Source organism: Zea mays, chromosome 1 (assembly GCF_902167145.1).
Source record: "Zea mays cultivar B73 chromosome 1, Zm-B73-REFERENCE-NAM-5.0, whole genome shotgun sequence".
NCBI classification, from domain to species: domain Eukaryota; kingdom Viridiplantae; phylum Streptophyta; class Magnoliopsida; order Poales; family Poaceae; genus Zea; species Zea mays.
This window is the reverse complement of record NC_050096.1, coordinates 219,975,175-220,119,353: the sequence shown is the minus strand read 5'-3', so window position 1 is coordinate 220,119,353 and position 144,179 is coordinate 219,975,175. Positions and strand designations below refer to the sequence as shown.

At 46.2% G+C, this 144,179-nt stretch overlaps 1 protein-coding gene and 1 pseudogene across 1 annotated transcript; both read right to left on the bottom strand.

The window, feature by feature from the left end:
- Nucleotides 1-26,488: 26,488 nt before the first annotated feature.
- LOC103643294 (putative 1-phosphatidylinositol-3-phosphate 5-kinase FAB1C) lies at nt 26,489-34,084 on the bottom strand. The gene is made up of 11 exons (XM_008666449.3): nt 33,299-34,084; nt 32,167-32,916; nt 31,935-32,088; nt 31,519-31,857; nt 30,556-31,350; nt 30,123-30,454; nt 29,916-30,042; nt 29,659-29,817; nt 28,079-29,548; nt 27,725-27,982; nt 26,489-27,290 (listed from the first exon to the last, which is right to left on the bottom strand). The coding sequence occupies exons 1-11, from the start codon at nt 33,535-33,537 to the stop codon at nt 27,036-27,038; spliced, it is 4,878 nt and encodes a 1,625-aa protein (XP_008664671.1). The 5' UTR covers nt 33,538-34,084; the 3' UTR covers nt 26,489-27,035.
- Nucleotides 34,085-38,873: 4,789 nt separating this feature from the next.
- On the bottom strand, nt 38,874-139,266 carry LOC109942112 (uncharacterized; annotated as a pseudogene).
- Between the last annotated feature and the right edge of the window lie 4,913 nt (nt 139,267-144,179).

The following is a 144,179-nucleotide window of genomic DNA, read 5'->3' as shown; positions in this document are numbered from 1 at the left end:
ATCTGCTTTCCGAAGTAGTCAAGAAGCACGAAAGAAATCCTGCTAAAAAGAGATCCTTTTTCGAGGAAAAATTCGACGCAGAGGGGGTCTCCCCCCTTTTAGCCCCCGAGGGAGGGTCGGGCTTTGCCGAGGCTAGGCCGACCCTTCCTTGACGACTAAACTTTGCGTAGGTGCGAGGTATATGAACAACTTGAAAACATCTTAAGGGTAGAAGCGACGTAGCTGTTTGATGTTCCAAGCGTTGCCGTAGATCTCGCCTTGATTGTTGGCCAGCTTGTATGTTCCGGGCTTCAGAACTTTGGCGATGACGAATGGCCCTTCCCAGGGGGGCGTGAGCTTGTGCCTCCCTCGGGCGTCTTGCCGCAGCCGAAGCACCAGATCGCCCACCTGGAGTTCTCGGGACCGGACCCCTCGGGCGTGGTAGCGTCGCAGGGACTGTTGGTACCGCGCCGAGTGTAGTAAGGCCCTGTCCCGAGCTTCCTCCAGCTGGTCCAGCGATTCCTCTCGGCTAGCTTGGTTGCTTTGTTCGGTGTAGGCCCTCGCCCTCAGGGAGCCGTACTCCAGGTCAGTGGGAAAGATAGCTTCAGCCCCGTAGACCAAGAAAAACGGCGTGAAGCCCGTGGCACGACTCGGCATCGTCCTTAGGCTCCAGACCACCGAGGGGAGTTCCTTCATCCATCGCTTGCCGAACTTGTTGAGGTCGTTGTAGATCCGAGGCTTGTGCCCTTGTAGAATCATGCCGTTGGCACGCTCTACTTACCCATTCGACATGGGATGAGCCACGGCGGCCCAGTCCACCCGGATATGGTGATCCTCGCAAAAATCCAAGAATTTTTTGCCGGTGAACTGGGTGCCGTTGTCGGTGATGATGGAGTTCGGGACCCCGAAGCGATGGATGATGTTGGTGAAGAACGCCACCGCCTGCTCGGACCTGATGCTGTTTAGAGGTCGGACCTCGATCCACTTGGAGAATTTGTCGATGGCGACCAGCAGGTGCGTGTAGCCCCCGGGCGCCTTCTGCAAGGGACCGACGAGGTCCAGACCCCATACAGCGAAGGGCCAGGTGATGGGTATTGTCTGTAGAGCCTGAGCGGGCAGGTGTGTCCGCTTCGCATAGAATTGGCACCCTTCGCAGGTGCGGACAATTCTAGTGGCGTCAGCCACCGCCGTTGGCCAGTAGAAGCCTTGCCGGAAAGCATTTCCGACAAGGGCTCAGGGCGCTGCGTGGTGGCCGCAAGCCCCCGAGTGTATTTCTTGCAGCAGTTCCTGACCTTCGGCGATGGAGATGCATCGCTGGAGGATGCCCGGGGGGCTGCGATGGTAGAGCTCCTCTTCGTCGCCCAGCAAGACGAATGACTTGGCGCGTCGCGCTACCCGCCGAGCCTCGACTTGGTCGAGGGGTAGCTCTCCTCGACGGAGATATTCCAGGTACGGGGCCTGCCAATCTTGATCTGGCGTGGCCCCGCTCTGCCCTTCCTCGACGTTCAGTGCCTCGCCCTCGGAGGCCGAGGGTACCTCGGGCTGTGCCGAGGGTACCTCGGGCTGAGCCGAGGGTACCTCGGGCTCGGGCGCGTCGTCGAGCTTGACGGATGGTTGATGCAGATCCCGGGAGAAGACGTCCGGGGGGACTGTCGTTCGCCCCGAGGCTATCTTAGCCAGCTCGTCTGCGGTTTCGTTGTAGCGCCGAGCGATGTGGTTGAGCTCGAGCCCGAAGAACTTGTCTTCCAGGCGCCGAACCTCGTCGCAGTAGGCCTCCATCTTCGGGTCGCGGCAGTGGGAGTTCTTCATGACTTGGTCGATGACGAGCTGCGAATCACCGCGGGCGTCGAGGCGTCTGACCCCTAGCTCGATGGCGATCCGCAATCCGTTGACCAGAGCTTCGTACTCGGCCACATTGTTGGACGCCGGGAAATGGAGGCGCAGCACGTAGCACAAGTGCTTTCCGAGGGGCGAGATGAAGAGCAGGCCCGCGCCGGCCCCCGTCTTCATCAGCGACCCGTCGAAAAACATGGTCCAGAGCTCCGGTTGGATCGGAGTCGTTGGCAGCTGGGTGTCGACCCATTCGGCCACGAAATCCGCCAACACCTGGGACTTGATGGCCTTCCGAGGGGCGAACGAGATCGTTTCGCCCATGATTTCCACCGCCCACTTTGCGATCCTGCCCGAGGCCTCTCGGCGCTGGATGATCTCCCCCAGGGGGAAGGATGACACCACAGTTACCGGATGAGACTCGAAGTAGTGTCGCAGCTTCCGCCTTGTCAGGATCACAGCATACAGCAGCTTTTGAACTTGTGGGTAGCGGATCTTAGTCTCGGACAGCACTTCGCTGATGAAGTAGACCGGCCTCTGAACGGGCAATGCATGCCCTTCCTCTTGCCTTTCGACCACAATCGCGGCGCTAACCACCTGAGTGGTCGCGGCGACGTAGACCAAGAGGGCTTCTTCGTCCGCCGGGGGCACCAAGACAGGCGCCTTTGTAAGGAGCGCCTTCAGGTTGCCGAGGGCTTCCTCGGCCTCAGGGGTCCAAGCGAAACACTCAGCCTTCCTTAAGAGGCGGTACAGAGGCAGACCTCTTTCGCCGAGGCGTGAGATGAAGCGACTCAGGGCCGCGAGGCATCCCATGACCCTCTGTACCCCTTTTAAGTCCTTGATGGGTCCCATGCTGGTGATGGCCGCGATCTTCTCCGGGTTGGCTTCGATGCCTCGCTCGGAGACGATGAACCCTAGGAGCATGCCTCGGGGCACCCCGAAGACACACTTCTCAGGATTAAGCTTGACTCCTTTCGCCTTGAGACACCGGAATGTCACTTCAAGGTCGGAGAGGAGGTCGGAAGCCTTCCTTGTCTTGACTACGATGTCATCGACGTAGGCCTCGATTGTGCGACCGATGTGTTCGCCGAACACATGGTTCATGCACCGCTGGTACGTCGCGCCCGCATTCCTCAAACCGAACGGCATGGTGACATAGCAGTACATGTCGAACGGCGTGATGAAAGAAGTCGCGGGCTGGTCGGACTCTTTCATCCGGATCTGGTGATACCCTGAGTAGGCATCGAGGAAGGATAGGGTTTCGCACCCAGCGGTGGAATCCACGATTTGGTCGATGCGAGGCAGAGGGTAGGGAACCTTCGGACATGCTTTGTTGAGACCAGTGTAGTCTACACACATCCGCCATTTCCCCCCTTTCTTCCTCACAAGCACAGGGTTGGCAAGCCATTCGGGATGGAATACCTCTTTGATGAACCCTGCTGCCATTAGCTTGTGGATCTCTTCGCCAATCACTCTGCGCTTCTCCTTGTCGAATCGGCGCAGAGGCTGCCTGACGGGTCGGGCTCCGGCCCGAATATCCAGCGAGTGCTCGGCGACATCCCTCGGCATGCCGGGCATGTCCGAGGGACTCCACGCAAAGACGTCGGCGTTTGCGCGGAGAAAGTCGACGAGCACTGCTTCCTATTTGGGGTCGAGCCCGGAACCGATCCGGACCTGCTTGGCGGTGTCGCCACTGGGGTCGAGAGGGACGGCCTTGACCGTCTCCGCTGGCTCGAAGTTGCCGGCATGGCGCTTCACGTCTGGCACCTCCTTGGAGAGGTTCTCCAGGTCGGCGATGAGGGCCTCGGACTCGGCGAGGGCCTCGGCGTACTCCACGCACTCCACGTCGCATTCGAACGCGTGTTTGTACGTGGGGCCGACGGTGATGACCCCGTTGGGGCCCGGCATCTTGAGCTTCAGGTAGGTGTAGTTGGGGACGGCCATGAACTTCGCGTAGCATGGCCTCCCTAGCACGGCGTGGTAGGCTCCTCGGAACCCGACCACTTCGAACGTCAGGGTCTCCCTTCGGAAGTTGGAGGGTGTCCCGAAACAGACGGGGAGGTCGAGTCGCCCGAGGGGCTGGACGCGCTTCCCAGGGATGATCCCGTGGAAGGGCGCAGCGCCTGCTCGGACGGAGGACTGATCGACGCGCAGGAGCTTGAGGGTCTCGGCGTAGATGATGTTGAGGCAGCTGCCCCCATCCATCAGGACCTTGGTGAGCCTGACATCGCCGACAACGGGGTCGACGACGAGCGGGTATTTCCCCGGGCTCGGCACATGGTCGGGGTGGTCGGCCTGGTCGAAAGTGATGGGCTTGTCGGACCAGTCTAGGTAGACTGGCGCCGCCACCTTCACCGAGCAGACCTCCCGGCACTCTTGCTTGCGGTGCCGAGCCGAGGTATTCGCCGCATGCCCTCCATAGATCATGAAGCAGTCGCGGACCTCGGGGAACTCTCCTGCTAGGTGATCTTCGTTCTTGTCGTCGTCGCGGGCCCTGCCACCCTCGGCGGGTGGCCCGGCCCTGTGGAAGTGACGCCGAAGCATAACGCACTCCTCGAGGGTGTGCTTGACGGGCCCCTGATGGTAGGGGCACGGCTCCTTGAGCATCTTGTCGAAGAGGTTTGCACCTCCGGGGGGCTTCCGAGGGTTCTTATACTCGGCGGCGGCGACAAGGTCCGCGTCAGCGGCGTCGCGTTTCGATTGCGACTTCTTCTTGCCTTTCTTCTTGGCGCCGCGCGGAGCAGACGCCTCGGGAGCTTCTTCCGATGGGCGGCCCTGGGGCTGCTTGTCCTTTCGGAAGATAGCCTCGACCGCCTCCTGGCCAGAGGCGAACTTGGTGGCGATGTCCATCAGCTCGCTCGCCCTGGTGGGGGTTTTGCGACCCAGCTTGCTCATCAGGTCGCGGCAAGTGGTGCCGGCGAGGAACGCGCCGATGACATCCGAGTCGGTGATGTTGGGCAGCTCGGTGCGCTGCTTCGAGAATCGCCGGATGTAGTCCCGGAGCGACTCCCCCGGCTGTTGCCGGCAGCTTCGAAGGTCCCAGGAATTCCCGGGGCGCACGTATGTGCCCTGGAAATTGCCAGCGAAGGCTTGGACCAAGTCGTCCCAGTTGGAGATCTGCCCCGGAGGCAGGTGCTCCAACCAGGCGCGAGCAGTGTCGGAGAGGAACAGGGGAGGTTACGGATGATGAGGTTGTCGTCGTCCGTTCCACCCAGTTGGCAGGCAAGGCGGTAGTCCGCGAGCCACAGTTCCGGTCTCGTTTCCCTCGAGTACTTCGTGATAGTAGTCGGGGGTCGGAACCGGGTCGGGAATGGCGCCCGTCGGATGGCCCGACTGAAGGCCTGCGGACCGGGTGGTTCGGGCGAGGGACTCCGATCCTCCCCGCTGTCGTAGCGCCCCCCACGCCTGGGGTGGTAGCCTCGGCGCACCCTTTCGTCGAGGTGAGCCCGACGGTCGCGTCGATGGTGCTCGTTGCCGAGGTGGCCCGGGGCCGCAGGCGCGGTGTTGCGCGTGCGCCCGATGTAGACCGAGGCTTCCCGCATGAATCGGGAAGTCGCGGCATGAGGTTCCGAGGGATATCCTTGCCTTCGGGAGGCAGTGCTCTCGGCCCGCCGGGCCGCAGCGCCTTCCAAGAGATTCTTGAGTTCTCCCTGGATTCGCCGACCCTCGGTGGTTGACGGCTTCGGCATCGCGCGGATGACCATTGCTGCGGTTGCCAGGTTCTGACCAACCCCGCTGGATGCGGGCGGCGGCCTGATCCTGACATCGTTGGCGACGCGGTGCTGGAGGCCTTGGGGAAGGTGACGTATTTCTCCGGCCAGGGGTTGGCCCACCCATGCCTGTCCGACGTCCTGACGGATCGGCTCAAGCGCTCCTGTTCCCTCGTTGAGCCTGGCCTGCGCCTCGCGGACTTGCTCGAGTTGTGGGTCGTAACCCCCCGCCGGAGCGGGGACCACAGCTAGCTCCCGTGGGATGTCGGCGCGAGGCACCGGCCTAGGGAGATCACCGTCCTCCGGCATGCCAAGATGGTTGCCTTCGGAGGGATCCCCTAGCTCGATGTGGAAACATTCGCGGCTTGGGCCGCAGCTCTCGTCGCCAAGGCTGCGGCTTCCATCGGAACAGTCGGATAGGCAGTAGTCACATGCGGTCATGAAGTCCCGCACGGCACTGGGGTTGCCAAGTCCGGAGAAATCCCAACCGATGCTGGGATCGTCATCTTCCTCGGACCCAGAGGGCCCGTAGGTCGAGACGTCCGTCAGTCGGTCCCAAGGCGACCGCATACGGAACCTCAGTGGGGTTGCACTCGCCTCAATGAGAGCGCCCGCCAAAACGAGGTCGTTTGGCGGGTTGAGGCCGAGTCGAAATGACGCAAGATGGGAGTTAGTCGGTACCTTTTGGTCGACAAGGAGCGACGTAGTCACATCGGGGACTGGTTGCACCGTCATCTCTGGTTCGAGGGCGACGTCCTGCAGGCTTTCCGCGAGCGCGCCGGCGTCGTCTTCTTGCTCGGGGTCAGCGTGCCGCGGGGGGACGGCGCTTGCCTCCGTCTTGAACGCGAGGTCAACGTCCGGCGTGCCTTCCGTCGGGGCGTTGGGGGCGTCGATTCGCTCGACGGCCGACGAAGCGCGGCCTCCCACCTGGCCTTGACGGCCCCGCCTCCTCCTCCGTTGGCGGGGGAGAGAACAGAGCGAGCCCGAATGTTGCCCTTCCACCACGCGGGGAAGACGTCGTCGATTCCGCCGCCGGCGGACGGGTTGTCGGCCGCCATTGTCGTAGTCGCGCGGCGGTGGAAGAAGTATCATGTCGTAGCTGCCGTCGAAGGACATGAACTCAAGAGTCCCGAAACGAAGCACCGTCCCGGGCCGGAGAGGTTGCTGGAGACTGCCCATCTGGAGCTTGACGGGGAGCTGTTCGTCAGCACGCAGCAGGCCCCTACCTGGCGCGCCAACTGTCGGCGTTTCGAGACAGGGGGGTCCCTAAGCCGACGAGTGAGTGTGCTGCGTGCCCCAGCCCAGATGGGTCGAGCGCGTGGGCGAGCGCGAAGGGGGGAGAGGCGAGGTGGTCGGAGTCGAGCGTGAGAGAGGTGGAAGTCCCGCGGCCTTCGTGTTCGTCCCGCGCCCAGGTCAGGTGCGCTTGCAGTAGGGGGGTTACAAGCGTCCACGCGGGTGAGGGAAGCGAGCGGCCCCAAGAGAGCGCCTGTCCCGTCCTCGGTCCCGCGCGGCCAACCTTCTCTAAGAAGGCCCTGGTCCTCCCTTTTATAGTCGTAAGGAGAGGATCCAGGTGTACAATGGGGGGTGTAGCAGAGTGCTACGTGTCTAGCGGAGGGAGAGCTAGCGCCCTAGGTACATGCCAATGTGACAGCCGGAGAGATCTGGGCACCCTGCTGGCGTGATGTCGTGGCTGTCGGAGGTGCGGCGGTGCCTGGCGGAGGGACAGCTGTTGGAGCGGTCGAGTCCCTGCTGACGTCGTCCTGCTTCCGTAAGAGAGCTGGGGGCCGCCATCGTCATAGAGCTTGTGGAGCGCCATCATTGCCCCTCCGGCGGAGCTGGCCGGATGGGACGCCGGTCTTGTTCTCCGTGACCCGAGTCGATTCGGGGTAGGATGATGATGGCGCTTCCTGTTGACGTGGCGGTCTGTGCCCTAGGCAGGGCGACGTGGGGGTTCCTCCGAAGCCGAGGTTGAGTTTGTCTTCCGTTGCCGTGGCCGAGCCCGAGCCATGGGGTCGGGCGAGGCGGAAGTCGTTCGGCCGAGGCCAGGGCGGAGTCCGAGCCCTGGGGTCGGGCGAAGCGGAGTTTCGTCGTCTTCCGGGTGTTAGCCCGAGTCTGAGCCCTGGGGCCGGGCGGAGCAGAGTTCGCCGTCTTCCGGGTCTTAGCCCGAGTCCGAGCCCTGGGGTCGGGCGGAGCGGAGTTCGCCGTCTTCCGGGTCTTAGCCCGAGTCCGAGCCCTGGGGTCGGGCGGAGCGGAGTTCGCCGTCTTCCGGGTCTTAGCCCGAGTCCGAGCCCTGGGGTCGGGCGGAGCGGAGTTCGCCGTCTTCCGGGTCTTAGCCTGAGTCCGAGCCCTGGGGTCGGGCGGAGCGGAGTTCGCCGTGGCGCCTTTGGCAAGGCCTGACTGCCTGTCAGACTCACTCTGTCGAGTGGCACTGCAGTCGGAGTGGCGCAGGCGGCGCTGTCCTTCTGTCAGACTGGCCAGTGGAGCGGTGGAGTGACGGCGGTCACTTCGGCTCTGCCGGGGGCGCGTGTCAGGATAAAGGTGTCAGGCCACCTTTGCGTTAAATGCCCCTGCAATTTGGTCAGTCGGTGTGGCGATTTAGTCAAGGTTGCTTCTGAGCGAAGCCAAGGCCTCGGGCGAGCCGGTGATGTGTCCGCCATAAAAAGGGGGCCTCGGGCGAGACGGAAGTCTCTCGAGGTCGGCTGCCCTTGGCCGAGGCTAGGCTCGGGTGAAGCGTGATCGAGTCACTCGTGTGGACTGATCCCTGACTTAATCGTACCCATCAGGCCTTTGCAGCTTTATGCTGATGGGGGTTACCAGCTGAGAATTAGGCGTCTTGAGGGTACCCCTAATTATGGTCCCCGACACCGGGTGTGACAGAAGTGGTATCAGAGGAATGTTGACTGTAGGACGAAACCTAGATAGAACTGGACAACCCTTATTTACTTACCTCTGCTACTCTGATTCTTTTCTAAACTTTTCTCAATTTTTTCTCATCTATTTCCGCTTTACTCTGATTACTCTTACCTTTTCTAAAGACAAATGTGGATTTCACACTTTGAAATCACGTGCCTAAAGTGACCTTTAGGAATAGGAGACCTAATCTTAGGAACAAAAACAAAACTATTTTTATAAGTGTCTATGTATTTGAATGTTTGTTCTTATGATACTTGTTTGATTCAGATCTTTGATTGAGTGTGATGAGTTGTGGAGTAATGTCCATAATTACATCTGCATATACATATAGGAAAAAATGCTTATAAAGATAACTAGATAAACTAAATTATCTATCATTAAAGTATCTAGCCTAACAATATTCATCTCATCTTGAAAGATTCTATCTTACACTCATAGATCCATCTTATCTTAAGAGATATTCTATTACCTTAATAGATTCATCTTATCTTGAAAAGATTTTATCTCATCTTAATAGATCTAACTAATCTCAAAAGATTCTATTTCATCTTATCCTAATAAGCATACTTATCCACCCTAGTTTAACAACCATGATCTAATGCAAATTAATTAGATCTTATCTAGTCAAACTAGTCACACCAATCTAACATAGATCTGTTCTAATCTAAAGTGACTTATCAAACATGTTAGATAATACTGATGAAATAGTTTAGACTCTACTCCTATAGAACAGGTCTTAACTTAGTTCACCCTACACTAAATTAAGAATGACAGATCGACTTGGCCATATGCAACTACCTTAACCATCCGATAGTTGCATAACCCCTCAATTTTAACCTAGCAAGAGATTCTAACCTACCTACACCATATAATCCATCCTACTCACATATATCCTAACCATATGTCCTTAACTCGGATGGCAACTCCAAGATGAAAGGCCAAAGGAGACCAACCACGTCAAAGAAAGATAAGCATCAACTCAAGACTTCAAAGATCAAGTTGAATCGCCAGCGGAATCAAGATCCACAGTTCAGGATGAAGTCTTTCCCTATTATACTCTTCCTTGCCATAACCTATTACCTATACTTGCCATAATCGTACCTCATCTGACCTAATAGATGGCTAGACATATATGTCTATATTTTCCCAATCATCTACTAGCTAGTATAAAAAAACATGAAACAAAACTTTTGATTCCTAAACCAAACTGGTTGCATCCCTTTTCTACAAATCTCGAGGACGAGATTAATTTTAAGGGGGGTAGGATTTGTAATACCCAAATTGTAAGGAAGAATAAAAATTGCAAATGTTTCCCTTTATATATTTGTGTGCATCTCTATTTATCATCACATGAGACTACTCCTGTATAAAAATGAGTAAATCCTTAATAAGACACAAATAAGCTATTGCGTCATATTGGATTTTTGTTTGTTTGTGCATTTAAAACAATAGTAACATGGATAAAAATTAATATATTATAATGAGTAGAAGATTTAGATTAAACCCTAGATTTGAATTTGGGATTATTATAGAAAAGAAGAAAGAGATATTATGAAACACCAAAATAAATCCATAAATAAATAAATTGACCCCACATTGATATATTCAAATTGAATGATTAATTTGAGCACAAAATCTTGTGGAGAAATCTGAATTCATGTGTTAGATTTGAAAATAAAAAGGGAAAACAAAAACAGAAAATAAAAAGGATAAAAGAAAAGGGAATGGCGTATTGGGCCCAATCCCACGTATTCGGCCCACTCCCGAATGCCATCTGCGCGGCTCGAACCAATCACCCCGCCCGCGCTCGCGTGTATCCCACTGCATCGTGGGACCTACCGGGCAGCCGCATATTCCACGCTTCTTCGCACCCTTCACTGGTCGGTGGGACCCACTTGACAGCTACTTCCCCGCGCCCACGACGCGACTAATCCTTCTCTGCGCTGTGGGACCCGCAGGTCAGCATGTCGTCCACCTCCCTCAACGGGCGCTCCCGAACTCGGTGGGAGACCGCGCCGGAATCATCGGGCCGTTGAAAACCGACCCCGTTCCCTCTTCACGTATAAAGCCTCTGTTGCGGGGCTTCCCTAATCGCTTTGCCGCACTTGCCCCGCGACCCAAGCGCCACCGCCGTAGCAGAGAGAGGGAATAGAAATCCATCGTCGCCGCCGCTGTGGGAATTGGAATTGGTGGCGCCTCTGGCCCCGAACCGGGTCTCGGGTGACTCGCCGGTGTGGGTCGAAGCCATCGACGGGAGTAATCGCGTTGGGGATTGCTGTGGAGCTGGGAATCGCTCGTCGAAGCCGAGCTCCGCCCTGGATCCGCGACTCATCATCGACTGGCCGCGCCGCCGCCTCAACTCCTAGTAAGTTTCCCCGGGATGAATTGCCTAGTCCTGCTCGCCGTAGTTTGCTGGTACGAATCAAGGTTTGGGCCCTAGGGCGTAGTTTGCATACGGGTGGCAATGGCGCCGCTGTACCCCCGTGCTTGCGTCGCCGCGGTTTGGTTCTGGGTGAGGGAAGGGCATCTGGCCGTTCATTCCCTGACGATCGGCCTGGATTAGATCCCGCGCGGCGAAACGGTTGCCGTCGATATGTTCGGTGACAGCCACGATTAGGGCAAGCGTACCGCTTCGGTACATTAAATGAGAGCCGTTAGATTATATCGGATGGTTCAGCGGGTAGGCGAGCGTGATCGGATCTCGGCCCCAGATCTCTGATCCGACGGTCACAGGGAGCGCAAGTGTGTTACCTCGCCTGAATTTAATCTGGACGCTTGATTTAGATCCAACGGCCAGAAACCTTAGATACCCCTTCACGGGTTAGTTTTACACATGGGACCTTCGGGTATTTGAGAATCAACCCGCCGTCCATCGCGGCAGTGTTCTGAGTCTTAGGTTTAGTTATGCAGAGGTCCCTGGTCTTTCTGCAAATTGATGCCCAGTCCAGAGATGATTAAAAACAGAGAAATAATTATAGAAATTCGTTTTTAATACAAAAACAAATCTAGAAACTTGTTTATTCCATAGAAAATTCATTCTAGCTTCAAATTGAGCCATTCCAATTTATAAAATTTTGTAATTTTATTCTCCATCGCCTAGAGTCTCTGTTTTGTCATGAAAACAGTAAGAAAATTAATTTCTCATTTAATTCTGTTTCAATCACATTAAACCTTAGGAAATTCATAACTCGAAATCTATAACTCCAAATTTAATGACCCCAGTTCCAATGATCTCATTTTAATGTGTAGATTTTTACTGTATACTTTATTTGCATGTTTGATGTGATGTTATTTTTTGCTATACTATGTATGTATTGTGTTGATGCGAGTAGACGAGCAAGCCACAGTGGATTCTAAGGTTCAGCAAGTAGAAGTAGCTGAGCAGGAGCTCATTGAAGGCAAGTTGTGCCCTTGATCACTTCTTTTTACCCAGTCATGTTCTGATTAATCATAATGATCTGCATAGGTTAATTTTGATGGGACCCAATAGGTTACCCCAGTTTGACTATCTTTATACCTTGATTACCACCACACTTTTTGGGTAGTACCTGCTATTGCTTTATGTGGTTATGGGTATGAAGATACATTTTATTCATGATTATACTTTTATTATCAGTTGTTATTTACTGTTCATGATAAGATCATTATGTTAATTGGAACATGGAGAACCACCCGGGAAAACAGTGCTACCACAAGGGTTTATGGACGCCCTTGGCTGATTAATTAGGAAAGCTAGTGGATGACTACCTTACCCGAAAGGGGCAAGGGCAGTAGGGGAGTGGTCAGTCTAGGGAGGCCCTTGGGATGATTTTGCTGCGATGGCGGTCATGCGGGGGATTCCTGCATTGGAGCTTCCTATAAACTGTAGCTGGTTTTCTGAAGCTACTGGAACTTTGTAAAGGCCTCGTAGTGTTACCCTGCCTCGCCTCCTCGGTAGAGGTGAATGGGATTGGCCGTCTCTTGGCAGATGGGTAACATGACTTGTGGGTAAAGATGCGCAACCTCTGTAGAGTGTAAAACTGGTATACTAGCCGTGCTCACGGTCATGAGCAGCTCGGACACTCACATGATTAAATTATGGAACTTAAACTCAATTTGTCATATGCATTGCATCGCAGGTGAGGTTGTTACTTTTGTTCTACTAAATTGGGCTGGTATTTACTTATACTTAGTAATTGCTAATAAAATTTTGACCAACTTTAAAAGCAATGCTAAGCTCTAACCATCCTCTTTGGTAAGCCTTACACTTCACGTGAGCTCCCACCTTTGGCGAGTTCATGCACATTATTCCCCACAACTTGTTGAGCGATGAACGTATGTGAGCTCACTCTTGCTGTCTCACACCCCCACATGTCAAAAACAGGTACCACAGGATGAGGCACATGGAGGATGTTGTGATGAGTTCGTGAGTGGTCTAGGTCGTCGTTTCCCAGTCAACTTTGGGTTGCTGGACCGTTGTCTCCATATAATGTAATTATTTATTTATTTTGTACAAAACTCCGATTATATAGTAAAGATGTGACATTCGATCCTATGCCATGATTCATCATATGTGTGAGACTTGGTCCCAGCACACCTGGTGATTATGTTCGCGCCCGGGTCTTGGTGCCCCCGAAACCCGGGTGTGATAATGGTCTCCCCAACACTGCGTGGTAGGTTCCTCGGAACCCGACCACCTCGAACGTGAGGGTTTCCTTTCGGAAGTTGGAGGGCGTCCCGAAGCAGACGAGCAGATCGAGTTGCCCAAGGGGTTGGACGCGTTTCCCGGGGATGATCCCGTGAAAGGGTGCCGCGCTGGCCCGGATCGAGGACAGATCGATCTGCAGGAGCCCGAGGGTCTCGGCGTAGATGATGTTGAGGTTGCTGCCTCCGTCCATGAGGACCTTGGTAAGCCTGACGTTGCCGATGATAGGATAGACAACGAGTGGGTACTTTCCCGGGCTCGGCACGCGGTCGGGGTGGTCGCCCTGGTCGAAGGTGATGGGCTTGTCGGACCAGTCTAGGTAGACTGGCGCCGCCACCTTCACCGAGCAGACCTCCCGACGCTCTTGCTTGCGGTGCCGAGCCGAGGCGTTCGCCACCGGCCCACCGTAGATCATGAAGCAGTCATGGACCTCGAGGAACTCTTCTGCCTTGTGGCCCTCCTTCTTGTCGTTGTCGTGGGCTTTGCCACCTTCCGCCGGTGGCCCGACCTTGTGGAAGTAGCGCCGAAGCATGACGCACTCCTCAAGGGTGTGCTTGATGGGACCCTGATGATAGGGGCACGACTCCTTGAGCATCTTGTCGAACAGGTTGGCGCCTCCGGGAGGCTTCCGAGGGTTCCTATGCTCGGCGGCGGCGACAAGGTCTGCGTCGGCGGCGTCGCGTTTCTCTTGCAACTTCTTCTTGCCCTTCTTCTTGGTGTCGCGCTGAGCAGATGCCTCGGGGACGTCTTTCGGCTGGCGCCCCTGAGGCTGCTTGTCCTTCCGGAAGATGGCCTCAACCGCCTCCTGACCAGAGGCGAACTTGGTGGCGTTGTCCTTCAGCTCGCTCGCCCTGGTGGGAGTCTTGCGACCCAACTTGCTCACCAGGTCGTGGCAAGTGGTGCCGGCGAGGAACGCGCCGATGACATCCGAGTCAGTGATGTTGGGCAGCTCGGTGCGCTGCATCGAAAATCGTCGGATGTAGTCCCGCAGGGATTCTCCCGGCTGCTGGTGGCAGCTTCAGAGATCCCAGGAGTTCCCAGGGCACACGTATGTGCACTGGAAGTTGTCGGCGAAGGCTTTGACCAGGTCGTCCCAGTTGGAGATCTGTGCTGGTGGCAGATGCTCCAGCCAGGCTCGGGCGGCGTCGGAGAGGAACAGGGGGAGGTTGCGGATGATGAGGTTGTCATCGTCCATTCCACCCAGCTGGCAGGCTAGCTGGTAGTCCGCGAGCCACAGTTCCGGCCTTGTCTCCCCCGAGTACTTGGTAATGGTAGTCGGGGTTCGGAACCAGGTCGGGAACGGCGCTCGTCGTATGGCCCGACTGAAAGCTTGCGGACCGGGTGGTTCGGGCGAGGGGCTCTGATCCTCCCCGTTGTCGTAGCGTCCCCCACACCTGGGGTGGTAGCCTCGGCGCACCTTATCGTCGAGGTGGGCTCGACGGTCGCGGCGGTGGTGCTCGTTGTCGAGGCGTCCCGGGGCCGCAGGCGCTGTGTCCCGCGTGCGCCCGGTGTGGACCGAGGCTTCCTGCATGAATCGGGAAGTCGCGGCGCGATGCTCCGATAGGTACCCTTGCCTTCGGAAGGCAGAGCTTTTGGCCCGTCGGACTACGGCATCCTCCAGGAGATTCTTGAGCTCTCCCTGGATACGTCGCCCCTCAGTGGTGGATGGTTCCGGCATCGCTCGGAGTAGTATTGCTGCTGCGGCCAGGTTCTGGCCGACCCCACTGGAAGCCGGGGGCAGCCTCGCCCTGGCATCGTTGGCAATGCGGTGCTGGACGTCCTGGGCCAGATGACATGCTTCTCCGGCCGGTGCTCGGCCTGCCCCCTCCTGCCCGATATTTTGCCGGAGCTGCACAAGTTGTCCTGCTTCCTCGTCGAGCCTGGTCTGCATCTCGCGGATTTGCTCGAGCTGTGCGTCCTGACCTCCCGCAGGGACTGGGACCACAACTAGCTCCCGAAGGATGTCAACGCGAGGCGCAGGCCTAGGGGATCACTGTCCTCTGGCATACCAAGATGGTTGCCTTCGTCGAGACCCCCCTAGATCGACGTGGAAACATTCGCGACTTGGGTCACAGTCCTCGTCGCCGAGGCTGTGGCTACTATCAGAGCAATCAGAGAGGCAGTAGTCACATGCGGTCATGAAGTCCCGCATGGCACTGGGGTTACCGAGCCCGGAGAAATCCCAACCATAGTCGGGCTCGTCATCTTCCTCGGAAACTGGGGGCCCGTAGGTCGAGACGTCCGTCAGTCGGTCCCAGGTTGACCACATATGATACCCCGGAAGGTTTGGATATGCCTTTATGAAAGCGTCCACCGAAGCGGGGTCGCTTGGTGGGTCGAAGCTGAATCTAAAAGGCACAGGACGAAAAGCGGACGGTACCTCTTGATCGACGGATGGTGACGAAGTCGCGTCGGGGACGGACTGCACTGTTATCTCAGGTACGAGGCTAACGCCCAGCAAGTCCTTCGCGAGCGTGCTGGCGTCGTCTGTCTGCTTGGGGTTGGCGTGTTGCGGGGAAACGACGCTCGTCTTCATCTCAGACGCGAGGTCAACGCCCGACGTGTCCCCCGCTGGGGCGCCAGCGCCGTCGACTCGCTCGACAGCCGACGAGGTGCCGCCTCCTGCTTGGCCATGGTTGCCCCGCCTCCTCCTCCGTTGGCGGGGAAGGTGACGGGACAGACCCGGATGCTGTTCTTCCGTCACGCGGGGAAGACGTCGTCGATTCCGCCGCCGGCGGGCGGGCTGACGGCCGCCATTGTCGTTGTCGCGCGGCGGAGGAAGGAGTATCATGTCGTAGCTGTCGCCAAGGGACATGAACTCGAGACTCCCGAAATGGAGCGTCGTCCCGGGTTGGAGAGGTTGCTGGAGACTACCCATCTGGAGCTTGACGGGAAGCTGTTCGTCAACACGCAGCAGGCCCCTACCTGGCGCGCCAACTGTCGGCGTTTCGACCCCGGGGGGTCCCTGGACCGACGAGTAAATTGTCGATGCGTGTCCCAGCCCAGATGGGTCAGCGCGAGACGGAACACAAGGGGTAAAACAGTAAGGGGAAACCGCGGCCTCGTGTTGTCCTGCGCCTAGGGCGGATGCGCTTGCAGTAGGGGGTTACAAGCGTTCGCGAGGGAGAGAGCGAGAGCCTTGTGCGTCAGCCCGTTCTCCTGCGCGGCCACCCTCTCGTGCGAGGGCCCTGGACCTTCCTTTTATAGATGTAAGGAGAGGGTCCAGGTGTACAACAGGGAGAGTAGCAATGCGTTAACGTGTCTAGCGGGGAGGAGCCAGAGCCCTGTGTACATGCCAACGTGGATGTTGGAGAGGTGTTGCTGCCCTGTTCATGTGATGTCGTGGCCGTCGGAGGAGCGCTTGAGCCCTGTGGAAGCACAGCTGTCGGGGCTGTCGGATCCTTGCTGATGTATCCTTGCTTCCATAAGGGGCTGAGAACCGTCGTCGACATGGAGCACGCGGGGTGCCATCATTACCTGTTTTACCGGGGCGAGCCAGATGGGACGCCGGTCTTGTTCCCTGTAGCCTGAGCTAGCTAGGGGTAGGGTAATGATGGCCCCCCTGTGACGTGGTCGGTCCGAGCCCGAGGTCGGGCGAGGCGGTGACTCCTCCGAGGTCGAGGCCGAGTCCGAGCCCTGGGGTCGGGCGAGGCGGAGACCGTCTTCCGGAGTCGAGGTTGAGTCCGAGCCCTGGGGTCGGGCGAGGCGTTGACCGTCTTCCGAAGTCAAGGTTGAGTCTGAGCCCTGGGGTCGGGCGAGGCGGAGACCGTCTTCCGGAGTCGAGGTTGAGTCCGAGCCCTGGGGTCGGGCGAGGCAGAGACCGTCTTCCAGAGTTGAGGTTGAGTCCGAGCCCTGGGGTCGGGCGAGGCGGAGACCGTCTTTCGGAGTCGAGGTTGAGTCCGAGCCCTGGGGTCGGGCGAGGCGGAGACCGTCTTCCGGAGTCGAGGTTGAGTCCGAGCCTTGGGGTCGGGCGAGGCGGAGCTTCCTATGGCGCCCGAGGCTGGACTTGGCTGCTGTCAGCCTCACCCTGGCGGGTGGCACAATGTTTTTCTTGTAGATTCTTTAGATTACAACTTGCTTTTTGTTTCTCAATTATGCAAAATGGGTTACAACTGTCTTTTTACTGAAGTTGGTGTTACTGTCTTTAGAAGAAGTGATGATTCAGTAGCTTTTAAGGGAGTGTTAGATGGTCAGCTATATTTAGTTGATTTTAATGATAACAATGTTGAACTAGACACTTGCTTGATTGCTAAGACTAATATGGACTGGCTCTAGCATCACCGACTTGCTCATGTTGGAATGAAGAATCTTCACAAGCTTCTAAAGGGGGATCACATTTTTAGGACTAACAAATGTTCATTTTGAGAAAGACAGGATTTGTAGCGCATGTCAAGCAGGGAAATAGGTTGGAGCACATCATCCACACAAGAACATCATGACGATCGAGAGACCGCTTGAGCTACTCCACATGGATCTATTCGCCCCGATCGCTTACACAAGTATCGGCGAGAGTAAGTATTGTCTTGTGATTGTGGATGATTATTCTCGCTTCACTTGGGTATTCTTTTTGCAGGAAAAGTTTCAAACCCAAGAGACCTTAAAGAGATTCTTAAGACGGGCTCAAAATGAGTTCCGATTGAGAATCAAAAAGATTAGAAGCGACAATGGAACGGAGTTCAAGAACTCTCAAATTGAAGGATTTCTTGAGGAGGAGGGCATCAAGCATGAGTTCTCTTCTCCATACACACCCCAACAAAATGGTGTTGTGGAGAGGAATAATAGAACTCTTTTGGATATGGCAAGGACCATGCTTGATGAGTACAAGACACTAGATCAGTTTTGGGCGGAGGCGATTAACACCGCTTGCTACTCCATCAACCGACTCTACCTTCACCAAATCCTCAAGAATACATCGTATGGACTCCTCACTGGTAAAAAGCCCAATGTTTCTTATTTTAGAGTTTTTGGGAGCAAATGCTTTATTCTTATTAAGAGAGGTAGAAATTCTAAATTTGCTCCTAAAGCAGTAGAAGGCTTTTTACTTGGTTATGACTCAAACACAAGGGCATATAGAGTCTTCAACAAGTCCACTAGATTAGTTGAATTTCTTGTGACATTGTGTTTGATGAGACTAATGGCTCCCAAGTGGAGCAAGTTGATCTTGATGAATTAGATGATGAAGAGGCTCCATGTGTCGCGCTAAGGAACATGTCCATTGGAGATGTGTGTCCAAAAGAATTTGAAGAGCCTCCACAAGCACAAGATCAACCATCATCTTCCATACAAGCATCTCCACCAACTCAAGATGAGGAAATGACTCAAGAAGAAGAGGATGAAGATCAAGATGATGAGCCACCTCAAGAGGAGGACATTGATCAAGGGGGAGATGAAGATGATCAAGACGAGGAAGATGATCAAGAGATTCAGGATCAAAGACCACCACACCCAAGAGTCCACCAAGCAATTCAAAGAGATCACCTCGTCAACTCCATACTTGGTGACATTCACAAGGTGGTAACCACTTGATCTCGAGTTGCTCATTTTTGTGAACATTACTCTTTTGTGTCTTCTATTGAGCCATACAGGATAGAGGATGCACTTAGAGATCCGGACTGGGTGGTGGCAATGCAAGAGGAGCTCAACAACTTCACAAGGAATGAGGTATGGCATTTAGTTCCACGTCCTAACTAAAATGGTGTAGGTACCAAGTGGGTATTCCGCAACAAACAAAATGAGCATGGTGTGGTGACTAGGAACAAGGCCCGACTTGTTGCTAAAGGATATTCACAAGTCAAAGGTTTGGATTTCGATGAAACCTATGCACCCGTAGCTAGGCTTGAGTCAATTCGTATATTACTTGCATATGCTACTTACCATGGCTTTAAGTTGTATCAAATGGACGTGAAGAGTGCCTTCCTCAATGGTCCTATCAAGGAAGAGGTGTATGTTGAGCAACATCCCGGCTTTGAAGATAGTGAGTATCCTACACATGTTTATAAGCTCTCAAAGGCGCTTTATGGGCTCAAGCAAGCCCCAAGAGTGTGGTATGAATTCCTGAGAGACTTTCTTATCACTAATGGCTTCAAAGTTGGTAAAGCTGACCCTACTCTCTTCACTAAAACTATTGATAAAGACTTGTTTATATGCCAAATTTATGTTGATGATATTATATTTAGGTCTACTAACAAGTCATCTTGTGAAGAGTTTAGTAGGATTATGATACAAAAATTCAAGATGTCTATGATGGGGGAATTGAAGTATTTCCTTGGATTTCAAATCAAGCTACTCCAAGAGGGCACCTTCATTTGCCAAACTAAGTACATTCAAGACATACTCAAGAAGTTTAGAATGAAGAATACCAAACCCATCAAGACTCCCATGGGAACCAATGGGCATCTGGACCTCGACACGGGAGGTAAATCCATAGATCAAAAGGTATACCAGTCGATGATAGGATCTTTACTCTATTTATGTGCTTCACGACCGGATATTATGCTTTCTGTATGCATGTGTGCAAGGTTCCAGGCAAATTCTAAGGAAGTTCACCTTAGGGCCGTGAAAAGAATCATGAGATATTTAGTTTACACTCCTAAGTTTGGGCTTTGGTACCCCAAGGGATCTACCTTTGATTTAATTGGGTATTCCGATGTCAATTATGCGGGATGTAAAATTGACAGGAAGAGCACATCAGGGACTTGTCAGTTTCTTGGAAGATCCATGGTGTCTTGAGCTTCAAAGAAATAAAACTCAATAGCTCTATCCACCGCCGAAGCCGAGTATATTGCTGCAATACATTGTTGTGCACAATTACTCTAGATGAGGCAAACCCTTAGGGACTATGGCTACAAGTTGAGCAAAGTCCCTCTCCTATGTGATAATGAGAGTGCAATCCGCATGGCAGATAACCCGTTGAACACATCCGCACTAAGCACATTGACATCCAGTATCACTTTTTGAGAGATCACCAACAAAAGGGGATATCAATTTTTTTATGTAAGCACCCACAATCAATTAGCCGATATCTTCACCAAGCCCCAGGATGAAAAGACTTTTAGCAAGCTTAGGAATGAGCTAAAGATCATAGATTCTCGAAACTTTGATTGAAATCTTGCACACATATCTCTTTTTATACCTTTGATCATGTCTCTTTCATTTGGTACAAATGTATATTTCTTATTCTTCTTGTACCAAGGCTAAGACCAATGTGCTTCCATGAGTATCTCAATGATTAGTCTTAGATTGAAAGGGAAATAGAGTATTCAGCAAAAGCCGGACTTCCACTACGACTCTGTCGGTATCTTTTATCCTTTGCCCTACTCATGAACTTTCATTCATATCTTTTTGGGAGAGAGTAATATGCCTATAGTTCTCTTTGTTTTTGGCGCTTAATGCCAAAGGGGGAGAGAATAGTAGCCCCAAAGCAAAAGGACCACACCACCACACTGTTTTTTTCTAAAAACTGTTTCAAAAAGGGGGAGAGATTATTTAAATTGCAAAAACCCTCTTGACAGCTAAGGGGAGAACTTATTCAGAGGGAGAATTTTCAAAAACTTGAAAATGCATTTTGAAATCTTATTCTTATACCATTGGATAACTGCAAAAGAATTTGAAAAGACTTTTCCAAATGATTTGTGAAAACAAGCTGAGTGGTGCAAATGTGGTCCAAAATCTTAAACTAGATCAAAGCAACCATATATGCGTAGAAATATTTTCAATTGGTTCATTTCAAAGTAACTTATGCTCATCTGACAAAATGCAAACTAGTTACATTTCTACACTTTGTATTTGCTTTAGTTTATGTTGGCATCAATCACCAAAAAGGGGGAGATTGAAAGGGAAATGGACTTAACCATTTCCTATAATCGATTTTGGTGTTTGACGTCCATCACAAACCATATGGACTAACTAGTTTGTCTAGTTGCTATTTTCTCAGGCGCATAAAGTTCAACATTAACATACAAAGAAAAAGACTTGAAAGAATTCTACAAAGTTTGTAGCATAAAAGAATTGGTGCACCCAATGGCGCACCGGACACTGTGCGGTGCCCAGGCCCGAGCACCTCACGAATTGGCCGCTCTTGGGTTTTCTCAGCGCGCGTCCACTATAATTCACCGGGCTGTCTGGTGAGCCAATGGAGCAACGGTCAAGTTCGCCCAACGATCAACTGCGCTAATTGCAGCGCAGTCAATAGAGCATAAGTCAGAAGTCATTCTGCAAAGTCAGAACGCACCGGACTATCTGGTGTGCCACCGGACTGTCTGGTGCCGCAAGAAGACAGAAGACTTCAACGGTCAACAGCTCCAAACCCCAACGGTCGACTGATGTGGCACACACCGGATAGTGAACAATGCAGTATCCGGTGCACCACCGGACTGTCCGATGTGCCCATCGACAGCAAAGTCAGCCAACGACTAGAAAGTGGTTGGAGGCTATAGATACCCCCAACCACCTCCATTCAAGCCATCCAAGCATTGCAACTTCTCCATTCAATACTAGAGCAAAAGAATACACTCCAAAGGCACAATCAAAGCATCAAATCCTCTCCAAGCTACAAAATCAAATGAAGTGCTTAGTGACTTGAGAGAGGGTGATTTGTGTTTATTTTGTTGCTCTTGTTGCTTGGTTGTTTTCTTCTTCTCACTCTATTCTTTCCAAGTGCTTTGTAAAGCTAGCATGAAATTTTTGTTATAATCCCCCAAGAGCTAATAGAGTTAGGTGGCAGGGTAGTGTACCATGTGGATGCGGTACTAGTTAGGGATAATGAGAGTAATTAGACACAAACGGCTTCCATATCGGTCAACTCCCCTAGTTGTGCTAGGAAATGACCTATGTGCTCATGTGTGCTCTTCCCACACTCATTGGAAAATTTGGAGAAATCTGGTATCCTAGTCCCGTGTGGATATAGCATGGTGTCAAATCGGTGGTCGTAAGGCTTCTAATATGTCTGTCCCATGCTAGACACAATAACACTGAATTTGTCCCTGAACAACCTGACTATCTCTTCCCTAATCTTTTCTAAAATATCCAGTGACAATCCACTAACCTTGGGAATGGGGGCTTTAGGTGACCGGGTATCGTTATGCTAGCCTTCCACTATTACTCGTTGACAAATACACAATTGGCCTAGTTGGCCCAATTGTAGTCAGACGGCGACCATGTGAGCCTTATAATGATCCCACCTCGCTTAACTTGGGAGGAGGAAGCCACTTTAAAAGGGAGAGCCACTCTTCCCCCATTGGACTAGTCTTTTGGGACGATTGGACTTTTCCCTAAGTTGGGTGTGCTTAATGAACTGTTGGGCTCCGGGTTGCCCTAATTTGTTGGGCCTCGGCTAACACCACCTAGGCTGGGTGTATCATCCCATCATCAACTATTACCCATTGACAAATACACAATTGTCCTAGTTGGCCCAATTGTAGTCGGACGACGACCGTGTGAGCCTCAGAATTATCCCACCTCACTTAACTTGGGAGGAGGAAGTCACTTTAAAAGGGAGAGTCCCCCTTCCCTCATTGAACTAGTCTTTGGGGCGATTGGGTCTTTCCTTGAGTTGGGTGTGCTTAATGAATTGGTGGGCTCCGGGTTACCCTAATTTGTTGGGCCTCGGTCAACCCCACCTCACTTAACTTCCACTATTACCCTAATTTGTTGGGTATATCATCTGGTATCGGAGCTAGGATCCATTTTAAGAAGGTGAGAATGATGAGGACATCCTCCACTACTACCCGTTGGCAAAGACGCAATTGGCCCAGTTGGCAATTGTAGTCGGACGACAACCGTGTGAGCCTCAGAATTATCCCACCTCACTTAACTTAGGAGGAGGAAGCCACCTTAAAAGGGAGAGCCACCCTTCCCCTATTGGACTAGTCTTTTGGGGCAATTGGGTCTTCCCTGAGTTGGGTGTGCTTAATGAACTGTTGGGCTCTAGACAACCCTAATTTGTTGGGTCTCGGCCAACCCCACCTGGGCTAGGTGTATCATGCCTCAATCGGCTATACCCTCTAATATATATTGGGGTGGAGGTCTAGACCCATTCCTAGGTGCTTTTCAACAGATTCCCACATGATTAGCCGGATTAGCACGCACGAGATAAGGATTTTCGTCTGAATTAATATAATCGCGGATAGTCCAGTAGTGCCTAGGTGCCATATCTGGTGCTTTGACAGTCATGTAATGAACAAAATTTGTAGTCAAAAGTCATAGAAGGAATTTTTAACTTTTTAGGACCATAAAAGAAATAAGTAAGTTTATTAGAGTCGTACATGAAACTTTTTTCCAGCAACTAAGGGTAAACTTAGATTTAGTCATACTTAGAGATTTTATAATTTGTTCCCACTTAGGGTTGATTTGGTGAACAGGGAAATAGAGGGGATCCATGGGGAGGGATCGGGATCCCCTCTATTTCCTTGTTCATCAAACTAGCCCTTAGAGATTTTTAGAGCGCGGGATTCTAACAATAAAAAAATGGGAAAATTGTATAAATTGAATGTCGTGACGTCTTGAAAAGTGCAACAAATGCAAGGACAAATGTTTGGATGGAGGGTAGGAAAATCATAGGATTTTAATCAGAGAAAATGGCACAAAGAACTTGTGACGTTAAACCTCTTGGTAGAATTCGTATGAAATGAGCCATTCTTTAGGAATTTCACAGATTGTAGTAATACAATCCTTGTTCCAAAGGGTTTCATAGAAATTTTTTCCTATAGTATTTCAATCCTCTTTAATTTCTCCATTTTCCTTTATTTCAAAGCAGGCTGGAGGGTAGTTGGCCTTAGGATAAACTAGATAATCTTCATTGTGTTTTAGGAGGTAGTAAACCACTAGCACAAAGTCCTTAATGGTAAAAAAACTACTTGCAGTGACACTTTGAAACTGTATGTAACGAGACTAGCTATCTAAGAAAAGCATGGAAGGCATGTAATTATACAATCAGGTGCGGAGACAGAAATTACTGTTAAGAAGGGCCAAGTGCTAAAAGATATATTATTAGGGGGTAACTCAATATTTTTGCTGAATTATATAGCAAAATATCATGTGAATAAAAGAGAAATTCATTTAGCATAGGAGGTGCTTGACCTCCCTCTGTCCCTCCTTCCTCCACCCCTGCGTACAATGCAAACAAGAAGTTTAACTTGGTTTCAAGTTGTTTATGTTAAAAAATACCTCTCCATTCTAAATTATAAGAGCGTTTTTCGGTTTCCTAGATGCATATTTTCTCTGTTTTAAATTATAAGATAAGATGATAACGCTTGTAGATATATTTCTTTTACTACGTACGTATCTAGACATATTGTGTATCTAAGTACATAGCAAAAGTGATATATTACAAAATCAAGACGTATTATAGTTTAGAATGGATGAAGTAGTTTTTATTATGCGTTTAGATATATATCTAGACACATGTCTAGATATATGATAAAAGCAATATATTAGAAAACATAAGACATCTTATAATTCAGAATAGAGAAAGTATTCGTATAGAGAGCCTGGAGGCAATCGATGAAACAGTGACGAGCAGTGATATATGATGCATGTTGTTCCATACCTGGCCTTGTCAAATAGACAGTCCTTTGTTGTGGCGCTCAAGTTCGCTGCCTACTCGACCTCTTATTATTAGGAATGTATACTAGTAGTATATAGCAGGGTAATCTGATTTCTTATTTTATTTCCTTGAAATTAAAAACAATATTTATTACCTTTCGCATTTTTGTACTCTTTTACAGACAAAATAAAGTAGGCAAATCGATCTATATCCATTTATACAAGCACACAAACAAATGATCAATATATTGTATTGCGGGGAGTTCTAAAACTGCTACTCGATTTTATTTTTTTTGGCGTATCTTTCATTTACATGCTTGAATAATCTGGTGTTTGTCTCGACCAAATTATTATATGTTCTGTCTTTTCTAGGTGAATAGGTTTTGTTATACATACAAAATATGTTATATCTAGATGCGCAATAAAATCTATGAAGGTTACTAAATAATCTTATGGGCTTTGTTCAAAAAATAAATAAATAAAGAATACAGAAACCTACCTACATTAATACCCTACATCAGTTGTGAATACCGTTGCGCCGAGATCTATATATAGTAGTACATCTTAACCTAGCCATTTTGTTGATGTTGACAAGAGAACAATGAAGATGGGAGTTAAGTATCATCAGGAGTAGCAGGAAAAGATACAGTAGTGTACGTAACTAACTACAGCTTGCATTGCAGTGTGATACTAGTATTGTATTAGATGGACGCTAGGCATGGCAAGGCTACTAAAGCTTAGTGTTTTAAATCCCTAACTAAAGCATTCAGTGATCTACCTCTGAAAACAGCTAACAACCGGTTCAATCGAAGATTTAGAACCTTGCTAAAGCTAGCAGAGTAACTACGCACAATTGTCTCTTGATGCACAAGAGATGGCGTAAAAGAGGGTGCATAAAAAAATAGATAAGTCAATAGAGAGAGAGAGAGAGAGAGAGAGAGAGAGAGAGAGAGAGAGAGAGAGAGATGATCCTTCTTATATTGTGTATCTAGATTTGTGGGTAATTTATTGTGAACAGGTAATCATGGCAAAAGAAGGTCTTTCAGGATATGTTTCATGTGGCTCCAACCAACCATATAATCGGATTTTGCAGCGGGTTCAGGTGAATGCGAGGTCGAACAGACAACGAACTCGAGGCCCAGATCCAAGGACTGTTTACCTGACAAAGAACCGAGCACGGAGCACACACATCACCCAAAGATACATGTATGCACGAGACCTGTCAATACATGAAACACAAATAAAGAGAGAGATCATCATCAGCCATCACTCATTCATAACTATATCTATCTAAATATCTACTTGTCTTGTTGCAAAGCCAAGCTACTGCGACAAAAAAACAAGCAATACATCGATCTTACAACATGCATTTTACAAGCATGAATGGATGCTCTCAAGACGTCAGACATTGTTTACCTCAAGAGAGAGAGTCAAGACGTCGTCCAAGACGGCTAAGCTCCAAGCTGCTAGACAGGATGCTTTGATGCATATTTGTAGGCCCGTGAAGTAGGGGGGAGTTCCACTGTTGGGGTAGCTAACGTCGCCGGCTGGTTAGGTTGGACTTGTGGGTGCAGCTTGCTGGCCTCTCACACACGTGGTTAGTAGCTGACCGCTCCACTACACTACACGCTCGGGTCGGGGGTTGCAGATAGCACCAACCCCTCCCCTCTCTCTCTCTCATGCCGACGCCTCTTAGAACTGCTGCAGCAATCAATAGAATCAAAAACACTGTGAAAACAGTAAAAACCAGTACGGATTAAAGCAGACTATGTGGCTCCACGACATAGACCTGCCGTAGCCATACTGTTAGTGTACTATTACTCGAAGAAGATGATGTCTGATTGTTGCGTGAAACTTAACTAGGAGTATTTGACAAGAACCGTCAAGAGCTCAGTGATACATGCAATAGCTTTCACTCTCACGGCAGGTGAACCGCAACTACTCCCAACGAAATTACGGGGGGGTGACACATTGCAATAGCCTTCACAGTCTGCATACATGCCACAAAGGCATCAAAAGAATTCTCTGCATTTCGTCGACAGATTTCCTTTTTTTTTCTCCTCAGACATATTATATGCTGGCCGTAATGTACATGGAGATGGGAGTCATGGACCAAGCCTCTCTATCTGTGGCTGGACACTGCAGTGACCATATGCTTGGCATCCAGCATCCCCAGTCGGAGGATGATCCCCTATCTATGGCTGCTACAGATGGTACAGGCGGACACAAAATGAATTTGACTACCTCTCTCTCTCTCTCTCTCTCTCTCTAGGGTCTAGGCACAGAAAGAATGACGGACATGTACTATGGCATGGCATGGCATGGCACGGCAAACGCTTCTGGTTAAGGCGGACAATTCTTGTTAGCTAGCCAGGCCGTCAAGAGGACCACTGGTCCGGGACGGTGAGGAAGTACTTGGACATGGCTTTCCTGAACCTCTTCTTGTACTGCATTGGAGATATGACGGTGGGGGATTCGTTCTTGGGGCCACCAAGAATGCCCGAGGCCTTCACCCACGTCTCCAGCTGCTTGTCCCAGGTGTATTGGCGCAAGTAGTCGATGATGCCGATGACGAGCTCTTTCTTCTCCTCGTCGATGCCAACAAGGAGAGAGTAGTCCATCACATCCGCCAACTGCAAAGCATGTAGCAGACTCAATTACAACTCCAAGTTTCCACATCCATTGCGGGGAATTTAGTAGATACTAAATGCCAGTTTAGTTTCTAAATTAAATGCTCTGCAGCGCAATCACTGCCAAAAAGTAAACCAGTAGTGCAAATTCCATCTGAAATAGGTATACATGGAGGTGAGGAACGTACACATGCTGCAAAATACACTGTCCGCACTAAAAGGCAGGAGCATCCGTTTTGTGGGTGACAAATACCACGTAAAACATGGGGGGGGGGGGTGAGTTTGCATCGGGCAATGCCCCAAAACAATTATGTAACAATTACATATCTATAAATAAATTATAGTTCAGAGTTTAGTTCGTATGTGCTAAATTGGTAAATTGATTAAATATTCAAATATATTTGTTAAACAGTAAGCACAGAGACGTAGTCGCATACCGCAAGGAATGAAGTATCATTCCAGACAGCTCTTTCCAATCTTCGTTTTGCCTTGCTCCCCAAAAATATAGGCTTCGTATGCAATGCCTCTATGAGGTTTGCATCCAAGAGGACTTTGCTGTCCCCAGCCGTGTAGCGTGAGCGCAATGAACCCTTTAGGTCATACACCCGAGATATCTTCCTTTCAAAGAAAACATTTTCCATCACCATCAGATCCATCCTCACTTCCTTCCCAGTTTTCAAGCTCTTGACGCCAACCTGAACTCAAGCAAAAAGGGCAAGATAGAATTCAGGGTGATGCCTTACACTCTACAGTTGTATAAAACATGATGCAGTGAGTGGAGAAAAACAAACCTGATATAACCCTACTATTTTGGCCAGGCAGGTTGGGCTACCAGAAGCCAAGGATTCCATTAAATACTTGAAGTACTGAGGAGCAAACTCTACAAAAGACTCCAGCTCTGTTCTCGTGACTTGTTTGATTATGAACCTTTCATCCAGTGTCTTTGCAAAGTAAACATTGCTTTTTCCACCCTGCGCGTTCCATCTCTTGCAGCGACTTAGAGAACGTATGTAATCAATATCTTTGGGACAGCATTTCTTTCTCAGCGCAGCAAAATGCTTTGCAAAATAGCAAATCACAGAGAACTTTGTTTTATCTGGAGAAATCGGTGAGTCATCATCGAAGGATAACTTAAAATGAGTTCCCTTGGAATGCAAATGGTCTCCTTGAGATGGAGAGGACGCCTCAAGTCCATGGCTGCTAATCCCATTAGTATTTGGTTGATGAGAAAAACTCAAACTGGAATTCAGTCTGTGTGTTACTTGTTCTACATATTCTTCTGATGTCATGGCATATGATATAATACTGGTGGGCTCATCCTCGTATACTGCAACAACGACATCATGTTCATATCCAGTCTGGGGTAACAGTAGCCGTGCCCCATCATTGATAATATTTGAAGTAGATGAGATATATGTGGGTTTACGTGCAAGAACAACATTTAATTTCTCTATCGTCCCAGGAGACCTTTGAGAACAGGACCTTCGCATATTTGGCATTGGGTCCTTCAGGATGCTTCTCATAGCTCCGAAGTACTCAGCAGATTTGAATGATGATAGATGCAAAGAAGCTGGAACTAATCCAGTTCGTTCTCTCTGCCGCAACCCCAGCGTAGAACTAAACGAGTGAATTCTAACAGGGGTTACTAAATTGCTGTACTTCGGACTGTCCAAATTAAAGGATACATTTTCATCAATTTTGGTGAAAGCTTGTGGAAGATCATGCTGCAAATCACAAGACCCAGTCCATGCCAAATCAATAGTATCAGAGAAAATGGATGCAAGTGAGGGTAACCTCTCAACAGGTTCCAAGCCATCAGTAGGTTCAGCAGTAGGCCGCTTCTTTACTCCACTGAATTTGTTGTAGACTTTGTCAAGATCATCTGCATCATCCACAGGATGACCCTCCAAACAAATCTCTAAATTTGTATCAGCAACACTGTACTCATTATCATTCAAATGGCCCTCTCTGGATAACAAAGATTTCTTTGGACTCCCTAAAGATTTTTCAATCTCAGTATCCCCACAAAGCAAATCAGCTTTCCACTCCTTCAGTCTGGTGCATAGGAGAATATCAAGATTATCTGGATTGGTTTTTGAAATATGGCCATGTGTATTAAGAACCGAGTCTATATGGCATAGCCTCCGATCCCAAATGTAAGCATCAAGAAGAAGACCACGCCGCAAGCGGTTGAGCTCCAGAATATCAATTGATGTCTGCATGGGGTGATTGCTTTCCCTCATGACTGGTAAAAGCAACATCTGCAAGAAAAGGGGCAATAAATCAATATAAAATCATTGTAACTCTTGATAAAAAGTTAATGATATGGCAGGAAAGGTTAAAAAATGCCAGGAAAGTCTGAATGTACCACCTCATATTCATTTCTTTGCATTTTAAGCCAATCCTTCATCTCGATAATCTGCCTTTGAACACATTCCCTCACAGGTTCATCCTCAGTTACAATGTTCTTTTCAGTACAGTGAAGAAATTCAGACACCTCCACATGCAAGGATTCCATTTTGCCAAATATCTATAGAAAGAAATACATGAGCACATGATGTTCATGCTAAAACTGATGTGTAGGATGCAGAGGATGAACATAGCTTCAAATTTAACAAAAGAGCACACCTCAACTGCCACCCTTTTTAGCCACTCTTGTGTACTACAACAATTGAAGTCCAGTACTGGTGGAGGAAGGTTAACTGAGAGAATGTCAACAGGAGAATATCTGAAGAATGCCACCATGTTTCCATACCTGGAGTTGTATTTGAATTGTTGAGATCTCACTGGAGCACAGAACAATATGATACTGTAAAGAATATAGCAGACACGTACCCATAAAAACGAAGGCAGTCCCTCTGGAGTGAATGTCCACAGCTTGCAACTCGGTTGGCAGAAGCATGGTTTGAGAAACTTAGCTCTAGGAATTTCCCAAGCGACAGACCCCAGGCAGCATCTGACATGATTATCCTCCGTGTGGCAGGTGGAACACCATCCTTAGGTTTGCACTTGAGGCACCTGTGCCACATCCATATCCTTCCGTCACGCTCACCAGGCAACTTTCGAGATTGAAGCCTCCGAACACTAATTGTTAAGCTACCATGCTGGTGAGTATAACGCCTAATATGTGATTCTGATGGCTCTTTGCATGACTGACAGCGATATGCCTGATGAATATATGAAAAGTGTTAACCATTAGGTTTACAAAACTATATATTATGAGAAGTCCAACATGGCAGCACATACTCAAGATGAAAATGGGATGTACCTCATCAAATAAGTCGTCCCGGAGGTATCTACCAAGTGGCTTATCAAAGCTACCATAAAACTTGATGCGGAAAAGATGGGAGCGCTCGCATACCAAGCCTTTTGGGATACACGTACTGGACAACGAAACTAATATGCTCTGATGATTGTCAGAACCAGGAAAGTATTCACCAGAAAATTTATTCAGGTCCCGCTGATCTACTGATTGATCATCATGTGGTTGTCTATCCCAGTGGTCTACTTGTTGACATTCCTTTGCTGGAAACTCATATTGGTGAGCATTTGATGTAAGCTTTGCAGAGTTCTGCAAATTTTGATTCTGTGTCATTGAATCATTATCTGATGAACATAAAGATGTTTCATACCCGTTGCATGAACCAGTTGCACGGGATACACAATGTTCACAAGAGTTCTTATGATCAACAGAATATTCAGTTTCTTTATGCTGACATGCACCCACAAACATGTGGCCTTCTCCATTCGATGGCAATGAACTAGGTGACACAGGGGTATTTTCAAACATAATGTTGACCATAGCAGTCTGTGAGAGTTTGTCATGTTCTGATTTACGTCCATGAGGCATACCAACATTGGTCAATGCAGCTGAATTGCTATTTGTACAATTCCTTGTATCTGGATCAACTACCACATGTCTCGAGGGCAATTTAGGAAGTGTTGCACCTTCATCTGCAAAGAATGATGTTTCAAGAGAAAGGTGATAAGCAGCAAAGACTGCAAGTTGTACAGCACGCTTAATCCTCTTGAGCTCCTCCCGACATGACCCTCTCAGTAGAACCTACATAAATTGGTGCAGTTATAATAGAGTTAGAAAAGTAAAACTGTAAATTGAATATCAACTAAAAAATACACTTTTAGTGCTAATACTCTTCATAACAGATTGAGCATCTACAGTATTTGATGTTATTCCAATCAGGTGCTCATAATAAAGCAGAGTTATTATTACCGTGCAACCCAAACGCCAAGGGCAGCCTTCAAAGAACATCAGTGTCTTGCTTGATCTCCTATTTGTCTGTTTAGCTGATGGGAATTCTGTAACTTTTTGCACCTTGAACGCTTCACATTGACCTAGCCGTACTGAAGCAATACTGTCAGCTGATGAAGCAATTTGTGCCCCTGTGCACCTTGATACCCTGTCCAAAAGTGTCCTCTTAACATTCAGAACTAACGAAATGTCTTTGGAGAAGAGCTCCTGAGCAGAAGATGAGACAGTTTTCTCAACTAGCACAACATTAGGTCGCCGGGACTCAATCTTTCCAACAATCATTTTCATGTGCTCCTTCTCCTGTATCAAGAGCATTTCTTCAATTATAGCATGAATTGGACAAACAAATATCCAGCAAGAGTATGCTAGGCACAGACCTGTTCAAGTATCCTGCCAATAGATGCCAATTTATTAGGAACCCTGTGGTACTCAAGTGCGCCCCCTAAAATGAGCAATTTTGCATTCCTATGCTCAGAGACCATGCGCTTGTGTTTTACATTCTTGGAGCAAACAACTCCTCGAACAAAATTACTGTACAAAAGAAATTACTAGTCAGTTTTACATGGTAGTGACAACAGCCATGTAAATTTTAGTCTGAAAAACACAAACCTATCTCTTGGATCCCCTGATGCTATACATTTGACCTTCACATAATCAGTAGGATCCATGCTGCCTCCTTTCTTGGTATCTGGCCTCACATAGCTTGCAGCTTGCCAAGTTAAGGATGACACAATATCAAGCCAACCTTTGGACCCATCATCCTTTCCCATATCAATGCCTTCTGCCTTCAGTAATTGAGCCACAAGAGCTCGGAAATGGCCGAGCACCGCAGTCTTCAGACACTCTTCCTGAGCAGTGTTTGTGACCTCGTCAATAGCAGCTATTTTGTTAGCACTAAAGCTACCAGAAACAAGAAGCCCGCTTGAGTCCCCAGCCTCATCATCCTCGTCCTGGAATCCAAATAACCTCGATTCGATATCATCGCCCTCATCTTCTGGTGGTGGTGGGCACCATATATTGGCACCAAATTCAACAGGATACTGAGTTTTGCTTCCGTCACCACTGTCAGTGACGCTACCATTTATCTGTTGCGGCGAACCATCAGATCCTAAACTTGCCTTTGTACCATATCCAGGAGAATCCGGGCTGAAACGGCCATTCTTCCTGGATATTGGTGAGCTGTCGTTCTGCTTCACCATCCAAGTCGGGCTCTCCAAGGGGCTTGGGGTCAGGGAGCGGTTGATATCATTAGGGGTACTAACACTAACAGATTCTGTATCTGAGAAGTCATGTAAGAAGTCATTCCCATGGGTGAAAAACTGAACCCCGGGCTCATCATCATCCTCATCATCTGCTCGCCTGCATTTGTACAAACCAAATCAATAAAAACTCAGCTCAATAGTTAATTAAATGTAAAAATAAAATGAAAAGCCCAAACTTCCATTAGAATTACTTGCTCCCGCAACCACTTAATTGCCAGTCACAAGTTTTCATTCTGTCTTCTTCAAGACCAAGTTCTACCTCAAATTTTAAAAAAGGCAGAGACTTTTAGCGAACTTATTATTAATTGCTAGATCGTAGCAGGTGGCACCACGCAAGCATAATCAATCCGTTCACTTCAGATCGAAAAAAAACAGCACCTTTCCCTTTTCCTCCACAGCAAGTCAAAATGGAAACTTGAAACGTAAGTACTGTATGTACAACTTTTCCAAAGCCACGGAAACGGAGTAGCACACAGTACCTGACAGCGCGGCAGCGGAGCAGCTCCGGCGAGGATATCTGCCGGCGCAGGGCGATGGCGCGCCTGCCTCCGGATCTCGTCGCCGCGGGCGGGGGCGAGTTCTCTGGGGAGGGCCCCCCGCTGCGCGACCTCGGCGTGGCGGGCAGCCGGCCGTCTGCGGCTTCAGCCGGCGTGGCGCCGGCGACGAAGGATCTGACCTTCTGCAGAGCGCCCAGCACCGAGAAGTCCACAACTCCCATCTCTCCGGCGCGATCGCGAGAACACGGTCCAAAAATCACGAAAGAAAAAAGCTAGAAAATAACAAGGCAAAAAATCACGCCTTTGAGGCTAAAACTCCTCTCCGGCGACGAGACAGCGGCGGCGAAGCGTCGGGATCGATTCTCCGCTTCAACCTCCGGTACGGTGTGTATGTCTGTCTGTCTGTGTATGTACAGGCTGCGGCTAGTTAGCGGCGGGAGGCATTTGGGGGTTAGCCAATGCCGGACTGGCCGAGGGGCATAGGTCGGCGGCTCCTCGCCGGTGGGCCGTCGCCGCGCAGTACGGCGGCACTACACGTCGGATCGCGGGTTCACAGAGTTGAAGGAGGTGAGCATGGGCGACGGAGACGAAATGGCCCGTGGAAGGAAGCGGCGGTGAGCGAGCGAAGAGCGGCGTCTGCGAAAGTAATGGCGGGCGGATTAGAGGGGAGGAGGGGTGGGGCGGAGGTTTTAATTGTCGAGAATGCGGGATGCCGGTGATGGAGGAGCAGTATCTTTCGGACAAAAACAATGGGCACGCAATGGGAATGGGCTATATTAGTAATTTAATTTATTTAATAAATACTGTATGGATATGAGGCTGTATGCCTAGTAGTAGTATACAAATTTATACGGGGTGAGTAAATGCCTAAAGATTTTGTTTTGCTGCTAATTGATGAATTATAAAGTTAGAAGATATATATGCATTAATGAGTAAAAAGGAACCCAATGATATGAATGTATCCTTCTTTTTTTATTTTACGTACTTGCTAGGGATGTTCGCATCCAAAAACCAAGACTTTAGTTCTATATCACATCGAATGTTTAAATGCTAGTTAGAAGTATTAAATAGTTTTATTATAAAACTAATTACAGATGAAAGATGAAAACTAAACGACGAGACAAACATATGAAAGTTTATTAGTCCATGGTTTACACATATAATGCTACAATAAACATTTAGTAATCATAGATTGATTAGGCTTAATAAATTGTACTAAAGTTTAGCCTTTATCTATATAATTAATTTTATAATTATACTATATTTAATATTAAAATTTGGTATTTAAATATATCCAATGTGATATAGACTAAACTTTAGTCAGGGAAACCAAACACCTTTAGTCTCTTTGTCCACAATAGGTAGATCATCTTAGCATTTATACAAATAATAAACTATTGTGTATGACACAGGTCTCTTTAGAGTAAAGTCATGCTTGGATCACAATTGAATTATTATTATAATCTATATTTTACTCTCTTGGTCTTGTAATATAATGCATTCTAAAATTTTAGAGATAACTTAAGAAAATATCCAAATACTTTATGTACCCATGTATTAAACCCAAGTAAAATGTTTCTCCTTAAATCATGGTTTTCTTTTTAAAACATATCTAAAATTAAGTATGTGCAACATAATGGATACCTTTTTCAGTAAGTTTTCAGAAATCATAGTGCACTTTACATTTTAGAATGGAGTGAATGCATATAAAATTATTATGATATAGATTACGAACTATAATATTATATTCATGTATTGTTATGGCGGATTATCCTTAACCAACTATATATAGTAATAATCACAAAGACAGATCCAAAGGTGGATTCTGGAATTATTATAAATGATGTTTTGATTATAATAATCCACCTGGTAATCTAGTCTATTTAGGTCATAATTAGATATTATAAATGATGTTATAATCCTAGGGGATCAAAAAGACCATAAATTACTTAGATATTTCTGCAGAAGAATTGTGCCAAGATTTTCTCGCGAGCATGGCAGTACTACATGGTTGCTAACCAAAATCTGTGGTGTACCATACAAGACCAATAAATCAAAAAGGGCAGAAGGTTATTATTCGTCTTTTTGAAACAAAAGCTTATTATTCGTGATCACTCTAGTCACCAATGGTTGTTTTGCCCAAACAATTCGCTAAACATTTACACATGGCTGTTTCCTAAAGGCGTTGGTGTCAAGCCCTCAAAAGTTGGGGCGGCTCCGTCTAGAGTAACCTCTTGGATGAGAGTGATAGACACATCTTAAAAAGGCGGTTTACACTATACGTGGTAGGAGCAAATTCAACCACCAATTAAATTTGCAACACCACAGCCCCCCTTCTCTCTCTCCGGTAGGGATCTCTGATATCTGTGAGTCTGTGACCCATTTGTCCCCACAGGTCGGTGTCAGACAAAAAAAAAAAACGAGCCATCTTGAGCTGTGGAAGGGAATTTAGGATCCACTAGAATATTCAGAAAACCGAAAGTGGATGCACTGTGTCATGGTCGGATAGATGGACAACCATATCGATCTCGCAGGCGGCTGTGCATATCAAATTATAAAGTATGGTCGTATGCAGTTGTTAAATAAAACTGGGGATATTTTAACATCATGTATACTGCTTCTTTTCCTTCTTTTTCCTGAATGAAACTTTTTGCCGAACAAAAATTTACTCACTTCATTTTAAAATATAGTTTTTTCTAGCCCACAACTTTTCTGTCCACGTTTATTCAAATGGCAATGAATATAGACATACATGTAAACTGCATTCATATGTTACTTAATTTATGTATAATTAGTCTAAACGAATTATATTTTGGGATGGAAGGAGTACTTTTTATTAGTACCTTCCAGAAATTAGGGGAATACTGCCTCTCATGGATGCCCAAAATAGTTGCACAAAAATGCACGACCTCCCGTGGTGTCACATATTTCCACGTGGTTCTCCATATCGCATCCTCATGTTCATCCACCGTTGGCTTCCTCTTTCCATTCGTCATGTATTGCTCCTCCCTCTACTTCTACACTAGGTTGTCGCCGCCATTCGATCTGGCAGGCGTGGCCTCTCCACCATCAAAGTGGCGGCGTAGGTCCCCAAGCAATAAGGCGGCGTCTCCGCCTCCATAGAGGAGCCGTCCTCGAGCGCGGTTCGGCCGCCGCTACCATCGATGACCCGACCAGCATGGAGTTTCAATCTCCGAGTGTCGAAGGTAAGCACTCGTACACAAGGGTATTGTTAGGGAATAAGAGTAGATCAGGATCGATTTGACCGTTTATAGGGTTTACATGATGTCCAGTAAACTACTCCTACTTACTCCATCATGAATGAATCTCTCTATGTTTATTCTATAGGGGTTTAGGGTTCTAGCAATTTGTAGATTGTTTAAGTAACCACTCCAGGTAGTTATGCTTTACGCAATCATGTTTTCGAACTACATATATATCAGTAGCTAAAAATAAATGATTTCACACAATGTTCATAGTAATAACTAATACTATATGAATTATTTAATGATTCATAGAATTCACGCTAATTCATAGAGTATGAAGGAGGTGAAAGGAACAGCTTACCATAACTATGTGCATGTGTCAACCGAAGTACATTTCCAGTTTGTTGGATCGTGATGGATAAGATGAATTGATGGGAACATTTTGGGTGTTGTACTTTCCCCTGTTGTCTTGAGTTGTAGCATTTATTCTAGTTCTTCATGGCTATTGTTAAAAAAATTGTCAGTACTGGCAAATTGTTAAGGTTGCTTCCAAACTAATGCCTGCTTCTACAGAAGAAATCCGCATAGATATTTTGATACCATCCATTACTAAAGTCTTTGTTGTCTTCCTTGTTTAACTACTCAAATCTAAAATTTTGTCCAAGCTTGTATTGGGCTACCAGTCCTGCATAAATCTATATGGTTTTTTCTTAAACTAGGTAGTGGCCTTAGTTTGAATCATTTTAGTTGATAAGAACCTAAATTATTAGTGAATTGCAAGGCAACAAATGTGATGTGTACCACTTTGTATGAAACCCTAAAATGGGTTGACAAGGAGATGGAAGATCACGCTGCTGAGATTCGAAAGATTGTGTTGAAACCAAGCCAAGCTAGCGGCACCACTCCTCATAGCCAAGATATATTTGAGTAGATCCTCAAACTTGTAGATTGAATTGATAAGGTGTCCATATAATGCAGTGAAGTTATTAGAAACCATAGCCCTACATCCCCTTATGTACGCATCACAAGTGAAGACGAAGTTGTTAGAATGATGCATGTTGTGGTTGCCTCTACCATCCTAGCAAATACTATGCAATAATTATGCGATGGATGGAGGATGAACTGTGACAACAACCAGTCCAAAGGGATTAACTAGGTTTAATGTCTAGTGGTAGGTAGTGAACTTAAAGCTAGTACGTAGTTTGTACGAACCAACCAACATATGTCATTGACAATGCAACATTCAAAGAAACCAAGTTCTAATGTTTGTTCAAATAACAACATATATGAGTTATGTCTATGTGTGATATATGTTTGAACAATGTTTATGTTTTATCCATGTTTAGCCTCCCTTCCATGCCCTCATTTCCAATTGTCGTCATGGATTTTTATATTGTACATCTTAGCTGTTACGCTAGTTAATAGATTTAGAACCTACGTGACATAACTCTTTGCAGTAAAGATATCAACACATTTAATCAAAACTGTAGTTTCACATAGATAGTTTATGTATTGTACAGATTGTGATTAGGCAAAATTTGTAGAGCTTAGTTTGTAAAATAGATCACCTAATTCATCCTCTTTGTTAGGCGTCATGGTCCTTCAATATTAAACACAAATCATGCCTATTTGCATATCAACATGTATGTCCTTGAGATTTTATGTGTTAGAAGCATTATTTGTTTCTTTTCCTCTTTGTATGTTCCATTTCTTGTTAGGTGCTTTCCAACATAATTATATAGTTGCATTATCTCCTATAGAATAATATGTATTGTGGTTAACCGATTTTGGCCGGTTATTTGTTTTTTTACAAAAAATGTGCTTAACATTTCTCTAAAATTAAAATTATTGATAATCAATTTAACCCTAACTAAAGGACCCGGCTTAACCTTGCTTGAGGACTTGTTCGGTTTACAAGGAATTGGAGGGGATTAAATCCCTACCTAATCAAATTGAATAGGAAGGGATTTAATGCCCCTAAATCCTCCCGATCCCTGTGCAACTGATGGCTAACCACTTTTTTTTGCAAATTTGCTTTGAGCCATGTGGTAACCCATCGAAAAAGGATTTTGGAAGGTGATGAAGTAAGGATTTTGAGCCATGTGTGTTGGTGTAGGGTGACGTGAGAGATAATGAGATATATAGTCCTAGCATATCGAGACAAAAACTTTTGAGATGTTCAGCTTCATAAGCAATCTAGGCTGGCGTTTTGTTTTCTCTGTGGAATTTGTTGGCCCTTGATGGAGGCCCTAACTAGCTTAATTGGTGTGTGAGACCTAGCTACTAACACAAGTATTTTTTTGGACTTGGATTATAGGCTAATTGAAGAACAAGGTGTTTTTTTGCCTCAATTATTGGATGGTTTCAACAATCAAAACACCATCCTTCCTTGGGATGATCGAGGACGATATTTTTGCCGAGATGATAAGGTTGCATTGAGGCCAGCACAGCAAAATGCCGTGGAAGCTATTAACTGTGACTATGAGCGCGTTCGGCTGCACTACAAAAACCACTGTTGCAGCTGCAAAATACTGTTGCAGCTGCAATCCCTAGAGAGAAAATACTGTAGAAGCCGCAGCCGCAGTCGGATTAAAGCCGCAGCGAACAAGCCATATGACGTCGGATTTTTATCGTTGGTCAGCGCAGCTCTTTTGCGAGTTGGGAAATACGTACAGTAGTGGCCGTGCCGGAGTGGTACGTATCAGATTTGCTATACGCATCACACTATATATGTAGCGAAATTTAACCTGCCGTGCTCATTATCAGAATTAAAAAAAGGAGAAGAAAAATCTTGCCGTGCTGTATAGGCCAGTAGTATATATCATTTATTTACAGGACCTCCGGCATGCAAGTATCCATGGTTGTGATGGTGAGGGCTGAGTCGCCGACTGATCCTCCAAGGCAAGAAGCAGCAGGTTCATCACGTAGTGCCTGCAAATGGAATGGAAGCATCGTATGCATGACACATCGATCGATCCGTTGTGATATATAACGTGCATACTATGATGCCATGAATGGCACGGCTGGTTCATCCTCCATATGCATGAGTATAGATGCGCGTGTGCCGTCCAAGGTCACCACTTGCGTTTGTAAAGCCCTGCGTAGCACGTTGTTGGTGCATGCGTGCATGCAAAAATTAATGCTACTCACACACCTTCCAAGCCTAGCAAGCAGCATTGGGAAGCGGCTACAAGGATGAAGGTTTTAATTTTCTCGAGAGGGATGAGCATTTAGCAGTCGCCATCATCAGGAATTTGGAACTTGGAAGAACGCGTACCTGCTGACGATGGTATTGCTGTCTTTTGGCTATTCTTTTTTTTTAATCATCGCTCGTAACTTCGAATGTTCATAGAGTCTGGGTAATTCTACGGGCCTCATTAATTTCAAACGATATTTTCCAGTGGTGTGTTAGATATTAAATTATTTGGAGAGTTATTACATAGGCTCTCCTTGCTACAAAACAAGAGCTAGCTAAAATGTTTTTTTTGTGGGGGGGGGGGGGGGGGGGGGGGGGATCTGACGAGGACGAGGACAATGAGATAGAGAGTGGAGTATTATTTGACTCCTCGTCACTCACTTGTGCAGTGGCATCATTGATGAGGAGAATGTGGACGAGGAGGCGTGTCACGTGAATGGCGTCCAATAAGAAGGAAAAAAAACTATTCGAAGAAAATGAAAACAAAAACCTCCGCATCCATAGAAAAAAAAATGGTTGGCTATGGAGTGGGCTTCTATTTTTTTTCTCAGAAACAACTGCGTTCGCGCGCTTAAGGCTCAGTTTGTCTGTTAGGGTTCAATGAAAGCTGCATTAGTGGTTCAGAAAATTACAGTGTCGTCCAATGATATTATTAATCCTAATTTTATGTTTCATGCGTCGTTGAATTCCTATGACCCTGTACCCTAGGAGTGCTCGATGTTCGGGCCATAGAATATACTCCCTCCGGTTTCCTATTAGTTGTCGTTTTGGATAAGGTTCGAGTCAAACTTATAAAATTTTGACTACAAATAACTATTTTGTTATTTAGTTTTGGAACCTAATATTTATATGCACCAATTTATCATAAAAATTACTTTTATAAAAGTATAAATGTATTAAGAGTTCATTTGTATTTTAACAAAAAACATTGGTCAAAGTTATATTTTGGAGACCGTGTCGTTGTCCTAAACGACAACTAATAGGAAACCGGAGGGAGTACTGATGAAGCTTATGTTTTCCATGGTTAATAAAATTTGTGTTACCCACATCGTGTCCATGATACAACACTGGCTGGGAACCTTTCACAGTGGAGGTGGTGTTCAATGCACATCTCCCTTGTGACAAGAACTGTTAAAAATCTTGGGTTGCTTTGGTACGGTTTAGAAACCAACTCGACATCCGATAAACCTACTCTTGATGTAGACCATTTTGTCCAAGCTCACATGATGAGAACTACTCCTGTTGCCACCTTAATCATGGCATATCGTGGCCATGTTAATGAAATTACTTTGTGGAATGTGGAATGGTGATTATATACTCAATGTTGGACAAGTTTACCCTTCCGCCGGAGACAGCGAAAGAGCAACCACTAGTAGAAAAGAGCTCATAGCCTGCGGCACCCATAAATTATCATTGGCGGTTTCAGTTATCGCGCGCCAGTAAAAAAAACGAGGTGGGCCCGTCTTGGGAACCGCCAGTGGAAACCTATTTCCACTGTCTTAACACAACCGCCAGTGGAAACATCCTATTTCCACTGGCGGTTGTGTTAAGATATCCGCCAGTGAACTGTCTGTTATAAATACCCCTTCTTCCCCCCGACAGTGAACTGTATGCTCGCAGCCAACTTCCATTGGAGGCGATTTTGGAGGTCTAGATTTCACAAAAATATAAGGGGGAGGTTTTGGTCTTCATTTCTTAGAAGAAGGTGGATAAGAAAGGTTGGTTTATGTTTCTTTGTCAATTTTTGTTCATTCTTGCTCAATTTTAGCCACATTTTGGATCTAGGGTTTTACATGAGAGAGAGAAGAGTATAGCTAGGTTATTTTCTCTATTTCCTCAAATGAGGTTGTTTAAGATGGTCAGTTTTTGTCTATTCCCTCTCCTTTTTCATGTTTAGTTCTCAATTAAGTTTATCCATAACACATATTTAATTGCTTAATGAATGGTGAATGTGTCGTATGGAAGGTTGTTTAATTATGTTTCAATTTTAACTACATTTTGAAACTAGGCTTTCACCATGTGTTAGAGATAGGTTTGGGTATTAAATTTTTTTGTTTATTAGTAGTTAGGAAAGTTTGGCTTATGTTTCTTTTGCCAAATTTTGTTCATTTTTCCTCCATTTTAGGCACATTTTGGTTGCAGCACTTTGCACATCCAGAATGCCCGTTCTTGCACTGATTTTACACAGAGCAGAGCATAATGCTGGAGCCTACCGATCAATATGTACTGTATATATACATGCATGGTAATCTGACTTGCCATGAAAACTTCGGACTGGAAGGGTAGGCAGCAGATGTCGCACTCCAGCGCGTCATTCTCCATGGATAGTGTCACAGTCGCCTCTTCCTCATCCTCCAACCCCGCCTCTTCCTCATCCTCCACCACCACCTTGGCTTTCTTTGGAGTGCCGCCGTAGAGAAGCCCGCCTCTTCCTCATCCTCCATAGAGAAGCCGTGGTCTTTTTCTCGGTCATGGTTTATCACTTAGAACGCGAGGTAAAATAAAAGCAGGAAGGACTATTCGACTAAAAGAGAGGAGAGAGAGAGAGGATAGAGAGAGAGAGAGGAGAGAGAGAGGGTTTCACATTTTAGCCACATTTTTGGATATAGGGTTTCACCATGTGTTTTATGTTACTTTTTTACAGGTGATGATGGAGAGGATATCCTGGATGTATAACTTATCAAGGCTAGATCCATCATACATATCTGAGGTCCATAAGTTTATTGTTGTCGCTAAGAACCATGCTTTGAGAACAAAGACAAAGCACATATATTGTCCATGCATGGACTGCAAAAATGCTGTTGTATTTGATGACACAGAACAAATCATATCTCATCTGGTATGCCGAGGATTTGTGAAAGATTACATAATTTGGACAAAGCCTGGAGAGGGTAGCTCTTCGCCTTATACAGCTGGAAACCCTGCAAACATCGACGACAGCTTTCAGTTCGTTCACGAGACACAACAACCTCTTCCACAGAGCGAACATGTAGTGCCAAATGTTACTGATCATGGTTACGCCGGAGGAAATGAACGTGAAAGAACCCATGTTCTGCCAAATGTTATGGACGAGGAAGATGCAGAGTTGTTAGAGGCAATGTTGCGTCATCATACAGATCCATCGATGTTCTTCATGAAAGGTATGGAGTCCCTAAAGAAGGCAGCAGAAGAGCCTTTGTACGACGAGTCTAAGGGCTGTACCAAAGAGTTCACGACGCTCCGGTCTGTGTTAAAGTTGTTGATGTTAAAAGCTAGATATGGTCTGTCTGATGCTGGCTTCGATGCGTTCTTGAGTATTGTCGCAGACATGCTTCCAAAGGAGAACAAAGTGCCTGCTAACACGTACTATGCAAAGAAACTAATCAGTCCACTCACTATGGGCGTGGAGAAGATCCACGCGTGTAGAAATCACTGTATCCTTTATCGAGGTGATGATTATAAAGACTTAGAGAGCTGCCCAAAGTGTGGTGCAAGTAGGTACAAGACGAATAAAGACTATCGAGAGGAAGAGTGTGTTGCATCTGTGTCTAAAGGGAAGAAGCGAAAGAAAGCCAAAAAGAAGACTTCAAAATCCACGAGCAAAGAAAAAGAAGAAGTAGACTATTTGAAAGGGAAATGTGCCCATGGACCATTTCTAAGTATTTTGGTGATTGAGTGCCAACACAAGTGCTTAAATGTGAATTTATGCTCATGGATGGACAAAGTGCAAATCAAGAGTAAAGGTATGTTTCTAAGCCTTAGTACATTAGTTTTGTGTACTAATATACTTGTCTAAGTGTTAGAAACAGAAAGAAGAAGAAAAGAAAAGAGGAGAAAAAGGCTTGGCTGTGTACAACCAAGACTCAGCTCAGTCTGGCACACCGGACTGTCCGGTGGTGCACCGGACAGTGTCCGGTGCGCTAGGCTGACTCGGCGTGAAGTGGCCGCTCTCGGGAATTCGCCGACGGCGTACGGCTAAAATTCACCGGACTGTCCGGTGAGCCAACGGTCGGCTGGGCCAACGGTCGGCCGCGGAATCTACGCGCGACACGTGGCCGGGCCAACGGTCGGAAGGGGACACCGGACTGTCCGGTGTGCACCGGACATGTCCGGTGCGCCAACGGCTCCAAGTCAGCCAACGGTCGGCTTCGCCATTTAAGGAAGGAAATCGGGCACCGGACAGTGTCCGGTGTGCACCGGACTGTCCGGTGCGCCACGCGACAGAAGGTAAGATTTGCCTTCCCTGTTTGCTCTCAATGGCTCCTAGCTGCCTTGGGGCTATAAAAGGGTCCCCTAGGCGCATGGAGGAGGAAACCAAGTATTCCGACAACATTCATAAGCACCAAGACATCGATTCCGCGCATTTGGTTCATTGTGATAGCATCTAGAGCTCTTGTTGAGTTGTGAACTCATTGAGTTGTGTTGCGAGCTCTTGTTGCGACTTGTGTGCGTGTGTTGCTCTGATTTTGAGTCTTGTGTGTGTTGCTAGTTCCTCCCTTACTCCGTATTTCTTTGTGAATCTCAAGTGTAAGGGCGAGAGGCTCCAAGTTGTGGAGATTCCTCGCAAACGGGATATTGAAAGGCAAAGCAAAACACTGTGGTATTCAAGTTGGTCTTTGGACCGCTTGAGAGGGGTTGATTGCAACCCTCGTCCGTTGGGACGCCACAACGTGGAGTAGGCAAGCGTTGGTCTTGGCCGAACCAGGGGATAAACCACTGTGTCATCTCTGTGTTTGATCTCTTGTGGTATTGTGTTTTGTTGAGACTCCTCTCTAGCCACTTGGCAATTATTGTGCTAACACTTAACAAGTTTTTGTGGCTATAAGTTTAAGTTTCACAGGATCACCTATTCACCCCCCCTCTAGGTGCTCTCAATTGGTATCGGAGCCGTTCTCTTCAAGAAAGGGACTAACCGCCCGAAGAGATGGATCCTAAGGGAAAGGGAATCGTGATCAACGACAAGGAGGAGTCCTTCGTCAACGAGCCAAAGGATGACAAGTCCAACGACTCGGGCTCGGGCCACAGACGCAAAGATGGGAAGAAGAAGAAGACACGACGTATCAAGGAGATCGTCTACTACGACAGCGATGAGTCTACTTCCTCCCAAAAGGACGACGACTACAACGACTACGAGAAAAAGAAACCGGTCAATTCGAACTTTTCTTTTGATTACTCTCGTATTCCTCAAAGTACTAATGCTCATTTATTATCTATTCCACTTGGTAAACCTCCTCATTTTGATGGAGAGGACTACGGATTTTGGAGTCACAAAATGCGTAGTCACTTGTTCTCTCTCCATCCTAGCATATGGGAGATTGTAGAAAGTGGAATGCACTTTGATAGTACGGATAGTCCCATGTTTATTAATGAACAGATTCATAAAAATGCACAAGCTACTACTGTGTTGCTAGCCTCTTTGTGCAGGGACGAGTACCATAAGGTGAGCGGATTGGACAATGCCAAGCAGATCTGGGACACCCTCAAGATCTCTCATGAGGGGAATGATGTCACCTTGCTCACCAAGATGGAGTTGGTGGAGGGCGAGCTTGGACGATTCGCGATGATAAGGGGAGAGGAGCCAACCCAAACATACAACCGGCTCAAGACCCTTATCAACAAAATAAGGAGCTACGAAAGCACGTGATGGACGGACCACGATGTCATCCGCCTAATGCTAAGGTCCTTTACCGTTCTTGATCCTCATTTGGTGAACAATATTCGTGAAAATCCTAGGTACACCAAGATGTCGCCCGAAGAAGTTCTTGGGAAGTTCGTAAGCGGGCGAATGATGATCAAGGAGGCAAGATACGTGGACGACGCGTTGAACGGTCCTATTCATGAGCCTCAACCCATTGCTCTCAAGGCAACTAGGAGCAAGGAGGCGCTACCGAGCAAGGTGGCGCAAGTTGAGGCGGTCGGGCTAAATAATGAGGAGATGGCCCTCATCATTAAGCGCTTCAAGACGGCGCTTAAAGGTCGCAAGGGACAACCAAGCAAGACCAAGACAAAGGAGAAGCGCTCGTGCTTCAAATGTGGTAAGATTGGTCATTTCATTGCTAACTGTCCCGATAATGAAAGTGACCAGGAAAAAGGGGACAAAAGGGAGAAGAAGAAGCATTACAAGAAGGCCAAGGGCGAAGCACATATCGGAAAGGAGTGGGATTCGGATTGCTCCTCCTCCGACTCCGACAATGAAGGACTCGCCGCCACCGCCTTCAACAAGTCATCTCTCTTCCCCAACGAGCATCACACTTGCCTGATGGCAAGGGAGAAGAAAGTAAGCACTCATGATACTAGTACTTATGCTTCTTCAAGTGAGGATGAGTCTAGTGATGATGATGAGATAGATTACTCATGCTTATTCAAGGGATTAGATAGATCTAAAATTAATAAGATTAATGAGTTGATTGATGCTTTGAATGACAAGAATAGATTACTAGAAAAACAAGAAGATCTTTTATATGAGGAGCATGACAAATTTGTTAGTGCACAAAATTCTCTTGCTCTAGAAATTAAAAGGAATGAAATGCTCTCTGGTGAATTATCTACTTGCCATGAAACCATTTCTACTTTACAAGGTGTTAACAATGATTTAAATGCTAAATTAGAAGTAGCAAATAAATCTAATTCTTGTGTAGAACATGTTATAATTTGTACTAGGTGTAAAGATTTTGACATTGATGCTTGTAGTGAACACCTAGTTTCAATTTCCAAACTTAATGATGAATTGGCTAGTCTTAATGCTCAACTTAAGACTAGCAAGAGTGATTTCGATAAGCTAAAATTTGCAAGGGATGCCTACACGATTGGTAGACACCCCTCAATTAAGGATGGACTTGGCTTCAAGAGGGAAGCCAAGAACTTAACAAGCCATAAGGCTCCCATCTCCGCCAAGGAGAAAGGGAAGGCCCCTATGGCAAGTAGTGCTAAAAAGAACCATGCTTTTATGTACCATGATAAGAGACAAACTAGAAATGCTCATAGGAGTTACAATGCTTATGATGATTTTGATTCTCATGACATGTTTGCTTCTAGTTCTTTCTATGTGCATGATAGAAATGTTGGTAGGAGAAATGTTGTTCATAATATGCCTAGGAGAAATGTTGTTAATATTCCTAGGAAAGTTAATGAACCTTCTACAATATATCATGCTTTGAATGCTTCCTTTGCAATTTGTAGAAAGGATAGAAAGGTGATTGCTAGGAAATTAGGGGCAAAATGCAAGGGAGATAAAACTTGCATTTGGGTCCCTAAGACAATTGTGACTAACCTTGTAGGACCCAACAAGAGTTGGGTACCTAAGTCCCAAGCCTAAATTTGCCTTGCAGGTTTACGCATCCGGGGGTTCAAGCTGGATTATCGACAGCGGATGCACAAACCATATGACGGGGGAGAAGAAGATGTTCACCTCCTACGTCAAGAATAAGGATTCCCAAGATTCAATTATATTCGGTGATGGGAATCAAGGCAAGGTAAAAGGGTTAGGTAAAATTGCAATTTCTAATGAGCACTCTATCTCTAATGTGTTTTTAGTAGAGTCTCTTGGATATAATTTGCTATCGGTTAGTCAATTATGCAATATGGGATATAACTGTCTATTTACAAATGTAGATGTGTCTGTCTTTAGAAGAAGTGATGGTTCACTAGCTTTTAAGGGTGTATTAGATGGCAAACTTTATTTAGTTGATTTTGCAAAAGAAGAGGCCGGTCTAGATGCATGCTTAATAGCTAAGACTAGCATGGGCTGGCTGTGGCATCGCCGCTTAGCACATGTGGGGATGAAGAACCTTCACAAGCTTCTAAAGGGAGAACACGTGATAGGTTTGACTAACGTACAATTCGAAAAAGATAGACCTTGTGCAGCTTGTCAAGCAGGTAAACAAGTGGGAGGAGCACATCACAGCAAGAATGTGATGACCACCTCAAGACCTCTGGAGCTGCTGCATATAGACCTCTTCGGACCCGTCGCCTATCTGAGCATAGGAGGAAGTAAGTATGGTTTAGTTATTGTTGATGACTTTTCCCGCTTCACTTGGGTGTTCTTTTTGCAGGATAAGTCTGAAACCCAAGGGACCCTCAAGTGCTTCCTCAGGAGAGCTCAAAATGAGTTTGAGCTCAAGGTGAAGAAGATAAGGAGCGACAACGGGTCCGAGTTCAAGAACCTTCAAGTGGAGGAGTTCCTTGAGGAGGAGGGGATCAAGCACGAGTTCTCCGCTCCCTACACACCACAACAAAATGGTGTGGTAGAGAGGAAGAACAGGACGCTAATCGATATGGCGAGGATGATGCTTGGAGAATTCAAGACCCCCGAGCGGTTTTGGTCGGAAGCTGTGAACACGGCTTGCCACGCCATCAACAGGGTCTACCTTCACCGCCTCCTCAAGAAGACTTCGTATGAGCTTCTAACCGGTAACAAACCCAATGTATCTTACTTTCGTGTATTTGGGAGCAAATGCTACATTCTAGTGAAGAAGGGTAGAAATTCTAAGTTTGCTCCCAAAGCTGTAGAAGGGTTTTTGTTAGGTTATGATTCAAATACAAAGGCGTATAGGGTCTTCAACAAATCATCGGGTTTGGTTGAAGTCTCTAGCGACGTTGTATTTGATGAGACTAATGACTCTCCAAGAGAGCAAGTTGTTGATTTTGATGATGTAGATGAAGAAGATGTTCCAACGGCCGTGATACGCACCATGACGATTGGAAATGTACGGCCTCGGGAACAATTGGAGCAAGATCAACCGTCTTCCTCAACTATGGTGAATCCCCCAACTCAAGACGATGAACAGGTTCATCAAAAGGAGGCGTGTGATCAAGGGGGAGCACAAGATGATCACGTGATAAAGGAAGAAGCGCAACTGGCACCTCCAACCCAAGTTCGAGCGGTGATTCAAAGGGATCATCCCGTCGACCAAATTCTGGGTGACATTAGCAAGGGAGTAACTACTCGATCTCGATTAGTTAATTTTTGTGAGCATTACTCCTTTGTCTCTTCTATTGAGCCTTTCAGGGTAGAGGAGGCCTTGCTAGATCCGGATTGGGTATTGGCCATGCAGGAGGAACTCAACAACTTCAAGCGCAATGAAGTTTGGACACTGGTGCCTCGTTCCAAGCAAAATGTTGTGGGAACCAAGTGGGTGTTCCGCAACAAACAGGACGAGCACGGGGTGGTGACGAGGAACAAGGCTCGACTTGTGGCAAAAGGTTATGCCCAAGTCGCAGGTTTGGACTTTGAGGAGACGTTTGCTCCTGTGGCTAGGCTAGAATCAATTCGTATCTTGCTAGCATATGCCGCTCACCATTCTTTCAGGTTGTACCAAATGGATGTGAAGAGCGCTTTCCTCAATGGGCCAATCAAGGAGGAGGTGTACGTGGAGCAACCCCCTGGCTTCGAGGATGAATGGTACCCCGACCACGTGTGTAAGCTCTCTAAGGCGCTCTATGGACTTAAGCAAGCCCCAAGAGCATGGTATGAATGCCTTAGAGACTTCTTAATTGCTAATGCTTTCAAGGTTGGGAAAGCCGATCCAACTCTTTTTACTAAGACTTGCGACGGTGATCTTTTTGTGTGCCAAATTTATGTCGATGACATAATATTTGGTTCTACTAACCAAAAGTCTTGTGAAGAGTTTAGCAGGGTTATGATGCAGAAATTCGAGATGTCGATGATGGGTGAGTTGAACTACTTCCTTGGGTTTCAAGTGAAGCAACTCAAGGACGGCACCTTCATCTCCCAAACAAAGTACACGCAAGACTTGCTGAAGCGGTTTGGGATGAAGGACGCCAAGCCCGCAAAGACTCCGATGGGGACCGACGGACACACCGATCTCAACAAAGGAGATAAGTCTGTTGATCAAAAAGCATACCGGTCAATGATAGGGTCTTTACTTTATTTATGTGCTAGTAGACCGGATATCATGCTTAGCGTATGCATGTGTGCTAGATTTCAATCCGATCCTAAGGAGTGTCACTTAGTGGCGGTGAAGCGAATTCTTAGATATTTGGTTGCTACGCCTTGCTTCGGGCTCTGGTATCCAAAGGGGTCTACCTTTGACTTGGTTGGATACTCAGACTCCGACTATGCTGGATGTAAGGTCGATAGGAAGAGTACATCAGGGACGTGCCAATTCTTAGGAAGGTCCCTGGTGTCGTGGAACTCTAAGAAACAAACTTCCGTTGCCCTATCCACCGCTGAGGCCGAATATGTTGCCGCAGGACAGTGTTGCGCGCAACTACTTTGGATGAGGCAAACCCTCCGGGACTTTGGCTACAATCTGAGCAAAGTCCCACTCCTATGTGACAATGAGAGTGCTATCCGCATGGCGGAAAATCCTGTTGAACACAGCCGCACAAAGCACATTGACATCCGACATCACTTTCTGCGAGACCACCAGCAAAAGGGAGATATCAAAGTGTTTCATGTTAGCACCGAGAACCAGCTAGCCGATATCTTTACCAAGCCTCTAGATGAGAAGACCTTTTGCAGGCTGCGTAGTGAGCTAAATGTCTTAGATTCGCGGAACTTGGATTGAATTGTAGCATACATGTGTTTATGCCTTTGATCATGTTCATTCTGCATTTTGTTGCTTATTGTGGTGCTCAAGTTGTACAAACATTCCCTGGACCTCACAAGTCTTTGTGTAAGTGATGCACATATTTAGGGGGAGTTGTGTTACAACTTGACCCTTTGAGACTAACCATATGCTTGAGTTTGCTTGATTTAGTCTCGAAGGAGAATTGAAAGGGAAAAGGTGGACTTGGACCATGAAAGACTTCCACTGCACTCCGATGAGAGGGTAACTTATTCCAAGTTCATCTCATGAACTCTTATTGCCATTTACTCTTAATTGAAGATTTTGGTGAGGCAATGGGGTTATAGGGCCAAGATTGATCCCGTTTTGGTGCTTGATGCCAAAGGGGGAGAAAATAAAGGCCATAGCAATAAATGGATCATAGCAATAAATGGATCAGCTACCACTTAAGAAATTTTGAAAATAATAAAATAGAGCTTTTTGTTTTGTCAAAACTCTTGCATTGTCTCTTTTGTCAAAAGTTGGCCTCTTGTAGGGAGAAGTGTTGATTATGGGAAATAGGGGGAGTTTTTGAAATCTTTTATCAATCTCTTTTGGAATGACTCTCTTTATGCTTCAACATGTGTGTTTGACTTAGAGATAGAGATTTGAGTTTGATTTGCAAAAACAAACCAAGTGGTGGCAAAGGATGATCCATATATGCCAAAATTGAATCAAAATAAATTTGAGTTTTATTTGAAGTGATATTGCACTTGTTCTAGTTGTTTTATGTTGTGTTGGCATAAATCACCAAAAAGGGAGAGATTGAAAGGGAAATGTGCCCATGGACCATTTCTAAGTATTTTGGTGATTGAGTGCCAACACAAGTGCTTAAATGTGAATTTATGCTCATGGATGGACAAAGTGCAAATCAAGAGTAAAGGTATGTTTCTAAGCCTTAGTACATTGGTTTTGTGTACTAATATACTTGTCTAAGTGTTAGAAACAGAAAGAAGAAGAAAAGAAAAGAGGAGAAAAAGGCTTGGCTGTATACAGCCAAGACTTAGCTCAGTCTGGCACACCGGACTGTCCGGTGGTGCTCCGGACAGTGTCCGGTGCGCCAGGCTGACTCGGCGTGAAGTGGCCGCTCTCGGGAATTCGCCGACGGCGTACGGCTAAAATTCACCGGACTGTCCGGTGTGCACCGGACTGTCCGGTGAGCCAACGGTCGGCTGGGCCAACGGTCGGCCGCGGAATCTACGCGCGACACATGGCCGGGCCAACGGTCGGAAGGGGGCACCGGACTGTCCGGTGTGCACCGGACATGTCCGGTGCGCCAACGGCTCCAAGTCAGCCAACGGTCGGCTTCACCATTTAAGGAAGGAAATCGGGCACCGGACAGTGTCCGGTGTGCACCGGACTGTCCGGTGCGCCACGCGACAGAAGGCAAGATTTGCCTTCCCTGTTTGCTCTCAACGGCTCCTAGCTGCCTTGGGGCTATAAAAGGGTCCCCTAGGCGCATGGAGGAGGAAACCAAGTATTCCGACAACATTCATAAGCACCAAGACATCGATTCCGCGCATTTGGTTCATTGTGATAGCATCTAGAGCTCTTGTTGAGTTGTGAACTCATTGAGTTGTGTTGCGAGCTCTTGTTGCGACTTGTGTGCGTGTGTTGCTCTGATTTTGAGTCTTGTGTGTGTTGCTAGTTCCTTCCTTACTCCGTATTTCTTTGTGAATCTCAAGTGTAAGGGCGAGAGGCTCCAAGTTGTGGAGATTCCTCGCAAACGGGATATTGAAAGGCAAAGCAAAACACTGTGGTATTCAAGTTGGTCTTTGGACCGCTTGAGAGGGGTTGATTGCAACCCTCGTCCGTTGGGACGCCACAACGTGGAGTAGGCAAGCGTTGGTCTTGGCAGAACCACGGGATAAACCACTGTGTCATCTCTGTGTTTGATCTCTTGTGGTATTGTGTTTTGTTGAGACTCCTCTCTAGCCACTTGGCAATTATTGTGCTAACACTTAACAAGTTTTTGTGGCTATAAGTTTAAGTTTCACAGGATCACCTATTCACCCCCCCTCTAGGTGCTCTCACTATTATGCGCTCAAAAAGATTCCTGCTTTGGTGATGTGGTACCTCCCCGTCGTCGATCGATTGAGGTGTTTGTTCGCTAACCCTGAGGATGCCAAACTTATGAGCTGGCATGCTTCTAATGAGCACAAAAACGATGGGAAGCTTCGACATCCAGCCGATGGGAAGCAGTGGCAAGATTTCAATGAGAACCACCGAGACTTTGCCGATGAACCAAGAAATGTTAGGTTCGCACTGAGTACTGATGGAATGAATCCATTTGCTAAAAGGAGCAGCAAGCATAGCACATGGCCAGTGATCCTCACCATATACAACCTTCCTTCATGGTTGATGCAGAAACGGAAGTACATTTTGCTAACCATGCTTATTTCTGGACCTACACAACCTGGAGTTGATATAGATGTATTTTTAGAGCCCTTAATGGAGGATATGAAAATATTGTGGGTAACTGGTGTTCAAATGTTGGATGGGTATCGTAAAGATTCATTCACGCTGAGAGCAATTATTTTTGTTACGATCAACGATTACCCTGCACTCTTCACATTATCAGGCCAGTTTAAGGGAAAGGTTGGCTGCACAGTATGCATTGATGAAACTGCTTACGTGTCCCTTACTGCATCTAAGAAGATAGTGTACATGAGGCACAGACGCTTTTTATTGGAAGGACACAGGTACCGCATGCGAAAGATGGATAAGTACTTTGACAATAATGGTGAACTACATTCTACTGCTCCATCGGGTAACAATAAAGGTCATAGAGTTTTTGAAATAGTCAAGAATATCAAGTTTGTTTTCGGGAAGAAGACAAAAGACAGAAAAACAAGGAAAGATGTCAAACCAGCTCCGGGGGCTATATTCAAGAAAAAGTCTATTTTCTTCGAGTACTTGCCTTACTGGAAAGAGTTAGATGTGCGGCATGCGATCGATGGTATGCACGTTCAGAAGAACGTGTTTGAAAGCATAATTGGCACCTTGCTAGACATAAAGGGCAAAACAAAAGAAGGGCTCAATTCACGCATGGACTTGGTAAATTTAGGCATAAAAAAGGAACTACATCCTGTTCTTCAAGAAAATGGGAAGTATCATCTCCCAGCAGCAAGCTACAATCTCAATGTAGATGAGAAACATGCGATGTGTGTTTGGCTTAAGAATTTGAAAGTCCCATCCGGATTCTGCTCTAGCATACAAAGTATTGTGTCAATGAAAGACCTGATAGTCACCAACTACAACTCACATGATTGTCATGTCATGCTGACTACATTCCTACCTATTGCCATCAGGGCTATAAATCCTTTGTTTTGAAAGATGGCAATCACACGGTTGTGCTACTTTTTCAACAGAATTTCACAAAAGGTAATTGACCGTGATGAGTTGGCATCTCTTCAGGAATTCGCAGTGGAGACAATAACACAGTTTGAGATGTGTTTCCCTCCATCGTTCTTTGATATTATGGTGCACCTTGTGGTGCACTTGGTGCCACAAATAGAGGCATTGGGTCCTATGTACTTACATGAAATGTGGACGTACGAGCGTTTCATGTCAATACTGAATGGCTATGTATCAACCCGTGCTCGTCCTGAGGCATCCATGATAGAGGGGTACTGTACTGAAGAGGCCATTGAGTCGGGAGGTCCATTCTGCAATAATATCCTAAAAGATCAGGTTGCAATAGGTCTGCCTCCGTCACGACACGAAGGTAGATTGTATGGAAGCGGGAGGATGGGACGGAAATCTTTCATTCCACCAGATTACAATACAGTACTTGAGGCACATCACAGCATCCTACATCAGCTAGCGATAATAGAGCCATTTATCCAACAACACATCAATGAGCTTCACGAGCAAAATCCTGGGCATACGGCTGATTGGGTAATGAAGCAACATAAGCAGCGGTTCAACACATGGCTAATGGTGAAGGACATTCCACGTGGAGAAACAATAGAAGAAAAAACCATCAAGGGGTTGGCATCTGGACCTTCACGCCAGGTCACAACATGGCAAACCTATGACATTAGTGGATTCACATTTTGTACAAAGTCCAAGGACAAAAAGAGCATGTCACAAAACAGTGGTGTTCGATGCGAGGCCATAGATGATGAAACTGGTGAGATTATTACATATTTTGGCTTTATTGAGGACATATGGGAACTAGACTATGGTACATTTCAGATATCGGTTTTCCGATGTCAATGGGTTGAAGACAAACATGTCACGGTAGACAACTATGGGGTCAGAGTTCTTGATCTAAGTAAGGTAGGTTACAAAGATGACCCATGGATCCTTGCTAATCGTGCTGCACAGGTCTTCTATGCTGAACAGATCATTTCTAACAATGAGAAGAAAAGCACCGACAAACCGAAGCATGTAGTTTTTCCTGGAAAACAACAAGCTATAGGAGTTGATGGTATATCTGATTTAGAGGATTTTAACCAGTTCAACGACATGTCTCTTTTCATAGACCATCCAACCAAGATAAGGAACGTTGAGCGAAGCATCCCACGCAATTCGATGCCCTGGGTACGCCACGATGAACAAGGTAGAACAATAGCTCCCTAGATTATATAGTTGTCATGTAATTGATTATTGTTAGGACATGTCATGTAATTTTACACGACTTTCTAGAGAGGAGAGCTATTGTTGCCAATGCGCTCGGAGCAGGTCCAGCACTTACCGTCCGTGCGGATGCAGCACTTTGCACATCCAGAATGCCCGTTCTTGCACTGATTTTACACAGAGCAGAACATCATGTTGGAGCCTACCGATCAATATGTATGCATGGTAATCTTACTTGCCATGAAAACTTCGGACTGGAAGGGTAGGCAGCAGATGTCGCACTCCAGCGCGTCCTTCTCCATGGATAGTGTCACAGTCGCCTCTTCCTCATCCTCCAACCCCGCCTCTTCCTCATCCTCCACCACCACCTTGGCTTTCTTTGGAGTGCCGCCGTCAGAGGAAGTCGTGGTCTTTTTCCCGGTCATGGTTTATCACCTAGAACGCGAGGTAAAATAAAAGCAGGGAGGACTTGGAGAGAGAGAGGGAGAGGGGAGAGAGAGGAGTTAGGGAGAGGAGAGAGAGAGGAGAGAGAGAGGAGAGATAGAGGAGAGAGAGAGAGAGAGGGAAGAGATAGAGGAGAGAGAGGAGAGATAGAGGAGAGAGAGACAGAGAGGGAGAGGGGAGAGAGAGGAGCTAGGGAGAGGAGAGAGATAGAGGAGAGAGAGAGAGAGGAGAGACAGAGGAGAGACAGAGGAGAGGGAAGAGATAGAGGAGAGATAGAGGAGAGAGGGAGAGAGAGAGAGGGAAGAGATAGAGGAGAGAGATAGAGGAGAGAGAGAGGAGAGAGAGAGAGGGAAGAGATAGAGGAGAGATAGAGGAGAGAGGGAGAGAGAGAGAGAGGAGAGATAGAGGAGAGAGGGAGAGAGAGAGGAGAGAGAGAGGAGAGAGGGAGATAGAGGGGAGAGGGAGAGAGAGAGGTAAATATATATATTATGTATACTAAATATATATATATATATATTTATATATTTAATATGTATAAAAATATATATAATTAATGTATGAATATACAATAAAAAATAATATACTAAAAACATTACTACTGGCGGTTCACAACGAAAACCGCCAGTATAAATAATTTCTACTGGCGGTTGTCGATGAAAACTGCCAGTAGAAATGGCCTCCACAGTCTGTGGATGGCATTTCTACTGGCGGTTCTCTATGACAACCGCCAGTATAAATGATTTCTACTGGCGGTTGTCATAGAGAACCGCCAGTAGAAATATCTCCTATATAAAGGAGCGCGCGCGGGGCCGAAAAATTTTCGCTAAGTCTGGCGCCCTGTCTTTCCATCTTCCCGCCGTCAGGCTGCCAAAAATTCGCCCGGCGATTTTCTCCGTCGTGCGCCGCCGTCGTTCACGCCGTCGTCCACGTCGTCGTCCCCGCGCCGTAGGTATGTTCTTCTCTCTCTCTCTCCCTTTCTTCGACTATAGCTCGGGCATGCGCGGCGCCGCCGCCGCCGTGCAAGCGCCGCCGCCGTGCAGAGAGAGGGAGAGAAGTTAGAGGGAAGAGAGAGGAGGAAGAGGGAAGAGAGGGAGACCCTGCGCGCGTCTCTGCAGAGAGAGAGAGAGAGAGAGGAGAGAAGATAGAGGAGGGAGAGGGAAGAGAGAGGAGATGACCTCTCCCTCCTCTCTCTTCTCTCTCTCTCCCTCCCTCCACTCTCTTTCCTCTCTCTTCTCTTTCCCTCTCTCTCCGGAGAGAGACGGAAAGAGAAGAGAGAGGAAAGAGAGTGGAGGGAGGGAGAGAGAGAGAAGAGAGAGGAGGGAGAGGGAGTGTATATATAGGAAAGAGAGTGTAAGGGGAGAGAGAGAGGAGAGATGGGGAAAGGGAAGAGAGAGGAAAGAGAGGGAGAGGGAGGGAGGGAAGAGAGAGGAAAGGGAGGGAGATTAGAGAGAGAGAGAGAGAGAGGAGAGAGCAACGGAAAGCATGTTTTTTTCCATCGTATTCAATTGTAAACAACATATTCTATTGTATTCTATTGTAAACAACGTATTTCATTGTAAACAACGTATTACATTGTAAAATGTAGACTAGATTCACTAGTAAACTACGTATTCCATTGTAGTACTATTAGCTAGTGAAATTAGAAGACAACGTACGACACACTTGCATTGTTTCGATTAAGAGCAACTCATCTGAACCCCACTTGACTAGAGCGAGTTCTCTCTCCCTCTCTCTCTCTATACGTTCTATACGACTCTCCATCTCCCTCTCTCTCTCTATACGTCCTATACGACTCCTCCTCTCTCCCTCTCTCTCTCTATACGTTCTATACGACTCCTCCTCTCTCTCTCTCTATACGTTCTATACGACTCTATACGTCCTATACGACTCCTCCTCTCTCCCTCTCTCTCTCTATACGTTCTATACGACTCTCCATCTCCCTCTCTCCCTCTCTATACGTCCTATACGACTCCTCCTCTCTCCCTCTCTCTCTCTCTATACGTTCTATACGACTCCTCCTCGATAAGGGTTAGGGTATTTGTTAATACGAATTTAATTATTGCTTATGTTAATATGTAGCTCAATGAGTTCTCCAACCAAGGACCAAGGATTAGGGCCCGACCACATGGACAAGAGTGTTGCTCAAGAAGAATCCAGCAGTGAAGGATATGAAACGCCTAGCGACCCTTTTCCTACCACTAGGATAGATAGGGCCGCTGCGCGTGAGTTGCAACGTGACCCTACTTATGATCCACAAGAACATGAGGTAAATTACACATCCTTAATTTCGTGTGTGTACCTAATTAATTAGCTGATTTCACAATGTCTATTACACATGCATGATTTCTTGTGCATTTTATTACATGAATAGGAGGTCTTGTCTGAATTTCGTGCGATGCTCGAAAAAGCTGCGGCACAATACCAAGACGCACCGGAACCGATCCAAGGCGCACCGGAACCGACCCAAGGCGCACCGGAATCGACCGAGACAACCACCGAGAGGTCAAGGAAAAGGAAGCAGAGCGATCGGAACAGAGGTGACAGGGGGCTAAACAAGTTTACTGACAAGACATATAAAATCACAAACGTGAGCTCGAATGGTCAGCCCCTAGCTCTAGAAGAGGCACTGCCTAAGTTTCGGAATGCACTTGGGTTCTTAGTTAGAGATAATCTTGACATCACAATCCGACAGTGGAGAGATATATCAGATGATGTCAAGAATCAAATGTGGAATAAGCTAGTAACGAGGTTCGTTTTGCCTGGGGGTTCAGAAGAACTCGTGAAAAAATACACGATGAAGCAGTTTGCAATAAATTTCCGAAACTGGAGGTCTGAGATGAATACAAAGTCTGCAAAGAAAGGCCTAGACCCGACAAAAAAATATAAAATCTCAGCAGGTCAGTGGGCAGTATTTCTAGAGCAGAGGAGCAGCCCTGATTTCATATCGCTAAGTGAGGCAAATTCAGAACTGTCTAAGAAGAACAAATACCGCCACCACCTTGGCACAGGTGGTTACAAGCGTCAGGTTCCTAAATGGAGACAAGAAGACACGGAGAAGAAGGCTGCAGGGTTGCCGACGCTGTCCGAGCAACTCGGTGAAAGGACAGCTAATTGGATCCGTGCTAGAAAACCAAGGGAAACTGAGTCTGGTGTATCTTTTGATGATCCCAATGTCAAAGAAGCGGCAAAAAACATATATGCAATTGCAGCTAAGCAGAGCGAAGGAACATTTAAGCCGCAAAGGGAGAAAGACATTCTAACGGCTGGTCTCGGTAACCCTGAGCATCCTGGTCGTGTACGAGGAATATCATCTAAGGAAGGATGGAAGGAAGGATTCGGACTACAATGGGAAGGTCTGTACAAGAAACGTGATCGATACAAGGAAGAGATGGCAAATTATTTTAAGGAGGAGGCCAAGAAAGAGTTCAAAGACCCGATGTCTGAAATGCTATCGAATCCTCCTCCAGAATTGATGCAGCAATTGGCGATGGCGAGTGCGATGTCTGTTCAACAAATGACCACTCCACAGATGCAAATAATTCCAGCAGCTCAAACGCCGGCTGCCACCGAGGGTACGACCATCCCAAGCTCTGTCGCGTCAACGGGAAATAAGGTCCGCTATCCAGTTGATGACATCACAAGGCCTGTGGCATGCACACTAGTTATAAGATATGGTATTAACAATCAGCGTACAAGGAAAGTAGCCACAGGCCTTGCGATCCCAGGACGCAAGTTCCATGGAAACGACATTCCAGAAGAATATTGCAGGGTAGAAGTGACGACAGTCGTCCAAGGATACGAGGACGACATGCTAGACATCCCTGGGCCCGAAGGTATCGAGACACTTGGACAAGCTATCAAGAATTTTATCCTTTGGCCTCGAAGGGATGTCGAATTGCTTGATTGGTCGAATTCATCGCAGGCCCAACCGTCTCCGCCTTCTCAAATTGCTGTTCCTATTGCACATCCATCATCACCTCCTCAAACTTCACATGCTGCTCCTCATCCTCTTTCTGACCCTCCTTCTCCTCATCCTCATGGTGGCCCACCGTCTCCGCCACATACATCGCCCTTCAGGGATCCACCTTCTCCACAGCCATCTCCACGACCATCTAAAGTTTCTATACCAAAAGTAGTGTCCCCGTATAAGAAAAAGAAGAGTAAATCCACTGCTGGCACTGTTCGTTTTTTGAAAGGGATTGGACGGAGCCTCACGTCAGACAATGTTGATTTGGCCGATCTCGAGGAGTCCGCAAAAAAGGCTGAGGCAATGGCCGCAAAGATAAAGAAGCCAACTAAGGCAGATTATAAAAACGTGCCTAAAAAATATGTGCCGGGCAGACCACTACTCACTTTTGAGAAACTAAAGAAGGTCCCGGCTAATATTAAAAGGTTGCATGATTGGTACATGCGGGCATCTTCAGTTGGCATCGACACCATCAGTGTTAATATACCAGCCCATGCTTTTATTGGTTCAAATCAAAAAGCCGTTGTTACATTCGAGGACATGTGGTTAATGATGAACCTTCAGAGACTCGACGTGCAACTTGTAACCATATTTGCATTGTAAGTGTCACTTATACTCCATATATATGTGTTATTATTAGTGAGTTGTATAAATTTTCAATATCTGACATGCACGTGTGCGTTGCAGAATGCAACATGATCAGCAGGAGATCCTTTATGGTACCAATCCCAATGCTAGTGCCAGTAAAAGGGTTGGGTATCTCAACCCAATAAAGATATGCGAGGATAACCACACTTTTAGAATCGGAAAAGGCAACGAAGCATTACAGGGGCTAACAGACGAAGAAATTGAGGTGCGTATCCAGGATCTGAAGAAGGATTTTGAAGCAAGATACGCCACCTACATAGGACACGCAATGCTTCAATTTCAAGACAGGGAATCCATAGTGGCCCCGTACAACTTTAAGTAAGTGTGATTTTGCATAAATAAAATTAATAATTTCAATACACATGTATCACAAGTTTGATTCGTACAGGGACCACTGGATATGCTTCTTCATTTATCCTAAGGTTGGAAAGGTGCTGGTGCTCGACTCCTTGCACACCGAGCCTTCGGCCTATTCAAAATTCCTCAGCATCTTAGAGCTGTAATCCTTTTCTATGCATGCATACTTATATCGATGAGAATTGTAGAATAACATGGTGATTCTATTTGAGATCACAGGGCATTTAGGTTTTATAAGTTTCAAGGTGGAAAGTACGACACGTCCAAAAAAGGCGTGCCACTAGACATCCATTATAACTGGCCGGTAAGTATGTGAATTTATGAATACATATCATACATGTACGTACATAGGACAATCTTGCAACTAAATAACCAATCTCCCGTTATGTAGTGCCACAAGCAACCACCCGGATCGGTCCTATGTGGGTTCTACGTGTGCGAGTTCATGAGAATGAACGGACGATACATCACGAACCCTGGCAAGGTATTATTAGTAATAGTCACGTATGTATTTATGTCATTAAAGATGCAAATGTGTTATTATTGAGTATAAATAGATGATGTTTATAAACTTCCTTTACAACAATTTCAACAAGGAAGCCCGGAGAACTTGAGTGAAGGTGCATTGTATGGCATAGTTGAGGACCTGTGCACATTCATATTGAAAGAGGTCATTCCCGCAGAAGGGAAATATCACGATGCTTCCGGAACATTAGCTTTGCCAGAGTTTAGAATACTAACAGAAATTAGTAGACTATCTCTTAGCCGAGATAGTTATTAGAGCTTAAGTGAAAACTTTGATGTATATAATGTGTGATGCATACATGGTTGTAAACAAGACTTTGATGTATATAAATGTATGATAGAATTTAATTCCATGTTGCTTTTAATATCAATATATATATATATGTTTTGTGTGTGTAAATATATATAAATTTAAAAAAAGGCGGGAAAACTTTCCACTGGCGGCTAAATAAAACAAACCGCCAGTGGAAATGCTATTTTCACTGGCGGTTTTCTTTATAAAACCGCCAGTGAAAATAGAATTTCCACTGGCGGTTCTAGAATAACCGCCAGTGGAAATGACGATTTCCACTGGCCCCTAGCACTGGCGGCACTGAAAAGCGCCAGTGAAAACGTCTCTAGAACCGCCACTATAGAGGCTGTGTGTACTAGTGAACATCATAGGGTTAAAGGTGAAATGCAAGTTACATGCAGAAGGATGCAAATCACAAACCACTATTGCATGTGATGCACAATAGCCCAAGTTGAACAAAATTTTGCATTTAGACATTTGCTAGCTCAAGAAAATGGTCGGCGATGGGATGATGTTTATCATTGCATGGATGGAGAAGGGCTTAAATCCATTGTCAAGACAAGGTTGGGGGAAAAGGTCCCACTCAGCTAAGTATCATCACCCATGTTGCTATATTTTTATTTATAGTATATAAAATAAAATAATAAATAAATGCACATGTTATGCTAGCAATAAAGTTATATGTCATACACACCCTTATAAAATAACAAATAAATGCACATGTCATGATTATGCTTTGAATACAACTCACACTAGCTAGAAAATGATGGACGATTTAATTTTCCTGATATGATGAATGGTTGCTTTGGTATGCCTTTGATTATGCTAGTATACAATTTAACAACCTATAATGTTTTGAATTTGTTATCATACATACCCTTATCATGATCCTAAATCACATTGTATGCACATGCTAGAACAAAATTTGGGTTGTTGAGAAACATGAGACAACAAGGAATTGAGTAAGTTTCTATCCTATCTTAAGCAAAGTTTGTCTCTAGAGCATTTCCCTTCAACAAGAGTAAAACTTGCTAAGTTCAACTATGGTGAAAATACCTACTAGAGCCAAATATGAGCATATTCATTAAGAAAATTACCACATATGCTGCTTGCATTACTAGTGAGGTTTGTCAACCTTGTTGATCTTTGTCGAGAAACACTCATGATCAAGGGCACACGCATCCACAAATAAATGTCGTTTCTACAGTAAAAGTATGCAACAACATGCCTTTTGTTCATGCCATCAAATTACTCCATGACACAAAAATGATTCATCTATGTACCAATATGTCATGAGGCATGGATATAAAAAAGAAAAGAAAAGTGTGAAAGCAAATATATATGAGTCTCTATTCAAATAATAGCCAAGAAATAGATAAGAAAAATAAAAATAAAAATGCATGCCCTCAAATAAAGACTAGAGAGAGAGAGAGAGAGGTCACCACCATGATGACACACGTGCACATCTTGATATAAGTTTATGAGTTGTTATTCCATAGATCCAAGTGTCTGACCTAGCAATATATACTATACAATGTATGCCTCTCACCTTCATGTACCCACAACTCCATATAAGCTTTATATATAAGGTGAAAAGACTACACATCTATGTCCTTGGTGATGATATACAAACTCTGATAGATTGACTAAGAATAAAAAAACTCTAGATGAAAATTCTAAGCAAATGATGGGAGGACAAACACTCTTTCTAGCTATCCCATTTCAACCAATTAAACAAAGCGATAGCTACAAGCCCCATGGTGACAAGGGTAATGTGGGTAGGATTTGTGTACTAGCTTATTTAAATTCAAATAAGGTTATGCTAGTTTGTATGAAAGTATTTGAAAGGGAATTAGGCTTACACCTAGTCCCTAATTAATTTTGGTGGTTGAATTGCCCAACACAAATAATTGGACTAACTAGTTTGCCCAAGTATATAGATTATACAGGTGTAAAAGGTTCACACTCAGCCAATAAAAAGACCAAGTTTTGGATTCAACAAAGGAGCAAAGTGGCAACCGAAGGCCCTCTGGTCTGGGAGCACCGGACTGTCCGGTGTACACCGGACAGTGTCCGGTGCACCACCGGACATGTCCGGTGCACCAGAGGACTCCAATGCAAACTCGCCACCTTCGGGAATTTCCAGAGGCGACTCCGCTATAATTCACCGGACTGTCCGGTGTACACCGGACAGTGTCCGGTGCGCCAAGGAAGGTCAGCCTCAGGAACTCGCCAGCTTCGGAAAAACTCCAACGGCTAGTCCGCTAAAATTCACCGGACTGTCCGGTGTGCACCGGACTGTCCGGTGCGACTCCGGAGCAACGGCTATCTCCGCGCCAACGGCTACCTGCAGCGCAATAAATGCGCGCTCTGCGCGCGCAGAGGTCAGGGGCGCCCATACTGGCACACCGGACAGTAAACAGTACGTGTCCGGTGTGCACCGGACACCTAGGCGGGCCCACAAGTCAGAAGCTCCGACGGTCAGAATCCAACGGCAGTGATGACGTGGCAGGGGGCACCGGACTGTCCGGTGTGCACCGGACTGTCCGGTGCGCCATCGAGCAGACAGCCTCCCAACGGCCACATTTGGTAGTTGGGGCTATAAATACCCCAACCACCCCACCATTCATTGCATCCAAGTTTTTCACTTCCCAACTACTACAAGAGCTCTAGCATTCAATTCTAGACACACCAAAGAGATCAAATCCTCTCCAAATTCCACACAACGACATAGTGACTAGAGAGAGTGATTTGCTTGTGTTCTTTCGAGCTCTTGCGCTGGGATTGCTTTCTTCTTTCTTGATCTCTTCTTTGCAATCAAACTCACTTGTAATTGAGGCAAGAGACACCAAACTTGTGGTGGTCCTTGTGGGAACTTTGTGTTCCAAAGTGATTGAGAAAAGAAAGCTCACTCGATCCGTGGATCGTTTGAGAGAGGGAAGGGTTGAAAGAGACCCGGCCTTTGTGGCCTCCTCAACGGGGAGTAGGTTTGCAAGAACCGAATCTCGGTAAAACAAATCTCCGTGTCTCACTTTCTCATTCGCTTGGGATTTGTTTTTGCGCCCTCTCTCGCGGACTCGTTTTTATTTCTAACGCTAACCCGGCTTGTAGTTGTGTTTATATTTGTAAATTTCAGTTTTGCCCTATTCACCCCCCCTCTAGGCGACTATCAATTGGTATCAGAGCCCGGTGCTTCATTAGAGCCTAACCGCTCGAAGTGATGTCGGGAGATCACGCCAAGAAGGAGATGGAGACCGGCGAAAAGCCCACTACAAGCAACGGGAGCACTTCATCAGAAGAGTCCCGCACCAAGCGGAGGGAGAAGAAGAAGAGCTCCTCCAACAAAGGGAAGGAGAAGAAATCTTCTTCTCACCACAAAGAGAAGAAGGAAAAATCTTTTTCCCACAAACCGCATCGAAGCGGAGACAAGCAAAAAAGGATGAGGAAAGTTGTCTACTACGAGACCGACACCTCATCAACATCGACCTCCGGCTCCGATGCGCCCTCCGTAACTTCTAAACGCCAAGAGCGTAAGAAGTTTAGTAAGATCCCCCTACACTACCCTCGCATTTCTAAACATGCACCTTTACTTTCCGTCCCATTAGGCAAACCACCAACTTTTGATGGTGAAGATTATGCTAGGTGGAGTGATTTAATGCGATTTCATCTAACCTCACTCCACAAAAGTATATGGGATGTTGTTGAGTTTGGTGCACAGGTACCATCCGTAGGGGATAAAGACTATGATGAGGATGAGGTGGCCCAAATCGAGCACTTCAACTCTCAAGCAACAACAATACTCCTTGCATCTTTAAGTAGAGAGGAGTATAACAAAGTTCAAGGGTTGAAGAGCGCCAAGGAGGTTTGGGATGTGCTCAAAACCGCGCACGAGGGAGATGAGCTCACAAAGATCACCAAGCGGGAGACGATCGAGGGGGAGCTCGGTCGGTTCCGGCTTCGCAAAGGAGAGGAGCCACAACATATGTACAACCGGCTCAAGACTTTGGTGAACCAAGTGCGCAACCTCGGGAGCAAAAAGTGGGATGACCACGAAGTGGTTAAGGTTATTCTAAGATCTCTTATTTTCCTTAACCCTACTCAAGTACAATTAATTCGTGGCAACCCAAGATATACACTAATGACCCCCGAGGAAGTAATCGGGCATTTTGTAAGTTTTGAGTGCATGATCGAAGGCTCGAGGAAAATCAACGAGCTTGACGAACCCACCACATCCGAAGCTCAACCCGTCGCATTCAAGGCAACGGAAGAAAAGAAGGAGGAGTCTACACCAAGTAGACAACCAATCGACGCCTCCAAGCTCGACAATGAGGAAATGGCGCTCGTCATCAAGAGCTTCCGCCAAATCCTCAAGCAACGGAAGGGGAAGGACTACAAGTCCCGTTCCAAGAAGGTTTGCTACAAGTGTGGTAAGCCCGGTCATTTTATAGCTAAATGTCCATTATCAAGTGACAGTGATAGGGGCGACGACAAGAAGGGGAGAAGAAAGGAGAAGAAGAGGTACTACAAGAAGAAGGGCGGCGATGCCCATGTTTGTCGGGAGTGGGACTCCAACGAAAGCTCTAGCGACTCCTCTGACGACGAGGACGCCGCCAACATCGCCGTCACCAAGGGACTCCTCTTCCCCAACGTCGGCCACAAGTGTCTCATGGCCAAGGACGGCAAAAAGAAGGTTAAATCTAAATCCTCCACTAAATATGAATCCTCTAGTGATGATAATGTTAGTGATGAGGAAGATAACTTGCGCTCTCTTTTTGCCAACCTCAACATGCAACAAAAAGAGAAACTTAATGAATTAATTAGTGCCATTCATGAAAAGGATGATCTCTTGGACACCCAAGAGGACTTCCTTATTAAAGAAAATAAGAAGCATGTTAAGGTTAAAAATGCTTATGCTCTAGAAATTGAGAAATGTGAAAAATTATCTAGTGAGTTAAGCACTTGCCATGAAACAATAGACAACCTTAGAAATGAAAATGCTAATTTGATAGCTAAGGTTGATTCTCATGTTTGCAATGTTTCAATTTCCAACCCTAGAGATAATAATGATGATTTGCTTGCTAGGATTGAAGAATTGAACATTTCTCTTGCTAGCCTTAGAATTGAGAATGAAAAATTGCTTGCTAAGGCTAAAGATTTTGATGTTTGCAATGCTACCATTTCCGACCTTAGAACTAAGAATGATATCTTACATGCTAAGGTTGTAGAATTAAAATCTTGCAAACCCTCTACATCTACCATTGAGCATGTTTCCATTTGTACTAGATGTAGAGATGTTGATATTAATGCTATTCATGATCACATGTCTTTAATTAAACAACAAAATGATCATATAGCAAAATTAGATGCTAAAATTGCCGAGCATAACTTAGAAAATGAAAAATTTAAATTTGCTAGAAGTATGCTCTATAATGGGAGACACCCTGGCATCAAGGATGGCATTGGCTTCCAAAGGGGAGACAATGTCAAAATTAATGCCCCTCCTAAAAGATTGACTAATTTTGTAAAGGGCAAGGCTCCCATGCCTCAGGATAACGAGGGTTACATTTTATACCCTGCCGGTTATCCCGAGGACAAAATTAGGAGAATTCACTCTAGGAAGTCTCACTCTGGCCCTAATCATGCTTTTATGTATAAGGGTGAGACATCTAGTTCTAGGCAACCAATTCGTGCTAAGTTGCCTAAGACAACTCCTATTGCATCAAATGAACATAGTCTTTCATTTAAAACCTTTGATGCATCTTATGTTTTAACTAACAAATCCGGCAAGGTAGTTGCCAAATATGTTGGGGGCAAGCACAAGGGGTCAAAGACTTGTGTTTGGGTACCCAAAGTTCTTGTGTCTAATGCCAAAGGACCCAAAACCATTTGGGTACCTAAAGTCAAGAACTAAACTTGTTTTGTAGGTTTATGCATCCGGGGGCTCAAGTTGGATACTCGATAGTGGGTGCACAAACCACATGACATGGGAGAAGAGGATGTTCTCCTCATATGAGAAAAACCAAGGTCCCCAAAGAGCAATCACATTCGGGGATGGAAATCAAGGTTTGGTCAAAGGTCTTGGTAAAATAGCTATATCTCCTGACCATTCTATTTCCAATGTTTTTCTTGTAGATTCTTTAGATTACAATTTGCTTTCCGTATCTCAATTGTGTCAAATGGGCTACAACTGTCTATTCACTGATGTAGGTGTCACTGTCTTTAGAAGAAGTGATGATTCAATAGCATTTAAGGGTGTGTTAGAGGGTCAGCTATACTTAGTAGATTTTGATAGAGCTGAACTCGACACATGCTTAATTGCTAAGACTAACATGGGTTGGCTCTGGCACCGCCGACTAGCCCATGTTGGGATGAAGAATCTTCATAAGCTTCTAAAGGGAGAACACATTTTAGGACTAACAAATGTTCATTTTGAGAAAGACAGGATTTGTAGCGCATGCCAAGCAGGAAAGCATGTTGGCACTCATCATCCGCATAAGAACATAATGACGACCGACAGGCCACTGGAGCTCCTACACATGGATCTATTCGGCCCGATCGCTTACATAAGCATCGGCGGGAGTAAGTACTGTCTAGTTATTGTGGATGATTATTCTCGCTTCACTTGGGTATTCTTTTTACAGGAAAAATCTCAAACCCAAGAAACCTTAAAGGGATTCTTGAGACGGGCTCAAAATGAGTTCGCCTTAAGGATCAAGAAAATAAGAAGCGACAACGGGACGGAGTTCAAGAACTCTCAAATTGAAGGCTTCCTTGAGGAGGAGGGGATCAAGCATGAGTTCTCTTCTCCCTACACACCACAACAAAATGGTATAGTGGAGAGGAAGAATAGAACTCTATTGGACATGGCAAGGACCATGCTTGATGAGTACAAGACTTCGGATCGGTTTTGGGCCGAGGCGGTCAACACCGCTTGCTACGCCATCAACCGGTTATATCTACACTGAATCCTCAAGAAGACATCATATGAACTCCTAACCGGTAAAAAGCCCAACATTTCATATTTTAGAGTCTTTGGTAGCAAATGTTTTATTCTTGTTAAAAGAGGTAGAAAATCTAAATTTGCTCCTAAGACTGTAGAAGGCTTTTTACTTGGTTATGACTCAAACACAAGGGCATATAGAGTCTTTAACAAGTCCACTGGACTGGTTGAAGTCTCATGTGACGTTGTGTTTGATGAGACTAACGGCTCTCAAGTAGAGCAAGTTGATCTTGATGAGATAGGTGAAGAAGAGGCTCCATGCATCGCGCTAAGGAACATGTCCATTGGGGATGTGTGTCCTAAGGAATCCGAAGAGTCTCCAAATGCACAAGATCAACCGTCCTCCTCCATGCAAGCATCTCCACCAACTCAAAATGAGGAAGAGGCTCAAGTTGATAAAGATCAATCAAATGAGCCACCTCAAGATGACGGCAATGATCAAGGGGGAGATGCAATTGAGGAAGACAAGGAGGATGAAGAACAAAGGCCGCCACACCCAAGAGTCCACCAAGCAATCCAACGAGATCACCCCGTCGACACCATCCTCGGCGACATTCATAAGGGGGTAACTACTAGATCTCGTGTTGCACATTTTTGTGAACATTACTCTTTTGTTTCCTCTATTGAGCCACACAGGATAGAGGAAGCACTTCAAGATTCGGATTGGGTGGTGGCAATGCAAGAGGAGCTCAACAACTTCACTAGGAATGAGGTATGGCATTTAGTTCCACGTCCTAATCAAAATGTTGTAGGAACCAAATGGGTCTTCCGCAACAAGCAAGATGAGCATGGCGTGGTGACAAGGAACAAAGCTCGACTTGTGGCCAAGGGATACTCCCAAGTCGAAGGTTTGGATTTCGGTGAAACCTATGCACCCGTAGCTAGGCTTGAGTCAATTCGTATATTATTGGCCTATGCTACTTACCATGGCTTTAAGCTTTATCAAATGGACGTGAAAAGTGCCTTCCTCAATGGACCAATCAAGGAAGAGGTCTATGTTGAGCAACCTCCCGGCTTTGAAGACAATGAGTATCCTAACCATGTCTATAAGCTCTCTAAGGCGCTTTATGGGCTCAAGCAAGCCCCAAGAGCATGGTATGAATGCCTTAGAGATTTCCTTATTGCAAATGGCTTCAAAGTCGGCAAGGCCGATCCTACTTTATTCACTAAGACTCTTGAAAATGATTTGTTTGTATGCCAAATTTATGTTGATGATATCATATTTGGGTCTACTAACGAATCTACATGTGAAGAATTTAGTAGGATCATGACACAAAAATTCGAGATGTCTATGATGGGGGAGTTGAAGTATTTTCTAGGATTCCAAGTCAAGCAACTCCAAGAGGGCACCTTCATTAGCCAAACAAAGTATACTCAAGACATTCTAAGCAAGTTTGGAATGAAGGATGCCAAGCCCATCAAGACACCCATGGGAACAAATGGGCATCTCGACCTCGACACGGGAGGTAAGTCCGTGGATCAAAAGGTATACCGGTCGATGATAGGTTCTTTACTCTATTTATGTGCATCGCGACCGGATATTATGCTTTCCGTATGCATGTGTGCAAGATTCCAAGCCGACCCTAAGGAAGCTCACCTTACGGCCGTAAAACGAATCTTGAGATATTTGGCTCATACTCCTAAGTTTGGGCTTTGGTACCCTCGGGGATCCACATTTGATTTGATTGGTTATTCGGATGCCGATTGGGCGGGGTGCAAAATCAATAGGAAGAGCACATCGGGGACTTGCCAGTTCTTGGGAAGATCCTTGGTGTCTTGGGCTTCAAAGAAGCAAAATTCGGTTGCTCTTTCCACCGCCGAAGCCGAGTACATTGCCGCAGGCCATTGTTGCGCGCAATTGCTTTGGATGAGGCAAACCCTGCGGGACTACGGTTACAAATTGACCAAAGTCCCTTTGCTATGTGATAATGAGAGTGCAATCAAAATGGCCGACAATCCCGTCGAGCATAGCCGCACTAAGCACATAGCCATTCGGTATCACTTTTTAAGGGATCACCAACAAAAGGGAGATATCGAGATTTCTTACATTAATACTAAAGATCAATTAGCCGATATCTTTACCAAGCCTCTTGATGAACAATCTTTTAACAAACTTAGGCATGAGCTCAATATTCTTGATTCTAGGAATTTCTTTTGTTAACTTGCACTCATAACTCATTCATATACCTTTGATCATATCTCTTTTATATGCTATGACTAATGTGTTTTCAAGTCTATTTCAAACCAAGTCATAGGTATATTGAAAGGGAATTGGAGTCTTCGGTGAAGACAAAGGCTTCCACTCCGTAACTCATACTTCGCCATCACTCCAAGCAACTCTCTATTCTTTGGGGAAAAATGAGCATCAAACAAAAGGACCGGACTTCATCCTTGGGGGAGAAATGAGCCCAAGGCAAAAGGACCGGACTTCGTCTTTGGTAAAATCTTAACTCATTTATGACCAAAGGGGAAGATAGCACTTCGAGGGCTCTAATGATTCCGTTTTTGGCGATTCATGCCAAAAAGGGGGAGAAATGAGCCCAAAGCAAAAGGACCGCACCAACCACCAATTTCAAAAACTTAGTGTTGAATATTTTCAATGGGTATCCTATTGTGTTCAAAAGAGGGTGAAGTAGTATTTCAAAAATGGTATATCAAAACCCTCTTGAACACTAAGAGGTGGATCTCTTTTAGGGGGAGTTTTGTTTAGTCAAAGGAGAAGCATTTGAAACAGGGGGAGAAAATTTCAAATCTTGAAAATGCTTTGCAAAATCTTATTCATTCACCTTTGACTATTTGCAAAAGAACTTTGAAAAGGATTTACAAAAGAGTTTGCAAAAACAAAACTCGTGGTGCAAGCGTGGTCCAAAATACTAAATAGGAAAGAAACATTCCATGCATATCTTGTAAGTATTTATATTGGCTCAATTCCAAGCAACCTTTACACTTACATTATGCAAACTAGTTCAATTATGCACTTCTATATTTGCTTTGGTTTGTGTTGGCATCAATCACCAAAAAGGGGGAGATTGAAAGGGAATTAGGCTTACACCTAGTCCCTAATTAATTTTGGTGGTTGAATTGCCCAACACAAATAATTGGACTAACTAGTTTGCCCAAGTATATAGATTATACAGGTGTAAAAGGTTCACACTCAGCCAATAAAAAGACCAAGTTTTGGATTCAACAAAGGAGCAAAGTGGCAACCGAAGGCCCTCTGGTCTGGGAGCACCGGACTGTCCGGTGTACACCGGACAGTATCCGGTGCACCACCGGACATGTCCGGTGCACCAGAGGACTCCAACGCAAACTCGCCACCTTCGGGAATTTCCAGAGGCGACTCCGCTATAATTCACCGGACTGTCCGGTGTACACCGGACAGTGTCCGGTGCGCCAAGGAAGGTCAGCCTCAGGAACTCGCCAGCTTCGGAAAAACTCCAACGGCTAGTCCGCTAAAATTCACCGGACTGTCCGGTGTGCACCGGACTGTCCGGTGCGACTCCGGAGCAACGGCTATCTCCGCGCCAACGGCTACCTGCAGCGCAATAAATGCGCGCTCTGCGCGCGCAGAGGTCAGGGGCGCCCATACTGGCACACCGGACAGTAAACAGTACGTGTCCGGTGTGCACCGGACACCCAGGCGGGCCCACAAGTCAGAAGCTCCAACGGTCAGAATCCAACGGCAGTAATGACGTGGCAGGGGGCACCGGACTGTCTGGTGTGCACCGGACTGTCCGGTGCGCCATCGAGCAGACAGCCTCCCAACGGCCACATTTGGTAGTTGGGGCTATAAATACCCCAACCACCCCACCATTCATTGCATCCAAGTTTTTCACTTCCCAACTACTACAAGAGCTCTAGCATTCAATTCTAGACACACCAAAGAGATCAAATCCTCTCCAAATTCCACACAACGACATAGTGACTAGAGAGAGTGATTTGCTTGTGTTCTTTCGAGCTCTTGCGCTGGGATTGCTTTCTTCTTTCTTGATCTCTTCTTTGCAATCAAACTCACTTGTAATTGAGGCAAGAGACACCAAACTTGTGGTGGTCCTTGTGGGAACTTTGTGTTCCAAAGTGATTGAGAAAAGAAAGCTCACTCGATCCGTGGATCGTTTGAGAGAGGGAAGGGTTGAAAGAGACCCGGCCTTTGTGGCCTCCTCAACGGGGAGTAGGTTTGCAAGAACCGAACCTCGGTAAAACAAATCTCCGTGTCTCACTTGCTCATTCGCTTGGGATTTGTTTTTGCGCCCTCTCTCGCGGACTCGTTTTTATTTCTAACGCTAACCCGGCTTGTAGTTGTGTTTATATTTGTAAATTTCAGTTTCGCCCTATTCACCCCCCCTCTAGGCGACTATCAGTATTTATGAAGGACTAACATTGTAGCTACCCATGATCCAAATCTTTATAATTCTTAGTCTTTGCTCGAGGTGAGGGAAAACAAGCTTGGTAAGCATGTTGATAGCTACTCAATCCTAATTTTACTCATCAATAATGTAGCAAAGCAAAGGAAAAATAAATGTAGTATTATGTTTTAAACTAATGTGATTCCACTTGTGAAAAGTTTATACAAAAACGCAATAATGGAGCACCAGGACATATTGGAGAAGGTGAGACCCTAAAGGCTGATTTGTGGGGTCAAACAACCCCACCATGATCTCAACTACCATGGAGGAGTCTAGAATCCCTAAGATACAAAGGTGATGCATCGAAGGGTCAGTCGACACCACTTGACAGCTCCATCTCTTCTCATATGCCTACAAATGCCCTTCTATTATTTACTACAAATAAGGGTATTTGTAACAAGTGTAAACAATGAAAGAGTGTGAAGTACAGAAAGTGAAAGAAAGGTGTCACCTCTAGTTATCTCCTTAGTAGGTAAGCTCATAGTGACAATTAGAGTAATTTATACTTTGCTTAGAGTCTAGAAGCATCCTTTAGGAGTTTGTGGCATAACTCTTTTATCTTTCTATAATATTCTATCTATTTCAATAGATTATACCCTCTATTTAGGTACATATTCAATTCTAGCTACTCTAAATTCTAATCTTGAGCTTTACTTGTACTTTGGTGAATCTTGCACCTTGTTAAGTTTAGTATATTTGATTAGTGTGGAATCATCATCACTAGATGGTGCTCTTTCATTTGTGCAAAGTTAGAGTAGTACTCCCTACATCCATTTTTCTTCACCGTGTGAGAGAATATTAAATTTCCAACTATGTTCATCGCTGAGTGCTTTGGAAACGTAAATGACCTTTTCACTTCTTTGTTCTCTATGTGGAAGTAAATAATGCATGGCAACGTTCGGGTAGTTATGAACATGAATGCTACAGTAAAACTTTTCAGTATAGAACGCGGACATCCTTACTAATATATGATGTTCGAGTGGTTATGAACATGAATGTTTCTATACTGGTTGACATGTTTTTTCATAAACGATCAGTACCATATCAATGACTACTTGCATGTACTTGTAAAACTAAGTTGCATGCACGCATGCAGTTTGTAAAACCAATCCTGATGGATGGTACATGCTCAACAATCCAATTGTTCCACTAGTTTCAGTACATAAGATTCATGATAGATTAAGCAACAAATTCTAGAGCTTGATTATAGATGTTCACAAGACACTCAAAACTTATCGGTAGAGTACCTTGCAACTCCATGTGTTTCTTCTTCGTGTGCAGGATATTGTAGTGGTGACCTCCATTACATTTCGTGACCTTTACCATGCATGTCTGTTGGGTTAGAAAATACGATTAGATCTATCCACCAGGTAATCTCGATAAGCATGATCAATCCTTCAAATGATGCCTTCGTTAGGAAACAATGATTGTATTGCTGCAAAAAACCCAAGGTCTAATACATTGAGATTTGGTGAATTTGGCGATTAGCAAACTAGTTGTATGTCCCATCTGTTGCCTTGTGCAACTTCAATAAACTAAGATCAAATACATCAATACGGGTCTTATCATTATCCTGTTGAATGAATATTGGCATTCCTCTTTTCTCGAGCGACCATTTTTCCTTTATTATAGGTACAACTTTGTGCACTAGATAGTCACTACTAACTTCCTTCGTAACTGACATCATTGCCTTGGTAACCATGGTGCCTACACATAGAAAAAAATGTTTAGTAGGATCATGAGTGAAACTACAAAATTTTCCATTCAGATAATATGCTTTTGTTACCTCTTTGCCTATTTTTGCTTGATCTCTTTGCCGGCTTTGTATACACAAATGGAAACATGCCATTTTTTCCATCAAAATATCCATACATCATGTTGATTATTTCTAGGCCTAGCATGAGCAACAGGCACCATAACCTTCTGTATGAAGTTTTTACTTTTGCATTCCCTTTGTGGTATGTCTTCATCATTCGTGAGATAATACTTTTTGATTAAGCCTAGTTCTATAAAACCATTTCTCATCAATCTACATAAGTTTGTACATTGGTTTAAAAGTTAGAGAATTTGGAGTGATCATGCGCAAGCAATATTCCACGTGGGCTTTCTTGTTTTCATCAGTTAGTGTTGGTTTGATATCATTTGTGTGGTGACGGAAACAACATTCTTTAAAACGATTATGAATTGTCAATTTTTTAAAACGACTAAAAAGGACATTTACGTACATATGTGAACAGTGAATTTAAACTAAACAAACGAATGACTGCAATAGAAGTAGTACCTAGTGCATTCAAGGCTTCATCAGGCATCATGTTTAGATCAAATTGTTGAACAAATTGTCCATCCTCGGTTTCATCATCTAGATAAGATTGATGTAAAATAGAAGACACATGTTAATTGTTTGAAAATAGAAGACACATGAGAACATTAAAGAGTTTGAAAAGAACACGCACACCCATGTTTAGAACAACCTATGCAAATTGTCCATTATTAGCTCTGTCATCTTCCTCTTCTTCTTCGTTCCAAACCATGTCATACTCCAATCCAAGTACAGGCTCTTCCCATTCTTCAATTGTAGACCAATCAATGGGATGATTTGGCTCTAGATTGGGTGGCACTAGGTTCAAGTTGAAGCTTGGTGGTGCCATGGATCAACTAAAGAGACCTAGGAAGAATGGATGTGACACCTCTCTGCAATGGCGCCCACATATATAGGGCCATGAAAGCAGCAAGCGGATTTTTTTCATAGGCGTCTATTGCGGCAAAAAAAAATAGCTAAGCCATGCAAGCTGCAAGCAAGATTTTTCGCACTACAGGCTTCTAGCTCGACAACAAAAAAATTATTTGGGTGGCATGCATCAAGCTGTGGACGGTAAGACAAATTAGCTTTTGGGTGGCATGTAGGTGGGCCCAAAATTGCAAGGTGTCGTGCTACAACCAACAACAAAACTGAAACCAGCTTTTCTCCAAACATAACTGTTCCTTGGTCACTGTTCCGAAAACATACGTTGAAGAAAAATGGATGGAGGGAGTATTGTATAGTGTAAGCATGGTGCTTATACCATATGGTACCTTAGATTGTGGCTAGCTCACTAGATAGTTAGTAGTACTTTATAGGTGGTGACGAAAATCCTATGATGCATTCTTTCCACCACAATATGATTAGTTTTAAAATCATAAGGCTTATGGCATTTCATTATTAGTCAATCTTCTAGGTTGGTTAACCAGATGTGCCCCTAAACTGCTGTTGTGATCTGCTTGTTATTCCTTGATATTCTCGATTCAACATTATCTCTAACTAAAGTTGTGCTTGATTAGAAGTAGCTTAGAATTATTGTACTCACCCAATGATCTCCCACTAGCTACGCCATTTATCTGTAAGTGGTCATACTCCCTTTATATCAAATCATACACCTTAGTCACAACTACCACGGTCAAGGATTGTTTATTGTTTAATTAGTAAGAATTATATTATCAACCGTCTTTACCAAAACACTTTCTCTAAGTGTTGCATTAATATTCTATTCACTTGTGGAATACTTCAATTGAGAATAAGAGACATCAATAGTGCACTGATAAGACGTGTGGTGGTGCATTGAATGATGTGTCTAGAAAGGTACTTTGTTGGTTTTTCATGTGAAGTCTAGGGTCTTGCACCCATGCAGTTGTTGTTCACTAGATCGATATGCACTAGATAGGGCTAGTGATAGTTGAATGGTTGAGCCCAATCACAATGTACTCACTAAATGTGTCCGATGGTGCACCATCCTACTCTACCAGAGAGCATGCAATCTAGACTTGGAGTTTGTACTGACTTAACATGTCTAATCAATGTCAAACTAGGGCACTTGACATACCATACTATTAACAACTAGTGTGGAAATTATCTACTGGAGCATTGACTGAACATGTCTAGTGCAGAGACCCTAGTGCATCTGATAGGTCCAATGCTCTCATTAGTGCTAAGGAGAGGGCCAATATTGGCTAGTTAGTTGGCTTGGGACTATTAATACCTATAAGTAAAATGGATCGAGGCCCATTTGATATTTAAGTTTTGGTGTTGTATGATAAACGTAATCATTTGGACTAATATTATATTCTTGTGTTTGTAGATATTGTTCAAAGAATGCAACATGAACTTGGACAAAGGCCAAGTGATGACGAAGATGGTCAACAACTCAAGAAATACATTATAAGTCCCATTGAAGATCTACAACAACATGTAAGACTCCAAGACATAAAATGGAACCAAACTAGATGTACACATCATAAAGAAACAAACACTATAGCTCTAGACATCCAAGTGCTCAAGGAATCACTCGGTCATTTGAGAAGTGTGGGAGCTAAGGAAGATAACCATTTAGTTGAGACTCAAATACTATAGCTCCAAACACCCAAGTGCTTAAGTGTTGGGGCATCTATTGCCGAAGGTCCTCAAAGTATTATATTATCATCTAAATATGTTTCAGGTACTATAAAAAGATAGTGAAGCTGGCCTTTGCCTGAAGCGGTACATGAAGTAGAGACGAATCTTTTTGAAGCTTCAGCTCCATGGAATTGATGCACGAACAGGAGCGAAGGAAGAAAACGGATGAGAAGAATCCATAAGCTTGGCTAGCACGACAATGGATGAAAAAGAAGCACTACCCTTGCAACTTGCAAGAGTTGTAGTTCGCATGTATAGGATTTGCAGATATGTTTGTAATTCTACACGAAGTTGTATGTCACCACTATAAATAAAGGAACAATGCCATGAACAGTGTCATATAAAATAGTTCGCATGTATAAGCTGAAATAAGTTAGCATTGGATGACTTATTTCAGCTTATTTGTGATCGTAAAGTGATATTTTCTTATTTCAGCTTATTTGTGATCTTAAAATAATCTTTTACTCGCATACTCTTTCACCATAATTTAGCTTATATAATTTAGAAGGGAAATAAACATAGCCATGAAGATTCAGAGAATTTGGTGACTTTAACGGACTATATGAAAAAGACAGCACACACATTCCTCAATCCTCGTTCTTCATCTTCGAGTGCCTTTTCAAAGTTGGCTCCCGCAGGGTGCTTGGGGCACCTATGCTCAACAGGTAGCACATTTCGTGACCTCGTAAACCACATTACACGCTACAAAATATTTCAAAAACTCATTTTATCCTAGTTGTCATTTATCCAATATTTTTCTGGTCAAACTATATAAGAAGCTGTGTCCTGCATGCATGAAGCCATTTCAGCTCTGCCTTGCTAGCTAGCTGTTGCTTATACCAGTATATATTTTTTTAATTTTTGGTCCACCTGAAAGGAATGCGAAACAGTTGGTCAACAATGCGACGCACACCAAATCAGACACAAATAACTGGTTCTTCCACAACAAAGATATCTTTATTCAAATTTTATCTCCAAGTTGTGTCTCATTCATGCACGAAGCCATGTCAGCTCCACATCACTTGCTGTTGCTTGTTTAGCTAGCTCTTGATAGGCATAAAAATATGTTTACCATTTCAAAAAGAAAATAGACACTTTTATCCACTTGAAACGATGTGAATTAACTAATCAAACAATTAATTTTTGAGCGTGTCCAATTTACATAAACTAGCTGTCCGATCTTTTGACGACAAACAACATATTGAATCAAATTTGTTGTCTTCTCGGATGTTGGATAAAGGAACCACTCATGCATGGTGCGCACGTCATAGGCAAGAAGTTTTCTTTTTAAATATTTATCTCATTATAAATAATGAGTCTGTTGCTCAGTCATGTGCAATGTGTGCTGCTGCCTTACGGTGCGCTGCGGCATTATATTGAGCAATCAAGATACAAGAGTTTATAATAACTAAATACTTTCTCAGTCCCAAATTAAAATTCATTTTAGTGAATTAATGAACTCGTACAATAATTGATGTATGAGTTTCATATATATGTCTAGATTCATTATCACCTATTTGAATATAGACATAAAAATCAAGAGGTAAAACGAATACCTTCTCTATCCTTTTTTTATTTATATAGCGGATGGTAAATATTCGAGAATGGGTTGTGTAGTACTATTTTGGATGAAGGGAGTAATAAACTCTCTTTAATAGAATCGGTTGAAGATTAGGTATAGATAAGCAAACAAAAGCCTAACTAACGAGCATGTGAAACCGCAGGCTTTTTGGCATGCATGAAGCTGCATGGTTTTGTTGTTGAGCAAGATACCTTCCAAAGAATATTCGTACAAAGAAGCTACACTTCAATCATGTGTGCTGTGTGGCTAACACTTTAATCAGGAGAAACTAACCTTTAATTACTGTTGTAGAAGAGCACGAAATGCAACGTAATATCACATTGTGGTATGGTGTACCCGGCCTTTGTTCTAAAATAATTGACATGTCAGGGTAAATATTTTTCTTAGCCTTTTAGCGTGTGCATGCCATTATTATTTTTTCAATACATAAGTTTTATGCAATTATAATCTATTCATTCCGTAATAATCTCTTCTTTAAAAGATAAAAAGTTATAGCGACGATTCATACATGACTTACCCCCTTTGTCCATTTGAGCTATATGCTTTTGCACGAACAAATGGAGATGTAGCCAAAGTCAAAATACGTGTTGTTATAGAGGGAAATACGGAGCAAAGTAGTGAACCTATGATTGGCGTCTTGGGACAAAGCTTAAGATAGTGTTTGGTTACATAGCCAGTTTAGACGGAGCAACTCTGTTTTAGACTTTGAGGATAAAACGACTTCATTGTATGTTTGGTAGTCAAAACAGACACACTCTATTTTTTGTTTGGTTCTAAAGTAAACTAGAACAGAGCGAGATCATCCCGTGTTTTGTTCCAGAGTCAAGCAGAATGGAGCGGCTCCATCGATCCTGTCTGGTTGATGAGTACAAATAGATAATTTTCTAACCATGACACATTCATGCAACCATTTGTTATATCTTAAAATGACACTTGTAAATATAGACCATAAGATGTATAATAATGACCCTGTAATCCTAAACATGATCCATACAACCATGACAAAGTGTTATGTCCAAAATAAGAAGTAACCATAACATAACACACATTTCCATATATAGTTCCACACAAAACATAGGTCCATACATAGATCCATACAAATATCATAATTATCTAATTAGCTTCCCATGAATCCGAAAACTTCTCATCAACGAAGTCAGTAACCATAGAGATCTTGTAAAGAAATGTCACATCCATGAAAGCATGTGCTGTCAGGATTAACAACCAAATAAGAATAGTACTTGAACTTGTGTGCAATCTTAGAACCTGGAATATTGTCAACAACTTTAAACAAACTAAGTGACAAAGTTTTTGCTCGTTGCCTCCTTGATGGTAGTGGCTGGTGTTGAGTGGCTTGCTTAAATGCTTCAACAAAGAATTCAGTACCATCGTCTACCCTTTTGACCCTCTTGGATGGTTTAGATGCAGATGTTGCCCCAGTGTCATTCTCATAAACATCACTACATGTTGCAATAAACCCTTTGTTTTGTACATTGTCACCCACATCAATAGCAAGAGGGTCATTTGATGTCTTTGTAAATCATCTTGATACAACACTATTGCCAAAAACTTTAGCAAGATTTCCATAGTAGGAAAAAGGCTTGTTTATGAATTCATAATCACCCTTATTTCTTTCATCGATCGTAACAATTAATAAGATAATTAGTACATAGAGGAAAACATAATTACAAGCAATAAAATGTACAAGTGAAGCAACATATATTGCCTCAAAATGATTTTTGTAGTGCTCATGATCAAGAGAAATGATGAATTGATCTTCATCACAAACAACAACACTCAACTTTCTAAGCTAGTTGATTGTAGTATACTTTTTTGATGTCTTCAAGTGATTAGCAATCTAATATGTATCTGATGAGATTGACATGATCATTCAAAGCCTTAGCACAATCATTGAGATGCACCTTCTTGAAGCTAGTGGATGTTTTGGTGCCATTAGCTACAATGTTGGCAACAACAATTTGCACAAAAGTGGGCTGACTTGTTGTCCACTATGTGTTCCCACCACCACTTTTTACCTCTCCCTCAATTTGATCAACCTTTGTCCAAAAACAAGAAATAAATTTTAGCAACATTAATATTACATAGTTCCATTCAAGTCAAAATTACATAGTTCCATACAGATGAAAGGTACACAGTTCCATACAAATCAAAGGTACATTGTTTCATACAAATCAGAAGTACAAAATTTCATATAAATCAACGATAGGTAGTGATACAAGAAAACATAACACTCATGTAGTATTTGCATGGCATTGCTAATGATCTTCGCAGATGGTTTTAGTAATTTGTTCTCTAAAATTAACCATAAAGACATATTCCATTACATGACCATGTGATGATTAATACCAGGTAGCCCATCCTTAGACTCAAGTATGATAAACTCATCACCACCATCATCTATGACCTAGTTATAAATAATGCAAGAAGCAACAACAATCTCTACTTGTGTTGGAAATGGGGAATGATATAGTACCATCTAAAATTTTAAATCGCCTCTTCATGGACCCAAATGCATTCTCTAATGTAACTCTGAGAGATGAGTGCCTATGGTTGAATAATTCCTTCTTATTTTGAAGGGGATTATTGCCCCACTCATTCAAGTGATATTTTACACCACGAAATGGGGGTAAATTTTGGTTTGGCTCCATATTCACATCAACTAGGTAGAACATGCCTATCATACAAGGAAATGTATGTGAGGTAAACGAGTGATTATATATTTCATGACTAAAGAAATGAGTTACATAAGGCTTTTTGTATCTTCGTGGACACAAAGACCATTTTCTGATTCTAAAGTATCTCATAAAATTAGAGCATCTTGGGTTGTACCCTCCCTTTGGCCATTACAAAAGAGAACCTTAGATCAGAATATACTGATGCCATTACATTTTGAGTAGGGTGACTGTTGCTATCACGTAATGCATCTTCCATTTCCTTAGGAACAGAGGCTCAAACATGTGTGTCGTCAATAGCCTTGATGCAATCCTATTTTCCCATTGCAATAACAAAAATGTAAGGATTGGAAATTCTACATAACACCATTGGACATAAATAGGTTTGACCTGCAAGGTATCTTAAATAATCCCATCATGGGTTTCCAACGAATTTTGCTAGTGTTGCAGATGAATGTGGCTTAATGAGGTCATATCATGGCTCTCCAATAGCATGAAGTATTTTATTAAAATACCAACTAACAGTTTCACTAGACCTACCAAATTAGTGCCTACTAACCTATTCATAACATTGCGGCCGCTTATGTGAAAAAAATATAGCAATTTGCTGCTCAACACATATGTATAGTGTCTTGCACTAGACCACGATCCCCAAAAACTTTACAAAAACGGAAGAATGATGATCTATTAAGTCTAAGCATATTAACACAAGTGATGCCATTCTTCCAAATTTTATCATCAAGATAGTCAATTATTTTCCTATCTCTCTAATGAATTGGACCATAACTAATTTGTCCTACAACTGCATGAACATGTCATTTTATTTTTCTAGATTCAATAACACATGTCATCATTTAAAGCAACATATGAGCAGCAGCTATATACACTAGAAGCATATTCTTCTTCTCCATCTATATACACAAAAATGACAACATTACCAATTGAAACCATAAATAATATATTTACAATAATGAATGGTAGCAAATGGTGTGACTCATTGATGTGGATAAGTAAAACCACATCACGAATGGTGTGCCTCACTAATATAGATAGTTTGCATCAAGAGAAAGTTTCATAATTACATGTTCAAGTGGGTTGTTGATGTGGATAGCTTTCACGAAGAGATGGATATACTTGTAGGATTTGCCTTTCTAAGATGTATTGAAATTCCACAATATAGTTTCCATATTAATCCTAGTAAGAATAATAGTTGTTGGAGAAATTCTCATGACAATAAAAACATCTAGTTATTAATCCGATCATATCTAATAATCACTAAGAATAATATCAATTAGATCTATTATATTTTTCTATAAAAATTTACGCCATCATAAAAAATAATGAATTATTACCTAAATCTATAAATTATCAACCTATGTCATAACTAAAGACTATTTAAAGTAACACATAAATTTGCTTTAAAATTACCCAAATTTGCTTTTATGAAAGACAATATAATGTAATCTCTTAATTTCACATCTAAATATCATTCACACCTAGCGCTAAAAAACATAGGAGAAGATACAGAGAAGAAATAAAGAGATAACGGGAAGCATGAAGGAATAAAAAATTATAAATATTTTATCATTTTAGATATAACAAGAAATAAAGAGATAACGGGAAAACTGAAGCTAATAAAAATTGCTATACTGTAAAAGCTATAACTGAAGCAGTTTTAAATGTAGTTAGAGCTATACCAAATTGTAAATCGCAACTTGATAGAGATTATACAGTGTATCTAGCCATATGGATATTGTGTTTGGAAAGGAATAGAGACAGGGTAAAATAATAAATTTAGATTAGTTGTGTATTAAAATAGGAAGCACATGTATAAACCTAGTAGTTGTCATATTGTTCAGGTCTGCCATAAAAATAGAACCATATGCATGCGTCTAGTAGGTGACGCGCCTGAATGTATGTTCATGGTGGAGGGACGATATACAATCATGTACATATTTTATATCACTCTGTATATATCTATACCAACATTAAGAGGTTTTCAACGACTTTCCTATTGGATAAGTATTTATGCTTAAAACTAAAAGTTTTACTCTCGAACATGGAGATGTATCCACCAGTGAACCGCATGCCAGATTTTTACGCAGTATGACGCATTGCATAAATACATACACCGTGTAGCGTAATTAATATCAGTATATATCATAAACAAGTTCTAATGAGCATAACTAGGTTGTTGGAGCGATCTTATATTTATGAAGAAAATAAAATATTTAAATAAGATTTTTTTATTTCTATTCATGTCAATCCATTTACTTTCATCACACATTCCTGTCATTCTAAATTTGTACGCATGCAACAGGAAACATATTTTAATGCAGTGTATCGAATTACATAAATAATTACACTGAGTAGCATAATTAGTATTCGTATATATCATAAACTGAATATAACGAGCCTAGTTGCATAGATATTGGAGCGATCCTATATTTATGGAGCTATTTATTTTTTCCGCATGCAGTGGAAACAAAAATGTCATCCAAAATTTGTGCACATCTATAATTATTGGATCTATCATAAAAATATGATCTGCATGCATGCGCCTATGTGTGTGGACTATACATGTCCAAATGAGACGTGCCCGTTGGGCAGTCCGTGGCACGGCACACTTTTGGTCCGTCACGAGCACGACACGACATGTTATTCGTGTCGTGCTTGGGCCGCTGCCGTGGCACGCCGTGCCGGCCCGAGGACGACCCAATTATTTTTTTAAAAATTTTATAACACATTTCTATGTATATTAGAAAAAACTTTAATAGTTTATACACAAAATAGATTTGGTTTACTTGACTAGAGGGGTGTGGCTTGACTCTTTGAAGCCCCCAACCAGGGTTTGAGCCCTAGCAAAACTGATTTTAGGCTTTTTTTTGCTTATTTTGCTTCCCACTAGGGCTGGGCATTCGGTCTATTAGGGTAATTCGGTTCGGTCTATTCGGGTTTGTGAAATTTCGGGTTCTGAAAAATGAGAACCGAAATTTCCAAAAATATTTTAGGAACCGAACCCGAATAGACTCACAATTTCGGTTCGGTCTATTCGGTCCACCGAATAGACCCGAATTGTAGAGAGACTAGTATATTTTGTTAAAATATATACAATGAATAATTAATTGAAAGTACTATTACTACAACAAGTGACTATAAAAATTAGCATACAAAGATATATATACTATTGTTAAGATGATATCATTATTTCTAGCTAATAAGTTCATAAATCATATAATAATACCATCACATATTAAGAGTTTTTTTATATTTCGGGTTATTAGGTCTATTCGGGTTTTAAAGGTTAGGAACCGAACCCGAACCCATAACCCGAAATATAGCACATATAGGAACCGAACCCGAACCCGAAAACCCGAATAGACTCACAATTCGGTCTATTCGGGTTCGGTTCGGGTTCGGGTTCGGTTTTCGGTTTTAAAATGCCCACCCCTACTTCCCACCCCGGGCAAAGCATGGTGGGCCTTAGCGGGCTACGGCCCATCCCGGCCCGACACGACATGGTTATATCCGTGCTGTGCTTGGGCCTGAATTGCGGCACTGTGGCCTAGCCCGGCACGACCCGTCAACCTAACGGGCCCAGACGTGCTAGGCCGAAACGTGCCAGGCTAAAGGCGGGCCCGTGCTGGGTCGGCACAGCCCACCCGTTTGGACATATATAGTGTGGATATGGTCCAGTGGTTGGGCAGAGGTTTTATGATATCTCTATGAACTATTTATGTTATTTATATAAACTATTTACGCCATTTGTGCAAAAAACAGAACCACGAATATGGCGTGCACCCCACGTGGGGTTGGGTGGACTAGGAGGTTTTTACTGACACACGTACGTGAGGAGGTTTGACTTGATACATGGCGAGAGGACACACCAGATCGTATGCACCTGGTTGTTGGGTGCGGTCCACAGGATGGTTAGGGCTTACTATAACTATTGGAAGCCCGGAGCTCCCAATATATATAAGTAGAGTAAAGAATAAAGTATATACATATTTATTAATTTAATTATATGATAACTATGTAGAAAACTTGATTACACAATGTAATCAATCTTTTAAATAGTTGTTGTATAATTAAATTATGAAGAAAAAAAATGGGGAAGCGTAGCATGGACGATGCGAATGCAGGCAGGTCGATGGCATTGCATCAGGGCATCAGGCGGTCGGTGGAAGCGGACAAGTTTGCTCTCGTGTAAAGCGCGATTCCGTGAGGCAACCAGGGCCCCTTGCGGTGGCCGTTCGGCACTGCGGCCTGCGGGCGGTGCATGCCCATCCACCATCATTCATCAACGTACACGTACGCCAGCGGCACAGGGTGTCAGGGTGGCCGCCGGGCCGAAAGGCCTCACGCACGCGACACCTCCAAATTCGTAGAATCTTGTTGTCTGAATCTTTGTTTTCCTGGGTCATGTTTGATCCTCCTGACTATTTTTTTTACCAGTGACCAACAATTAGCCGAGAAATCATTAGTTGATAAACAATTATTCATTGTATGTTTGGAGTCTTGGTTAATAAATATCTAAAACATACTCTCACCCTCTTATTAAATAAGGCGCACGCGCATATTTTAGCCAGAGTATGTTTGGAGTCTTGATCAATAAATATCTAAAACATACTCCCTTCATCCCATTAATTAACATTAAATAAGCCATGTATGTTTTTAGAAAAGTTAACGTTTTAAAAACTTTGACTAGCAATTCAGCAGAAAACATATATAAACATATATTTTTATGTATGCATGTTATATACTTAAATTTGTATGAAAATAATTTAATATTATGTTCTTTGTATTGGTTGATGTCACATTTAAAAAAAATTAATGGTCAAAGTTTCACTCTAAAGGATGGAGGGAGTAGTAAATAGTTTATTTTACCATAAAATGAAAGAAACTGACTGAATGAAATCATGTATTTTTTCTATTTTTATGATCTATTAGCACCTATTAGCAAGATTAACTAGTTAATGGGAAAATAATTTGCCAACGCTCTACAACAATTAGCCAATTTATTAGCCAACCCGTTTGGAGCCCAAGGTGTCAAAATTAACTAACTAATTGTTTGCCAGATGGATTTAAATAGACCCTTACTCATGTCACTAGTTTTGATTGCAGTGATTAATCAAATGGTATGACACATATTGATAGACTAATAGATACTTAGGATCTTACCTAGCTAAGTCTCTCGAAAGCCAATCCAAATGCCTATAGTCTCTATAATGTGGGAAAACCTAATATAACTGAGAGGTTAATGATCATACCTTCTTGATTAGCGTTGAGCGTGGAGGCGGTGATGGCCATGACGTCGGCGGTATATCCTTGTGGAGTCCTTCCTCCTTGCGGCGACACTTGCTCTGTGTTAGTAACAATGGGGGCACCCCGATTGTGCCTCCTGTTGGGAGCGACGTCTCCGTGGTGGCTATGTCGTGGTGGTTCTGGTCACTTGGTGGTGGTGAGGTGATCAGGACCTATGGGGGCTAGGGTTTCGGTAGAAGAGAGCATTGGCTTCCGTCGCAGGCGTAGCCTCTGTTTATATAGAGCCCAACGTTATCAGGACCACAACCATAGGTGTGGTCGCGCCCTCAATCAGGTGCACACGTACGGGATGGGAGAAAAAGAGTCTCCTAGTTTTTCCCTATTTGTGTTACCAGAAAACATATCCAACACCTATTACTCCTTTTGTTTACAAATATTTAACACAATTAACTATTATTTAAAAGTCTAATCACTCATCTTATTCACAATATTCATTAGAAAATGTAAAGTTCTAAGTCACGCTCAACAACCTTAATTGATATATAAAACAAATCACAACAAAATAAATGATAACTCACGATTTTTTAATAAGGTGAGTGATTAAAGTTTTAAAAAAGAACAGGGGGAGTATTATGTTTTTCTTTGGATGTTCCCTTTCTTAGAGGATACCATACCTTACTTAAAAGTTATAGGTTGTAGCCCTTATGGCATTCTCCAAGTTAACAAGCGGACCATTGAGGATGAATTTTAGAGAACGTTGCTGGAGACGGTGAAGATAAAGAGGATGGATTTTTTTAGAGTGTGCTGTAAAGAACATAGAACGAGAAATATTCTTTTAGGAGATAAAATTTATGGGAGGCTGATGGAGAACGTCTAAAGAATGATATGGATGGATGTCTATTGTGCTTATATATATATATATATAACTAGAGTAAGCCCTGGCTCAACGGTGCCTTCAGCCGCATCAGATCAGGATGTCTATAAAAGTACCCCGGGCTACTAGTGATTAGGTTTTTAGCAGCGGCTGCGGTTCCCCTGAGGCATGCGAGCGGCATCGGTTCCCTTGGGCGGGCGGGCGACAGCGACCCCGAGGGCGAGTGCCGGTGGGCCCCAAGGTGGGCGAGCGATGGCAACACAGGGGCCCGAGGCGGTCGCACGGCGCCGATTCCCCTGGGTAGGGATGAAAACGGGACGGATACAACCAGATAGAGAGTCATCCTATAACCTATCGTAATGTATTTTTCTCGGATATGAGACCAGATACAGGTAGTTAAGATTCGGGACGGATACAGGACGGGACCGGGTAATAATCCGGACGGGTAATAAACGGATAACGGATACTACTCGGGTAGGTACCGAATAATTATCGGTTAGTTCGTCTGATGATATTAATTGTCCAACCATCCAACAAACACATAAGTTAATACATAATCATGTATATGATAGATCAAATGTAAGATAGAAAATCGATAAAATTGACATCATGCAGTTCAAAGTTACTTATCACAAGGACATTGTAGAACCAACACCGCAATATGTAAAATTCATAAAACATTCTAGTTTCACTCAAAAATTGCAAATAAGTTACAAAAACTAATAAACATTTTATACGAAGATAACTCAAGTCCTCATATGAAAATGATAAAGTAAAGTACTGGTTATGTTGAAACTTGGATACTTACACTGATTTCACATGTAACTCATACAAATAAGTGAAACCGAAATAGAAGAAACGCGTGCATCTTATAGATCTTATGATCCAAACATTTTTTATTGTTATATGGACATATGTTGTGTCTTCATAAAATTTCACGATTTTTTGAGGCTATTTATGTATTATTATAATTTCTTGACATAGAAAATCATCAAAATACAATTAAATCCTTAAAATATTGTAGTATCGACCAAAAAATACAAATAAGTTACCAATACTAATAAATAGTCTATAAAAATATAACCCCACATGGAGATAACCTTAAGCCCACACATAAAAATGATAAAGTCTATTGATTTGATATAAATCTGGACATTATTTCAATGATTTTGGTCTAAACATATGTTTAAACAAAAAAAATGATGTATTACAAAATTATAGATCTCTTCAAGCTCTACAATTTTCATATAAACTTTATCTTCATTCGATTTCATATGTAAAAGTTTTGATTTTATAACTATATTATACAGAAAAAGAAAAAACAGGTACCTGAATTCCGGGTACCCGTAACCGACCCGAATATCCGGGTAGTCCTCGCTCCGTATCCGACCCGAATCCGAAGCTACAGTATCCAGGTATTACCCGTATCCGTCCCGAATATAAAACTACCCAAATCCGTATCCGAAAAAATGGGTATTTGAACTACCCGTATCCAGTACCCGACGGGTATACCCGACCCGTTTTCACCCCTACCCCTAGGCGGGCGAGTGACAGTGGGCCCCGAGGTGGGCGAGAGATGGCGACACAGGGCCCGAGGCAGCCGAACGGCGTCGATTCCCCTAGGCGGGCGAGCGATGGCGTCCCCGAGGGCAAGCGACGACGGGGCCCCGGGGTGGGCGAGCGGTGGCGACACAGGGGCCCGAGGCGGCCGAGCGGTGGCAACACAGGGGCCCGAGGCGGTCGAGCGACGGCGACCCCGACAAGCGAGCGGTGGCGGCGCCCCAAGAGGCGCAACCGTCTCCAGCAGCGATTTCCACGCTAGGCACGAGTGGCTCTGGCGGTGACAGCGATCACGCGAGGCCCAACTGCGAGGGTTAGTGGTCTGCACGGTGGTTCAAGCGTCCTTCAGTGACTAACTCCTCTGTAACACCACAAAAGCCATCAAATAAAAATAATGAATTTAGTTATTAAGGTAATTAGGATAAATTTTTTTAAGTGTTTAATTGTTTATTTGCATTTTGATCATTTTCTTTGTATGCGCTTGATTGTTTATCAGATGTTTATTATCAATCTTTTTTTTTAAAAAAAACTAGTAATTAATATAATAGTTATTAGTATAAAAACAAGTATTTTATTTATAAATAGTTTTGGTGAATTTCTAGGAATTTTTGAGCTATATAAAAATGTATTTCAGAATTAAGAAAAAAAACCCTAACCTAGCCGGCCCACTAGGGGCCCATCTCCTGAACCTAATGCGCGCGCGCCTCCTAGCCAGCCAGCAGCCGCCGCCACCCTGCTGTGCTTCCTCCCTTCCCTCTTCTCTCTCTCAAGCGTCTCTTCTCTCCCCTGCTCTCTCTCCCCCTGCACCCGACCGACGCCCGACTGCAGCCGCGCGTTACTGCCCCGACGCCGCGAGCCCCGCCCTGTTGTGTCGCGACGACCGCACGCCCGACGTCCGAGCCCGATCGCGCGCGCTCTAGCCCGTGCGACGCCGCGTCACCGAACCCGAAACCGAAGCCGAAGTCCCGCACGTCCGTTGATTACTCGTCATTAGTGGAGCATGAACTCGTCCGTTACTCCTTCTCCCATTTCTCTCCATTACGCTCGATAGAAACTGACGCTTGTGATGGCCATTGAAGACCACCAGCGACCTCTCCTCTCAATCCCGCTCTCTATAAAAGGCAGCAGAACCTCTCTCCCTTCTCCTACCTACCCAAGCTCGCCCCATCTCTCTAGCTCGCCAGTGCACTGCTCACGCTGTCGTTTGTTGCCGTTCGTCGCTGGAGTTCACAGAGCCCGCAGTTCATCGCCGGAGCCACGCAATCGCAATCTGCCGTCCGTAGTCGAGCCCCTGCTTTTCTCCACCCGGCCGAACCCTGTCGAACTCTCCCCGTCGCACGCGCGAACTCAAGGTTGATGACGACCCGAATTATTTTGTATATTTTATAAAATACTTTTTGATTCAATTCATGAATTGTATATTTAGTTTGTTGTAATATGAACACGTGTGATCCATAATTTATGTGTATGCGCGTTATGGAATTGTTTGGTAGATTCATGCGATTATTAGTACCTTGATAATTCATGTTAATCGATGCGCTGATTTTTGGATTAGAAAAATATGACATAGATTTAGTAGTCACATGTTGGTGATAAAAACAATAGATAGGAGTTTTTGTAGTTAAATTTGGTCACAAGAAACTTTAGAAACTAATTGGAGAATTATAGTCGTAGGTTCATTTTAATGGATTTAGAAAATGGTATAGAACTCATGTCATATGAATAATATAGGAATTCTAGATGATTTAGCTAATTATTTTATTAACATTTTCTTTTTATAAAGAAAGGAGAAAATATCATTAGTAGGATGGAAAATAGATTTTTGCTAGTCAAATAAACATGTTCGCAAATTGAGCACTTAAATTTTTAGAGTAAGCAAAATACTAGTTTATGTCAAAATAACCTCACTTGTGTTATAAAAAGTTCAATTAGTATTTATAGGGATTTTTAGAATGTTAAATTCATTTTTGGCTATACTCAATAATTTATGTTAGAAATAAAAAGAAGAAAAGGTATTAATTTATTTATTAGTATTAAAGACGATAATTATCATTTAATTTCATTGATGATGTTAAAATATATTAATACTAGTTAAAACTGTGTTTATTGCACCCACTCATAAATTCATCATTTAGGACTCACAATAATAGCTATAATTGAATTAATAAGTATTTACGTGTTTAGGACGTATTTAAAGTGTGATAAGTGTGATATGTTAATGTGCATGTAATGGTGTATGTTTTATGTAATGGTGCGTGTTTATTTATTGGTGTATGCTTTCTTTTTGTATGGCGACGTGTAACGTTATTAGAGGCTGACGGTGTGGTAGACGAACCGAATTTGTTCGAAGGCGATCCGCAGGACGCATTTGAGCAAGGCAAGTGGATTCTCCCTCTGCATATTCTTTTTGTACCCAATCATTGCATATAATAATGTTTACTTTTTGATATACTGCATAATTTGATGGGTTTACCTAATTAAGGATTTCCTAGATTTACCAAATGTATTCCTTGTTTACCCTGGAAAATTATTAAGCTTTGCAAATTTGTGCTACCGCTCAACTTAATGATTTTAATGTCACTCATTAATTGGTATTAATGTTCCAAAATTTTAATTGGCAATTATGACATTAACTCGATGGTTAAGATAACATTATTTCAAATTAATTGGAACATGGAGTGACCACCTAGGATAACAGTGCAACCACGAGTGCTATCATGGCTCTGGCTTTGGTAATTAGCTTTGTATGCTTAGTGCCTAGCAACCTTACCTGAAATATGGGCAAGAGGGGGAGCGGTAGGTGCTGGCAGCCCACGTTAACATGGGGACGTATTCTTGTCTAAGGTACCTCACCTAGGGGGCCACCACCATCGTCTTTAGAAACCTTAGCGGGTTGCTTCGTATTAAGGTATTTTGTGAAAGCCTCATAATGGATCCCTAGCCATTCACCTCGGCAGTGTTTAAGGGTCTGATCAACCCGGGCTAGATGGGATACATGGCTTGTGGGTAAAGTTGTACCACCTCTGCAGAGTGTAAAACTGATATATCAGTCGTGCTCCCGGTTATGAGCGACCTGGACTCCTCACATGATAATTGAACTTGAAGATGGAATTAAATTGAGACCGATGATCTGGCAATAATTTGCTTAAGTGGTTTCACTTAAGTGTTTTTGTTAAATTCATATTCCTTTTGTTTAAATGGGATATTTGGGATTCACACTTATTAGTAAGACATGTATTGTTAATAAAATGTTGACCAACTAAAATGCTTACTGCTCAACCTTAGCCTCACCTTGTTATACCTGCATTAATTTTCCCGCACTTGCTGAGCCCCGACCATAAGTGAGCTCACCCTTGCTAATATTTTGATCAGAGGGTGATGCTGGAGACTTTGATGGAGATTTTAACGACGACGAATTCTAAGTCTAACGATGCGCCTGTCATCTTCCTGTGGGAGATTGCCCCTGTTATTTATTTCCGCTTTACTTTGATGTGATACTTGTTCAAGATACAATGTTCAGATGATGTAATAAAGTATTATACTCTCTTTACGCCTTTATTGCATTGTCTTTTGATATATTACACTTGTGACGTCAACATATGTGTGGAAATGGATCCTAACACACATATGGTATGCGCTCGGTTCTACCCCCTGGAACCGGGTGTGACAAAAGTGGTATCAAAGCTATGCTGACCCTAGGTCGTTAGACTAGTTAGAAATGGAAAGCCTAGTTGTTCAAAACTTGCTAATTTCATTCTTATAAATTCTTTTATCAGTCTTACCTCTTTGAAATTCAACTGAGTTGACACTTATCTTGTAGATGGTTCGCACTCTCCAAACTACCCGCATCAACACCAACTACGCCCCTCAGCCCCGGCAGATCCCGGTCTACCCAGTGGTAGTCGAGGAAGTTCCGGCGGATCTCCCTCCCATCCGAGTGGAGAATGTAGTCATCCTGGAGGATAGCTCGGAGGAACAGCTGCCGACCCCCACCCCGTTGGCAGAGTCCCTGGCCTTCGCAGCTAGGTCATCGACGTCAGCACCGCCTGCACCAACCTACCAAGCACCTGCACCCGGAGGCGACGACCCTGACGACTGCGGAGACGACGATGACGAGAATGACGACGACGAAGAAGGTGGAGACGAACACGTCCACGAGGAAGCTGACTACGCCCAGCAGGACTACTTCATGGGGTTTAGTCCTGTTGTCGAACATTACACATCAATGTTCGAGACGGGGCACTTCCCCAACCTGCTGCAAGAAGTGCTGCACACGCTAGGCACCTACGTCCGTCCCCTGTACGAAACAAGGCGAGTGAGCGAGCCTCCCCGGGCTTGCTACTACATCACTCGCATCCACGTCAGGGTGATGGATGCAGGGGATAGGGGATTCAGGACTCTGTCTGCTCACGAGTCCCTGACACCACTGTCCACCTACGCTGCCTCGGTCAGCGATGCTGCCCGTCGGACCCTATGGTCGCTCAGCCACACCTACCGGCAGCAGCTGCAGAACACGAGGTTCAGGCATCTTCCTCAACGTCTGAGTGGAGGAAGCCAGACCAACATCGTCCCAGGAGAAGCTGGTGAGGATCGCCTCAACACCCTTGCTGGTGTAGTGGCCGGTCTCAACACCGATCTCGACAGTGCCACCCTGGATCTCTCTAGGGTGCACTTGGAGCTGGAGAATGCCCACGCCAGGATTGCAGCCCTGGAAGCCCAACTGCAAGGACTGGATCTGCCCGAAGCTCAGGTCCCTGCCATGGCATTGTCTCCTCCCCGCAAGAGGCTGCGCTATGGAGAGCCTGGATCCGTCACTAGGCTGCTTTAGGTGTTTTGAGATATGATGTAATAAGTTATGCTTCGCGTTAGACGATGATACTCTTTTTAAGTTATCCTATTAATAAATACCAACCATGTGATGGTGATTGATTGAAATGTTTGATTTGGATCTTTGTTTGAGTGCAATGGTCTTATGGAATGATGGCCATAAGAACATATAAAAATTTTAAAACATAAGCTATTTCCCCTCTAGAATCTTTTCTACTCCTCACTTTTCTAAGGACTTCACCTCCTAACCAATCAGATGGTGAACGCTCGTCAAGGACCCAACAACAACCGGAACCAGCGTGGTCAACAAGTACCACCACCACCGAATCCCAATATGGAGCAGTTCATCGCCGCCCAGATGCAGATTCTGCAAGGAATCACTGCGGCTGTTCAACAAAATCAGCAGAACCAATAGAATCAGCAACATCAGCAACAACAGCAGTATGTACCCCCGGCGAGAGATAAGCACCAGTACTTCATGAGTCATCACTCGCCGACATTTTCTCATGCGGTTGATCCTTTGGATGCCAATGACTGGCTCAAGGTCATTGGAAAGAAGTTGGACATTACCCAGTGCAACGACCGGGAAAAGGTCTTGTACGCCTCGGGAAGACTCGAGGGAGCCGCGTCCGACTGGTGGGATGCCTTCACAGCGGCACACCCCGACGCGGATACAATAACTTGGCAGGAGTTTCGAGAGAACTTTCGCGCTCACCATATTCCCTCGGGAATTATGAAGCTGAAGAAGAAGGAATTCCTTTCCCTTACTCAAGGGAATATGTCTGTCAGTGAGTATCGTGATCGCTTTACTCAGCTTTCACGCTATGTCCCTGAAGAAGTGGATACGGATGAGAAGCGCCAAGAGTGTTTCTTGGAAGGAATGATTGGACCTCTGAATTATCAACTTCAGAGCCATACATTTTCCAATTTCCAGACACTGCTGAACAAGGCAATTGGCCTTGAAAGCAAAAGAAAGGAATTATCTGACCACAAAATAAAATTTCAAGGTCAATCTAGCAGGAACACCCGCCCGAACAACGCTCAAGGTTCGCAGTTCTGCTCTGGAAGTCAGGGTGGAAACAATTATCAAGTGCAACGCTCTGGACAGCAAAGCCAGAGAAATAATCAGAGTCAGAACCAACAAAGGAGCAACTCTCAGACCAACCAGAGGTCTGGTGGGAGTTCACAGAACCGTCAAGGTGGCGCCAGTAACACGCAGGCCAGAAGCAACAACGCACCAGTCCAACCCAATGGCTGTTTCAAGTGCGGTGAGCTAGGCCACTATGCCAACAACTGCCCAAGGCGCAACCAGCAGACACCCCAGAAAAGCAATAACCAGAGAAATGACCAGAACACCCCCGCTCGTGGATCTGCTCAGAACAAGACTCCGCAGAACCAGAGTAGAGGAAGGGTCAGTCACGTCACCGCAGAATCAGTGTCTGAGGATGCCGACATAGTGTATGGTATGTTCCTTGTTAACTCCATACCTGCATCAGTTTTATTTGACTCTAGAGCATCACATTCGTTTATAACTGAGTCATTTGTGGAAAAACACAACATACCTAAGTACCCTCTTAAGAAGATATTACATATTAGTTCACCGGGAGGTAACATGAAGGCCACACACTCATGCCCCCATATTAATATCAAGATTCAAGTAATAGATTTTTCAGTCAACCCAGTGGTCCTAGGATCCAACGGTATTGATGTGATTCTTGGATGCAACTGGTTGAAAAGTTGTGATGGAGTGATACAATGTGCCAATGGAACAATTATGTTGACAAGTCCTCAAGGTAAAAGAATCCAAGTTAACATAGACAAGTCAACAGATGAAAAAGGGAAAACAGTGATCAATCACTTGGAAGAAAAGCACTTGGAAAATATCAAAGTAGTGTGCGAATACCCAGACGTATTTCCGGAGGAATTACCAGGTATGCAACCTGACCGTGATATAGAGTTTTCTATTGAATTATTACCCGGAACCGCACCTATCTCGAAAAGACTATATAGAATGGATGTCAAGGATTTAGTAGAACTGAAGAAACAAACAGAAGAATTACTAGAAAAAGGTTTCATTCGCCCAAGTTCATCCCCTTGGGGAGCCCCAGTGCTATTTGTGAACAAGAAGGATGGTTCGAGAAGAATGTGTGTTGATTATAGAAGTTTGAACGAAGTAACCATCAAAAATAAATACCCATTACCTCGGATTGAAGATTTATTCGATCAAATGAAAGGAGCTAAGATATTCTCGAAGATAGATCTGAGATCGGGATATCATCAGTTAAAAATTCGAGCAGAAGATGTACCCAAGACAGCCTTCACAACAAGATATGGATTATATGAGTTTTTGGTCATGTCGTTTGGACTGACTAATGCACCAGCATACTTTATGAACTTGATGAATAAAGTATTTATGGAATATCTGGATCAATTTGTGGTCGTATTCATTGACGACATACTGATATATTCTCCAAATGAAGAAACACATGAAGATCATTTAAGGCTAGTCCTACAAAAGCTTCGTGACAACCAACTGTACGCAAAGTTCTCGAAGTGTGATTTTTGGCTTAAGGAAGTTGCTTTCTTAGGGCATATCGTTACTGATGGTGGAATTAAAGTGGACCTAGGAAAGATAAGTGAGATATTAAATTGGAAGCAACCAAAGGATGCGTCCAAGATCAGAAGTTTTCTTGGATTGGCGGGATACTATAGAAGATTTATTGAAGGTTTTTCCAAGTTAGTGAAACCTCTTACCTCTCTACTGGAGAAAGGTAAAGAGTTCAAGTGGGATGAAGCTTGTCAGAATTGTTTTGAGGAACTCAAGAAAAGGTTAACCACTGCACCAATTTTGGTAATGCCAGACATCCACAAGGGATTTGATGTGTATTGCGATGCATCACACCTTGGACTTGGATGTGTGCTACTGCAAGAAGGAAAAGTGATAGCTTATGCTTCAAGGCAGTTGAGAAAGCATGAGAAGAATTATCCTACGCATGTTTTGGAACTAGCTGCCGTAGTGCATGCTTTGAAGATTTGGAGGCACTATATGATTGGAAACAAGTGCAAAATCTTCACGGATCACAAAAGCTTGAAATATATATTCACTCAGAAAGACTCAACCTCAGACAGAGAAGATGGCTTGAGTTGATTAAGGACTATGATTTGGAAATACAATATCACCCCGGAAAGGCAAATGTAGTAGCTGATGCTTTGAGCCGTAAGGGTCAAGTGAACAACATCACTACTCATTTGATGTCACAAGAATTGTGCTGGGAAATGGAACAACTCAACCTTGGTATGCTCAATAATGTAGAAGCAACAGTTATGGAAGTTGAATCTACTTTGGAAGAAGAGATTTGTAAAGGACAAGAGTCCGATGAGAAGATTAAGGAAATTAAAACTTTGATTGGTTTAGGTAAAGCCCCAGATTTCACGGAAGATGACCAAGGCACAGTATGGTTTAAGAAGAGAATCTGTGTACCCGAAATCGAGCACTTGCACCAACTTATTTTGAGAGAAGCTCATGATTCAACTTACTCTATTCACCCCGGAAGTACAAAGATGTACCAGGATCTTAAGGAAAAGTATTGGTGGTACGAATTAAAAAGATATGTTGCTACTCATGTTGCATTATGTGACGTGTGTCAGCGAGTTAAAGCCGAACACCAAAGACCAACAACAACCTCTCAAGGTACCTGAATGAAATGGGAAGAAATCAGTATGGATTTCATAGTTGGACTACCCCGTACTCGGGATGGCTATGATTCAATATGGGTCATAGTAGACAGGTTGACTAAAGTGGCACACTTTATACCTGTGAAGACAACTTACTCAGGAGCCCAATTAGCAGAATTATACATGTCGAGGATTGTTTGTCTGCATGGAGTACCGAAGAAGATCGTATCAGATTGAGGAACCCAGTTTACCTCGTGCTTTTGGAAAAGACTACATGAGTCCATGGATACCAAGCTAAATTTTAGTTCAGCTTATCATCCGCAAACGGACGGTCAAACAAAAAGAACAAACCAAGTGTTGGAAGATATGCTAAGAGCCTGCGCTCTAAAGCATGGTAGAAGCTGGGATAAAAGTTTGCCTTATGCAGAATTCTCGTATAACAACAGTTATCAGGCAAGTCTAAAAATGGCACCATTTGAAGCACTTTATGGACGAAAGTGTAGAACACCGCTTTATTGGAATCAGACTGGAGAAAGTCAAGTATTTGGTCCAGAAATTCTCCAAGAGGCGGAAAAGCAAGTGCAAATTATTAGAGAGAATTTGAAGACAGCACAGTCAAGACAGAAAAGCTATGCTGATAATAGAAGAAGAGAGTTGATGTTCGAAGTAGGAGACTTCGTATACCTTAAAGTTTCACCAATGAGAGGAATGAAAAGGTTTAAGGTTAAGGGAAAATTATCTCCTCGCTATATTGGCCCATTCAAGATTTTGGAAAGAAAAGGTGAAGTAGCCTATCAATTAGAGCTACCCGATAGATTATCGGATGTGCATGACGTATTTCACGTGTCACAACTCAAGAAGTGCTTAAGAGTACCAGAAGAACAGTTACCCATGGAAGAACTGAATGTTAATGAGGATTTGACTTATTCGGAGTACCCTGTCAGAATTCTGAAAACATCTCGCAGAATTACACGGAGTAAAGTTATTAACATGTGCAAAGTTCAGTGGAGTCATCATTCGGAAGATGAGGCCACTTGGGAAAGAGAAGATGAACTCAGAGCAGAATTTCCCCAGTTATTCTCGGAAGTTTCTTAATCTCGAGGACGAGATTCTTTTTAAGAGGGGTAGGTTTGTAACACCACAAAAGCCATCAACTAAAAATAATGAATTTAGTTATTAAGGTAATTAGGATAATTTTTCTAAGTGTTTAATTGTTTATTTGCATTTTGATCATTTTCTTTGTATGCGCTTGATTGTTTATCAGATGTTTATTATCAATCTTTTTTAAAAAAAAACTAGTAATTAATATAATAGTTATTAGTATAAAAACAAGTATTTTATTTATAAATAGTTTTGGTGAATTTCTAGGAATTTTTGAGCTATATAAAAATGTATTTCGGAATTAAGAAAAAAACCCTAACCTAGCCGGCCCACTAGGGGCCCATCTCCTAAACATAACGCGCGCGCCTCCTAGCCAGCCAGCAGCCGCCGCCACCCTGCTGTGCTTCCTCCCTTCCCTCTTCTCTCTCTCAAGCGTCTCTTCTCTCCCTTGCTCTCTCTCCCCCTGCACCCGACCGACGCCCGACTGCAGCTGCGCGTTACTGCCCCGACGCCGCGAGCCCCGCCCTACTGTGTCGCGACGACCGCGCGCCCGACGTCCGAGCCCGACCGCGCGCGCTCCAGCCCATGCGACGCCGCGTCACCGAACCCGAAACCGAAGCCGAAGTCCCGCACGCCCGTTGATTACTCGCCGTTAGTGGAGCATGAACTCGTCCGTTACTCCTTCTCCCATTTCTCTCCATTACGCTCGATAGAAACTGACGCTTGTGATGGCCATTGAAGACCACCAGCGACCTCTCCTCTCCCTCCCGCTCTCTATAAAAGGCAGCAGAGCCTCTCTCCCTTCTCCTGCCTACCCAAGCTCGCCCCATCTCTCTAGCTCGCCAGTGCACTGCTCACGCCGTCGTTTGTTGCCGTTCGTCGCCAGAGTTCACGGAGCCCACAGTTCGTCGCCGGAGCCACGCAATCGCCATCTGCCGTCCGTAGTCGAGCCCCTGCTTTTCTCCACCCGGCTGAACCCCGTCGAACTCTCCCCGTCGCACACGCGAACTCAAGGTTGATGATGACTCGAATTATTTTGTATATTTTATAAAATACTTTTTGATTCAATTCATGAATTGTATATTTAGTTTGTTGTAATATGAACACGTGTGATCCATAATTTATGTGTATGTGCGTTATGGAATTGTTTGGTAGATTCATGCGATTATTAGTACCGTGATAATTCATGTTAATCGATGCGTTGATTTTTGGATTAGAAAAATATGGCATAGATTTAGTAGTCACATGTTGGTGATAAAAACAATAGATAGGAGTTTTTGTAGTTAAATTTGGTCACAATAAACTTTAGAAACTAATTGGAGAATTATAGTCGTAGGTTCATTTTAATGGATTTAGAAAATGGTATAAAACTCATGTCATATGAATAATATAGGAATTCTAGATGATTTAGCTAATTATTTTATTAACATTTTCTTTTTATAAAGAAAGGAGAAAATATCATTAGTAGGATGGAAAATAGATTTTTGCTAGTCAAATAAACATGTTCGCAAATTGAGTACTTAAATTTTTAGAGTAAGCAAAATACTAGTTTATGTCAAAATAACCTCACTTGTGTTATAAAAAGTTCAATTAGTATTTATAGGGATTTTTAGAATGTTAAATTCATTTTTGGCTATACTCAATAATTTAAGTTAGAAATAAAAAAGAAGAAAAGGTATTAATTTATTTATTAGTATTAAAGACGATAATTATCATTTAATTTCATTGATGATATTAAAATATATTAATACTAGTTAAAACTGTGTTTATTGCACCCACTCATAAATTCATCATTTAGGACTCACAATAATAGCTATAATTGAATTAATAAGTATTTACGCGTTTAGGACGTATTTAAAGTGTGATAAGTGCGATATGTTAATGTGCATGTAATGGTGTATGTTTATGTAATGGTGCGTGTTTATTTATTGGTGTATGCTTTCTTTTTGTATGGCAACGTGTAACGTTATTAGAGGCTGACGGTGTGGTAGACGAACCGAATTCGTTCGAAGGCGATCCGCAGGACGCATTTGAGCAAGGCAAATGGATTCTCCCTCTGCATATTCTTTTTGTACCCAATCATTGCATATAATAATGTTTACTTTTTGATATACTGCATAATTTGATGGGTTTACCTAATTAAGGATTTCCTAGATTTACCAAATGTATTCCTTGTTTACCCTGGGAAATTATTAAGCTTTGTGTTGAGCTCTAAAAAGAGCAGTGCGGATGGTCCGGCCCCGAGGCCAGACGGTCCGCGGTCCGGACTGTCCGCGGTGGTGGCGCGGACGGTCCGCGCGCGCGCAGAGTCAGTTAGGGTTCCTAGTTTCTCGCGGGATTTGTTACCTAAAACCGCGGGATTAACTCGGGAAACAGTTGGAAACAGATCCAGACCTCCCCCTTTATATAGATGAAGGGCTACGGCCGATTGAACCCCCAACAATCAAACAAATCAAGTCTATTACTCGTTTTTACCTTATGCATTAGGAGTAGTTCTAGTCTAGTTCTAGTTTAGCCCTAGTTTAGTATTCCAATCCCCAAATCCTCTGTCTCTCCTCGACTCTACGTCGATTAGAGGAGTCTAGGTCGGTCTGCCCGAGCCTAGACAACTCCTAGGACCTGTCCTCCCCGACGGGGTCCCTCCCGGGAGTGAGATCCAGGCGCCACCGGCGATTTTATGCCGCCCCTGCGCACGCGCGGACCGTTCGACCCTAGGGCGCGGACCGTCCGGCCGTCAGTCAGGGAACCCTAGCCTCGCACCAGGTCGTGGACCGTCCGGCCCTGTGCCGCGGACCGTCCGCGTCTGACCAGAGAGCATCGCCGCCTCGTGCCAGGTCGCGGACCGTCCGCGCCTGACCAGAGAGCACCGCCGCCGGTTCTTTTGAGTGATTGGCGCCTCCAAAAAGGTGTCAACATACTTTTTGGCGACTCTGCTGGGAAATAGGTGTCTAGATCTGCTAAAAATCGGCCCATAAATGGTCGGTTCTAAGGATCACACCAAGATCTCCACTACCAACATCATCAAGCCGGCCATGGAGGCGCTCCCGGCTGATGACCAAAGACCCTTTGAAGGCCTCGTAATGCACGATGAGAAGGAGGTGATGCGGCAATGGAACGAACAACGCGACAAGGAAGAGGCGGAACTGCTGCATAAACTCTCCGAACGGCGCAAGGAGGCGGCGGACAAGTACTTGTCACACTTCACGGTGGATCGCCACCAGAAGATCGTCCGTCAAGGGGAGATCGATATGGAATCTCTCCTACCTCCACTGCAGGGTCCCGCTGTAAGCACTCCAGATCTATCTCTTACGACTTTCATGGATCAACGAGGAGATCAGTTACAGCGATATGTAGATGAATCTATTAAAATGCATTTACGTGCATACGAGAAATCAGCTGCTCCTAATTTTCCATCGCGAGAGTCTAATACAGTGCCACCCACGTCAAACACATCTGCTATAAACGGGTCACCTTTGACCTAGCCATCATATGGTATGCCGATGCACGCTTTCGTGTCACCATCACAGCCGCAACCACTAGGCACGCGACAGGTACTGGACGTGACCGGACCGTCCGAGCATCATCTCAGACAGTCCGGTTATACCGCGGACCGTCCGGCGTATTTCGCCGGACCGTCCGACCAGATGCAGGCCCGCACACAAAACACTCAGGTCGCACCGTACATGGCCGGACCATCAGGGTACAACCCTGAACACTTCGGCCCCATCACGGACCGTCCGGTGCATCACGCCGGACCGTCCGGATATGTTGCGGACCGTCCGCCATCTTACGCCGGACCGTCCGGATATGGCATGAACCGGCCGACGTATTACGCTGGACCATCCGACTCTACACGAGTCCATGCGCAGACTGCCCAAGTCACGCCATATATGGCCGATCCATCCGGGCACAGCCCTGGACCATTCGGCCCGATCGCGGACAGTCCAGTTCTTTATGACAGACGGTCTGGGTACGAGACTACCCACGTAGCACCATATACGGCTGGACAATCCGGATATACCTTCAGACCATTTGGCCAGGTCGCGGACCATTCGGCCTCTTACGCCGGACCGTCCGGATATGCATACGCAGAGCCGAGAGCTACGCAATACGCACAGTTCCCACATTCATCGCAACAACATTATGGTGCCCCACCAGCAACACATTATAATCATGCCATACCACCTCATGGACATAGGGCTGAATACTATTCGGCCACAAGAGAGCCTGAGGGGTATAGGGCAGGAGCTGGTGACATTAATAGGACACCTAACACACATCTCAAACATACCTGGGAGGAAAGCCGACAGAGTAATGTCAGGCAACCTGAAATCTTCACCCACAAACTTAATGGATGGTCGCCAGACATGACAGAGAGGGTCAGAGACGAGGTAGCCGGGATGTTCAGGGACAAACTCGGTGTTAGTGTGTCAGGTACAGGGCAATCGTATCGGAAGCCTTATAGCTGTGGCGGAACTGCCCGAATTATTCCAACTTAAGTGCCCAAGTCCCGCCTTAGAGGCTAGACCACACTTAAATGGGAATAACCCGTCAATCCCTCGGATCTAGTCCGACACGGCCACTGACAGGATCAAGTACCACAATCTCACTCGAAGGTGAGTCACAGAGCAAATACAATAAAGCATAAAACCATACATGCCACAATGTTACATTATTACATCACCCTCATCATCATCGGAGTTTTTGCAAAAATAACCATCATTGTTCGAAGTGCAGCGGAATAAAACTAACGATAATTAAACAGAGAGATGGGGAAGCCTGTCCCATCACTCCTCATGCTCCTCCTCAGCCGAGGCAGGGTCCCACTCGACAGTCCAACCCGGTGGCAGGGTGGTCGGCCAAGTTATCCCAGCAACCATCTCCTCTAGAGAACCTGTAAAAAATTATGCCACAAGCAAGGCTGAGTATACTAATACTCAGCTAGACTTACCCGGTGTGAGGAGTCTACTCCTCTACCTCTAGACATGCAGCTGTTTGGCTGTGGGGTTTGGTTGCCAAAAGCACTAGCTGAGTTTCTAAATCAAGATTTTAACTTAATCAAAGTTAAGTGTGACTCTCTTAAGGCTAAAAGTGGACTATCTACTCATACATGGTAGCAAGCATTATTAACCATCAACATCTTATCTCAACTCATCATACTTCCACTTATTACTCAATGCAGTACAATGGATCAAGCAGTCTCATTAGCTGCGAGAAGCAGACGATTCGAATCGAGTTTTTATCCTTGCAAGGTAAACCTAAACACACGACATGCAGGGGCACTCCGTCCCCACACACATCAACCGTCCCCATCGATTCCCCGTCAGCAGATCAGGGCTCACCGCCTTGGCGTACAATGCCCCACTGACCCCGACTGGCCGTCGTGCAGTGACCGCACTTGTACCCACCATAACCGGAATGGGAGACCTCGTCTCAGGTCGCGTGAGGGGTAAAGTCCACTGCCAGGTTCAATCAGGTACTAGGCTTACCGATTTACCATATTTCTCGGCATGTGCTTAGTACATTCAAACGCTTGACACAGGTATCCGCACGTTAATCCTTATTCCATTTTCCATCTCGTAGACAACCAATCCCCATGGATTGTTGTCCACCAACTAGTATCATGATAATGTGAAAGTGGTTACAATCAATTCCCTGATCTCGCGCGAGTGCTAGAAAAATCACTCGTCTTCTACCGAGATCCTACTTAAGCAAAGCAACTACTCGACCTGTCATACTAGTATTCATTTCAAAAAGGATTCCTGAGATCATGCAACTAGGGTTTCAAACAATTCCTACACGTAAGTGCACAATCAATCCTACAATCATTAAGTGAAGTAAAATAGCATAAATAACAGGTTATGCATAAAACCGGGGCTTGCCTTCCAAAGCAGTGGCAGGCAGGTCCTCTGGTGCAGACTCGGGTGCTGGATCTGGGGCTACCTCCTGAGCAGCTCCTTGCTCCGGCACGAGGATGTACTCTCCGTCAGCAAGATTACAGTCTATCGAATGCAATGAACATGTATGTCATGATTATGCATGATTTAACAACATTTTGTAAAAGAAACTAAGTCAAGAAGTAACTTAGAGTTCTTAGTCATGCGGGGCTTCTAGTGGCATATAGATAGACTCATTACCCTTTAGACTTAGGTTTTCCTTTAGGATAACATAGTGGAATTTGCATTTGTCTTTATAGAATTTAGTAGACCATTTTACCAAGGTTTTAGTATGACCTTAAATTCCCTTATCCCTTTTCCTTTCTTTAATTTCCATTTAGGGTTTCTAGTGTAGGTTGAACTACAACAGGGTTTTAATAATTTCCAAAAATTCTGTAAAAATTACAGTGGGTTGTCAAGCTGGCTATTCTAGCTTGTTTTAAGAATTTGAGGCTTAGAGTATAAAGGTTAGGCCTTAAACAAAAAATAACAAAAGTTAGGCAAAAAGGGCCACTTTACACTACACCTCCTAGTTAGGGGTAGGTTCTGTCCTAAAGGTTATTTTTGTTGGCATCCTCTGGTAATAATAGGCCTCTGTGCTAAAAATCACAGAAAACTAAGGGGTGGTTATTTAGTTATGATTTTCTTAAGTTTAATGTCAAAAAGGCACTTTCTACTACCTTATTATTTGAAAAATGTCAAACAGCAGATTTCATATTTTTCTTAGGTTCTTTCTAATAAAACAATAGTTATCCCAAGGGTGGGGGTGTTTTCACCTTGGGGTTATTTTTGTAGAGTTTTTCTAAGTTTCACTTGTTTTATTTAAACAAAAGGGATCTTACTTATTTTACACTAAAACAGGGTATGATATATTTTTCCAGTGAACTATGTTGAATAAATAACCTAACAAAAATAGAGGTACTCTCTGGTTTATTAATTAAATTACATTTTCTATTTTCCTTATTCTTAAGCATATTATAGAATAAGGGGTAAAACTAACTCAAATGGAGTGGACAGAGAGGTTTAACATTTTTAAACAGGTTAGTAGGTAAATATAAACTTCTCCAAATTTTCCTAACCCTAGTCAAATACCCTAACTATTTTTCTTACTATTATTTAGCTTTTGGCCAAAACTAACATTAAATCAGAACTTTTAAGTTTTCCACAGTACCAAGGGGTTTTATATTTTTCTTAAATAGGTTACATTAATTTGAGTCTGACAAAATTGGTTTGACCAAATTTGGATGATTTAAACAGAAGTTATGCATTTTCAAAGTTGCTGTTCAATTTAAAACAGATTTAATTAAGGGTTTCTGGAAAAACAGTTTACACCGGGGTCCCTGGGTTTAAACTAAATCCACCTTCACAGATCTACCCCCACGCCACTATTCCCCTGTGTCACTGACATTACACAGAACCCCCTGACCTTTCTTCCCTCTCACCCGCAGTCCTTCCCTTCACTGAAACAGTAACCGCGGGAAAGAAAAGGGCGGCGCGGCTTACCGGCGGCGAGGGAGGTCCGGCGAAGGGTGGGGTCGGCTCGGGGAGACTCTGGGGGTCACGTCGAGGTACGGCTCGGCGTCGAAGGTGGCCGGAATCGCCCGGTCCACGCGTGCAGGCGGGTGTCCTCGTCGGCGGCGAGTGTACCGGCCAAACTACGGCGAACTGGCGCAATCCGAGGGCACGGTGAGCATCACGGGGTCACGCAACGACTGTGTGCACAAGGAATCGAAGGATGGTGGAGTGGCTTACCCGGTCCACGTGCTCCGGCGGGGGTGAGAGCTCCGGCGAGCGTGGACTGGCTTCTCCGACGAAGGAAACTCCGATTCCTTGCTCGGGGAGCTTCACAGAGGTGTGCACAAGCTTCTCCGAGGGCAGGACAGGGTCGGGGATGGCTCTGCTGGCCGGTCTACGGTGGCAGAGGGGTTGGGCGGCCGCGGACTCGCTGCGCACGGGCAAACGGCGACGAGCTAACTCCGGCGAGGTATGGAGGGTGTGCGGAAGGGTGTAGCCGAAGCCTGGGAGGGCTTTATAAGCTCGGGCGTGGGCCACGGCGCGGGTTTGGCTCGGGCGCGGCGCGGGGCATGCGAGGGCGCGCGCGAGCGTGCTCTGGCGCGGGCAGAAGGCGTCGAACACGTGGCAGTGAGTTTCTTCCAATGTTCAAACGCTTCCAGAGATCGCAAACGTGCGAATCTCGCCATGAATCCGGCGCAGACCTCCTCCTGGCACCTAGGGCTATCTCACATGTGTGAGTTCCAAGGGATGATACGCCCTAGATAGGGAGATAGACGGGCGCCAAATCTGGCTTGTCTCCCTGCCCGCTCAGCGACAAAACTGATGTCAAGTGTTGTCAAACGTCTGAGTCTCGGTCTCAAATTTTTCCAGGGGGTGCCTTAAGTGGTATAGCACATTTTTGGTATAGAACCCAAGTGGTTTTGGCGCCATCTTCAAAGTGAACACGGCTGGTCTTTGAATTAGGGCTAAAATGTGACTTAGAGGGAAATTGAGAGCTCTAGCTCTCTCTCCACTTGGAGATTTGAATTGGGGTTTCTCCAGGGGCCTTTTTGCAATATTCCCCCCCTTAATTGATGGTTATAATGTTGCTTAGGGTTTGGGTAATAGTTACACATGCTTTGCCCACTTGTCACTCTCTTTCCCCCCTTACTTAGGGTTTTGGAAGGTAGGGCTTTGGAGAGGTCTAGGGTTCTTCTCCCCCCTTTATCCAAGGTAGTAAGTGTGCAAGGATTAGAGTAATGCTTCTCATGTCATTGGCAACTTTATTAGCACATGAGCTCCAAGGTTCTTATGGGGTGCCCTAAGTCTTTACCCTTGTGAACACAGCTTCTAGTGCCAAAGTGGCTCTAGCCAAGGTAACACCTGGGGTGTTACAGCCCTCCCCCCTTAAAGGAATCTCGTCCCGAGATTTAGGTAGAGTCCCTTGGAGGGGTGCTTAAAGGTGTGCTGGTGTTGCTTACACTTAAGTTTCTCTTGTTAACTGCTCTTCGAATGTCATCCTCTTTGCAACTTCAGAAGGAAGCCCTTCTTAAGTTAAATCCACGACTTAGACTATCCTTGTTATCTAAGTTTTTCTTATAATTGAATTCAAAGGGCAGGTGGGGGTGGGGTTCGGGGTTACATACCGACTCCTTTGGGCAGAAAGTCGGGGAAGCGAGAGCGTAGAAAATCCTCAGTTTCCCATGTAGCTTCCTCTGCTGAATGGTGACTCCACTGAACCTTGTACATTCTGACCGACCTTGCCCGAGTTGATCTCTCTTTTTGATCTAGTACCTTGACGGGGTGCTCTTGGTAGGATAAGTCTGGTTCTATCTCAACGTCTGGTTCTGGGAGTACTTCAGTGGGTAGACGAACGCATTTCCGCAGCTGAGATACATGGAACACATTATGAACCGCTGACATGTGAGGTGGCAATTCCACTTGATAGGCCACGGGTCCACAACCTGCCTTGATCTCATAGGGTCCAATGTAGCGAGGAGCTAATTTGCCCTTGATCCCGAATCTCTGGACACCCTTGGTGGGTGATACCTTCAGGTAGACATGATCTCCCACCTCAAACTGTAGAGGCTTCCGCCTCTTATCATGATAGCTCCTTTGCCTGGCCTGAGCAGCTTCTAAGTTCTTGGTAATAACCCTGACCTTTGCCTCTGCCTCGAGTACCAAGTCTGGCCCAAAAATTTCCCTTTCTCCTGCTTGAGACCAGTTTAGTGGGGTCCTACATCTTCTCCCATATAATGCCTCAAAAGGTGCCATCTTCAAACTGGACTGATAGCTGTTATTATAAGAAAACTCTGCCAAAGACAGACACTTGTCCCAATCCTTTCCATAATGTAGTGCACATGCCCGCAACATGTCTTCCAAAATCTGATTCACCCTTTCTGTCTGGCCATCTGTTTGTGGGTGGTATGCTGAGCTTCGGATGACATGGGTCCCAAGTGATTCTTGCAGTTTTTCCCAAAAGCGTGCCACAAACAGTGCTCCTCGGTCAGATATAATGGTCTTTGGAATACCATGCAATCTCACTATCTGATCAACATAAATTTCAGCATACTTCTCTGTCTTGTGGGTGGTGTGCACTGGCAAGAAATGAGCAGTCTTGGTCAATCTGTCCACGATAACCCAAATAGAATCATGGTGCCTGGAGGTATTGGGTAATCCTACTATGAAGTCCATGCAAATATCCTCCCATTTCCAAGATGGTATGGGAAGGGGTTGCAAGGGGCCTGCTGCCTTCAAATGACTAGCTTTAACTCTCCGACAGGTATCGCACTCGGATATGTACTTGGCAATTTCTCTCTTCATTCTGGTCCACCAATATAGAGATCTAAGATCATGGTGCATCTTGTTGCTACCAGGGTGCATGGAGAATTTGGAAAGGTGAGCTTCATCTAGTATCTTCTTTCTGAGCTCAGGGTCCTTAGGAACAACCAATCGATCTCCAAACCATAGAATTCCCTTGCTGTCCTGCCGGAAACACTTGTATTTCTCTGCCTTTTGCTTGATCATATCCTTGATAACCTGAACACCCTTATCCTCAACCTGTGCCCTGACTATTTGTTCTTGCAATGTGGGTTCCACCGAGATATAGCTTAGGTTACCCGAAGCAACAACTTCCAGGTTCAGCTTACACAACTCATCACATAGGGTGGTCATTCCCACATCCATGCTCATACAATTACACTGGGCTTTTCTGCTCAAGGCATCTGCCACAACATTGGCCTTACCTGGGTGGTAATGCACTTCTAAATCATAATCCTTGATCAACTCTAACCATCTCCTTTGCCTCATGTTCAGATCTGCCTGAGTGAAGATGTATTTGAGACTCTTGTGATCAGTGTAGATGTTATAGTGAGCTCCCATCAGGTAGTGTCTCCATATCTTAAGAGCATGAACTACAGCTGCCAATTCTAGATCATGTGTAGGGTAGTTCTGCTCATGGGGCCTGAGTGCCCGGGAAGCATAAGCAATCACTCTGCTCTCTTGCATCAAGACACATCCCAAACTAGTACCAGAAGCATCACAATAAACTTCAAATGGCTTGGTGTTGTCGGGTTGAGCTAGCACTGGGGCTGTTGTCAAATGCTGCCTCAAGGTATGGAAGGCATCTTCACACTTTTGGCTCCACTCAAATTTGACTCCCTTCTTCAACAGTTCAGTCATTGGTTTGGCAATTCTGGAGAAATCCGGAATAAATCGTCGATAATACCCTGCCAATCCTAGAAAACTCCGAATCTGCTTTACTGTAGTCGGGGACTTCCAGTCCATTACCTCTTGCACCTTCTCAGGATCAACTGATATCCCATCCTGAGAAATGGTGTGACCCAAGAATTTAATCTCTTTTAGCCAGAACTCACATTTAGATAACTTAGCATAAAGATGATGATCGCGCAGTCGCTGAAGCACAATGTGCAGGTGCTTAGTATGCTCGTCTTCATTCTTGGAATAGATCAGAATATCGTCAATGAAAACGACCACGAACTTATCCAATTCTGGCATGAACACTGAGTTCATCAGGTACATGAAATAAGCCGGGGCATTGGTCAGCCCAAAAGACATCACCAGAAACTCATACAGTCCATATCTGGTAGAGAAAGCCGTCTTGGGAATATCACTAGCACGGATCTTGATCTGATGGTATCCTGAGCGAAGGTCTATCTTGGAGAATACCTTGGCTCCAACCAACTGATCAAACAGAACATCAATGCGGAGCAGCGGGTATTTGTTCTTAATAGTTACCGCATTGAGAGGACGGTAGTCAACACACATCCTCAAACTCTCATCTTTTTTCTTCACAAATAATGCTGGACATCCCCATGGTGAAGTGCTTGGACGAATAAACCCTTTGTCCAACAACTCTTGCAATTGTTTCTTCAACTCTGCCAATTCCGCGGGAGGCATCCTATAGGGTCTCTTGGAGATAGGAGTAGTCCCGGGTTGCAATTCGATGGCAAACTCAATATCTCGGTCAGGTGGCATCCCTGGCAATTCATCTGGGAAAACATCAGGGTAGTTACAGACTACTGGAATCTTCTCCACCGGGGATTCTAACATAACAAAGGCACAAGATCGGGTACAACCCTGGTCAGGTAAGAATAGTGTGGTCTCAACACAAGTGGGTGAGTGCACCTCAATGGCTCTGGCTGCAATATCCATAACTGCTTGGTGCCTGGTCAACCAGTCAGCTCCCAATATAATATCCACACTATCCAACCCCATTATCATTAGGGTAGTTTTGAATATGAGACTACCCAGCTTAATTGGTACGTGCCTACAGATCTGATAAGAGGCAACCCTGCCCCCTGGTGTTGAGATTGTAATACCCCCATTGGTGTGGTGAAAAGGCAATTGGCACTTGGCACAAAATTTGGTACTGATAAAACTGTGTGATGCACCAGAATCAAAAAGAACAATAGCAGGATAATTCAAAACTGTAAAGATACCAGTCAAGACGGGTGCTCCCTCTGGGATATCAACTATGGTGGTGAAGTTTAGTCTGCCCTGCCTCACTTGCACCTTCTGTCTCTTGCCTTGGTTCTGATTTGCATTCTGCCCCTGCCTCTGTTGGTTCCTGGGGCAATTTTTGGCATAATGCCCAGTGTTGCCACAAGTGAAGCACCTGTTGTCATTGGCTTGGCGGTACTGCTGCTGCTGATTATTCCTCTGAGCTGGGAACTGGTTGCGGTTGGGTGCCTGCTGCTGCTGCTGCTGCTGAGGTCGGATCACCCATCGCCCTTGCTGCTGCTGGGGGCCCCTGCCCTGGGTGTCGGACACAACTCTGAAGCGCTGTGGCTGAGCTGAGGGTCCTGCCACGGGGGTCTTCCTCTTCTTCTCTGCCTGCCTAGCGGTAATGCAGTCCTCTTGGGAGATAGCCATGTTGACCAACTCATTGTAGCTATTGGCCCTGACGGTGTTGAGGCGATCCCGGAGCTTAGTGCTGAGCCCCCTTCTGAATCTGTCCCTCTTCTTCTCATCTGTATCCGCATGATATCCCGCATACTGGCACAAGTCATTAAAGGCCTGGGCGTACTGCAACACTGTCCTGTTGCCCTGAGTGAGTGCCAAGAACTCATTGAGCTTCCTGTCCATGATCCCGGCTGGTATATGGTGTCCTCTAAAAGCTGCCTTAAACTCCCTCCACTCCACCTCTCGGTCCTCTGGCTGCATAGCAAGAAAGTGATCCCACCAAGTCCTTGCAGGTCCGCGAAGCTGCTGGGTGGCGAACCTGACTTTGGTGACCTCTGAGCAAACTCCATGGAGTAGTGGGAATTTGGATTCCACCACTCGCAGCCATACATCTGCGTCAAGTGGGTCCTCCGCCCTTGTGAACAGTGGAGGCTGGGTGCTGAGGAATTCCTGATAGGTGGCCGCCGCGGGGTGACGTTGGTGGTCCCCACCACCATAATGCTGAGGTGGTGGCTGGCGTTGAGCCAGCTGCCTCAGGATCTCATTCTGCTGAGCCATGAGCTCCTGCAGAGTGGGAGGTGGGGGCGGCGGTGGAACGTGCTCGTTCTGGCCACGACGCTGCCTCCCGGCCATCTGAAAAACCACATACTCACTTAACACCATAGTTCCAAATTTCAAGATTTTATCACGGGGAAAAGTTAAAACAGCATGATAGACTCCGACTTCAACAAAAGGGATTTCAAGAGGCATAAATTCTTCCTTCCAAATTTTAAACTAATAAAAGCATCCATCAACCAAGCTCCCAAGAAAGTTTTAACACGATTACATCAAATTGTTCCAAAATGACTCAACTCTACCTAGCCTAGTACCTCAAGGGTGCAAAAGCTAAGCTAGCTGCGAGGAGTCCGACTATCCGACTTCTAAGCCTACCCTGGACACCTAGTGAGCGAACGAAGCAACACTTGACTCGGGGGAAGGTGGTCTTCCCGAGCCAGCAGTGTCCACACTGGAGGCAGGCTCATCTCCTCCCTCAATGTCGACGTCCTCGTTGTCCTCCTGGTCCTGGATCTCCTGGTGATGCATGTCCAGGTGCTCGTTAGCCTCAGCAAGCTGCTGCTGAGTGTTAATGAGCTGATCCTCGAGAACCTCAATGGTGTTCTCCCTGGTGCCTACCAGCTCCTCCAACTCCTGAATATCAGTGGATAGCTGTTCCACCTGCAAGTCTTTCTCCACCATTTCTTGAGATAAATCAACCACGAGCTCCTCTCTGTTATCCAGCGTGATCTTTGTTGCCTCCAGCAGTGCCATCAGATGGGACATTGCCTCACCGCGCATCACCTGCAGACGGTACAGAGCATTCATGCACTGTACTGTCAAATGCGCAGTCTGACCTGGGTAGATGGCCCAGATATCCTTGGCATGCTCCACCCGATCCTTCCACATTGGGTCGTCCTCCTTCTCAGCGGGGAACAAGCCAATGGGGTGGGTAGCCAGCTCCAAGGGATGGAATCCGCAGAAGGTAGTCAACCCATGCAGAGCGATCGCCTCGATCGTGTCCTCTGCCCGGTACCCGAAAGACTCTGAGTCCAAGGAGCGCCAGCCTGGCTGCAGGGGATGAGGCTCCAAAGTCATCCTCACCCTACAGCGGGGCACCCGGTGCTTCTCGAACTGTTGCACCGCGTACTGAGGGGGTGTCGTATATCCGGCCCCCTGAAGTACTTCCCACAAAATGCGGGGAAAGCCCTCTCGTGCAAGCCCGTCAGTGTGGGTCAGTGCATTTCCGTCATCGGAGGATCCGTGGGAAGTCATCTGTGTACGGTTAAGCGTAAGTAAAAGAAAAAGAATTATAAAAAGAACAAGGAAAAGTAAAAAAAATCAGCCTTTCTCTAGTTAAGTAAAAAGGCACTAGGGACCTAGTTGGTTGTTATCTTGTTTTTAAGTCCTTTACTCAGTTATCCATTTGCTTAATTATGAATGCATGCATGCTCGTCCTGAACGGCCTCACAACAAGATAAAAGGAATAGGGAGGAACTCCCATCCTGTAAAAGTGGCCTGTAGGGCCTAGTTACTTAGCCACCTAGCTACCCTTCTATTACCCTAAGGCTTCACGTCCTAGGTCTATCCTGCTCGTCCTACTATCTATCCAACCTTGTTTCTATCCAGTTTTTTTATTTAGAAAAATTGATGGTATTTACATTTTATTAATTCCTCGGTGGTGGTACAAGCTCCGATACCAGCTGTAGCGGAACTGCCCGAATTATTCCAACTTAAGTGCCCAAGTCCCGCCTTAGAGGCTAGACCACACTTAAATGGGAATAACCCGTAAATCCCTCGGATCTAGTCCGACACGGCCACTGACAGGATCAAGTACCACAATCTCACTCGAAGGTGAGTCACAGAGCAAATACAATAAAGCATAAAACCATACATGCCACAATGTTACATTATTACATCACCCTCATCATCATCGGAGTTTTTGCAAAAGTAACCATCATTGTTCGAAGTGCAGCGGAATAAAACTAACGATAATTAAACAGAGAGATGGGGAAGCATGTCCCATCACTCCTCATGCTCCTCCTCAGCCGAGGCAGGGTCCCACTCGACAGTCCAACCCGGTGGCAGGGTGGTCGGCCAAGTTATCCCAGCAACCATCTCCTCCAGAGAACCTGTAAAAAATTATGCCACAAGCAAGGCTGAGTATACTAATACTCAGCTAGACTTACCCGGTGTGAGGAGTCTACTCCTCTACCTCTAGACATGCAGCTGTTTGGCTGTGGGGTTTGGTTGCCAAAAGCACTAGCTGAGTTTCTAAATCAAGATTTTAACTTAATCAAAGTTAAGTGTGACTCTCTTAAGGCTAAAAGTGGACTATCTACTCATACATGGTAGCAAGCATTATTAACCATCAACATCTTATCTCAACTCATCATACTTCCACTTATTACTCAATGCAGTACAATGGATCAAGCAGTCTCATTAGCTGCGAGAAGCAGACGATTCGAATCGAGTTTTTATCCTTGCAAGGTAAACCTAAACACACGACATGCAGGGGCACTCCGTCCCCACACACATCAACCGTCCCCATCGATTCCCCGTCAGCAGATCAGGGCTCACCGCCTTGGCGTACAATGCCCCACTGACCCCGACTGGCCGTCGTGCAGTGACCGCACTTGTACCCACCATAACCGGAATGGGAGACCTCGTCTCAGGTCGCGTGAGGGGTAAAGTCCACTGCCAGGTTCAATCAGGTACTAGGCTTACCGATTTACCATATTTCTCGGCATGTGCTTAGTACATTCAAACGCTTGACACAGGTATCCGCACGTTAATCCTTATTCCATTTTCCATCTCGTAGACAACCAATCCCCATGGATTGTTGTCCACCAACTAGTATCATGATAATGTGAAAGTGGTTACAATCAATTCCCTGATCTCGCGCGAGTGCTAGAAAAATCACTCGTCTTCTACCGAGATCCTACTTAAGCAAAGCAACTACTCGACCTGTCATACTAGTATTCATTTAAAAAAAGGATTCCTGAGATCATGCAACTAGGGTTTCAAACAATTCCTACACGTAAGTGCACAATCAATCCTACAATCATTAAGTGAAGTAAAATAGCATAAATAACAGGTTATGCATAAAACCGGGGCTTGCCTTCCAAAGCAGTGGCAGGCAGGTCCTCTGGTGCAGGTTCGGGTGCTGGATCTGGGGCTACCTCCTGAGCAGCTCCTTGCTCCGGCACGAGGATGTACTCTCCGTCAGCAAGATTACAGTCTATCGAATGCAATGAACATGTATGTCATGATTATGCATGATTTAACAACATTTTGTAAAAGAAACTAAGTCAAGAAGTAACTTAGAGTTCTTAGTCATGCGGGGCTTCTAGTGGCATATAGATAGACTCATTACCCTTTAGACTTAGGTTTTCCTTTAGGATAACATAGTGGAATTTGCATTTGTCTTTGTAGAATTTAGTAGACCATTTTACCAAGGTTTTAGTATGACCTTAAATTCCCTTATCCCTTTTCCTTTCTTTAATTTCCATTTAGGGTTTCTAGTGTAGGTTGAACTACAACAGGGTTTTAATAATTTCCAAAAATTCTGTAAAAATTACAGTGGGTTGTCACTGGCTATTCTAGCTTGTTTTAAGAATTTGAGGCTTAGAGTATAAAGGTTAGGCCTTAAACAAAAAATAACAAAAGTTAGGCAAAAAGGGCCACTTTACACTACACCTCCTAGTTAGGGGTAGGTTCTGTCCTAAAGGTTATTTTTGTTGGCATCCTCTGGTAATAATAGGCCTCTGTGCTAAAAATCACAGAAAACTAAGGGGTGGTTATTTAGTTATGATTTTCTTAAGTTTAATGTCAAAAAGGCACTTTCTACTACCTTATTATTTGAAAAATGTCAAACAGCAGATTTCATATTTTTCTTAGGTTCTTTCTAATAAAACAATAGTTATCCCAAGGGTGGGGGTGTTTTCACCTTGGGGTTATTTTTGTAGAGTTTTTCTAAGTTTCACTTGTTTTATTTAAACAAAAGGGATCTTACTTATTTTACACTAAAACAGGGTATGATATATTTTTCCAGTGAACTATGTTGAATAAATAACCTAACAAAAATAGAGGTACTCTCTGGTTTATTAATTAAATTACATTTTCTATTTTCCTTATTCTTAAGCATATTATAGAATAAGGGGTAAAACTAACTCAAATGGAGTGGACAGAGAGGTTTAACATTTTTAAACAGGTTAGTAGGTAAATATAAACTTCTCCAAATTTTCCTAACCCTAGTCAAATACCCTAACTATTTTTCTTACTATTATTTAGCTTTTGGCCAAAACTAACATTAAATCAGAACTTTTAAGTTTTCCACAGTACCAAGGGGTTTTATATTTTTCTTAAATAGGTTACATTAATTTGAGTCTGACAAAATTGGTTTGACCAAATTTGGATGATTTAAACAGAAGTTATGCATTTTCAAAGTTGCTGTTCAATTTAAAACAGATTTAATTAAGGGTTTCTGGAAAAACAGTTTACACCGGGGTCCCTGGGTTTAAACTAAATCCACCTTCACAGATCTACCCCCACGCCACTATTCCCCTGTGTCACTGACATTACACATAACCCCCTGACCTTTCTTCCCTCTCACCCGCAGTCCTTCCCTTCACTGAAACAGTAACCGCGGGAAAGAAAAGGGCGGCGCGGCTTACCGGCGGCGAGGGAGGTACGGCGAAGGGTGGGGTCGGCTCGGGGAGACTCTGGGGGTCACGTCGAGGTACGGCTCGGTGTCGGAGGTGGCCGGAATCGCCCGGTCCACGCGTGCAGGCGGGTGTCCTCGTCGGCGGCGAGTGTACCGGCCAAACTACGGCGAACTGGCGCAATCCGAGGGCACGGTGAGCATCACGGGGTCACGCAACGACTGTGTGCACAAGGAATCGAAGGATGGTGGAGTGGCTTACCCGGTCCACGTGCTCCGGCGGGGGTGAGAGCTCCGGCGAGCGTGGACTGGCTTCTCCGGCGAAGGAAACTCCGATTCCTTGCTCGGGGAGCTTCACAGAGGTGTGCACAAGCTTCTCCGAGGGCAGGACGGGGTCGGGGATGGCTCTGCTGGCCGGTCTACGGTGGCAGAGGGGTTGGGCGGCCGCGGACTCGCTGCGCACGGGCAAACGGCGACGAGCTAACTCCGGCGAGGTATGGAGGGTGTGCGGAAGGGTGTAGCCGAAGCCTGGGAGGGCTTTATAAGCTCGGGCGCGGGCCACGGCGCGGGTTTGGCTCGGGCGCGGCGCGGGGCATGCGAGGGCGCGCGCGAGCGTGCTCTGGCGCGGGCAGAAGGCGTCGAACACGTGGCAGTGAGTTTCTTCCAATGTTCAAACGCTTCCAGAGATCGCAAACGTGCGAATCTCGCCATGAATCCGGCGCAGACCTCCTCCTGGCACCTAGGGCTATCTCACATGTGTGAGTTCCAAGGGATGATACGCCCTAGATAGGGAGATAGACGGGCGCCAAATCTGGCTTGTCTCCCTGCCCGCTCAGCGACAAAACTGATGTCAAGTGTTGTCAAACGTCTGAGTCTCGGTCTCAAATTTTTCCAGGGGGTGCCTTAAGTGGTATAGCACATTTTTGGTATAGAACCCAAGTGGTTTTGGCGCCATCTTCAAAGTGAACACGGCTGGTCTTTGAATTAGGGCTAAAATGTGACTTAGAGGGAAATTGAGAGCTCTAGCTCTCTCTCCACTTGGAGATTTGAATTGGGGTTTCTCCAGGGGCCTTTTTGCAATATTTCCCCCCTTAATTGATGGTTATAATGTTGCTTAGGGTTTGGGTAATAGTTACACATGCTTTGCCCACTTGTCACTCTCTTTCCCCCCTTACTTAGGGTTTTGGAAGGTAGGGCTTTGGAGAGGTCTAGGGTTCTTCTCCCCCCTTTATCCAAGGTAGTAAGTGTGCAAGGATTAGAGTAATGCTTCTCATGTCATTGGCAACTTGATTAGCACATGAGCTCCAAGGTTCTTATGGGGTGCCCTAAGTCTTTACCCTTGTGAACACAGCTTCTAGTGCCAAAGTGGCTCTAGCCAAGGTAACACCTGGGGTGTTACAATAGCCACCGATTCGACACCGTGCCATACCCACAGGGAACTAGAATACCAGACTTCTCTAAGTTTTCTGGTGAAAGTGGGAAAAGCACACACGAACTTATAAGCTAATTCATAGCACACTTGGGAGAATTGGCTGATGGGGAAGCCTACCGCGTTCGTTTATTCTCGTTGTCCCTTACTGATACTGCATTTGCATGGTACACAGCTTTGCCACCAAACTCTATTAACTCTTGGGAGGAATTAGAGTAGAAATTTCATGAACACTTCTTCTCAGGAGAACATGAGTTAGAATTGGCTGACTTAGCTTCAGTTCGACAGGGGCCTGAAGAATCGGTTAATGACTATATCCGGAGATTCCGGGACACTAGAAACCGATGCTTTCAGATTCATGTCGCAGAAAAACAACTGACAGAGCTAGCTTTCAATGGGTTGCGACCCTACTTAAAAGAAAAATTAGATGGCACCCAGTTCTTTTCACTAGTGCACTTACACCAGCGGGCTATGACCTGTGAAAGCCGAAGTAAGGAAACATCAAAATCGGCTAGCCATAAGATGCATCTAGTGGGATACGATAATTCGGACGATGAATCCACGGATGTATACACCGCCGAACTGGTTTGGCCAGGACAGGCTAAACCTTCAGCGTGTTCTGCTTTACAGTCGATTCGAAAGAATCGACAAGAGGAAGTTAAGTTTACTTTTAATATTGCCAAATGCGATAAAATATTTGACGAGTTACTGAAAAACGGCAACATTAAATTAACTCATACTATTCCTCCTCCTGATGAATTAAAGAGGCGTGCTTATTGTAAGTGGCATAATTCCTTTTCTCATGCCACCAATGATTGTAATGTTTTTCGTCGACAGATACAATCGGCCATAAATGAGGGTCGATTGGCTTTTCAGGAGATGCAAGTAGACACACAACCCTTTCCTGTTAATACAATAGAACTCACATGCAAAAAGGTCTTGGTTCGGCCCGAAATGGCCGATAAAGGCAAAGGCAAGGACATCGTCATCAGCAATCCTCGCATGTCAGATATATCACAAAAGGAGATTGCTCGAAAGGCTTCGGACGAGAAGGCTAAAAGGTCCGAAGACGCCGGGGGGCAGGCACAGTTAATAAACCAAACACATCAGCCTAGCCCCAGCATCGTAGATGGTCCGGCACCTACGTGCGGACAATCCGGTGCTCAGACAAACGGTCCGGCTAACTCAGCCGCACAGTCCACCTATGACCAAAGGCGTCAACCTCTACACAAAGCAAGGAAAAAGACGCAAGGTCAAAGCACATATAATCGGCTGATCAAAGCCGATCCTACTTTTGATCAGTTGCTCTCCAAAAATACTAGCAAAAAGACTGTTCCACGTGATCGGTCAACAAAGAAACCCCGGTCACCTGCTAAAACAAAACGGTCAAACAAAACGACCCGAAAGGCGACACAACAAGCATCGCCTATTCATTCTATGAGACCAGGGTACTTTCCACCTATTTACTCATCGTCGGTATATTATCCTGTTCAAACATGGAATGGCACGATGATGAATCCATGGTACATGTATAGTCCCTTCGTCTATCCAGACTGGGGGGCACCTCCATTCTATTCATTTTGATCCATTGATCAAATGGTCATGGCCGAGAAAGATACAATCCGAAACGGCCTTTATATTGGTGCTTTATTGAATAATCTCCATATCGAAAAGCCGGTGACCTACATCAGGTTTAGTTCATATGCTTTTGGTTCGTCAACCTTCACCAAAAGGCAGGGGGGCATATGTTGAGCTCTAAAAAGAGCAGTGCGGACGGTCCGGACTGTCCGTGGTGGTGGCGCGGACGGTCCGCGCGCGTGCAGAGTCAGTTAGGGTTCCTAGTTTCTCGCGGGATTTGTTACCTAAAACCGCGGGATTAACTCGGGAAACAGTTGGAAACGGATCCAGACCTCCCCCTTTATATAGATGAAGGGCTACGACCGATTGAACCCCCAACAATCGAACAAATCAAGTCTATTACTCGTTTTTACCTTATGCATTAGGAGTAGTTCTAGTTTAGCCCTAGTTTAGTATTCCAATCCCCAAATCCTCTGTCTCTCCTCGACTCTACGTCGATTAGAGGAGTCTAGGTCGGTCTGCCCGAGCCTAGACAACTCCTAGGACCTCTCCTCCCCGACGGGGTCCCTCCCGGGAGTGAGATCCAGGCGCCGCCGGCGATCTTCCGCCGCCCCTGCGCACGCGTGGACCGTCCGACCCTAGGGCGCGGACCGTCCGGCCGTCAGGCAGGGAACCCTAGCCTCGCACCAGGTCGTGGACCGTCCGGCCCTGTGCCGCGGACCGTCCGCGTCTGACCAGAGAGCATCGCCGCCTCGTGCCAGGTCGCGGACCGTCCGGCTCTGTGCCGCGGACCGTCCGCGCTTGACCAGAGAGCACCGCCGCCGGTTCTTTTGAGTGATTGGCGCCTCCAAAAAGGTGTCAACACTTTGCAAATTTGTGCTACCGCTCAACTTAATGATTTTAATGTCACTCATTAATTGGTATTAATGTTCCAAAATTTTAATTGGCAATTATGACATTAACCCGATGGTTAAGATAATATTATTTCAAATTAATTGGAACATGGAGTGACCACCCAGGATAACCGTGCAACCACGAGTGCTATCATGGCTCTGGCTTTGGTAATTAGCTTTATATGCTTAGTGCCTAGCAACCTTACCTGAAATATGGGCAAGAGGGGGAGCGGTAGGTGCTGGCAGCCCACGTTAACATGGGGACGTATTCTTGTTTAAGGTACCTCACCCAGGGGGCTACCACCATCGTCTTTAGAAACCTTAGCGGGTTGCTTCGTATTAAGGTATTTTGTGAAAGCCTCATAATGGATCCCTAGCCATTCACCTCGGCAGTGTTTAAGGGTCCGATCAACCCGGGCTAGATGGGATACATGGCTTGTGGGTAAAGTTGTACCACCTCTGCAGAGTGTAAAACTGATATATCAGTCGTGCTCCCGGTTATGAGCGACCTGGACTCCTCACATGATAATTGAACTTGAAGATGGAATTAAATTGAGATCCGATGATCTGCCAATAATTTGCTTAAGTGGTTTCACTTAATTGTTTTTGTTATATTCATATTCCTTTTGTTTAAATGGGATATTTGGGATTCACACTTATTAGTAAGACATGTGTTGTTAATAAAATATTGACCAACTAAAATGCTTACTGCTCAACCTTAGCCTCACCTTGTTATACCTGCATTAATTTTCCCCCATTTGCTGAGCCCCGACCATAAGTGAGCTCACCCCTGCTAATATTTTGATCAGAGGGTGATGCTGGAGACTTTGATGGAGATTTTAACGACGACGAATTCTAAGTCTAACGATGCGCCGGTCATCTTCCTGTGGGAGATTGCCCCTGTTATTTATTTTCGCTTTACTTTGATGTGATACTTGTTCAAGATACAATGTTTAGATGATGTAATAAAGTATTATACTCTCTTTACGCCTTTATTGCATTGTCTTTTGATATATTACACTTGTGACGTCAACATATGTGTGGAAATGGATCCTGACACATATATGGTATGCGCTCGGTTCTACCCCTGGAACCGGGTGTGACATCCTCCGACCTGGTGCTCTCGATGTCTGTTGGAACTTGCACTCTGCAGCAAGAAGGCCAACAAGGGTGAACAGTGGTGACAACAGGGTTACGTGCACGGGGGCAATAGCTCTGTTAATCTAGCCTTTCACGGGCACTGTGCGGGGGTATTTATAGGTATCTGAGTGCCCAACGCCTGGTGTTAAGGACGCATGTGCCCTCAGACACCTAGTTTATCCCCAGAATATTCCCATAAAGCAGGGTTACAAGCTGTAATTACAAGTATGCCTTTACAAGTTAGGCCCGTAATACAGAGGCGGCCACGCGGGGCCCGTTACAATGGGCCAGATCACACGTGGGCCTTGGGACTGAACGAGGCCGCGCCGCAGGAAGGCGTCGCCGCAGGCCTTCATCAAAGTGCCGAGACCTGCGAAGGGTGTCCCTGCCCGCCTTGTCTCTGTCGGACCAGCGGCTGCAGCGAAGGCCTCGAGCGAAGGGTGGCGTCTATGCCTTCGCCCCAACATTTGCCCTCCGAGGGACCAGTTCGACAAAGTCACCTGGTGCCGAAGACGTCGCTAGATGGCGGAGACGCTGCCCTCGCTCGAAGTGGTTCCGCGGGGGTTTTTGATGTGACCGTTGATGGACGGCGTACTGTTGGATTGCGGGCTTCCCGAAGCGTCGCGGCCTGTCGGATTGCGGGTTTCCCGAAGAGCCGCGCCCTGCCTATAAAAGGGGGCGGGGGCCGGCGCTGTTTTGAACCTTGCCTTCCGCGCTCCGTAAAACCCTAGCCACCCACCGTCTTGCTGCTCCTCTTCTTCTGCTGCTTCTTTTGCTCGCCGGCGTTCTGGCTCGTGTGAAGCAAACCGCCCGCCGCCGCCGATGGTACGTAGCAATGCCATCTTCTTCTTCTTCCGCCGACGCCACGCCGCCGGCCGCCGCCTCGTCTGAGGAGACGTTGAGTAGCGTGATGGTGGAGGAATTGCGCGCCGGCGACTCTGTTGAATTTGGGGTGTCACGGATGACGTCAGCCCGCATTGAAGATATGCAGCGGTTGGGCTACTTTGGCGGCGGAGTCGCCCTTGCTCCGGGGACGGAGGAAGTCCCCGAGCCGGAGGGCGAATTGGTTGTTTTCGAGGCGTTCTTCGTCGCTGGACTCCGCTTGCCTGCGCACCAGTTTGTTGGCGAGGTCCTGCGTAGATTCAGCGTTCAAATACATCAGTTAACACCGAACGCCATGGTGGCGCTGGCGAAGTATGTCTGGGCGACGACTTCGTACGGCGGACAGCCGTCAGTTGAAGTTTTTGCGAAGAATTATTGTTTGCATTGGCAGAAAAGGGTGGTTGAGGGCGGAGTTGCGCAGTTCGGGTCATGCACGTTCACGCCGAAGACCGGCAAGACCACAATGCCAGTAGTGGAGTTGGTCCCGTGCGCCCGCAACAAGTGGGGAAATTGGAATGAATTTTGGTTTTATGTTGCTGAGGCTACTGTCGAAGGCCATGAAGGACTCCCCGTGTCTGAAATGTGCTCTCACTATTACTCTGCGTATCCGCCTTTTGAAGTGGCAGAAGAGGATGCGGACGAAGGGGCCCTTCGGTGCGCCGCCGGTCAGAGCAGCGGCCGTGATTTAGTTGAAGAGTTCGCGGCGTACGGGGTCTGGCCCTTGGCGCACGGCTGGGCGCTGGGCGAAGTATGCCCTCGCCAGATGCCCTTTCACGGAGGAAGGGAGGTGCGAAGTCCTGCCTTCGCACTGAATTTGCGAAACCGTGACCCGGCCGCCTTTGTGCGTGATGCGGAGGACTTGGCGGTGCGGCTCGTGGGGCGTTACGTGCCGAGGACGGAAGGCCAGCGCAGCTTTGATATCCGCGGGTCAAATGAACGTTTGAACAGGGTCTTCGAGTTAAATCAATTGCCGTACGAGGGCTACCCTGGTCAAGACGAAGCGGACCGCCGTGGGAAGAAACCGGCAGTGGAGACTGGAGGCGACCCTGCGCTGGTGGCCGCCGTCTCCTCGAAAAAGAGAAAATTAGGTACTGCGATGGGAGGACTTGGGGTATCTGATAGTTTTGCTAGAGAGTTAATGAGGACGTGTGCGGCCCCGGGGGAAAGGATGTCTTCGCCCGAGCTCCGGGAGTCTTCGGCTCGGATGCTGAGGGTTACCGGGGGTTGCTGGCCTAAAAACATTCCTATCCCCTGCGCGGCTGAGGAGGACTGCTTTACATCTCGTATGGTTCATCGATGGAGAGTTTTTCCTTACGGTCAAAATATCGGTGCTGTTGTGTGGGCAGTGATGGACAAGGATCGCCAAGGTGCGGCGCAGAAACGCCAGGCGACTGTCCGGGTTCACGAAGCTCGGCCGAAAAGGCAGCGGGGACCGGCGAAGGCTGCGGCCCCCGGCGGAGGCAAACCGCCGCTGCCGGCGAAGGTGGGCGCCTCTGCGCCTAGCAAGGCGCCGGAGACGACGGTGGGCGCCGGAGGCTCCAAGCTGACGAAGGTTGTGCCGCCGGTCAGCGGAGTGGCGGAGGCCGCGAAGGCGGCCCGAACGTTGCCGCCGCCTGGCAAACGCGTTGCCGACTTCGGCACCGAGATTAATGTGGAGGATTATCTTGGGGGTAAGTCTATATAAATATATATATATACACACATTTTTTTTTAATTTGTTGACGCGCTGCAGGGTCGGACGAGGGCCCGCTCGCTCTAGTTGTGCCTGGCGCGGCGATCGCGACGGCTGCGCCGACGCCGAAGGCGGGGGGAGAGACCCTTGGCGCCGGAGGCGAGGTGTCTGCCCTCGCGCTGGTCAGGGACGAGGCGGGCATGGCGACCCGCCGGCTGAAGGGAGCGACAGAGGCGTTGAGTCGAGCGACGGAGGCGCTGAGCCAGGTCCGCCGAGTTTTTTTTTACAACGGCCTTACGCGTGAACTGCAGGTGGCTGACTTCACCAGCCGCACTGCGTCGGGGGCTCTTACGGCAGCCTTGTCTGCCGAGGTCGAGAGACTTCGGACGCAACACGCTGACGCTGTCCGTGAGAAGTCGGCCTCCGACAGCAAGTGCCGCAAACTGGCGGAGAAGGTGGCCGCCCTGGAGAAGGAGAAGGCTGACCTCCGGCGCCAGCTGGCGGGGGAGAGGAGGGAGGCCAACGAAGCCATCGCCAAAGAGCAGGCTGCGCAGGCGGAGGCCAGGCTGGCGCGGGCGGAAGGCAACATCGCCAAGGAGCTCGCGGGGGAGCTGCAGCGGCGGCTTACTGCCCTGGAGAGCCGCGCGGAGGGGGCCGAGGCCGCGATGCGAGCGGAGGCCGAACGGACGCGCACGCAGCTCATGACTGCATATCGTGAGCTGGGTGTGCGGACGGGTGACTTCGAGGTGCCGGAGCGAGAGGCCGGGCTTCGCTGTCTGGAATGGGTGCAGGAGGAACTGCAGGAGCTCCCCACTGTCTTGGCGGGGTTGATGTCGTTCACCTCCCTGGTCACCTGCGAGGCAGCGATGAACGCGCTCTCTCGCGAAGGCTGCCGGCACTTCGAGGCCCTCGACCAGGCAGATGAGGACTTTGGGCGAGATATCTTTGAGGTCGAAGACCCCGTGGTGAAGGAATCCGCCGGGGCCCTCTACGACCAGATGTGGGGTTCATACGGTCGTGAGGTGGTCCGGGCGCGGGCCGAGGCTGCGAGGGCTCAGGTAACGTTGTCGTTTGCTCGGCGTTTGCTGGATGCGGTCTGTGCGTGTGTTTGCTGAATTTTTGCGCGTTTTGTCTTAGGCGGAGCGCGGCGAGCGGGTGGACGACTTCGGGGCGCTGAACAGCGCGTTGCCTGACCCAGAGACGACCCCTGCGGAGGCCGCGGAAGCTGCACCAGGCGCCCCTGCGCCTGCTGCGGCCGGCGAAGGCCTTCCCCCAAAGGCGGCCGAAGGCGCGCCCGATGCCCCCGCAGCTGCTGTGCCGAGCGCTGAAGATCCAGCGGAGGTGGGGGCGGAGGCAGCGGCAGAGGCTTCGGCGGAGGCCTCGGCGGAGGCCTCGGCGGAGGCCCCCGCAGCGGCAGGGCCTTCGCAGGTAGCATAGATGGTGTTTAGGGTTGAGGAATTTTTGGATGTTGTACTGAATTTTGGTTGCTGCGCAGGTTCAAGATTTTGGGCCTGCGCACGCAACCGCTGCTACTGAGTTTTTGGCGGCTTCGACCGCGGAAGATGGAAATGAATATGGTGGGTCTGTTTCTGAGTTTTTTGATTTTACTGACTCTGGGAGCTCGGTTGAGTGGACTGAGGAGTCATCGGAGGAGGACTTGGATTATTTTGCGGCCTTGGACGTGGCTGCGGCGGAGGCTGCACCACACGCTGCGGACGCGCCAGACGTGCCTGGTCCTAGCACCGGGCACCGACGACGAAGGGCGGTTGCAAAGCGTAGGATTAGTGCGGAGGAAGGGGCTCGGCTTCGTGTTAGTAGGGCTGGTCGGCAGGAGCTGCTGTCTTTGCCGCCCGCCGCGGGTGCAGGGGAAGGGGAGCTGCGAAGCCTTTTTGCGGGTGAGGAGCTTAGGATAATGTTATTTAATTATAGAGAGATGGGGATTATTCCTAAGGTTGAGCCGATGTAGGGCGCGGTGCCCTCGCTTGTAAAATGGAGTTGTGTGCCCTCGCGTGCCTGTGTTTGCGAGGGCGCTGTGTACTTTGTCTGGTGTGATTGATTATGCTGTGCCAGTATGATTATAATTGGTCTTGCTGTCGTTTCTGCTTTTGTTTTACTGGGTCGGCTGCGCCCTTAGGCGGCTCTTGCGCGAAGTCTTTGCGATGGACTTCGGATTTTTGCGCGCTTGTGCTTAGTCCGGCTGCACCCTTAGGCGACTTCTGCGCGGATAGCCTTCGCGATAGGCTTCGGATTTTTGCGCACTTGTTGTGCTAAGTCCGGCTGCACCCTTAGGCGACTTCTGCGCGGATAGTCTTTGCGGTAGACTTCGGATTTTTGCGCACTTGTTGTGCTTAGTCCGGTTGCACCCTTGGGCGACTTCTGCGCGGATAGTCTTCGCGATAGACTTCGGATTTTTGCGCACTTGTTGTGCTAAGTCTGGCTGCACCCTTAGGCGACTTCTGCGCGGATAGTCTTCGCGATAGACTTCGGATTTTTGCGCACTTGTTGTGCTTAGTCCGGCTGCACCCTTGGGCGACTTCTGCGCGGATAGTCTTCGCGATAGACTTCGGATTTTTGCGCACTTGTTGTGCTAAGTCCGGCTGCACCCTTAGGCGACTTCTGCGCGGATAGTCTTCGCGATAGACTTCGGATTTTTGCGCACTTGTTGTGCTTAGTCCGGCTGCACCCTTGGGCGACTTCTGCGCGGATAGTCTTCGCGATAGACTTCGGATTTTTGCGCACTTGTTGTGCTTAGTCCGGCTGCACCCTTGGGCGACTTCTGCGCGGATAGGTCGCACGCGAGGGTGGCTAGCGCTTAGCCTCGCGGTGACTTCGAATTAGTCGAATGCCGAAGACCGTTGTCGCGGTCTTTTTTCGACACATGCTTTTGCGGGGGCTTTTTCTCACATATATTACATGGCTCCACCTCGTTAAAAACCTCACCCCCCGGGAGGAAAAGAGTGCGGGCCGGTACAAGATTGTTTGCGGTGAATTACAAGGGCGAACTCAGCCCTAAGTATTAAACAAAAAATTTGCGAAGGTTGTCGATGTTCCAGGAGTGCTCCAGGTCCTCGCCATTTGGCGTTGTGAGCCTGTAAGCGCTGGGGGAAGCTTTTGTTTTGACTATGAAGGGGCCCTCCCACTTGGGCTCTAACTTGCCCTTGGACTCCGTCCGAGCTGTTCGGATGAGTACAAGGTCCCCAGCGCTGAACTCCCTTGGGATGACTGCGCGGTCGCGCCATGCTTTGGTCTGGGCTTGGTATTTGTTTAGGGCCTGCAGGGCGAAGACCCGGTCTCCGTCGATGAGATCTTTGGAGGTTGGCTCATCCACGTCAGGAACGGCTGACGGAGCTGTGCGCGGAGACCCGTGCTTTATTTCTTGCGGAGTCATTGCCTCCGATCCGTATAGAAGGCGGAAAGGAGTGAACCCGGTCGCCCTGCACTCGGTTGTGTTCAGCGCCCAGACTGCCTCCGGTAACAAGTCGGTCCATCTGCCTTTTTTTCATCGAGGAGCATCTTCTTGACAGCTGTGAAGATTTTCCGATTGGCGCGCTCCACGACCCTGTTGGACTGCGGATGATAGACTGAAGCGAAGGCAAGCTTGGTGCCGATGGAAAAACAAAAATCCTTGAAATCTTGGCTGTCAAACTGCTTGCCGTTGTCAACTGTTAGCTCGGACGGTACTCCGAAGCGGCAAACAATGTTCTGCCAAAAGAATTTTTGGGCAGTCTTTGACGTGATTGTGGAAACTGCCCTCGCTTCAATCCATTTGGTGAAGTATTCGACGGCTACGAAGGCGAACTTAAGGTTCCCCTGAGCGGTGGGCAGGGGCCCGACAATGTCCAGGCCCCAGCGCTGAAGAGGCCATGTATGGGCAATCAGCTTTGTGTATTGCGAGGGGTTGCCTGACCGAGGAGAGAACTTCTGGCAGGCTTCGCAGGACCTTGTGACTCGATTTGTGGCGCAGATCATTGCAGGCCAGTAAAACCCTTGTCGGATCACCTTTGCAGCCAGGGCCCTTGGCCCCGCGTGCGAGCCGCACGTGCCACTGTGGACCTCGCGCAGGATTTGCATGCCTTCGGTTTCGGTGACGCATTTAAGCATTGGCTGACTGACCCCTTTCTTGTATAATTGGCCCTCGATCAGTGCGAAGTCCCGGCTTCGATGTCTGAGGCGCTTTGCCTCACTGACGTCGGTTGGATGATAGAATCCCTGTAGGAACAGGGTTATTGGGGCCCGCCAGTCTTCGGTCATGATTAGGTTGACTATACGGTGGCCCTCGCTATCATTAGTTATTTGGAGCCCTTCGGGGCTACGGACGGCTGGCGTGCCGATGGTGTGAAAGAATACGTCGGAGGGCAGGGGCTCGCCCCTGGCGGCGGCCTTGGCTAATGCGTCGGCCTCCTCGTTCTTGGCCCTGTCCACATGCTGTAGGGTGAATCCCTTGAACTGTTTCTCGAGACTTCGGATAGCCGCGAGGTATTGCATGAGCGCGGGGTCTTTTGCTGCATAGTCTTTCTCGACCTGACCGGCAACTATCTTGGAGTCTGTTTTGATGATACATGTGGTGACTCCGAGGGCCCTTAGCTTGCGGAGGCCGAGGATGACTGCTTCATACTCTGCTATGTTGTTTGTACATTTGTCAGATTCCAGAGCAAAGCTGAGGCGTGCTGCATATCTGTGTTTGACTCCGGCTGGTGAGGTGACGACTGCAGCGACGCCTGCCCCCGCATGACACCATGCACCGTCGCAATGGATAGTCCAGACATTTTCTGTGGATGGGTCCGGCTGTGTTACTGGCCCAGTCCAGTCGACGATGAAGTCTGCCAGGACTTGCGACTTGATAGCTGTCCTGGGCTCGAAGCTGATGTGGTAGCCGGAGAGTTCGGCTGCCCACTTGGCAATCCTCACTGATGCCTCCGGGTTCCTGAATAGTTCGCCGAGCCCCCTGTCTGAGGTGACTCGGACCTTAAATGCTTCAAAATAATGGCGCAGCTTGCGCGAGGACATAACAACTGCGTAGGCAATCTTCTCTAGCTCTGTCATGTTGCATTTGCTCGGTGTCAGGACTTCGGAGACATAGTAGACAGGGCACTGTCTGACTGCGCCCTCGACTGTCTGCTCCTGTACCAGTGCCGCGCTGACCGCGTGCGGCGAAGCCGCGACATAGAGCAATAAGGGGAGCGAGGAGTCGGGGCTTGTGAGGATGGCCAGCTCCGACAGGTACTGCTTTAGTGAGGCGAAGGCCGCTGCTTGCTCCGGTCCCCAAGCGAAGTCCTTCGCGCCGCGGAGTGTTTTGAGGAAGGGGAGGCTTCGCTCGGCGGACTTGGAGATGAATCTGTTGAGAGCGGCCATCCTGCCTGTCAGGCGCTGGACGTCCCTAGCGGACTGCGGAGGCGACATATCGACGATGGCCTGGATCTTGGTTGGGTTGGCCTCGATGCCGCGGCGGGAGACCAGGTAGCCCAATATCTTGCCCTGGCGAACACCAAAAACGCACTTTTCCGGGTTTAGGCGGAGTCGTGCATCTCGCATGTTCGCGAATGTTTCTGCCAGGTCGGCGAGATGGTCCTCCTTATTCTTGCTGGCGACGACGATGTCGTCCACATATGTAAATATATTTCTGCCGACCTGCCCCTCGAGCACTGTTTTGGTGAGTCTGGAGAAGGTGGACCCGGCATTCTTGAGACCCTCCGGCATTTTGACAAAGCAATAAGTGCCGAAGGGTGTTATAAAGCTGGTGCTGGCCTTGTCTTCCTCCTTCATGTATATCTGGTGATAGCCGGAGAAACAGTCGAGGAGGGACATGACCTCGCATCCAGCCGCGCTATCGACTATTTTGTCGATCCGCGGCAACGGGAAATTGTCCTTTGGGCAGGCCTTATTGAGACTGGTGAAGTCTATGCACATGCGCCATTTTCCGCTTTTTTTCTGCACCATCACAACATTGGAGAGCCACGTGGGGTAAGCCACTAGCTCGATGAATTTAGCCTCCAGGAGGCGATGCACCTCCGCCTTGGCGGCCTCTGTCTTTTCGTCTGACATTTTGCGAAGCTTCTGCTTTTTGGGTCGCACCGAAGGGTCAATCCCCAAGCTGTGCTCAATTATGGCTCGGCTGACTCCGACCAGATCGAGGGCAGACCAGGCGAAGACATCTTTATTCTTGGCCAGGCAGCAGAGAAGTTTCTCTTCTTCAAGTGAGGTGAGGTCTTCGCTGATAGTTACTGTCTGCTTGGGCGTGGCCTGATCGAGGGGGACAGTCTTGGTCCCGTCTTGGCACTGCAACTGTGCCTTGTCGTGCTGCTTGTCGGTTGGGCTGGCCGGCGCAGGGACCTCGCGCTGGGTCGTGAGACAGTGTACGTTTCTCTGACCGGGCACAAAGTCCCGCTCTATGTTGCGCGCCGTCTGCTGGTTGCCGTAGATTGTGATGGCGCCTAGCGGGCCTGGTATCTTCATACATAGGTACAACCCGTGGATGGCAGCTTTGAACTTGTTGATGGAGCCCCGGCCCATGATGGCGTTGTATGGATATACCATGTCGACAATGTCGAAGGTTACTTGCTCACTTCGGGCATTGGGCGCTACACCGAAGGAGAGGGGCAACTCTATCTTGCCAACTGGAAAGGTGCCCTTGCCGCCGAAGCCATACAACGGGTTGTCCGAAGGCTTCAGCAAGCTGTGGCTTATACCCATGCGGTCGAAGGCGTGGAGGAAGATGATGTCCGCTTGACTGCCGTTGTCGACTAGGACTTTGTGTAAGTCCCAGCCTGCCACGCTGCAACTGATGACCATGGCGTCGATGTGGGGGGCGCTGCGCAGGTCGACGTCTCGTGCGTCGAAGGTTAGCGGTATGTGGGACCACTTCGTCTGCACGATTGGGCCAGTGACGGCGACATGGTTGATGCTGCGGTAGTGGTCCCGCTTCTGCCGCTTGGTGTCGAAGTCGGTGCTAGACCCCCCTGTTATCATGTGAATGACTCCGCGATATGGTTGATCGGCGAAGTCTTCCTGCTTTGGGGCATGGGGGATGTTTTGGTGTTGCTGGTGTGGTGGTGGTTGTGGAGGAGGTACGATTTGTACTTCCTGATGGTGTTGGTAAGCGTGGTGCGGTGGATGCGGAGCAGGAGCGTGGACGTATGGTGGAGGGGGTGGCAGGTAATTATGCGCGACAATTCTGGGATTGTCGGCTGGCTGCGCCCGCGCCATTCTGTCTCTGGTGGCCTTCGTCTCGGGGCAGTCTTTGGTTTGGTGGGCGCAGTCTTCGCCGTGGAAAAGGCAGTAGAACCGGCGCGGCGGCTGCTGCGCCCGCCCTCGACCCCTGCCGCGAGCTCCATTTCCGCGGCCCTGGGGGGGATATTCCTGGCGGCGAGGGGGGTCAGCAGCAGGCTGTTGGTTGACGATGTTGTGCACTTGCTGCTGGCTGCGGCCATCCCGACCGGAGTCTGGCTGCGGAGTCCTTGTCCACGTGCGGCTGGACTGCGGGGCATCTTTGGGTTTCCGTTGTGACTCGACCTTGCGCTGGTGGAGCTCTTCAGATTTGGCATATTTTTCGAAGAGCTGATATAGCTCCTGCAAGCTCTTGGGTGGATCTCTGATACAATGGCTGTAGAGGACGCCGGCCCGAAGGCCACTGATGGCGTAGTGGATAGCGATCTGATCGTCGACAGAGGGCAGCTGCGACTTGAGTGTTAAGAACTTGCGGTAATACTCCCGCAGAGTCTCCTTTTCCAGCTGTTTGCAAAGCGAGAGCTCGGCCAAAGCGTCGGTGTCTGGACGGTACCCTTGGAAGTTGAGGAGGAACTTGTCCCTGAGACTTCTCCACGAATCAATGGACAGCGGAGGCAATCTGGTGAACCAGGTGAGTGCTGGGCCCTCTAGGGCGATGATGAAAGACTTCGCCATTGTGGCGTCGTCCCCTCCGGCTGATGCAACGGCGACTTGATAACTCATGATGTATTGTGCCGGGTCGGTGCTGCCGTTGTACTTGGGGTATGCCCCCGCTCGAAAGTTAACCGGCCAAGGCGTCACTTGTAGGTGTGGCGCCAGGGGACTTCGCTCGTCGAGGTAGTTGACCCCTTGGAATGGCGCGCCGTGCTGGGAGACGTAGTCATGCTGGGGGAAACGCGGGTTCTCCGGCTGCGCCCGGTGCTGCAGGGGTGGGCCATGCTGCCGGCCGAGGTGGCCTTCGCGCGTGTCCTCCGGTTGTGTGCGCTGTTGGAGAGGTGGCTCTTGCTGTAGACCGAGGTGGCCTTCGCGCTGCATCAGCGCGATCTCGCGCTCGAGGTCTTGGGCTTTCTGCTCCTCGTCGCGTATCATTTGCCGCATTTTGGCTAATGCGGACACACGCTGGCGCTTGGCCTCCAGTATCTCTTTCTGCCTCTGGAGATTGCGGTTCCTGAGGCGCAGGGCGCGCAGCTGCAGCTGTTCTTCTATTGAGACGCCGAGGACCTCACCGTCCTCGGTGAGGTCCGCGCCTTCCAGTGGGGCGAAGCCTGGGGGCGGCTGTGACTGTCCTTCGGTTCCGCAGGTGCGGAAGGTGTCGTCTTCGCCGGTGTGGGGAACATTGTCTTCAATGGGCTCTTGGTGGGTGGATTGGGTGAGGGCGAGGGCCTTGCCCTTTCTTGCGGCCAGCAGTGCTGCCCTCGCAGCCTCGTCAGCCTTGGGGTTAGCTCTCTTGGGTGCCATCGCGGGTGGTTTTGTCGTAGCACGAACGGTGGGCGCCAAATGTTGGAACTTGCACTCTGCAGCAAGAAGGCCAACAAGGGTGAACAGTGGTGACAACAGGGTTACGTGCACGGGGGCAATAGCTCTGTTAATCTAGCCTTTCACGGGCACTGTGCGGGGGTATTTATAGGTATCTGAGTGCCCAACGCCTTGTGTTAAGGACGCATGTGCCCTCAGACACCTAGTTTATCCCCAGAATATTCCCATAAAGCAGGGTTACAAGCTGTAATTACAAGTATGCCTTTACAAGTTAGGCCCGTAATACAGAGGCGGCCACGCGGGGCCCGTTACAATGGGCCAGATCACACGTGGGCCTTGGGACTGAACGAGGCCGCGCCGCAGGAAGGCGTCGCCGCAGGCCTTCGTCAAAGTGCCGAGACCTGCGAAGGGTGTCCCTGCCCGCCTTGTCTCTGTCGGACCAGCGGCTGCAGCGAAGGCCTCGAGCGAAGGGTGGCGTCTATGCCTTCGCCCCAACAATGTCGTCCTCCGGCGATGATCTACTTCAATTGTTTGTTTATACATGCGGGTGTTGGTAGAGCCCATTATAGGATTTTTATGAAAAAAAATATGTATTACCGCACAAGCATGGAAATTAAAGGTGTCTACTCTACAAACCTCTAGCTCCATTCTATTATAGCTAGTGCTCTAAACATCATTATTTTTAAAATGGAGGGAGTACTACTTACAATTGAAGCCTAATGTTTGAACCGAGATTAAGATTGAATCAGATATATAGATGCATGGCATGGTTGTAACTTCAGGCGTGGTCTGACGTAGGGTAGCGTGGACGGGTCCAGTAATGCAGTCAATTTCAGAGGAAAGGAGGATAACAAACAACTATTTCTGCTTGATGCTTAAACAAGGACTCACTTATTGCTTGCTTTCCTTGTGGATTCTTAAGACAAGTGTGCATGGGACTGGGCACAGTGTCTAGTCAGCACTTTTACGGCTCACCCATTGAACTCACATGGGGCGGGGGCATGCATGACCGCATGATCATTTCACAGTCACTGGCTGCCATCTCCAAACAGGGTCAGGCTGGGTCCGTGTCAGCTCTTGATCGAACCCCCGCTGATCCCTGTCAGATTTATGAAATCCAGGTCCTCTTGCCCCCCCCCCCCCCAATATGAGGACCCCGCAAAAGCCTTCTGGTCAAGTCACAAATCATCACCCCCCCCCCCCCCCCCCCCCCCCCCCCCCCCCCACACACACACACACACACACATGGAATTGAGCTTTTTCCACGGTACACATTGGAACATGCAGAGCTAGCTGCTGAGGTTGTTATTACATGTACTGTATGTATGCAGGGCCTCTCTCTTTTCTGCACTTCTATCAAATGGACCAGCTATACCTGTTCCAAGAAACAACAAATGGATTGGGTTGTCACTGTCCAAGTTGCTGCAATACGTGTTTCATGAGCTGCAGGAAACCGAACAGAGCCATACACTGAACTTGACCTATATTTATCGCTTGACAGCCAAATTTTTTTATGACAGGAATTGCTTGAGAGCAATGCATGGACAGTGCTGCTCTGGACCATGCATGGTTGGTGTTCAGCAGTGTTGATAATACTCACTTGTGCCCTAGGTGCAGGGTTACACACCGGACTACTATCGTCTGAACCAAAATTCTGCTCAGGTTGCCTCCATCGTCAGGAGCGTCTGGGGCCTTGTGTTTTGCTTGCTTGCCGCTGCCAGCTTGCCCCAGTTGTACAAGTCGGGGTCACCCAACTGGGCTGGGCGTCCTTCGAATTATAGTATATTAGGGTTTGTTTCAGGATTATTAGACATGAATATCTCTTTGGTTTGTCATTTTCGTACGGTCTCTGTCCTGGGTGCAAAATTCTTTTGGGGATTTTTGCATCCACGTGCAGTGCAAGGCATCGAAATTGTGAGTATATATCTGTGGTCGATCTGTACCCCGTGCATGTGGTTCGAATCTGAAGTAATGCTATTCTGCATTTTGCAGTGCTAGAAACTAGAATAGTGTTTGATACCAGCACAGGATTTGGCATGTGCGTGTGAGGGCATCAAATATATATATCTTATGCAATCACTTATCCTGGTGCAAGCATGCAATCAAGCGATCTAGTGCATCCGATCTAGATCTAGGTAACTGTTATTTTACATTTAACCCCTTTTACCTAAAACCTAGTGTCTATTTTACATTTAACCACTTCCATATAAAACCGTTGGATCTAGACTGGATGCTCTGGATAGTTTGATTGCACGCTTGCACCAAAATGAGTGATTGCACGGGATATGTCATATATATATATATATATATATATATATATATATATATATATATATATATATATATATATATATATATATATATATATATATATATATAAAGGGTCTGGATTTGATCTGCTAGCAGTAGCACAAGTTGGCACAGGCTATGAATCTCTCAGCAGTTACGTTGGTTCAGTAGATTTTCACATAAAAAATTCCGGACATCAGGTGGAAATAGTTAAGTTTAACCATTCGGTCTGAAAGATAAACTAGTTTATTTGAGGGGTTAAACAAGAATAGTTGGTTAGTTCGAAGCTGGAAATATTATGGAAATACAAAGAGATTATCAGAGCCATGCGAAAAATGTGATGAACAAAGAAAACTACATGTCAGCTGAATCATTTGAAGAAAAAAAATGAAATGAACACTGTTTATCTTTGCATCTCAATTTGCAGATAAAAAATCCACTTGTCGCGATCAGAGTCTCTACCGCCTCACATATATACTAGCTAGCTAGCTATCCTCTGCTCAAAAACGTCATGAATACTTTTTTAGACAGGAGTAAGTTAGGTACACGTACTGTCTCTGAGAATATAACATTATCTTTGAGAACACTGATGCAGGTTTGAACAAGCTAGCTAGAAACATAAAATGCCAAGAGCAAGAGGGCACTGGGAAAAAAGAAAGAAAGGCAAGATAGCCATTGAGATATGCTTGGGACAAAAATCCAGAAGAGACATCAGTACATCACCCCACACCGTACCTGCTATCTTTTTAACAAAACAACAAGGTCACATAAATTTACAACGTGAATAAACAATGAAATCAACAGTGTTCTTGCCGGTCTCAACTTTTTGCAGGAAGAGTGTTAGATCTTCGTCACATCACAGGCAAAGCAAGTCACACCACAAACAAGCTTTGGGTGTTGTCATCCTGTGCAATGCGAGAACCATAATAATAATAAATCCCGAGAAGAAACTAATTAAGTTGGACTGGAGACCTACAAGTTACCACTAATGATAGATATAGGAATCTTTCTCATTGTGCGATGGCATGTGATTTGCATTGGAAAAGGCCACGCAATGTTTGAACGGACGGTACCAATGGTGCCTGGAAAGGCGGTAGAAAAGGCTCAAAGGATCTGCTAGCTGGGGAAAAGCTGGTCGAAGTAGGATCGCTGCATCAATTAGCTTTTCCCGCTTGAAGACTTCAATCATGAACTGGGGGGGGGGGGGCTGTTTCAGTGCTTTGAGTAGTCCTAGGTCTGACAGTTGCTAAGGTTTCTTAGTGGCCAAGACACTTGAGCCTCGTCTGTTTGGTGTTTGTGACCAAAGATTATCATGCTAAAGATTTAGCAAGCCAAAGTTAGGTAAAAAAAATATCATAAATTTGATAAGCCAAATATGAGAGGTAAGATGGACTTTGGTGACCAGCCAAATTTAGGGCTTACCAAATCATTGAATCAAATAACTGAGGTTGTAACTTTATAAACCAATAGCATATGTATGCTACATGCTTTCATTGTGTTTTTGCCTTGTACTAAAACTGTGGATGATCAAAATAGTTGAAGGAAAACGCAACCAAAAAAAAACACCTTGCACTGGAAACTAGTGGGCCTTATTTTGTATTATGGACTGTATAACTGGGCTTGTACATAGGCCGCAGGGAGAGGATATACCGAGTGTTCAGTATCTCGTTGGGCTCTGTTTGGACAAGCATTTGCACTGCAATAGGGCAACGGAAAGGTTGTCGTAAAGTCAGCCCACACAGAAAGGTGTGCAGTATGCGTTTTCCTGAAAGATGTAAGTATTAAATTGAGTATGGTTCATTCCCTCGAAAGTGTTTCTTATTAAATAAGGCACAACGATAACTAAATATGTAAAATATAAATTTATTTTTAAAAGAAACTGTTTTTGTATTAGTATATTTTGCAACACTTTACATCCTACGTTTGATTTTTGGCTTTCTATTTTTTTTTTCTAAATGACTAAAAAAAGAGAAATGTATCGTAACTGTTTCAAAAGAGAAGATAGAGAAGTATGTTTTATAATTACTTCAAGTAGGTTTTATAGTTAGTTCAATCAAAACATCTTAAAGTAGCATAGAGCTCACAGAACCAAACAAGCTATTGGTCTAATTTGGTCTATTTATTCTTTGTATTGAAAAAGTCTAACTAACTCTTAAATATTGATGATTGTCTACATCACTCTCTCATCTATATAATTAGGTATCCTACCCCTTAAAGCATTAGAAACTTCAAAATAATCTACTGAGGTTGTTTGTTTTAAACATGGTTCTGCGGATTATATGGGTGGTGCGGTGGTGTCATGGTGATGAGTCAACAAATTGTTACTATATAATACTCTAATATATGATGGGTTAACTGCATAACCCATATAGCTACAAAACTTTATATTACAACTCTTAGTTCATTTAATAATGTTCAAATGATCTTTAGATGACTTATGATCGTTTTGACATAGTACATCGTACTAGCCCGAGCACATATACTTGGACATGAGTCTAACCATTGACTCCATCTTCCTAATTTTCTAGTTTATGCCCCACCGCCACCGAGGAGCGCATAGCCTCATGTAGTCATATTTTTCTGATCCATCTATCAACACTCCTCAATGTCATTGAGCTCATGCATCACATCTATGCTTTGAAAATTTTAAGCTGATGGAGAGATTACGTTGAGGCTCTCTCACCCTTCAGACTTAGAATATGAGCGATCAATGATTATTTTATTTAGTTGTGTTAACTAGGATTTGAACTTAAGACCTCTGATGTTGATATTATATTAAGTTGTATGCAACAACTAGTTCAACACAAAAGCATAGGGCTTGTTTGGATACATAAGGAATGGTGGGGATTTAGGGGCATATAATCCAAATAAGCCCTTAATATAACGAGGAGAGGTGGACAACTTGTACTAGTAAGGTGCTCGTGCTAACGATACAACAATTCTAAAAGACAATGAAGTGAATACACATTAAGAATTATGTCAAAAGTGATCAGGGTGAGGGGAGCAAAAAATATGAATCTTAAAATGATGATTAGTCTTTGTTTTGGTCTTGATGGGGGGGGGGGGGGGGACTTGAAGAATGAAAACCTTTCAGCCGCTTGCAGAGTTCGGTACTATATAGGGATATTGCTATGTTTGGCAGATCTATGGAACTAAAAGAAAACACAAATTTGTGAGAGATGTGCAAACATGTGGATAAATAGAAGAAAATTCTATTGCTTGGAAACCTATTTGCTACCTTGGAAGTATATTCTGATTGTGAATCTGAATATTTGCTTGAATTTCACGACTTATGTTAATGCATAATGTCTTCATTTTAAGATATGCATCAGATATAGTCATAGTGTCTGTAAGAAGGCTGTCGTTATTGCTTGATAATTATTCATCTGTCTCCTCATATGCCTCCTGTACTTTTTTTGCAGCAACAGTCTATAAAAGAGTTTCTTTATATTATTGCCTTTGAAAAAGAATCAGGGGAAAACAAAGACTAATCGTCACTTTTGCTCCCCCTCGTCACTTTTGTGTGTGTTGACTGTGGACGTGTGGAGTGTGGACGTAGGGATGAGAGAGCGCCGGACACGGACGTACGGAGGGGCAGATCACCGTAGCCGTGTTGGGCGTAGTAGGGGAGATTGGAGAGCAGTGTCTCGTTGATGTCGAACACCCAGGCATCGCGTCCATCGGTGCCGACCAGTGTGCTGGCGCGCGTGTAAGCGACTCACTCCCGTGCCACGAGGTCGAGGTCATATTTGGTTCGCGGCTAACTGAACTAACCTTAGGTAGAAAAAGCTAGGCAAAGTGTGACAACTTAAGCAACAAATCAAACATGCCCGCACATGCGGCACACATTTTTGTGGCACTGCCACCTATGGCGCAAGGTTGTTGGCCTCGCTCACGAGTCACCAGCTGGCACAACACACGTCCATCGGCACAACGTCGGGCTCGTCCCTGTCCCACGTCGACGGGAGCTCGATGATGAGCGGGCGCGGCAGGAGGTGTTGTGTGTCTGGCACTGCCTCAGACGCGCCCTGCACGAGGTTCGCCTCTGCCTTAGTGGAGAAGCTCCAGTGGCGAGGGGCATGACCAACAGGAGAAAGAGGAATAGTGTAGCGACTAGGTGGGCGTGGCCACCGCGCGCCATGTCCTGGCTTGCTATCGCCATGTGGGGGCGGGGCATCGCGGATGATAACAGTGGAGGAGTAGGGAGTTGTGGCTAGGGCTTTTAGAATTGCAGTGGTGTGGAGGAAGGAGATGACATGGCTCGTCGTAGTGGTTATGGCGATTGTTGGAGCGAAGGCGAAGACGCTACCCTTCGCTCCAGGCCTTCGTCACCTCGCTGCACCAACGAAAGCAAGATGACCGGCGCAGCCCACCCTTCGTCCTCTTCACTGCAAGACGAAGGCCTACGACGAAGTCCCTCCATCCCACGCCCTCACCCAACCTGGAGGCCCACGTGGGATTCGGCCCATTGTAACAAGCCCCGCACGGAGAAGCGTGTTACGGGCCCGATTTGTAATGGCTTTTCTGTAATGACAGTCTGTAACCCTCCCTTATGGGAATATTCTAGGGATAATCCAGGTGCCTGAGAGCATAAACGTCCTTACATCGGGACGTTGGGCGCTCGAGCACCTATAAATACCCCCGTACAGTGCCCTTGAGAGGCTGGATTAACAGAGCAATTGCCATCTCGAGTTAAACCCTGTTTGCACTCTTTCCACTCCCCCGTTGGATCATCTTGCCCAGGAGAGCAAGTTCCAACATTTGGCGCCCACCGTTCGTGCTACGAACAAACCACCCGCGATGGCACCCAAGAGAGCTAGTTCGAAGGCAGCCCCATCCATCGACGAAGCAGCGAAGGCAGCACTGCTAGCTGAGAAAAAGGGCAAGGCCCTCGCCGACAACACCCACCAAGAAGCCTGCGAAGACGATGCACTCAGCAAGAGACAGCGCAACGATCAACCCACTCTCGAAGGCACCCTCCGCACCTGCAGCTCCGGAGGACAACCACAAGAACCACCCCCAGGCTTTGCTCCACTAGAGGGCGAGGACGCAACAGAGGACGGTGAAGTCATTGGCATTTCAGCAGAGGAACAACTACAGCTACGGGCCTTGCGCATCAAGAACCGCAACCTCCAAAAGCAGAAGGAAATCCTCGAGGCCAAGCGCCAACATGTCTCCGTGCAAGCCAAGGTGCGCAAGATGATACGAGACGAGGAGCAGAGGGCTCGGGAGCTCAAGCAGGAGATTGCGCTCATGCAGCGTGAAGGCATACACGATTTGCAGAACGGCCCGCCCCTCCACCAACATGTGCCAGCCAGAGACTTATTCGCTCCCCAGCGTGGACCCTTCATCCCACATGCCGCAACTTTCCAAGGCATCAACTACCTTGATGAGAGAAGCCCCTTGGCGCCGCAACTCCAAGTGTCACCATGGCCCGCCAACTTCAGGGCTGGGACCTACCCCAAATACAACGACAGCACCGACCCAGCACAATACATCATGAGCTATCAAGTCGCCGTCGCATCATCCGGAGGGGACGACGCCACAATGGCCAAGTCCTTCATCATCGCCTCGAGGGTCTGGCCTTGACCTGGTACACCAGGTTGCCCCCATTGTCCATCGACTCCTGGCGAAGTCTCCGAGACAAGTTTCTGCTTAACTTCCAAGGGTACCGCCCAGACACCGATGCCTTGGCCGAGCTGTCGCTCTGCAAACAACAAGAGAAGGAAACCCTATGGGAGTACTACCGCAAGTTCCTAACTCTGAAGTCACAGCTACCTTCGGTCGACGACCAAATTGCTATACACTACGCCATCAGTGGCCTTCGGGCTGGCGTCCTATACAGTCACTGCATCAGGGACCCACCCAAAAACCTCCAAGAGCTCTATCAGTTGTTCGAGAAGTACGCCAGATCCGAGGAGCTCCATCAGCGCAAGGTCGAGTCTCAGAGGAAGCCTAAGGACCCTCCGCAGTCCAGCTGAACCTGGACAAGGCCTTCGCAGTCAGACTCCGGTCGGGACAACCGCAGTTAGCAGCAGGTGCACAACATAGCCAACCAGCACTCCGCTGGCGAGGCCGCTCGCCGTCAAGATTATCCCCCCAGGGCCGTGTCAATGGCACGCGTGGCCGGGGCCAGGGACGGGCGCAGGAACCACACATATATTACTGCCTGTTTCACGGTGAAGACTGCGCGCTCCCAACAAGGGATTGCCCGAAAAACGAAGGCCACCAGGGATAGGATGTCTCGAGCACAACCCGCCGACAACCAAAGAGTTGTTGCGCACACATATCAACACCACCACCCACAACCATACAACCACGGCCACGCCCAGCATCTACCCAACCACGCATATCCGCACCACCAGGAGGTACAAGTCGTACCACCCCCACTCCCGCCTCCGCATCAACCAAACCTACACCACCAAAATCACACCCAAGCACCAAAACAAGAAGACTTCGCCGATCAGTCGTATCGCGGAGTCATTCACATGATCACCGGAAGGTCCAGCGTCGACTTCGACACGAAGCGACAAAAGAGGGACCACTACCGAAGTGTCAACCATGTCGCCATCACCGGCCCAGTCGTGCAAACGAAGTGGTCACATGTGCCACTAACCTTCGATGCCAGAGATGTCGATCTGCGCAGCGCACCCCACATCGACGCCATGGTAATCAACTGCAGTGTGGCAGGCTGGGACCTGCACAAAGTCCTCGTTGACAACGGCAGTCAGGCGGGCATTATCTTCCTCCATGCCTTCGACCGCATGGGCATCAACCACAGCTTAGTAAAGCCTTCGGACAATCCCCTATACGGCTTCGGCGGCAAGGGCACCTTCCCTGTGGGCAAGATAGAGCTACCCTTGTCCTTCGGCGTAGCACCCAATGCGCGAAGCGAACAGATCACCTTTGACATTGTCGACATGGTCTATCCCTACAATGCCATAATGGGTCGGGGCTCTATCAATAAATTTGAAGCGGCCATTCACGGATTATACCTCTACATGAAAATTCTGGGTCCGCAAGGCGCAATAACAGTTTACGGTAACCAGCAGACTGCGCGTAACATTGAGAGAGACTTCGTTCTAGGTCAATGGAACGTACACTGCCTTACGACGCAGCGCGAAGTCTCCGAGGCTACCCGCCCAGCTGCCAATGAACATGAGAAGGCACAACTGCAGAGCAACGATGGAACAAAGACAGTTCCCCTCGACCCGGCGACGCCCAAGCAAACAGTCATCATAAGCGAAGACCTGACTTTGTAAGACGAGGAGAAACTCATCTCCTGTCTCTCCAAAAATAAGGACGTCTTCGCCTGGTCTGCCCTCGACCTGGTCGGAGTTAGTCGCACCGTCATCGAGCACAGTCTGGGCATCGACCCTTCTGTGCGCCCAAAGAAGCAGCAGTTGCGCAAAATGTCTGATGAAAAAACAGAAGTCGCCAAAGCCGAAGTACACCGCCTGCTTGAGGCCAATTTCATCGAACCAGTTGCCTACCCTACGTGGCTCGCCAACGTAGTCATGGTGCAATAGAAAAGCGGCAAGTGCCGGATGTGCATCGATTTCACTAGCCTTAATAAGGCCTACCCCAAGGATAATTTCCCGCTGCCACGGATCGACAAGATAGTGGATAGTGCAGCCGGATGCGAAGTCATGTCACTTCTTGACTGCTTCTCCGGCTACCACCAAATATACATGAAGGAGGAAGACAAGGCCAGTACCAGTTTCATCACACCCTTCGACACATATTGCTTCGTCAGAATGCCGAAGGGACTCAAGAACGCTGGGTCAACCTTCTCTCGCCTCACCAAGACGGTGCTCGAGAGCCAAGTAGGCCAGATCATTTTCACGTATGTGGACGACATCGTCGTCGCTAGCAAAAATAAAGAGGATCACATGATCGACCTCGCAGAGACATTCACAAATATGCGGGACGCACAACTTCGCCTCAACCCCGAGAAGTGCGTCTTCGGAGTTCGCCATGGGAAGATATTGGGCTACCTGGTGTCGCACCGCGGGATCGAGGCCAACCCGACCAAGATTCAAGCAATCACCAACATGACACCCCCGGAGTCAACCAGGGACGTCCAGCGTCTGACAGGCAGACTAGTCGCTCTGAACAGATTCATCTCCAAGTCCGCAGAGCGGAGTCTACCTTTCCTCAAGACACTGCGTGGCGCGAAAGACTTCACATGGGGACCAGAACAAGCGGAAGCCTTCGCATCACTCAAGCAGCACCTGTCAGAATTGGCAATTCTTACCAGTCCTGACTCCTCGCTGCCTCTGTTGCTTTACGTCGCAGCCTCGCCACATGCAGTCAGCGCAGCGTTGGTCCAAGAGCAAGATAGAGAGGGCACGACCCGACAGTGTCCAGTCTACTACGTCTTCGAAGTCCTCACGACTTCCAAATGCAACATGACAGAATTAGAAAAGTTTCTTACGCAGTCGTCATGGCATCGTGCAAGGTGCGTCACTATTTCGAGGCATTTAAGGTGCGGGTCACCTCAGACAGGGGACTGGGTGAACTATTTAGAAACCCGGAGGCGTCTGTTCGAATCGCCAAGTGGGCAGCCGAACTCTCCGGGTACCATATCACCTTCGAGCCCAGGACAGCAATCAAGTCGCAAGTCCTCGCAGACTTCATCGTCGACTGGACAGGGCCAACACGACAACAAGAAGAGCCCTCAGAGAAGGTGTGGACCATCCACTATGATGGCACATGGTGCCATGCGGGGGCAGGCGCGGCTGCAATTATCACATCACCCACCGACGTCAAGCACAGATACGCAGCACGCCTTAGCTTCGCTCTGGAGTCCGACAGGTGCACCAACAACATAGCAGAGTACGAAGCCGTCATCCTGGGCCTTCGCAAGCTGAAAGCACTCGGCGTCACCACCTGCATAGTCAAGACAGACTCCAAAGTCGTTGCTGGCCAGGTCGAAAAAGAATATTCAGCAAAAGACCCTGCACTCATGCAGTATCTTGCAGTTGTTCGCAGCCTTGAGAGACAATTCAAGGGTTTCACCTTGCAGCATGTGGACCGCGCCAAGAACGAAGA

Bases quoted from the DNA above. Each gene is read 5' to 3' on its own strand.
- LOC103643294 (XM_008666449.3), bottom strand. From the start codon at position 33,537: ATGGGAGTTGTGGACTTCTCGGTGCTGGGCGCTCTGCAGAAGGTCAGA. The intron at 32,917-33,298 runs GTACTGTGTGCT...GTACAAATGCAG, and splicing joins CTCCGCTGCCGCGCTGTCAG to GCGAGCAGATGATGAGGATG. The intron at 30,043-30,122 runs GTACGTGTCTGC...ATACAACTCCAG, and splicing joins GACTGCCTTCGTTTTTATGG to GTATGGAAACATGGTGGCAT.